The 144179-nt window shown below is 34.6% G+C and overlaps 3 protein-coding genes and 2 long non-coding RNA genes across 8 annotated transcripts; 3 read left to right on the top strand and 2 right to left on the bottom strand.

Moving 5' to 3' along the window:
* Positions 1-56637: 56637 nt before the first annotated feature.
* LOC107840309 (protein YAE1 homolog) lies at positions 56638-64607 on the top strand. Its single transcript, XM_016684134.2, has 5 exons — positions 56638-56829; positions 61118-63048; positions 63562-63683; positions 63792-63913; positions 64039-64607. Exons 2-5 carry the CDS (start codon positions 62943-62945, stop codon positions 64130-64132), a joined length of 444 nt encoding a protein of 147 aa, XP_016539620.1. The 5' UTR covers positions 56638-56829; positions 61118-62942; the 3' UTR covers positions 64133-64607.
* A 7360-nt stretch (positions 64608-71967) lies between these two features.
* On the bottom strand, positions 71968-75198 carry LOC107840303. Its single transcript, XM_016684125.2, has 2 exons — positions 72449-75198; positions 71968-72295 (listed from the first exon to the last, which is right to left on the bottom strand). The coding sequence occupies exon 1, from the start codon at positions 74936-74938 to the stop codon at positions 72461-72463; it is 2478 nt and encodes an 825-aa protein (XP_016539611.2). The 5' UTR covers positions 74939-75198; the 3' UTR covers positions 71968-72295; positions 72449-72460.
* A 4373-nt stretch (positions 75199-79571) lies between these two features.
* On the bottom strand, positions 79572-91478 carry LOC107840287. Of its 2 annotated transcripts, XM_016684112.2 has the most exons (7): positions 90971-91478; positions 89262-89629; positions 87728-87880; positions 85734-85826; positions 80968-81026; positions 80310-80403; positions 79572-79874 (listed from the first exon to the last, which is right to left on the bottom strand). In XM_016684112.2, exons 1-7 carry the CDS (start codon positions 91266-91268, stop codon positions 79659-79661), a joined length of 1281 nt encoding a protein of 426 aa, XP_016539598.2. In that variant the 5' UTR covers positions 91269-91478; the 3' UTR covers positions 79572-79658. The 2 variants fall into 2 exon arrangements, with proteins under 2 accessions (XP_016539598.2, XP_016539605.2); XM_016684119.2 differs by lacking the exon at positions 85734-85826 and having other exon boundaries at positions 90971-91420.
* Positions 91479-110471: 18993 nt separating this feature from the next.
* On the top strand, positions 110472-114876 carry LOC107856599. 3 transcript variants are annotated; one of them, XR_001670610.2, is made up of 4 exons: positions 110472-110672; positions 111028-111275; positions 111350-111466; positions 114255-114876. It is a non-coding gene; the product is annotated as an uncharacterized LOC107856599 (long non-coding RNA). The 3 variants fall into 3 exon arrangements; XR_001670611.2 differs by lacking the exon at positions 114255-114876 and adding an exon at positions 111562-111883 and having other exon boundaries at positions 111028-111246; XR_001670607.2 differs by lacking the exon at positions 114255-114876 and adding an exon at positions 111562-111883.
* Positions 114877-120546: 5670 nt separating this feature from the next.
* LOC124888071 lies at positions 120547-129620 on the top strand. The gene is made up of 2 exons (XR_007046005.1): positions 120547-121155; positions 129002-129620. It is a non-coding gene; the product is annotated as an uncharacterized LOC124888071 (long non-coding RNA).
* Positions 129621-144179: the final 14559 nt, after the last annotated feature.

Raw genomic sequence — 144179 nt, 5'->3', positions numbered from 1 at the left:
TCCCAAATTCCACCAAACTACTCTTAAAGTCCACAAAATGTTCTCAATTTCCAAAACGTACTCCCCACCTACCACCCAACCTCCCCTCATCCTTAAAATCAAGTTACCCTTCTAAATCCTTCTCATGCCATCATATTCCTAACATCTACAATCTTTTCCCAATCTCAAGGTAGACCATTATGAGAAGAAGGAAAAAAAGTGGAGGACTGAGCATTAAATGAAGTTGTTGGCCATGAATTAAGAGATTATGAGGATCAAGAAATCTCACCGGGCAGGTGATAATGATTCTTTGAAGTATGATGATCTGTGTGTGAACCCTGGAGTAGATCCACCAGAAGGGTACAAGGTCCCTAAATTTAAAGTGTTCAACGGTACCGAAAATCCAATGGCCCATCTAAGAAGGTATTGTGCTTAAATAGTTGGAGTAGGAATAAATGAGGCATTATTGATGTGCTTATTCAGTGAAAGCTTAAGCAACGAAGCCTTAGATTGGTTCACGTCTCAAGAACTGAAAGATGGTCTAGGGTAAGGGCGTTGGCTAAAGGTTTTCTCGATAGGTTTGTGTTTAACATTGAAATAGACCCTGACCGATACTCATTACACCTAATCAAGCAGAAGAATGATAATTGTTTCCGAGACTATGCCTTTTGTTGAAGAAAAGAAGCTACTAAAGTACAACCTTTCATGTCTGAGAAAGAAATGGTATCGATTTTCTCTCACACTCAGGAAGGAGAATTTTATACTAGGATAGTATCTGCAGTCCAAGAAATTTTTACGAATTTAGTAAAAATTAGGGTATCGTTAGAAGAGGAAGCCAAACAGGAAAATTATCAAAACCCCAACATCATCTGGATCTTCTGCATTCCCAAAGAAGAAAAAAGAGAATATGATTGCTTTCTCTAATAATTCTGTTAATAAATTGAAGAAGAAATTCAAGCCTAGGAATGTTCTTTCCTCTCCACCGTCACCAAGTTTCAGCCTGTATTCTACGCCCAATCCCAGTACAAAGCTCCACTTCTAAATATCCCATCCTAATACCAAGCCCCACTTCCAAATATCCAATCCCAATATCAAGATCCACTTCTAAATATCCAATCCCAATACCAAGCTCCACTTCCAAATATTTTTCCCCAGTACCAAGTTCCGCAGCCAAATTATCAGTCTCATGTTCAAGCTACCCTTCCAAACAACCAAATAAATATCCAAGCGCCTCCAAACTATCATCAAGTACCTCCTTTCGTTAGTCAAAACCAGTATAATCCTTTACGTCTAAACCTCAAAAAGAAACCTCCTAGAAAATTCACTTTCTTGGCTGAAAGTCGTACCTAGCTCTTTGGAAGATTGATACAAGCTGGTTATCTATAGCCCATTCAATCAAAACCTACAAATCCTAATTCTCAATTCTTTTAGGTCGATCAAGTCTGAGCTTATCATTCATGAGCGACCGGACATGATACTGAAGATTATATCAACCTGAAACACAAGATTCAAGAATTGATTGATCAGAAGATCATCACTCTTCAGGCACCGAAAACAAATATCACTAGTAATTGATTGCCTAATCATGGGGGAGCCACATTTATCATGATCAAAATAGAAGGCGAATGGGTATCTAGCAAGACTATTACTAAGGTGGATTAGAAAATCCCCAAAAGACAGAAGGATTGGAGAAGATAGAGAAAGTCATGGCTGCCTTAAGTGTCTTGGCTGAGAATTTAGAAGGAATTATTGAGCCTATTATGGTCCCAGGAAAAACATCTAAGCATGGGTTAAGATATCAACCAAGAAATGAAGATGAGATTAAAGATAAGTTAAAAATGAGTCTGTCTAAACTGTTGTCACTCCTGTACCAGTCTTTTCCTGTGCGTGAGATGTCAAAAGATGATGGTCTTGGGGATGGGATAGAAAATCAGTTCAAGGGATGCAATGATATACCAGAAAATTATCCGAGGTCTGGTAGGGTGAGGAATGTTGCACCAGGAGAGGCTTTACAAAACTGGACCTCCACTTTACTCATAACTCTTCACCTGTCATGGTAGTAAAAGGGCAACTACTAGTAGTTTTAAAAACCGGTGATGATCCGAAGGAGGCCCCGTGATCCACCCTTTAATGTCTCAAATTTTCTTTTCGTATTTTACTGCTTTCTAAGGCATGGGCCTGTATTTGTCAGGTCATGAACCATAGTTTATATTTATTTCCCAAATTTCAATGAAAAAGCCTTCCGTTATTTAAGAAGTTATTTTGAAATATAATTATATTATTGTCTTGTTAGTAGTAATTTTAAAACCTGCTAATGTCATGCCATGTCAAGGGTTAGATGAGCAAAGCGAGGGGAATAATGATGAATGAAAAGAAGGTAATGAGGAGCGGTTAGTGGATGATATAGGGGAATTTGAAAATCAAGAGAAGCCCAACCTAGAGGATACTAGAATAGTCAACATGGGAGATTATGATCTGAATTTATGTCCCAGTGCCAAAAAAGGACAGCAAGATCTGAATTTATGTTGACTACAGAGATTTGCACAAAGCTAGTACTAAAGCTAATTTTCCACTACCCAACATCCACATCCTTATCTATAATTGTACAAAGCATGAAATGCAATCTTTCATGGATTGTTTTGCTGGGTATCATCAGATATTAATGGATGAAGAAGATACAAAAAGGTGGCTTTCATTACGCCCTAGGTATTTATATTGCAGGGTAATGCTGTTTGGAACCAAGAACACTGAGTCAACTCCTTACCTACTTATTTATCGAAATAATATGGTGATACCTGCCGAGGTTAAAATTTCTTCCTTAAGGATTATTCAAGAAACAAGATTAAGTAACGAAGAATAGGTTTTCTGTAACGCCCTGAATCTGGTATTTGGAAGACTACATGGTGCTCATGACCCCGAAGGACCACAAGCTAACCCATGACTGATATCTGTACCTGAAAATTACATAATATACTGTATAAATGCGGAAACATGAACTGAAACATCTTAAGGTTCAAAACTAAACATAACTGGTAAATCATAACATATGGATGGGGTATGAAATACCCAAACACTGAAATAACTATCTGAATATGATAGTCTAAAAAACCTCTAACTGACTGAACTGTCTGAATAAGGAGTTGATGGGATATGTCCCCAACTAACTCCAACTAATAAATTAATTAGTGAGATAATAAAGAATGGTCATGTCCTCGAAGGATGAGGACTCGCTGTTATCTCTTACTGCTGAGACTGGAATGCTACCGATGCTCTGGAGATCGTGCTTCTGAACCTATGGTATAAAACACCATATCGCAAATGCGTCAATACTTTGAATGTACTGGTATGAATGGAAGGTAGGCTGAATACAAAGGGTTCACATCCATGAACTATACTATCTGACTGGACAACATGAACGTGAGAATACATGCATGAATACATAATAACTGTTATCATGAACTCAGTTACAGTTATTATGTATTCATGCATGTCTCAACCTATGCTGGCTACATAGTTCTGGAACGAAATAATTTCTTATAAGAATCACACCCTCATATAACAGGTGAGTTCCCATTCTTGGGTTCACTCAGTGCTAATTCCTACTCCCATCTGAATAGACACTGAACATGGATTACTGAACTGATTTAACTGAATTAAACGAGTTCCATTGACTAATGAAATAGTCCTGAGATTACTGTATTACTAAGATTTCCTGAGTCACATGACTGACTGAGTTCTATGGATCATGGCTTGACTGAGGATATCGTTAAAACATGACACCGACTCTAGGCACACAACTATATTTTTCAGGTACAAGTACCCCCAGAACTCCATGGAAAGAAACTGACAAAGCATGACTTTCATAAATACATGACTAACATCAACAATCCATAATTCATTGAGTAAGACATTTCATCAAACATTTGACATGCATAAACTTGTACATTAATGGGGATTTCATATTATCATACTAGTATGGAACTTTTCTTTCACATAGGAATTTAATCAAACACATGGGGAGCAAGCTTTGGTCATAAAATCATCAACACATCTAATAATCATGGATACATCAATCAACTTATAATTTAAAGGGGGTTTATCATGGTTATTATGCAAACCATCACATACTAGGGTCAATCATTGGAAAATGTAATTTAAGACATGAATCAAAACTAAATAGCATCATGGACATGAATTTCAATTCAATTTAAATCATACATTCACAAATACCCAAATCTTAGATTTTAAAAGAGATTCTTAAGCTTCATGGGTTAAAGGGACCCATGAATTAACACATGACATACTAGGGTTGTGATTTCTTAGAGATTTATGGAAGAAAACTTGAATTCTTGACTTGGAATTAAACACCTAAGGTTTTCTTGTTCTTGAGGATAGATCTTGGAGAGAAACCCTAATTTAATATTGTAAAAGAATACTGAACTTATGAGCTATTATCGGGTGTAATTAGGGGTTAAATCGGGAGGAAAAAGACCCAAATACCCTTTTAAAAATAAATTTAAAATAAATGAATGGGATCTGTGATGGCTCGTGCGATGGTACGTCGCTGGCTCGACGGTCAGTCGTTTCGACCATCGTACGTGGACCAAGAGAAGAAATCACTGCCTAAGTAGCGACGACTTGGGCAATGGTCCATCGCAAGTTCAACGGTTCGTCCACTTGTATGTCACACCTTATCTAGAAGGTTACCTCACTTCCTTGGTTGCGACGGTCCGTCAATTTGGCCTTCGCACCTGGGCGATTCTAATAGCTCTGAGTAAAACGTTCATAACTTTTTATTCCATTACCGAATTTGGACAAAATTGGTATCAGTGGAAAGGTAATTCAATTTTCCACATGATAAAAAGTGAAAATCTTAAAAATTCCATGTGTACAAAAAATGGATTCATATTTCAAAGTAAGTTTTTAACATTCTTGGGATGATTTCAAGCTAGGTAGAAGTACGGGTTATTACATTTGCGCTCGCTATGGACAACTCAAGTTGATTGAAGAGAAGATAATGGTTGTCATATTTCATGGTCAGTTGTACCAACAATGATGATCTGTTCCTTCAACAAGAAAGTATGAGCTCGAATATTTGAAGTTAGGCAATTGGTCCTCAAACACAGATTCCCTCATTAAGAAGAGTGCAAAGGCAAGTTTGCTCCAAATTAGCAAGGACCATACATAGTTCACAAGGCACTATCCAGAGGAGCTTTGATTCTTTCAAAGATGGATGGTCAAGAGTGGACCAAACCAATCAATTTTGATGCAGTACAGAGATACTATGTTTAATGGATATTTCAGTTTTTGTTTCCTTGGTTTATTTGTAATCGCTTTTATGATAGTACTTTTTTTATGATGTGTAATTGCCTAGAATCCCTTTCCTTTGAGTATGAACTATGTTTGACCTGAATTCCCAAGAAAGGGATACGTAGGCAGCCTATGTCGGCTTCGGTCAACCCATTAGATTTTTCTATATATCCCTAGCGTAGTTCTGAACTATGTTTGACCTGATTCTTACTTCAACGGAATACGTAGGCGCCCCAACGATTTTGTCAGATAACCCCAGGAAATAGAAATTGGGGCAGAATTTTTGAGAACGAATCTCGAAAATTCACAAGAAGAAGATCATCATCTAACAAAGAGAACGAAGACCAACAAAGACTTAGGATCCTCTCAAGTTGATATCATCTCAAACAATATTAAACTGGGGCATAAATTTTGAGGAGGGCCTCAAAATTTCCACTAATATATTGGAATATATTTCAAATTCCCCAGCTCCAGAGGTCAAAGTCAAGCTTTAGAAATCACCAGTTGTGACAAAGTCTAGGCAAAATATATCTCTGGCTATGACAGAACTGTTGATAGAAAACATTAGTGACGACGATGAATCCCTAGAATTCCTCCATCAAATGTCAGATACAGTTAAAACCGGGAGAAAAATATTCGTTAAGCTAGTACATGATGTGACTGGCAGAGATTTTTTAAATCTTTTACAGAAGTTTTGAAACTAGTTCTTAAAACTTAAGAATACTTTTGAAATCTATACAAATATTCTTACTTAGTGACTGCCTAGGCATCTATTGGGATGGGGAGTCAGGGTGGAAGTCCCAACATGACGGAGTACCCAAAAGATGGCGAGGAGTAAACCAAGGATTAGAGGAGGTCAACACGAAGTAGTTTCACTTAAGACTAATCATTTTTCTGTGGATGCAGGGATCAATACACAAAAATGGGAATCTTTTTTAAGAAATACCCACGTGAGTTGCGAGCCACACTAATGCATATAATGCTCAAGAACGGTATTTTTGGGTAGTCCCAAAGACAGGTTTAATATCAATTTATCAAGGACCTTTTGAATTTCCTATCTCATTTCTTGAGACCATGATGGACAAACAAAGGCGCCTTATCTTCTTTATGAATATTGTATTTAGAATTTTCCTAAAAACTAGTCGCTAGAAAAATCAACTTTGTGTCTACTAAATATTTACCTTTAGCGCAGGTGCATTCAAGAGAGTCAACATAATAAATAAAATAATCAAAGGATTGCTCAAGAAAAGGAAGATTAAAAAAGTCATCACCAAATTTACCATGGAGTGACGCAAACGATATTCATGAAGTTCCTCAAAAAGGGATTTTACCTATTTGCTTACATTTGGTGGATTTTTCATTCAAATGCTGTCACGACCCAGACTAACGGACCGTACAGACACCTGGGCTATTCCAAGTAGCTAGGAGAACCCTTATTACCCAACTAAAAATATGCAGAAGACTTCTGTTTTTAAGGAAATATAAAGTAAATTAAATACTAATAAACAAACTTTTTAAAAATACTTCTTACAAATGTCCTTCACTATTCCAAGACTTGGCCAGACATGTACAAGAGCTATCTATTACAACATAGACTGACAATGAAATAAATAATACAAAGACTCTAACATCTGCCAGGAAGAAAGTGCAGAAGTTAGTGCTGAATATCATCATCCATCTAGTAACTGCAACTAACCTGCATTCAGTCTACAGTCCAAGAAGGAATGTAGAAGAGTAGGATCAGTACAACCACACGTACTAGTAGGTATCATCGTTCGACCGTGTTAGTTTATATAATCATAAAATAGAATTAAGGAAAATAAATCATGACATCTTTAATGGAATATAATTCAACTAAGGTTGTAGTTATTCTTTATTACTTTACTTATATAAGTTACAACATCCAACTACTCTTCCAAATTCATCAATATTACATTCACCACTAACATACTCTAGCCACATTAGTTCACACCATCAACCACAATCCAATCCTAATACATCATTATTCCTCTTTATTCACCTTATCTTACATCACTATTCCTCCTTATTCACCTTATCTTTTTAATTACTTATATTCACAGGAATAAACCTGTAATCATAAACAACCCACACGAAACTCTCGGGCTAACAACTAAATGCTCTATTATAGTATTAAAGAATGATAACTAGCCATTCTGGTAAGCTACGATTAAAACACGTATAAATAAAGCAAGTCAACCAACATATAAGTAAGTACAAAGTTTCACTTTTTCAAATACATATCACTCAATCAAATACCCAATGAATCAATAATACAACAATAACAAATCAAACAGTGCTCATAAACAAGCCACAAAACCATCAAGAGTATTAACTATACTATAAACATCCACAGACTCAACACAAATATGTACACACATGCTATGGGACTTATTTTTGTCCAAATAGTCATGATCTGCAGGGAACAATCTATGTTCATGTACTGTACCGGCATGGTACCTGATCGAACATATACATATCCGTACCGACGTGGTACCCGATCTAACATATACATATTCATACCGGTGTGGTACCCGATCCAACATTTACATATCTGTACAGGTGTGGTAACCGATCCAAAATATACATATCCGTACCGGCGTGGTACCCGATCCAAAATATACACATCCGTACCAACGTGATATCCAATCCAACATATACATATCCGATACCAAATTTGGACAAAATTGATATCGTTGGAAAGCTAATTCAATTTCCCACATGATAAAAAGTGAAAATCTTAAAAATTTCATGTGTACAAAAAAATGGCTTCATATTTCAAAGTAAGTTTTTAATATTCTTAGGAAGATTTCAAGCTGGATAGAAGTACGAGGTATTACAATATCTCCCTCTTGAGAACATTCATCCTCGAATTTGACTGAGTGAGAGGGGAGAAGATAAACTGACATACATAATGAACATGAACAATTAGAACATGATCTCATGACTGATATGACTGATAACTGAATATATCATACTGATCATGCATATCTGATGCATGTATAACTGATTCATGAATACATGACCGAGTGTTCTGATGAACTAAGGTTCTCACAATGAGAATGCATACCTGATGCATGATTATATAACTGAACTGACATATGAATGCATGACTAAATATGCAATGGTATTTAATACAAAGTTTATAATGGAATTCTGAACATGACATGGATACTAAGCTTGTAACTAAAATCTAAACATGAAACTAAAAAGCTTAAGGAGAACTGTTACCTTGAGCTTGATCTGAGTTGGCGGAGAAGAGGTGAGAATACTTGGTACACATGTCTACTTCTGCTTCCCAAGTAGCTCTCTCAACGAACTGATTTTGCCAAAGAACTTTGACTAGAGGGACTTCTTTATTCCTCAGTCTACAAGTCTGATAGTCTAGGATTTTGACTGGTATCTCTTCATAAGAGAGGCTATTTTGAACATCTATGCTCTGAATAGGGACTACAACTATTGGGTCATCTATGAACTTCTTGAGCATAGATACATGAAAGGCTGGATGAGCTAAGGATAGATCTAAAAGCAATTCGAGCTCATAAGCTACCTTGCCGAATTGACTGAGAATCTTGAAAGGACTGATATATCAAGGACTAATCTTTCCCTTTTTTCCGAATCTCTTCACTCCCTTTATGGGAGAGATCTTTAGATAGATAAAATCACCAATATTGAACTTGAAATCCTTTCTGTGCAGATCTGCATAAGACTTCTGTCGGCTCTAAGCAGCCCGGAGTCTTTCTCTGATCAACTGGACTTCCTCTAAGGCATCGAATACTAAGTCAAGCCCTATTAGAGATCTACATCTCCTACCATAGAGAGCTTCGAATAGAGCCATTTGAATACTGGAATGATAACTGTTGTTGTATGCAAACTCAATCAAAAGCAAGTGGTCATCCTAACTACCCTTGAAATCAATTGGACACGCTCACAGTATATCTTCTAGAGTCTGAATGGTCCTTTCTACTTGACCATCTGTCTGAGGATGAAAGGTTGTACTGAGATGAATTTGGGTACCAAGACCCTTTTAGAATGATTTCCAGAAATAAGAGGTAAACTGGACTTATCTGTCTGAGATAATAGATAACAGAATACCATGCAATCTGACCAACTCTTTGATATAGAGTTTGGCATAATCCTTGACTGAATAAGAGGTATGGAATAGAAGGAAATGAGTTGACTTGGTTATTCTATCTACAATGACCCAGAATGAATCATGCTGGAGACAAGCACGGGGCAAACCCATCACGAAGTCTATGTTCACTTTTTTCCAGTTCCAAGTAGGAATATTGAACTCCTGCATGGACCCACTAGGCTTTTGATGCTCTATTTTAACCTACTGACATGTAGAGCACTTAGCCACAAACTTTGCAACATCTCTCTTCATCCCACTCCACAATAGATTTCCCACAAGTCGCGGTACATCTTTATGGCCCCTGGATGAATAGAGTAGCGTACACCATGCATTTCTGCAAAAATTTACTACCTTAAGTCATCTACACCTGGAACACACAGACGATCCTGACAACGTAAAATACCATCTCCCCCTTAGGAGAAAACCTCTACTTTTTGATCTTTGACTGACTCTTTCAATTTGACAAGGCTGGGGTCTCTATCTTACTTTTCTTTCACCTTGGAAACTAGAGAATTCTGAACTACTTTGAACCCATATGTTACTCTTCTCTGTATCAACTAAGCGAACACCTAGTCTAGCAAGCTGATGGATTTCCTGATCTAGCTTCTTCTTACTATCCTCAATATGAGCAACACTACCCATAGACAGTCTACTAAGAGCGTTGGCCACTACATTGGCCTTGCCCAAATGATAAAGGATACTCATGTCATAATCTTTCAAGAGCTCTGACCATCTTCTCTAACTAAGATTGAGATCTTTCTGAGAAAAGACATACTGAAGGCTCTTATGATCTGTGAACACATCCACATGAACTCCGTATAGATAATGCCTTTAAATTTTTAAGGTAAATACTACGACTGCTAACTCAAGATCATGAGTCAGATAATTCTTCTCTTAGGGTTTGAGATGCCTGGAGGCGTAGGCTATGACCTTACCATGCTGCAGTGGATGCATCATAATACACCACGAACCCATTTGAACCATCTGGAAGAGCTAAGACTGGGGATAAGGTGAGTCGAGTCTTTAACTCCTGAAAACTCTTCTCGCAAGGATCTAACCATTGAAACTTAACTTTCTTCTGAGTTATTCTGGGCATAGGGGATGCAATAGAAGAAAATCCCTTAACAAACCATCTGTAATAGCCAGCCAAACCTAAGAAATTCCTAATATCTGATAGAGAGATAGGGTGAGGCCAGTTTCTTACTCCTTCAGTTTTTTGAGGATATACTCTAATGCCATCACCAAAAATAATTTAGCCAAGGAATACTACTGACATTAACCAAAATTTGCATTTATTGAATTTGGTAAACAACTGATGATCTCTGAGAGTCTAAAGTACGATTCTGAGATGGTCTGCATGCTCATGCTCACTGTAGGAATAGATAAAAATATCATCTATGGAGACTATACCGAACATGTCCAAGTACTATTTAAACACATGGTTCATCAAGTCCATGAAAGCTGCTGGGGAATTGGTAAGACCAAAGGACATGACTAGGAATTCGAAGTGACCATACCGAGTATGGAAGGCTATTTTCAAAATGTTACATTCTCTAACTCTGAGTTGATGATAGCCGTATCTGAGGTCTATCTTAGAGAAATAGCTGGCACCCTAAAGTTGGTCAAACAAGTCATCGATTTTGGGGAAGAGGATACTTATTCTTGACCGTGACTTTATTAAGATGACGGTAGTCAATACACATTCTGAAAGAACCGTCTTTCTTGCGCATGAATAAAACTAGTGCAACCCACGGGGAAACACTGGGTATGATGAATCCCTTATCTAAGAGATACTTCAACTACTCTTTCAATTCTCTTAGTTTTGTTGGTGCCATTCTATATGGAAGAATAGATATAGGCTGAGTATCTAGAAAAAGATCAGTATCGAAGTCTATTTCCCTTTCGGGAGGAATTCTTAGAAGATCTTCAGAAAAGACATCTGAATATTCATTCACAATTGGGACTAAATCAAGATTGGGAGTTTCAGAACTAGTGTCCTTAACTCAAACAAGATAATTGACATATCCCTTAGATATTATTTTTCATGCCCAAAGGTAGGAAACAAGCTGACCTCTGAGAGCTGAAGTACTTCCCCTCCACTCTAGGACAGGTTCATTCAGAAACTGGAATTGGACTATTCTATTTCTACAGTCAATTGTGGCATAGTAGGAATGAAGCCAATCCATGCTGAGAATGACATCAAAATCAGTCATCTCAAATTCAACTAAGTCTGCTGAAGTAACTTTCTGAAATATCATAACCGGGCAGTTCCTGTATACCCACCGGGATATGATGGTTTTACCCACTGGGGTAGAGATTGAAAAGGGCTCTGCTAGAATTTTGAGACTGATTCCAAAATCGCCTGCTATATATCGAGTCACAAAAGACAAAGAAGCTCCTGGATCTAGCAAAGCGTAAACATGCACTTGAAAGATCTGTAACATACCAGTAACCACATCAAGAGAATTTTTTTAATCTTGTTGGGACTAGAGAGCATAGAGTCTATTTGGGTGTTGCCCACTAGTAGCACTGGAAGTGGCACCCTACTGATTTGGGTGATCAAACTGAACTGAGAAATGGTTTTGCTAACCCTGAGGACCTGGTTGAGGATAGTATCTGACTCTATGGCCTGGCTTGCCACATCCAAAACAAATAACGCTGCCAGCTCTACAACTACCCTGATGGTGCTTGCCACAAGTCCAGAAAAGAATAGTGCGGGCACTACTAACACTGCTCTGAGACTTAGAGCCTAGCGCTCTATATTTGTTACCATCCCTGAACATAGGAGCTGGAGCGCTAGCTGAAGAAGGAGATGGAACTGATAACTTAGGATGAAATTGAGAATAGTTTTCTCCTTCAAATTTAGGCTGAGTAAAGTTAAAACTACCTATCCTTGCTCTCTTATTCTGCTTCTCCCTCACCTTAATCTTTTGCTCCTCTATCTACTGAGCATGAGTCATGAGCCTGGCTAAATTCATGTCACTATTCAACATCACAGACCTACACTCATTGATCACACTATTATTTACCCCAGAAATAAACTTACTCATTTTGGCCCCGCTAGCTGCAACCACATGAGGGGCATATCTAGATAATTAATTAAACTTAAGAGAATACTCTTTCACTATCATATTGCCCTTCCTGAGGTTGATGAATTCTAACACCTTAGCCTCTCTCATCTCTTGGAGAAAGAATCTATCAAAGAATGCGGTGACAAACTCCTCCCAATCAATAGGCCCAACATCATCTGCCCTTTCTGACTTCCATTGCTTTTACCAAGTGTGAGCAACATCTTGCAAATAATATGTAGCAAGCTCAACACTCTCAATAGAAGTAACCCCCATGATATCCAGAACCTTATGAACATGATCGATGAATTCCTGAGGGTCCTCATCTGACTTAGACTCAAGAATGGATAGAGGATTCATTCGGGTGAAGTCTCAAATCCTGGATGCAGCTGAATTAGCCACTGGGTTGGCCAAAATGACAGTTGATCATTCATTCTGAGCAAAAATTGACTAAACAAGAGTAGTGAATGCATCTCTGAACTCTGCATAAGAAATATGTTAGCCCAAAGGATCTTCAAGCTAAGATGCTGGCTGATTCCTATTTCTTCTCTTAGAAGGAATGTTCTATAGAAGAAAGGGAGAAACGGATTACACTGAGAGATTAGATTGAGATTATGCTCACTGGCACGACATGAATACTGAAAAAAGGAAAACTATTCCTAAAACATCTTATAGCCTCTTGCACATAAATGTGGCGTGCAACACACCCATGTACAAGACTCTACTAGATGCGACTTTCAGACTTCTAAGGACTCTATTGAACCTTAGGCTCTAATACTAAGTTTGTAACGCCCTAAATCTAGTACCCAGAATGCTACACGGTGCTCATGACCCCGAAGGACCACAAGCTAACCCATGACTAATATCTGTACCTGAACACTGCATAATATACTATATAAATGCAGAAATATGAATTGAAATGCCTTGAGGTTCAAAACTAAAACATAACTAATAAATCATAACATATGGATGGGGTATGAAATACCTAAATACTGAAATAACTGTCTAAACATGATAGACTAAAAAACCTCTAACTAACTAAACTGTCTGAATAAGGAGCTGATGGGATACATCCCCAACTAACTCCAACTAATAAATTAATTAATGAGATAATAAAGAATGTTCATGTCTTCAAAGAATAAGGACTCACTGCTATCTCTGACTGTTGAGATTGGAATGCTGCTGATGCTCTGGAGCTCATGCTTCTGAACCTATGGTATAAAACACCATAACACAAATACATCAGTACTTTGAATGTACTGGTATGCATGGAAGGTAGGCTGAATCCAAAGGGTTCACATGCATGAACTATACTAACTGACTGGACAACATGAACGAGAGAATACATGCATGAATACATAATAACTGTAACTAGGTTCATGATAACATGATTACTGAATCTGAGTACTAATAACATGAGATACTAATAACTATATAACTAAAATAACAGATACTGGGCGACTGTATCTGACAGTGTAGTTTTTTATGGAACTAGCTGAGTTCCGTACTATTCTACATTGATTGTATCTGACAGTCCTGAATTTTGTAGAACTATATGAGTTCTATTACTGAGACTGAATGACTGTATCTGAAAGTCCTGATTCTATAACTAAAACTGTGGGAAGTAGTTATTAACCGACATTCCCCTAATACGCCATTATGGTTGAGTTGGGGTCCAATCTATAACCCCAATTGGAAGGGTATCAATACCACGCCACTGGTAAGGACAATCTGTGAGTAACCCTCATATAACATGTAGCTCTAGTGAGAATGGTGGGAACTCTCACATAACAGGTTAAGCCACCTCATCTACACTCATATTGTAGGCTATGATGTCTCAACCTACGCTGGCTACATAGTTCTGGACCGCAAGAATTTATTCTAAGAATCACACCCTTATATAACAGGTGAGTTCCCATCCTTGGGTTTACTCAGTGCTAATTCCTACTCCCATCTGAATAGACACTGAACATAGATTACTGAACTGATTTAACTGAATTAACTGAGTTTTGTTGACTAATAGAATAGTACTGAGATTACTGTATTACTGATATTTCCTGAGCCACATGACTGACTGAGTTCTATGAATCATGGCTTGACTGAGGATATCGTTAAAACATGACATCGACTCTAGGGACACAACTATATTTTTTGAGTACAAGTACCCCTAGGACTCCATGGAAAGAAACTGACAAAGCATGACATTCTTGAATACATGACTAATATCAACAATCCATAATTCATTGAGTAAGATATTTCATCAAACATTCGACATGCATAAACTTGTACATGAATGGGGATTTCATATTATCATACTAGAATGACACTTTTCTTTCACATAGGAATTTAATCAAACAAATGGGGAGCATGCTTTGGTCATAAAATCATCAACACATCTAATAATCATGGATACATCAATCAACTTGTAATTTGAAGGGGGTTTATCATGGTTATTATGCAAATCATCACGTACTAGGGTCAATCATTGGAAAATGTAATTTAAGACATGAATCAAAATGACACAGCATCATGGACATAAATTTCAATTCAATTTAAATCATGAACATTTACAAATACCCAAATCATGGATTTTAAAAGAGATTCTTGAGCTTCATGGGTGAAAGGGACCCATGAATCAATACATGACATACCTGGGTTGTGATTTCTTGAAGATTGATGGAGGAAAACTTAAATTCTTGACTTGGAATTAAACACCTAGGATTTTCTTGTTCTCGAGGATAGATCTTAGAGAGAAACCCTAATTTGATGTTGTAAAAGAATAATGAACTTATGAGCTATGGTCGGGTGCAATTAGGGATTAAATCATGTGGAAAAACACCCAAATAGCCTTTTAAAAGCAGCTTTAAAATAACTAAATAGAATCTGCAATGGCTTATGCGATGGTCCATCTCTGGCTCGACAGTCCATCATTTCGACCGTCATACGTAGACCAAGAAAAGGACTCACTGCCTAAGTAGCGACGGCTTGGGAGATGGTCCATCACAAGTTTGACAGTCCGTCAACCTATCTGTCACACCTTATCTAAAAGGTTGCCTCACTTCCTTGGTTATGATGGTCCATCTCTAGATCGACAGTCCATCAACTTGGCTGTCGCACCTGGGCGATTCTGATAGCTCTGAGTAAAACGTCTGTAACTTTTTATTTTGATACTAGATTTAGACAAAATTAGTATCATTGGAAATCTAATTCAATTTCCCACATGATAAAAAGTGAAAATCTTAAAAATTTCATGTGTACAAAAAAATGGATTCATATTTCAAAGTAAGTTTTTAACATACTTGGGATGATTTCAAGCTAGGTAGAAGTACGAGTATTGCATTCGTGCTCACTATGGACAACTCAGGTTGATTGATGAGAAGATAATGGTTGTCGTATGTCATGGTTAGTTGTACCAACAATGATGATCCGTGCCTTCAACAAAAAAGTAAGAGCTCGAATATTTGAAGTTAGGGAATTGGTCCTCAAACACGGATTCCCTCACTAAGAAGAGTACAAAGGCAAGTTTGCTCCAAATTGGCAAGGACCATACATAGTTCATAAGGTACTATCCGAAGGAGCTCTGATTCTTTTTGAGATAGACGGTCAAGAGTGGACCAAACCAATCAATTTCGATGCAGTAAAGAGATACTATGTTTGATGGATGTTTTAGTTTTTGTTTCCTTGGTTTATTTGTAATCACTTTTATGATAGTACTTCTTTTATGATGTGTAATTGCCTAGAATAACTTTTCTTTAAGTATGAACTACATTGACCTGAATTCCCAAGAAAGGGTTACATAGGCAGCCTATGTCGGCTTCGGTCAACCCTTTAGCTAAATTATCCTTTTTTTATGTATAAACTATGTGATGACCTAAATTCCCAAGAAAGGGATACGTAGGCGGCCTATATCAGCCTCGGTCAACCCATTAGATTTTTCTATAAATCTCTAGCGTAGTCCTAAACTATGTTTGACCTGATTCTTGCTTCAATGGAATACATAGGCACCCCAACAGCTTGATCAGATAACCTCAGGAAATGAAAACTAGGGCAGAATTTTTGAGAACGAATCTCAAAAATTCACAAGAAGAATATCATCATCTAACAAAGCGAACGAAGACCAACAAAGACTTCGGATCCTCTCAAGTTGAGATCATTTCAAACAATATTAAACTGGGGCAGAAATTTTGAGGAGGGCCTCAAAATTTCCACTAATATATTGGAATATATTTCAAATTCCCCAGTTCCAGAGGTTAAAGTCAAGCTTTTGAAATCACCACCTATGACAAAGTCTAGGCAGAATATATCTCCGGCTATGACAGAACTATTGATAGAATCCATCAGTGACGATGATGAATCCCTGCAATTCCTCCATCAAATGTCAGATACAATCAAAACCAGGAGAAAAATGTTCGTTGATCTAGTACATGACATGATTAGCAAAGATTTTTTAAATCTTTTACAAAAGTTTTGAAACTAGTTCTTAAAAATTAAGAATACTTTCGAAAGTCTATACAAATATTCTTACTTAGTGACTGCCTAGGCATCTATTGGGATGGGGAGTAGGGTGGAAGTCCCAACATGACGGAGTACCCAAAAGATGGCGAGGAGCAAACCAAGGATTGGAGGAGGTCAACACAAAGTAGTTACACTCAAGATTAATCATTTTTCTGTGGATGCAGAGATCAATACACAAAAATGAGAATCTTTTTTAAAAAATACCCACGTGAGTTGCGAGTCACACCAATGCATATAATGCTCAAGAACGATATTTTTGGGTAGTCCCAAGACGAGTTTAATATCAATTTATCAAGGACCTTTTGAATTGCCTATCTCATTTCTTGAGACCATGACGGACAAACAAAGGCACCTTATCTTCTTTATGAATATTGTATTTAGAATTTTCCTACAAAATAGTCACTAGAAAAATCAACTTTGTGTCTACAAAATATTTACCTTTAGCGCAGGTGCATTCAAGGGAGTCGGCACAATAAATACAACAATCAAAGGATTGCACAAGAGAAGGAAGACCAAAAAATTCATCACCAAATTTGCCATGGGGCGACGCAAACGATATTCATGAAGTCCCTCAAAAAGGGATTTTACCTATTTGTTTACATTTGGTGGATTTATCATTCAAATGCTATCACGAACCAGACTAACAGACCGTGCAAGCACCTGTGCTATTCTAAGTAGCTAGGAGAACCCTTATTACCCAACTAAAAATATGCGGAAGACTTCTGTTTTTAAGGAAATATAAAGTAAATTAAATACTAATAAATAAACTTTTTACAAATACTTCTTACAAATGTCCTTTCCTATCCCAAGACTTGGCCAGACATGTACAAGAGCTATCTATTACAACATAGACTGACAATGAAATAAATAATACAAAGACTCTAACATCTATTAGGAAGAAAGACTAACTATTCCTCTTTATTCAACTTATCTTACATCAATATTCCTCCTTATTCGCCTTATCTTTTTCATTACTCATATTCACAGGAATAAACCCTTAATCATAAACAACCATACTAAACTCTGGGGCTAACAACCAAATGCTCTATTATAATATTAAAGAATGATAACTAGCCATTCTGGTAAGCTACAATTAAAACACGTATAAATAAAGCATGTCAACCAACATATAAGTAAGTACAAAGTTTCACTTTTTCAAATATATATCACACAATCAAATACCCAATGAATCAACAATACAATAATAACAAATCAAACAGTGCTCACAAACAAGCCACATAACCATCAAGAGTATCAACTATATTGTAAACATCCACAGACTCAACATAAATTTGTACACACATGCTATGGGACTTATTTTTGCCCAAATAATCATGACCTGTAGGGAACAATCTATGTTCATGTACCGTACTGGCGTGGCACCTGATTCAACATATACATATCCGTACCGACGTGGTACCCGATCCAATATATACATATCCATACCGGCGCGGTACCCGATCCAACATTTACATATCCGTACCGACATGGTGCCCGATCCAAAAAATACACATTCGTACCGGCATGGTACCCGATCAAAAATATACACATCCGTACTGGCGTGGTATCCGATCCAAAATATACACATCCGTACCCATCCAAAATATACACATCCGTACCGGCGTGGTACCCAATCCAACATATACATATCCATACCAGCGTAGTACCCGATCCAACATATACATATTCGTACCGGTGTGGTACCCGATCCAATATATACATATCCGTACCGGCGTGGTACCCGATCCAACATTAATAAGTATTATTAATATCAAATTTACACAACCTTACATCATACAACATAATGCACCATGTTTGCAAGTACACTTAAAGTCATAAGATAATTCTATCAAGTAAATTTTCAATAATCATTTATACACGCATCAACAATCCAAACATCAATAATTTCAAGCATGTCTGAATACCAATCAACAAGTATTCATAACATTACTTTAAGGAGTTATCATTATCAAACAAGCCTCTCATAGTCACAATTAATAAAACACCATTATCACCAATTTAACCTCTCATGGGCATCCAATAGATGTAGTATTTTTATCAATATCAAAACAAAAATATCATAAAATAAATCACAATTTAATTCTTATGCATAAAAGTCACTATTGGAGCCTTAATTACTCATTAATTATTAAAAATTTCATTATCTTCTTAAATATTGCAATTTGAGTTCTAACATCACCACCTATAACTAACACATTCACGCGTATCATTATTCTCTACCTCTTTCCACATAATACAATCATCACACTAATTCAAGTCATCTATCCTTAGATACTACTATGCTCATCAATATTCGATCTTAACATAATTCTCCTCATCAAATTATTGCACAATACATACAACATAATACCATTAGAACTCAACTAGGTTCAGATATTTTTAATAATTAATGAGTAATTTAAGGCTCCAATAGTGACTTGTATGCGTAAGAATTAAATTGTGATTTATTTTATGATATTCTTGTTTTGATATTGATAAAAATACTATATCTATTGGATGTCCATGAGAGACTAAATTGGTGATAATGGTGGTTTATTAATTGTGCCTATGAGAAGCTTGTTTGATGATAATAACTCCTTAAATTAATGCTATGAATACTTGTTTATTGGTATTCGGACATGCTTGAAATTGTTGATGTTTGGATTGTTGATGCATGTGTAAATGATTATTGAAAATTTACTTGATGAATTTTAATTATTCGTGAGTTCTAATATCAATAACTTCGATTGAAATTTCTTTATCTATTAATTAAGGTCATACAATATCCCTAACACAAAGTTAAGTTTAAAAATTTCTTTCCGATACAGTTTCGATATGGGTTTTTATTAGGGCCAACTTCAAATGATCATATCTCATAGAATATAAGAAGTTAGGGGTCCCATTACCTATCAAATTGAAGATCTCCGAGTCTTCTTTCCAATGCAACAAACCTTTCCACAATCTGAATTCGCTGTAAAATGTTATGACTACTTTATGGAGCACTGTCCAAGCTGAAATGGGATTTCGTTGTAGCGAAAATTCTGATAGTATTTAAATAGCTTCAGCCGTATTTTAAGTTCAAAACCTCCAAATTTCATTCCCCAACACTAGAGAGGTGATTTCCCAAGGCTTAAGGTGAAATTCCTTTGTTGAGGTAAGTTTTTCCATTATTTTCTTCGCCTTTTAATCCTTTAACATCTTAGAATCCTTAGAAAAACCTTTAATGGTGGAATTCTTTTGGGAAATACTCATGAGTGTTTTTAATATGACGTAGAGCTGATCTTAAACTCTAAATTAAAGATTCCTAACATGAATTTTATAAACTAGATTATGAATTTTGATGGTTAGGAACCTTGAATTCCGTAAAGATGAGACCTTTAGCATAAAAAGTCCATTAATGGAGATAGGTTAAGCTTGAGAGAGCTAATTAATGGCTAATTGACCTTGGGGAATGATCTAGACCTTGAACTAAGGATAGAATTAGTGGGTTTGAATCCCCAAGATATTTGTTTGAAGAGTAAATATTTAATTACTCTTATATTTGCTTGATTTTTAGATGATTGAATGTTCCAAGGCATGAAAGAAAGGAAGAGCATCCTTGTTGCAACTTGCTTCTTCCAAAAGTTTAGCGTCTAGGTAGACTAGGTTTAATGAGTAGAAGATTGTGTTATTTTATATTTTTATAATTTAGAATTGATGGAAGAAAGCATGTCTAGGCCTGCAGGCATGGAGTTGAGGTGGATAAAGATACAAGTACTTAACTTAAATCCCAAAAATTATATTATTGATTGATTAGGTAATATTTATGATATTTTGTATTATGTTCCCGAAAAGAGATTGTTATAAACATAGTATATGAACATAATGTTGTCACAACCCGAACCGAGGCCCTGGCCATGATGAGCCTCTCGAACCATGAAGGCCCGGACACCCTTCTAACTTGAAATCATATACACCATTCATTCACAAATAAGGAAATGCAAAAATTATTACAAACAGAATCATGGTCATAAATCTGATATAAAGTTAGCAATGGAGAATGAAATCCAAAACCATCTAACAACATCTGCAAACTGTTTGCGAAATCTCTACTACATGATCACTAACACAATCTAAAAATTGAGACCAAAACTATAGCTAATAATGATTGTTAGAAAGTAAATAGGCCTTCTGAAATATAGAAGGCTCACCAACTGAACACTGCAACTCTGTCTGATGAAATTTCACTGCTTGCTTATCTAGACCCCTAGACTGGGCCTCAGAACCTGAGAGGTAGGGGAAGGGGGTCAATACAGATGTACTGGTACGCGAAGAAATCCAAAATAACAAGTTTGAATAAATATAAAATAGTTGAGAGCGGGTTACAAAACATCATACATAAAATAGTTTCAAAACACATGGACACTTTTCTGAAAATCATAAACCATTCTTGACAATACCGTTTCTGATCTTTATATTACTTCTGAGTTAGGTGGCACTCCCCTACAAGTCTGATATTCCATGGGCTATATGGAATCCGCCATTGAATCGGCAGGAAAGCCCCCAACCTAAGTGTGCCTCAAGGGTTGGAGTGTCTGAGTCTGATACGCCACAAGGCATTAGGCCAGCGTATAATAATATACCTGGATTGACAAATCGCAGTTTTGGGCAATGAGTTATCTGAACTCATTCCTTCTTTAGGGAATCACCTAAGCTCTCTTTATGCCCAATTTTATCCTGTTCTGAATCATGCATATTTCTAACTTCAACATTTGAAAATTTGATTTCAAACATGTGTTCTATTCTGTTTTGAATTACTATGGCTTTAACTGAGTTGGTGTCGTCACACCAAGACTTGCAAGTCCTAATTCTGAGCCAAATTGTACCATGCATGATTCTTTCATGAAAATTCAATTCAGACCACCCAAATATGCAAATAGTTTAAGAGATTTCATGTTTCGAAACATAAGTCAAAACTATGCAAAAATCCTTCAAACATATGGTGGTCATGTGCTTTTGGCAAATTATGCACTCTTTCGTTATATGAATATTTTTAACATTTATCAACATAACTACCCTCTCTTTTAAAATCAAAATCATAATCCAATTATAACAATACTTAAGGCATTTCATATCATGCTTTTCAATGATGCATTCAAGATAATTCATAGCATATGATAAGTAAAGAAAATCATAACAAGAGAGGGATTTTTACAATAATCATGCTCTCAATTCAATCATTAACATTAAAACAGATACATATATACATATATCAATTCAAATCAATTTGGAGAAGGCCTAAAGACCAAAACAATATCATCAATGTTTCTAAAACATGAATATATTCATAAATTAGAAACTCTTTTCTTAAAATCATGATTTCTATGCCTATGAAATTTTTAGAAAAATCCCGCGTACCTTAAATTAGAAGTTTTCGAATGAAATCTCGCTTTAGAGATGCTATACGAACAATTGATGGGTGCTTCTTGTATCCCTCGCAATGGGGATTTCGAATCTTAAATAAATTTCAAAATTTTACGGTTGAATTTTGAGGGATCTTGATTTTTATTTTGGGACTAAGGGGTTTGGTTCTTGAGAAATTGGAAGAAAATGACCATCTTTTGGTCAATTGAGGCTTAAATCTTGTGTTAGGTATGATAGGGGATGGAAAATATCCATTTTACCCCTAAAGAAATAAAAAATGTCGCAGAAATTTCTGCCAGTTGACAGGCTGATATATTGAAGTAAAACGGGCATAACATTTGACTGAGATGTTGGATTTGGATGAAATTAGTGGCATTGGAAAGAAGACTCAAAGATATTTCATTTGATATATAGCAGATCTCCCAATTTATTATATAGAAGAAGTTATGATCATTTGAAGTTAACCTTGAATCTGCTCCTGAAATGCGCCCAAAATGCTGGAGCATTTCAAAGGCATTTCAAACCAGTGTGGTTTTCCCGTAAAATGTACCCAAGATGTACTATTGACTTCCCCCATCGTATATCAACAGAAAAAATCAAGAAACGAAAGTCGAAAAAGTCAAAAATAAAATCCTCAAAGATAGGGAATTCAAAATGAGAATAAGTTTCTTTGACACTTAGAAAAAAAAATTTAAGTCTTCAACTCTATAAGAAATCTACTATGAGATAATACATGGAGGATTTTTACGGAGCGTTACAGATGTTTTTTTAGTTGTTCTAGTGATGAACCTAGTTGAGTTGTAATGGTGTTAGGTTGTATGTATTGTGCAATAATATGATGAAAAGAATTATGCTAAGATCAAATATTGATGAGCATAGTAATATCAAAGGGATAGATGACTTGAATTAGTGTAATGATTGTATTTGAGGAAAGAGGTAGAGGTAAATGATATGCATGAATGTGTTAGTTATAGGTGGTGATGTTAGAACTCAAATTGCAGTATTTAATAAGCTAATGATATTTTTAATAATTAATGAGTAATTAAGGCATCAATAGTGACTTGTATGCATAAGAATTAAATTGTGATTTATTTTATGATATTCTTGTTTTGATATTGATAAAAATACTATATCTATTGGATGCCTATGAGAGGTTAAATTGGTGATAATGGTGGTTTGTTAATTGTTCCTATGAGAGGCTTGTTTGATAATGATAACTCCTTAAAGTAATGCTATGAATACTTGTTGATTGGTATTCGGACATGCTTGAAATTGTTGATGTTTGAATTGTTGATACGTGTATAAATGATTATTGAAAATTTACTTGATGGAATTGTCTTATGACTTTAAGTGTACTTGTAAACTTGGTACATTATGTTGTATGCTGTGAGGTTATGTAAATTTGATATTGATAATACTTATTTATGTTGGATCGATTACCACGCTGGTACGGATATGTATATGTTGGATCGGGTACCACACCAGTATGGATATGTGTATTTTGGATGGGGTACTACGCCAGTACGGATATGTATATATTGGATCGGGTACTACGCCAGTACGGATATATATATGTTGGATCGGGTACCACGCCGGTATGGATATGTATATGTTGGATAGGGTACCACACCGGTACGGATGTGTATATTTTAGATTGGGTACCACGCCGGTACGAAAGTATATATTTTGGATCGGGTACCACGCCGGTATGGATGTGTATATTTTGGATCGGGTACCATGCCGATACAGATATGCATATGTTGGATCGGGCACCACGCTGGTACGATATGGATATGTTGAATCGGGTACCACACTGGTACGATATGTATATGTTGGATCGGGTAACACACCGCTACGGTACATGAATCTGCTACTCAGATTTTCAATACTAGATAAGTAACATCTAATCCATCCAACATACAAGCTCTCCCCGAGACACCTGACTCAGTTTATAGACAAGACCACCCCATGAAAAATCTACATTTGGTCATATTTAAGCCATCGCACAACTGACAAGTCACGTAACTTAGATATCCGCATGAACTCAATCAAGACTATTAAATTCATTCTATAAAGCTAGCTTCAACCTTTCATAAACACTATTATTTTCACCTCAAGATTACCCACGATTCAAGCTTAGTATTTACTACTATACATAGATGACAACATAACCTCTCACTCATTACACAGGCTTACAACTATTATCCATAAAGATCCTACAGAATTATAGCCTACAACGCATTCTCCTCCACAACATCGTTAATATTTATCTAATCATCATACCCAAGCAATATCCACCAAGTATCACCCAAGAAAGATTAATCATGCCATTAATAATTCACTTATTCTCTCATGAAAGATCATTCTTAATTATTTTATAAGTGTAACTAAGTCATTTGATTTTGCATTGCCACTTTGATAGAAATTACTATCCTCTAAAAGTATCATATATAAGCCAACTCTATGGGATATGCAAATGTATAATTCAGCCACAAGGTCAAGTCAATAATAATTGATCTTATCAAGTTTTTCCTAACGCATAAATCCACAGCTACAACTTATGTCCTAACAATCACTAACTCAATATTTTTCAATGAAAAACACTTCATGGCCAAGCCAAACCACTCTTATATCACTAACACCAATTAAAGATATACAGAGTCATTCTTATTTCTACCTAACAATATTTTTTATTACAGGCTTCACTTAACTCTTAATCACCTCAAGAGTGATCCCCACACCTCTAGCACATAAATAAGGCCAAACAAAATAAACCAATTACACCCATAGCATATGTGTACATATTTGTGTTGAGTATGTGGATGTTTACAATATGGTTGATACTCTTGATGGTTATGTGGCTTGTTTATGAGAACTATTTGATTTGTTATTATTGTATTGTTGATTTATTGGGTATTTGGTTGTGTGATATGTATTTGAAAAGGTGAAACTTTGTACTTACATATATGTTGGTTGACAAGCTTTATTTATACGTGTTTTAATCGTAGCTTACAAAAATGGCTAGTTATCATTATCAAACAAGCTTCTCATAGGTATAATTAATAAACCACCATTATCACCAATTTAGCCTCTCATGGGCATCCAATAGATATAGTATTTTTATCAATATCAAAACAAGAATATCATAAAATAAATCATAATTTAATTCTTATGCATACAAGTCACTATTGGAGCCTTAATTACTCATTAATTATTAAAAATATCATTATCTTCTTAAATTCCACAATTTGAGTTCTAACATCACCACCAATAACTAACACATTCACGCGTATCATTTACCTCTACCTCTTTCCACATAATACAATCATCACACTAATTTAAGTCATCTATCCTTTAGATATTACAATTCTCATCAATATTCAATCTTAGCATAATTCTGCTTATCATATTATTGCACAATACATACAACCTAATACAGATACAACTCAACTAGGTTCATCACTAGAACAACTAAAAAAACATCATGTCATATACTACGTTTATAACAATCTCCTTTGCACATAACATAAAATATAATAAATATTACATAATCAATCAATAATATAATTTTTGAGATTAAAGTTAAGTACTCGTATCTTTATCCACCTCAACTCTATGCCTACAGGCCTAGACATGATTTCTCCCATCAATTCTAAATTATGAACATATAAAATAACACAATTTTCTACTCATTAAATCTAGCCTACCTGGACGCCAAACTTTTGGAAGAAGCAAGTTGCAACAAGGATGTTCTTCCTTTCTTTCATGCCTTGGAACATTCAATCATCTAAAAATCAAGCCATTATGAGAGTAATTAAATATTTACTCTTCAAACAAATATCTTGGGGATCCCATAATTCTACCCTTAATTCAAGGTATCATCATTCCCAAGGTTAGTTAGCCATTAATTAACTCTTTCAAGCTTAATCCATCTCCATTAATGGAGTTTTTATGCTAAAGGTCTCATCTTTACGGAATTCAAGGTTACTAACCATCAAAATTCATAATCTAGTTTATGAAATTCATGTTAGGAATCTTTAATTTACAATTTAGGATCAGATCTACGTCATATTAAAAACACTCATGAGTATTTCCCAAAAGAATTTCACCATTAAAGGTATTTCTAAGGATTCTAAGATGTTAAAAGATTAAAAGACGAAGAAAATAATGGAAAAACTTACCTCAACGAATGAATTTCAACTTAAGCCTTGGGAAATCACCTCTATAGGGTTGGGGAATGAAATTTGAGGGTTTTGGACATAAAATATAGCTGAAGCTATTTAAATACTATCAGAATTTTTGCTACAGCGAAATCCCATTTCAGCTCGGACAGTGCTTCGTAAAATAGTCATAACTTCTTACTTCAAATTTGGATTGAGGAATGGTTTGTTAAGTTGCAAAGATGACTCATAGATAGTTAATTTGATAGGTAATTAGAACCCTATCTCCTTATATTCTATGAGATATAATCGTTTGAAGTTGGCCCTAATAATAACCTATATCAAAACTGTATCGGAAAGAAAGTTTTAAACTTAACTTTGTGTTAGGGATATTGTATGACCTTAATTAATAGATAAAGAAATTTCAAACTAAGTTATTGATATTAGAACTCACGAATAATTAAAATTCATCAAGCTTGAGTCTATCTAGACACATCCGAAGTCTAAAATCTTCACCAAAAAAATTTGAGGTATCATAATAAATAAAATATTGGCAATTTTGGACCCAAGTTAATATTGAGGAATAAAAATTAAGAATTTTCATGAATTTACTACGAATAATTTAGTAACGATGAAATGGGTCGTTACAATTGTGTATCCAAAAGAAGATGATAAGCTGACTAAGTTATCCAGATTAGTCATTTAAACTGTTATAAAGCTTGATTATGGTTGCCAGTGAGAGCGACATTGTGTCTACTAACTGTCTACCTTGAGTAAAAGTACATGTAGAAATCAAAATGCAGAAAAACAAACAGAGATGAAACTGTTTTTAAATCATCGGAAAAACCATTTTAAATCAATCCATAACTAAGAAGGCCATGCCGAGAGGGCCATTTCATATCATCTCACTGCCGAGAGGGCCATTTCATGCCATTTCTAAGAGGGCCATTTCATATCATCTAATTGTCGAGAGGGCCATATCATACCATTGCCGAGAAGGCCGTTTCATATTATCTCTAAGAGGGCCATTTCATGTCATTGCCAAAAGGGCTATTTCATATCATCTCATTACCGAGAGGGCAATTTCATATCATCTCATTATCGAGAAGGCCATTTCATATCATCTCTTTATTGAGAGGGCCATTTTATATCATTGCTGAGAGGGTCATTTCATATCATCTCATTTTCGAGAGGGCCATTTTATGTCATTACCGAGAGGGTCATTTCATATTATTGCCAAGAGGGTCATTTCATACCACTGCCGAGAGGTCCATTTCATATCATTGCCGAGAGGGCCATCATGATATTTAACTAAGTCTTCATAATCGCTGGTTATGCAAGAGATAAGGTCTAGCCTTAGAAGAAGCTTTAGAGCATCAATATTTTTTGACACGAGAGACACAAATATTGGCGTCGAGGATATCATTAATATTTAATATTTGTTTAAACACGAGACATAAATGATGACGTTGAGGATATCATCAGCATTTAATATCTGTTGACATGCGAGACAAAAATACTAGCGTTGAGGATATCATCAGCATTTAATATCTATTGACATACGAGATACAAACGCTGGCATTAAGAATATCATCAGCATTTAATATTTGTTGACACGCGAGACACAAATGATGGTGTCGAGGATATCATCAACATTTAATATCTATTGATATGTGAGATACAAATGTTGGCATCGAGAATATCTCATCATTTAATGAATCAATATCTGAATGCATCAAGAGCATGCGATTTGAAAAGACACCTTTAAGTTGCTATCAGAAGATGGATGATATATGAAATTTCCTAGAAATTGACAATTTGAGGGTCATCTATAAGTCATATTACTTGAAATAGGATAGAGTGCAAGATTACCTATGAGTAGATAGCCCATAGGTCATTTGTAAGCCACAATAACATCCTAACCAGATAGAGTGCAAGGTTATCCAAAATTGATAGTCCGAAGGTTATCCATAAGTTGCAATTAAATCCTTATCGGAGAATATGTGAGATTATCAAATTGATAATTCCAAGGGTTCTCCATAAGTCGCGTCATATCCAAAGATTGATTGTGTGTAGGATTACCCAAAGACTAGCAATTTGACAGATATCTATAAGTCATATTGTATCCAAGGTCGGATGATGTACTGGAATACCTGAGAACTAGCGATTGGAGGGATATCTGTTAGCCATCTCTTATCCAAGGTCGGATAATGTGAGGGATTACCTGAAAGTTATCAATTCAAAAGATATTTGTAAGTCGCCTCGTATCTAACATCAAATAATGCGCAAGATTATCCAAAGATTGACAATTCAAGGAAAATCTATAAGTCGTATCAATACAAAAGATGTGCAAGACTTACCCGAGGTCATATGAAAAAATTCATTGGCAATAACTGTAATACCCCACAAAATCCTAAGCTTGACTTAGTCCCTAAAAGCTTACCAAGGGGACCCAGACTTAGAAAATTCTAGCTAAGTATTCAGACTTAGTATTATTTTGGCCTTCGTAAGCTGACTACACTATTTCATGACCTCTATGACCTAAAATGTCAATCTTTAGGTTAATTCATGATTAGTAATGTTGGTAGGTTTTCTCGGACGAGTTTTGTATTTTACGGACCTTATTTGAACCACATTTGGAAATCCAAAATAGTGTATCGATGCAATCTCGACACAGCGCGACAACTATTGAGTCGATTGATATTTTCCTTGGCTACCAGTGGAAATTTTTAGTGAACCGTCACGGACTCAACGTGGCGCGTTGCCTATCACATCGATGCCAATGACGCAGTGCGTCGGTCTGTGCATTGACAGTTTAGTTTTTAATCATTAAAAAGCCACATCCACATGGGTAATAGGGTCTTTTTCCCACGTATTTCAGCCCCCATAACACGATATTTATTCCTCAATTAGCAAATTATATTCATTCTTTCTCAAAACACTCAAGAACAAAAACCCTAGGAAATTAAATTTCAAATTCAAGGCTCAAGATTCCACCATTAATCTTCTGGAATTTAGCAACCAAGGTATGTCAAGTGTTCATCCAAGGGTCCCTTCCACATTTGGAGTCCAAGAAACTCTTTTAATTTTCAAGTAGCTTGATTTCATGTTTTCCCTGATTTGGATTCAAGTGTATTCATGATTGTAGTATTGATTGGATTTCTATTCCATGATTAAGTGCAAGAATTATGTAAAAACAACTATTATGTATGTAGTATCATGTGAATTCATGTTAAAGCCTTGAAATTATGATGACCATGTGTTGATTAGTACTATGTGCATATACAATACCTTCCAAGTATTTGATGAGTTGTTCATGAAAATTAAAAAATGAAATTATATCATATTAACATATATTCAAGTTCATGTCATGCAAGTGTTTGCTAGAATGTCCCAATGAAAGAATGATGATCTAGTAGTTATTTATCATGTTTCAAGATTGTGTCATGTCTTATAATTTATACTATTGAGTCCTGGGGGTATTTAATACCCACCAATTTAGCTGGTTACCTAGAGCCATGGTCAGTCTCATGAAAGTATCAGTCATGTCACGATCAGTAGAATTCAGTCAGTTATAGAACTCAGGAAGACTCAGTAGAACTCAGTCAATTAATAGAATTTGGTAGTATTTCATCAGTCCACGAAACCTAGTGAACTCAGTTCATCTCAGTCATACAGTATGATCAGTAATAGTTTAGTCCAGCTTAGAATAGTTTAGAAATCAGTCCAGTGTCTATTCAATTGGGAGTAGGATTCAGCACGAGTGAACCCAAGGATGGGGACTCACCTTCCAGTAGAAGGTGTGATCCTTAGAAACAGTCCTTGTTTTCCAGAACTACATAGCCAGCGTAGGTTGAGACATCAACCTGCCAAATAAGGGTTGATAAGGTGATCTACCTGCCAGTTGAGGGTACCACCATTCTCATTCAGATCACCTGCCAGATGAGGGTGACTCAGCTTGTCTTTACTCGTGGAACGGTATTGACACCTTTCCAACTGGGTCACAGGTTGGACCCCCAATCTATTCAGAAAGGGGTATGTAGGTTAAATGATTACCTCTCACAGTCTCAGTTTCAGATTCAGTCTCAGTATAGAACTTAGTTTAGTTCTACAGATTCAGGACTGTCAAACACAGCCACTCAATTTAGTACAGGACTCAGTATAATTACACAGAATCAAGACTATCAAATACAGCCATTCATTTATCAATAATTCAGTATCAGTATACTCAGATATCAGTTAATCAATACTCAAACTCAGTATTCATTATTATCATGATCTCAGTTACAGTCTATGCATTCATGCATGTACTCTTATTCAGTTAGACTCATGTCCTTCAGTTAGTATCATTCATGCATATAAACCCATGCATTTAAGCCTACCTCACTTGGCATACCAGTATATTCAAAGTACTGATGCATACTTTTCTCTTACACTATGATGTCTTATATCATAGGTTCAGACGCACGGGCTCCCGGTCACCCTTAGTAGTTCAGATTTTCAGTAGTCAGAGTTAGTGGTGAGTCCTCATAGTTTGAGGACATGATTATTTTCTTAGTATTTAAGTTTAGCAGTACAGTTTTAGTAGTTGTGAGTTAGTTGGGGGTTTGTCCCATCAACTTCATATTTCAGACAGTTTAAAGGCTTTCCAGACTAGAGTATTTTCAGACAGATATATCTGTTTTGGTATTACTATACAGCATTCAATTTTATTTCAGTATTGAACCTTATGGCATATTTTTCATATAATTTCCACATATTTTAGTATTATTATTCAATTATTACAGCAGGTACTAGTTTTATATTAGCTTATGGTCCTTCGGGATTATAAGCACCGTGTAGCATCCAGGGTATAGACTCGAGACGTTACAAACTTGGTATCAGAGTGTAAGGTTCAATGGAGTCCTAGAAAATTGGAAAGCCGCATCTAGTCGAGTCTTGTGCATGGGTGTATAGCGCACCACTCTTATGGACAAGAGGCTACGAGATGTTTTAGGAAAAGTTTTCCTTCCTTCAGTATTCATGTCGTACGAGTGAGCATGATCTCAAGTTAAAATCTCAATCTAATCTATCTCTTCCTTATGATTCCAGAACATGACTTCCAGAGAAGCTAACGAACGAAGTAATGAAAACCAGTCAACCCCTCCGCCCGTTCAGGCAGATCCCCTGAATGACCATGTTTCTCACGCTGAATTTAGAGCTGCCTTCACCGTCTTAGCTCATTCAGTAGTTGCTCAGAACAATCAGCTAGCCATTATCCTATCTAGGTTTATGGTTCATACTCCTTAGGATGGGGAGGAGAGGCGTAGGAAAAATGAGAGAAAGAATAAAAGGGCCAAAATGTCAAGGCCAAAAAGTGCCCGAACAAACCCTCTTTGTTAGAAATATGGCAAAAACCATCGGAGTGTCTGCAAAGCTGACAGTGATGTATGTTTCAGATATGGCAAGACAGGCAACAGGGTCAGATATTGTTCTCATTCAGGTTCTCAGGGTTAGTTTAACCATCTCTCAGCTCAGTTCAATCGCCCGAATCAGCAGGGTGTTGCTTTCAGTGCCACCAGTGGGCAAAGCCCAAATAGGCTCTATGCACTCCAGTCCAGACAAAATCAGGAAAGTTTTCCTGATGTGGTCACTGGTACGTTACAGATCTTCTAGTTACATGTTTATGCCTTTTAGATCTAGGAGCTTCTCGATCTTTTATAACTCCCTACATAACAGTTGATTTCAAAGTCAAACCAGAGATCTTAGCAGAACCTTTCTCAGTCTCTACCCCAGTGGGTAAATTAATCATAACCCAATGGGTATATAGGAACTGTCCGATTATGATATCTCAGAAAGTCACTTCAGCAGACTTAGTCGAATTAGAGATGACCAATTTTGATGTCATTCTCGGCATAGATTGGCTTCATTCCTACTATGCCTCAATCGACTGTAGAAACAAAATTGTCCAGTTTCAATTTCTGAATAAACCCTTCCTAAAGTGGAGGGGTAGTACTTCAGCACTTAGGGATTAACTTATTTCTTACCTTCAGGCGAGAAAGATGATATCTAAGGGATGTGTCTACCATTTTGTTCGAGTCCAGAACTCTAGATCAAAAACCCCTACTCTTGAATCAGTGTAAGTAGCACGTGAATTCCCAGATGTATTTCCCGAAGATCTTCCCAGAATTTCTCCCAAAAGGGAAATCAATTTCGGAATAAACCTTCTTCCAGATACACCACCTATATATATTTCACCATATAGAATGGCTCCAGCAGAACTCAGAGAATTAAAAGAACAGTTAAAAGATCTCTTAGATAAGGGATTCATCAGACCTAGTGTGTTCTCGTGGGGTGCACCAGTTTTATTCGTGCGTAAGAAAGATGATTCTCTCAGAATGTGTATTGACTACCGTTATCTAAATAAAGTCATGGTCAAGAACAAGTATCCCCTCCCAGAATTGATGACTTGTTTGACCAACTTCAGAGTGCCAGTTACTTCTCCAAGATAGACCTCAGATCAGGCTATCATCAGCTCAGGGTCAGAGAATGTGACATCCCGAAAACAGCCTTCAGAACTCGATATGGTAAATTTGAATTCTTAGTCATGTCATTTGGTTTTACCAATGCTTCAACAGCTTTCATGGACTTGGTGAACTGTGTGTTCAAGCAGTACTTGGACATGTTCGTTATAGTCTACATAGATGACACCCTTGTCTATTCTCGTAATGAGGATGAACCCGCTGATCATATCAGACTCGTACTTAAGACTCTTAAAAACCATCAATTATCATGATATCTATTCATGTCTTACATATCAGCTCTATGATCATAGCCCTCACTCGTGCACGTTAGTAATCATGCACACTTACAGTTCCTAGTATAAGGAGTTCCATTCACCCAATGTTATATATTATGTTCCATAAATAGAGAAACTCCAGACTCAGATCATGTAGCTCAGGACTCAGGTATCTATGTCATTCTATACAGTATGCTCAGTTCTCATGACCCGTGCTACACTCCTAGCGATCGGCTAAATTCAGATTTCGCCATACATATCCTTAGTTTAGATCTTTTGATAACTCCATGGTGTTGACATTGTATTTCTTAAACCTCAGTTAAGTGTTAGGTTTTGGTATAGTATTTATGCATACCTCAGGTCCTTATGTTTTAACCCTTCAGTGAACTCTCCTTACAAAATAATGTAGCAATGTGCAGTTGCTTAGAAAGGAGAGAGTAAAGGTGTCATGTTAAGAAAAAATTATTTCATGCTAGTTTTACACGAGGCTGTAGTTATGATGATACGCTTGAATGACATATTGATGTTTAAGTGGCTAAATACATTTTGGAGATTTGAGTAGGCTTAAACATAGCGGGAGAATTCAGTCTAGATCAAACCTCAGTAGGTAGAGTTATCAGAACCCAGTATTCAGTTCCAGTACAGTCTCAATTGCAGTCTTAGTTATAGTCTCAGTCCCAGTCCCAGTCTAGTAATCAGATCAGTAACTCAGTTCAAATTCAGGTTTGCTTGACCATAGCCTACATTTATCAGTTATTCAGTTATCAGTATTTCAGTACTACAGTTTAAAAAATTATGCTATACACTTGGTCTTGTATTCTCAAATAATATAGTTTTTGAGAATTCATGCTCAGTTATCTCATGTTACTCAGTCAGTCCCTACCGCATATGCATAATACTATGTAGTTTCAGTCCAGACTAAGTACAGTTTAATCCTACATGACCATTATTCAGCTATCAGCCACTCAATGAATCAGATAAGTTAGTATGTTTATGCTTTCGTACTCAGTGCCCATATGAATATTTTCAGTAGCCTCAAGTAAAATACATGCAGTGATGAAGCAAAAATTCTAGTTGAGGGAATAGTTGAGGAACGTGGCTAAGATTGCAAGCTAGTAGTTTTGGTGCATAATGCTTAGTAACTCTTTCTTAGATGACGTTTTGTAGACCTTGTTCTATATTACAAAACTGCAGCCACATGGTGATTTCTTATTTGGATGTCTTATTCTGGCCACGCTAAGATTTTCCTGCTCCCTAAAGCCTCTAGAACTCTATAGAAAGAGTGTCAAAGAAGGGGTCCAGTTGAATATAAGTTGTCAGCATAAGTTAGTCCACAAAACCAGCAATTTAGTTTGGCAGTTAGGCGGACAATGTTCATATGGTTGGGTTTCCATCTTTCCATCTAGTCGCACTATTTGAAGTCTCATAGAAGTAACTATTCCAAGATCGAGCAACCATATGGTTGCAAGTTCAGCTTATTTCAGGTGTCATGCCTCAGTTTCAGATCCCCGATATGTAGTCACAATTTAGTTCGTAGGTGCCATGTGCACCATCTCAATTTTTCCTCAGTATCTCAGCCAAGTCACCATTCTTCAGGGGATATAATATCCCAAGGGAGAGATGCACTATAATTCCTGAGCTTTCATGACCTAAACCTTCCATCTTCTCTTCACGTAACAAATCCAGTTTGGAGTAGTAGGTACTTATAGGTGGACCCATAATTTCTAATCTCAGTCGTAAGCCATGTATTCAAGGGCTTAGTTTCGTTCATGATATTTAGTTCTTATATCACGTTTCAGGCTCAGTTATTTTCTCATGTTCCCATTTATGCGTATTCAGTAAATGATCACGAGTTGGAGATCAGTGATTTTGTATTCTTGAAAATCTCTCCTATAAAAGGGGTAAAGAGGTTTGACAAGAAGGGTAAAATCATTCCCCGATATATATTTCTTTACCGAATTCTCAGCCATTTCGGAAAAGTAGCTTACGATCTTGAGTTGCCTTCAAACTTAGCTTCAGTGCACCCAGTGTTCTATGTCTCCTTGCTTAAGAAATGCATAGGAGACCCAGCATCCGTAGTCCCTATAGAGGGCATAGATATTCAGAACAACCTCTTTTATGAAGAGATTCCAGTAGAAATCTTTGATTATCAGATTCACAGACTGAGGAACATAGAAGTTCCTTTTGTCAAAGTTTTTTGGCGGAATCAGTCTGTTAAGGAAGCTACTTGGGAAGCAGAAGAAGACATGCGGACCAAGTACCCTCACCTTTTCTCTGCAAACTCAAACTCAGTCTAAGGTAAAAATTTTCCTTTGAATTTACTCAGTCTCATGTTCAGATATAGTTACCATCATAGTACCAATTAACGTTGCATACTCAGTCATGCATTCACAAATTAGTTCAGTCATGTACTCGTACATCAGACATGCATATCCAGTATATAAGCTCAGTTTATCAGTAATCCCAGTCATGTATTCATGAATCATATTTAGCTATGTACGCATGCATATATATACATATTCAGTATGATAACTCAGTATATCAGTAATCTCAATTATGAAATCATGCTTTAGTTGTGCATGTCCAGTGTCTCAATCCAGTCTATTAGTATTCTTAGCTTAGTCAATCTCATTCGAGGACGAATATTCCCAAGAGGGAGATATTGTAAGACCACACAAAATCCTAAGCTTGACTTAGTCCCTAAAAGCTTACCAAGGGATCCCAGACTTAGAAAATTCTAGCTAAGTATTCAGACTTAGTATTATTTTGGCCTTCGTAAGCTAACTACACTATTTCATGACCTCTATGACCCTAAAATGTCAATATTTAGGTTAATTCATGATCAGGAATGTCAGTAGGTGTTCCCAGATGAGTTTCGTATTTTACAGACCTCGTTTGAACCATATTTGAGAATCCAAAATAGTGTATCAACGCGATCTCGGCATAGCGCGTCAGCCATCACCTCGATCGATATTTTTCTTATCTCCCAGTGGCAATTTACAGTGAACCAATATGGAATCAATTCAGTGCTTTGGCTATCACGTCGATGCCAATGACGTGGTGCGTCCGTCTGCGTATCGACGGTTTAGTTTTTAGTCATTAAAAAATCGCATCCTCAGGGGTAATAGGGTCTTTTTCCCACGTCCTTTAGCCCCTATAGCACAAGATTTAGCCCTCAATTAGAAAATTATATTCATTATTTCTCAAAACACTCAAGAATAAAAACCCTAGGAGATTAAATTTCAAATTCAAGGCTCAAGATTCCACCATTAATCTTCTGGAATTTAGCAATCAAGGTCTGTCAAGTATTCATCCAAGGGTCCTTTCCACCCTTGGAGTCCAAAAAACTATTTTAATATTCAAGTAGCTTGATTTCATGTTTTCCATGATTTGGATTCAAGTGTATTCATGATTATAGGGTTGATTGGATTTCTATTCGATGATTAAGTGCAAGAAATATGTAAAAACAACTATTATATATGTAGTATCATGTGAATTCATATTAAAGCCTTGAAATTGTAATGCTCATATGTTGATTAGTACTATGTGCATATACAATACCTTCCAGTGTTTGATGAGTTGTTCATGAGAATTAAATAATAAAATTATATCATATTAGCATTATTCAAGTTTATGTCATGCAAGTGTTTGCTAGAATGTCCCAATGAAAGAATGATGATCTAGTAGTTATTTATCATGTTTCAAGATTGTGCCATGTCTTATAATTTATGCTATTGAGTCCTGGGGGTATTTAATACTCGATAATTTAGCTGATTACCTAGAGCCATGGTCGGTCTCAGGATAGTATCAGTCATGTCATGATCAATAGAATTTAATCAGTTATAGAACTCAGGAAAACTCAGTAGTACTCAGTCAATTAATAGAATTCTGTAGTATTCCGTCAATCCACGAAACCCAGTGAACTCAGCTTAGCTTAGTTATTCAGTATCATCAGTAACAGTTCAGTCCAACTTAGAATAGTTTAGAAATAGTCCAGTGTCTATTCAGTTGGGAGTAGGATTTAACATCGAGTGAACCCAAGGATGGGGACTCACCTTCCGGTAGAAGGTGTGATTCTTAAAAGCAGTCCTTGTGTTACAGAACTATGTAGCCAGTATAGTTTAAGACATCAACCTGCCAAATGAGGGTTGATGAGGTGATCTACCTGCCAGTTAAGGGTACCACCGTTCTCGTTTAGAGCACCTTCCAGATAAGGGTGACTCAGCTTGTCTTTACTTGTGGCACGGTATTGACACCCTTCTAATTGGGGTCACAGGTTGGACACCAAATCTATTCAGAAAGGGGCATGTAGGTTAGATGATTACCTCCCACAGTCTCAGTTTCAGATTCAGTCTCAGTATAGAACTCAGTTCAGTTCTACAAAGTTAGGACTGTCAGACATAGTCACTCAGTTCAGTACGGGACTCAGTATAGTTCCACAGAATCAAGACTGTCAGATACAGTCATTCAGTTATTAGTAATTCAGTATCAGTATACTCAGATATTAGTTAATTAGTACTCAAACTCAGTATTCAGTATTATCGCGATCTCAGTTACAGTCTGTGTATTCATGCATGTACTCTCATTCAGTTATACTCATGTCATTCAGTCAGTATCAATCTTGCATATGAACCCATGCATTTTAGCTTACCTCACTTAGCATACCAGTACATTCAAAGTACTGATGCATACTTTTCTCTTATGCTATGATGTCTTATATCATAGGTTCAGACCACGGGCTCTTGAGCACCCTTAGTAGTTCAGATTTTCAATAGTCAGAGTTAGTGGTGAGTCCTCATAGTTCGAGGGCATGATTCTTTTCTTCATTATTTCAATTTAACGGTACAGTTTCAGTAGTTGGAGTTAGTTGGGGGCTTGTCCCATCAACTCTATATTTCAGACAGTTTAGAGGCTTTCCAGACTAGAGTATTTTCAGATAGATATATCAATTTTTGTATTACTATACCGCATTTAGTATTATGTCAGTATTGAACCTTATGGCATGTTTTTTGCCTAATTTCTGCATATTTCAGTATTATTTTTCAGTTATTACAGCCGGTACCAGTAATGGGTTAGTTTGTGGTCCTTCGGGATTATGAGCGCTGTGTAGCATCCGAGGTATAGACTTGGGGTGTTACAATAACCGGAGAGGTTATCATTCTACATACAACAAGCATTACAAGTGACCAAAAGGATTGCCGCATTAGCATGAGATTACATGGTTACAGGGACCGTTCTGCATAAAGTGTCGTTGGTGTCCAAAAGGGCCACCCCACTTTGAAGACATATTCAATCGACAAATAAGCTAATTATGCAACAACCAAAGAAGGTTGTTTTTTTTATTATTGCAAGTTATTTCCTTCCAAACAGGTACATGGGAGGATGACCGGTTTTTGAATAACAACTCACGTGGAGATATGGTAAAAGACTATATACCCCTTCGTGAATTATATTTTTCACTAACGATTTTTATTTAAGACATTATCGAGAGCATTCGAGTGGATGAAAATCTCAAATCAAAACCACAGGTGCAGACGATTCCAGAAAGGACGCAACATAACGTGGAACTCTTTCTTAGTAGCAAAACGGGACATAGTCTAGAGAGGGACGTCAAACTCTTTAGACGCGAGCTAAAGGATAGTCGCCACCACTATCCAAACACACCCTTATTAAAAGGCATGTGGGTATTCTTGGATATTCTGGTTTCATCTTCGCCTTTGGGGTATTTCTAAACTCATACCAAGGGTAATCTTCTCTTTCATTCTAATTCGGGTGACAACATATCTAGAGGTTTGGAAATTATGGCCAGCTAAGTTCTCACCTATAGATGTGAATAGATCCACATTCATGATTAAGAGGTTACAAACCTCTTTTCCAAAACTTGATCAACTTGTCACTCATCCTAAACCAAAGATCGTCTAAAATAAAATACTCTTTTCTACCGATTGAGTCGGACTATAAGCAGTCTGAACCCCTGAAATCAAGGATATGTAGGCTAGGATCTATGTTGCAAACTCAACTACATTCTAACCTCCTCCCAAATCCCTTTATTCTCAAGCTTTTTTATTTCATCAAAAACTCCAAAATCGAGATAGCTTGTGAATTTTTTTGAAAATCGTGCTTCTGATCAAGCTTTATGTATAAGTAGCCTGAATTCTTATGTAACCTGAGATATGTAGGAAATCCGATACCGGAGTTCGTCCATAACTCCACGAAACTCGTGAAAAAGCCAATCTCTTTCAGAAATGAATTTATGGTCGAACAAAAATCAGGAACATCAAACTCCTTTTGCTCAGGTTACTTGCATCCAACCTACCCAAAGGGAGGGGACAGTTGTTGACACCTAATTTTTCCCTCCACGACCAAGTTTAATTCCGAGTTTCTTTAATTTTAAATAAAACTATAACATTTATTTTATCCGAATAAAAAGCTTTGCAAAGTATTTATCTGGGTAATTTTGTTATTTTAAGTAAAAATTATATATTATTGTATTTAATTATATGAAATTATATAATGTTGATACTTAAATATTTATTTTATGGAACATCGGTTTTTAATCAAAGTTTATCTTCAAAATAAATTTAAATGATTAAAATCTTAATTTAAATATAATTAGTTCTTGAAAGTGATTTATTCAAAAAAATATTTGTTAGATTTTATTAAATCAAGAAGCTCAGAATGAAATGAGGTATTAATTCGTATCGAATTTTAATTTAATTTAGTCTATATATTAAATTTTATCATGATTGAAATCAAATGGTCATAATTGCAATGCAATTGGCTAATTAATTTTTAATTTGATCGAAATTTAAATAGACTAGGATAATTCAAATCTAATTGGGGTAAAGATAGTCAAAATCCCAACAACCCAAAATCTTCTCCTTTAATCAAATATAACAGCAGCCCAATTTGTCCAGGCCCAAACTACCGCCCCAACCTACTCCAAATCAGAGAGATCCAGCCCATTTTGTTATCTTCTTCAGCAACAAACAATAGCCAGCAATAATATACATAAAAACTTAACTCAACCCAGAACAACCCCAACTCCAGCGATATTAATGATTTAAATAGCTCCAACGGAAAATAGCAATATCGCGAACAACATCAGCAACAACTCCAAAAAACTCGATTTCAGCGATATTTGTACAATTGTGATATCAAGATGCCTCAACATCACTGACCCAAAATTTGATCAACTAACCAGCCCCAAGTCGCTGATCAGAACTCTGCCCCGGCAACAAACCCGACCCTGGTGACCTAAAATTAGGCCCACAATTTCAGTCCACCCACACAACAACAAAATAGCTCAATTTTTTTTGTATTTGAAATTCAAATTTTAAAATGGTATAGTACAATTCAAGCTCACCCCTCCCTTATCCTCTTTTTAAAAATTCCTAAATTGCCCATGGATTCGATTCTCCCACATCGGTTAGAGCATAAAGTTGAACCCAAATATTCTTTTATAAAAACCTTATTCTTGAGTAAAAAAAGGGCAAATCTTGAAGGTGGAAAACTTTAGAGCAAAAAGTCTATTTCTTAGTAAAAAAATTTATCGTGAAAAGTCGATGAGTTCTCGTAGTCGCGGTGAAGCTTTCCGATGGTGATAGATATTCCGTCAGTAGCTCGTAGCCCCATTTTATTGCCCCGAAAGAGGTAAACACATCTTTCCATTTTAATCTCATTATTGTTTTCTTTTTCTTCATCTTATTCTTTATAATTTCGTAGTTATAATATTGTTTTGCTGGAAAATTCGTTGTAGAAGGCTTCAACGGTCGAAGGATGTGATCATGATGATTGTAGTTGTTTAGTCGATATTCATCTCGTATTCTGTTTTATAGTTAGCCATATGCATCTCGTTTCAATTTTTAAAGTTTATTTTTATCATCCTGGTATTCTTTTAAATTAACGTTGTCTGTTAACTCGAAATAGCGTGGTCTGTCTTTTGATTTCTGCCTTGTAAGGGTTATCATGAGTATTTTCTTACATCGATGATTCATTTCAGTTCTATTTTTCAGGGTGCCAGTTCTGTTGCTGTAGAATGTAGGATTTTCTTATCTTTTTTTGTTGCGTAAATAGTATGGATCCAATCTAACAAGTATGAATAAGAAAAATGGTGTGTTGATCCTAAAAGCTTGTATTTTTGAATCTGCATTCTTATTGGACTTATGTGATAAGTATTTACTATTTAAGTTCATTTCGAAAGATCATGGATTTAAGTCTGTTATTCTATTTCTTGGTTCTTTTGTTTAGGTTAATTTAGAGTTCTATTTGAATTACTATTTTTTAAGCGATGAACTGTGAGTTTTAGGTTGTTCTCTTTCCCTCCGTGAATTTATCATGCATTCAGAATCTCATGTTCCATGAATTTTGATGCCTTACCTATTTTTGTGCATAGAAAACCAATCCTCATTCTTTTCTTGACTCACAGTGTCAAAGAAAAGTAGAGGAGTTAGTTCATAAGTAGAGAAATCTCATCTCAAAATGTCTCTATGACCCGTTTGACGAAAACTCCTTGCAGACTTATCAAAGAGAAGATAAGAATTGAGCTTTCTTTATGGATGTTGCTTCTTTTCTCGCTCTAAGTTTCTTTTCAAAATAAGTATGTTGTTTGTTGCCTTTATGTGTTGAATTAAGTCAATATCTCAAAGCTTTTCTTTTTTTAAAGAAGTGCTGAGTAAAAGAAGAAAGATAGGAAGAACATAGTAAGTCAAATCCGTGTGTTTCTTGTATGTTTTTTTTTATATATTGGTCATGTTAATGTTTGGGATTATTCCTGTATATATTTTTCACGAACTCACCTACTTGAATATGTTTGTGAATAAATTATTAGGAAACCAAATAGATCACGTCTCATGGTGAATCATTATGTTGTTTTGATGAAAATGGTTTGAGTTGTCTGAATATGTCACTTTCTATCTTAGACAACTTATTTTGCTCCTAAATACTTTTTTAGTTAAGGTTAAGGATCACTTAAAGAATTTTGAACTTTAATTTGTCAAAGAGGGTGAAACAATTCACAGACTTTATTTTCTTGTTTTTTCTTTGAGATGTCTTGTTTTGTGAAGCACCTTGGATAATTTTCTATTTTTTGTTCAACATTAGTAGCATTAGTTTCTCTTTTATCAGGTTCTAATTCTTATCTTTTTCTTTACATGTACCATTTGCCTTGGGTCCAAAAATGGACTCAATTTCTCCTCGCATTTCCTCATGAGCCATTGGGTCCCACTATCTCTATCGAATTAACTCCGAGAGTTGATCGTGTGGTATATCGATACAACAAGACAGAAAAAGAAGATGGGTTGAAACTCATTGACAAAGTGGTTAAGAGACTCGAAAGTCTCGACTTTATTTGTCTAATTTTTATATTTCGTCTCTTTATTTAGCTATTTATCTATTCATTTATTTGGGTCTCGAACCCGAAGTTGTGAATTAATACAGGTGAAGCAGATTTTAGGCCAAAAGGGCTTGAAAATGTAGTTTAGGATAGGTTATGAACCAAAACCGAATATTTAAATTAGGACAAGTGAAGATGGACTGAAAGCCCAAGTTAGCCTAGGACATGTTTATTGATTTGGATCTTTTGGCCTAAGTCTTCTGGTTTCTTCCTTCCCCTTTTATGTGCTAGTTGTTATTAATTTTGCTTAGACTTAGTTAAATTCCCTACTGAGTCGTCAAAAAATTTATTTTATACATGTTTTTTCCTAAAATCACTTTCTTTTTAAAAAATCAACTTCTCTTTTTCAAAGTTAGTCAAAGGTAATTTTCAAATAGTCCGGATAATCGCAAGTTAGCAGACATTTTAGGTGTCTTAAAAACCCTCCTAAAATGTCAATGAGAACTGCTTACCTAGAATTTTCAAATAAATTAAGTGGTGACTCTGTAACTTCTTAGATTGTTTCGAAATTTTCCTCAAAGTTTCAAAATAGTTTTAAAAGTAGAAATCAATGTTTTCCAACCCTTCGAGTTAAAAAGGGATAAAATAGCTACCATACGAGTTGTGGGTATGACTTGTACCCTAGCTCACGGCTCATGGTGAGCCACTCATACTTAGATCCAAGTTATTTTACTAAGTCTCAGATTTAGTGAAGGAAAAAACCCAAATCATACGACTCATCAACCATCATACTACTCGTACCTACCGAAGTCGTACCCATTCCAGAAACCAATCCAACCCACCAACCAACACTGATCAGCATACGACAAAGGCACACAACTCATACCCCAAAATATGATTGGTACCCATAAGTCATATCTTTTCCCGAACCCAAAAATCCAAGAAATTTTCTAAGGGTCAAAACCCAAGGTGTTTCAGTATCCCCCACTAGGATCATTCATCCCCGAATGACGGAAAAGGTACGTCAAACACAAGCACGATTCACTTGCATTATCAAATATGAATCCCTCTTTTAACAAACTCAAAAAATAAAGATGTGTTCAAGAACACATACCTTCCGTACGAACATCTGGAGCTAAAAATAAATGCAGATATTTGGACTTCATGTCCGTTTCCGCTTTCTATATAGCCTCTTCCACCTTGTGGTTCTGTAATAAAACCTTAACCGAGGCTACATCTTTGGACCATAACCTACGAACCTGTCGATCTAGTATCTCAACCGGGATCTCTTCATAAGCCAGAGAATCCGAGATACCTAATCCTTCCAAAGTAACAACCAAAGAATGATCATCAAGACACTTCCTCAACATAGAGACATGAAATATCGGATGAATGGAGCTCAAACTAGAAGGAAACTCCAATTCATTAGCCACATTACCAACCCTATGCAAAATAACCTAAGGACCAATATACTGGCGACTGAGCTTTCTCTTTTTACCGAACCGCATCACTCCGTTCATGGGAGATACCATTAGGAACACCTTATCCCCAACCTCAAATTCAAGTCTCAACGTCTTTCATCCGCATATGACTTTTCGCGACTTTGGAAAGCCTTAATCCTATCCCAAATCACCGTTACCTTTTCTATAGCCTGATAAATCAAATCTGGACCAAACATATCCGCCTCACCAAGATCGAATCACTCAATAGGGAATCTACATCTCCTACCATATAATGCCTCAAAAGGCGTCATTCCAATACTAGAATGATAACTATTATTGTAAGCAAACTCTACCAAAGGTAGATACTCAACCCAATTTCCACCATAATCAATCACATATGCGCGAAGTATATCCTCCAATGTCTGAATAATCCTCTCTGCCTGCCCTTCCATCTACGGATGAAAAACAGTACTCAAACTCACCTTAGTCCCCAATCTCTTCTGAAAAGGACGCCAGAAGTGAGATAAAAACTACTTACCATGATTAGAGATAATCAAAACAGGCACCCCATGTAGCTTCATAATCTTCTAAAGATACAACCGAGCATAATCCCCCACCAAAAAGTTGGTCCTCACTGGCAAGAAGTGAGCCGACCTTGTCATCCTATCCATGAAGACCCAAATCAAATTAAATTGATTCTAACACCGTGGAAGACCGGTAAAGAAATCCATATTAATTACCTCTTATTTCCATTCGAGCAAATTAATTTCCTGATACAAACCACTATGCCTCATGTGCTCAACTTTCACCTGTTGTCACACCATATACTTGGCCACAAAATTAGCCACATCCCTCTTTATACCATTTCACCAATACATCTCATTGAGATCATGATACATCTTAGTCGAACTGGGATGTACAACATAGCGCGATCCATGCACCTATCCAAAATCCTTTGTCACAAACCATTGACGTCAGGAACACATAACCTCCTTTAGTACTGCAAAGTACCATCACCACTTATCTCAAATACCATTACCTTTTGCCCACTTACATCACCCTTGATTTTCATCGAGATAGGATCAAGTATTTGTTTCTCCTTTATATCTGTGCCAAAAGACGATCGAACCACTTCCTATACCAATACACCACCATCCACGGAGTCAAGAAAACGCACCCCAAGATTAGCCAAGCGGTAAATATCCTTCACTAATTCCCGTTTCTTATTATCCACATGAGCTAAAATCCCCATGGATAACCTGCTAAGAGCATCAACAACAACATTAGCCTTACCTGAATGATAGTGAAGACTCATATCATAATCCTTGAGCAGCTCCAACCATCTTCTCTGCTGGAGATTTAGCTTCTTCTTAGTGAACACATATTGTAGACTCTTATGACCAGAAAAGATGTCCACGACTACTTCATATAAATAATGCCGCCAAATTTTCAAAACAAAAACCGCCGTTAAAAGCTCCAAATCATGAGTAAGATAATTTCTCCCATACACCTTCAACTACCTGGAAACATAGGCAATCACCTTCCTATGCTGCATCAAAACACAGCCAAGTCTCACTCGGGATGCATCACAATAAAAAACAAACCCTCCATTACCTTTAAGAAATGTCAAAACCGGAGCCAAGTGAGCTTATCCTTCACTTTCTCGAAAATACCCTCACAAGCATCTTAACAAACCTTCTTCTGAGTTAACTTAGTCAATGGGGCAGCTATCGTCGAGAAACCTTCCAAAAACTGCTTATAATACTCAACCAAACCTAAGAAGCTCCAAATATTGATTGGAGTCCTGGGTCTAGGCCATCTCTTCACCGCCACAACCTTTTTTGGATCCACCATGATCCTCTCACTAGAAATAATATGACCTAAAAAAGTTATGGAGTTCAACCAAAACTCACACTTGGAGAATTTGGCATACAATTGTTGCTCCTTCAATGTCTGCAACACAACCCGGAGGTGATTAGCATGATGCACCTCAATCTTAGAATATACCAGAATGCTATCAATAAACACAATGACAAAGAGATCTTGAAACTGCCTGAAAACCCTGTTCATCAAAACCATGAATGCTGTCGGGGCATTAGTCAAATCAAATGACAAAACTAAGAACTTAAAGTGCCCACACCGAGTATGAAAAACTGTCTTAGGGACATCCACTTCCCTAATCTTAAGCTGATGATACCCAGACTGAAGATTTATTTTAGAAAAGAATTCGGCACCCTGCAACTGATCAAACAAGTCATCTATCCTTGGAAGAGAATACTTGTTCTTAACGGTTACCTTATTCAATTGTCGGTAGTTAATGCAAATCAGAAGGGAACCATCTTTCTTGCGCATAAATAAAACCGGTGCACCCCAAGGGGAAATACTAGGATGGATGAAATCTTTATCCAAGAGATTCTTAAGTTGCTCCTTGAGTTCCCTCAACAAAGTCGAAACCACTCTATAAGGAGAAATAGATATTGGATGAGTGTCTAGAACCAAATCAATACCAAACTCAATGTCCCTATCTGGAGGAACACCAGGAAGATCATCCAGAAAGACCTTAGGAAACTCTATTATCACCAAAACTGAATGAAAAGAAGGACCTTCTGAGTTAGAATCTTTAACCCGTACCAAACGAAAGAGACACCCCTTAGAGATTAACCTCTGAGCTCTAAGATAGGAAATAAATCTACCCCTAGGAGCTAGGGAACCACCCTTACACTCTATAATCGGTTTACCAGAGAACCAAAAAACAATCTTATTGGTCCAAAAATCCAAGGACGCATAACAAGAGTGTAACCAATTCACCCAAAAATAATATCAAAATCCACCATATCAAGTTCAAACAAATCTACTAAGGTTTCCCTACTACCAAAAGATACCACACACCTCTTATAGACCCTTTTAGCAATCACAGAGTCACCTACTGGGTAGAAAGAGAAAAAGGATCCGAAATAACTTTAGAATCAAAACTAAAACACACAGCTACATATGGGGTCACATAAGAAAGAGTGGACCCGCAGATCAATCAAGATATACACATCACGAAAAAGAGTCGTAACTTTCCAGTTACGACATCAGGTGATTCCTCAGATTCATGCCAAGTAGCAAGAGCATATAACCTATTTCGACCCGCTTCGATACCAGAAGTAGAAACTGATGCAGAACCAGTACCTTTTGGTGCAGAAGCAGAAGATAAAGCAATCGGAGCCTTACTCATTACCAAAGCACCCTTACCAACCAGATAATTTCTCAGCATATTGCCTGACTGACCACATTTGAAATGTCTGTCCCTCTATTTATCACAGAAGCCCCTATGCAACCTACCACAGAATCGGTAAGGAGGGCATGATGAGGCTGACTTAGCCCCGTTTTCCTGATTGGGAACCTTGTGCCCGAAAATTATCATCACCCCTGCTAACGCCTATCACTTAGCTATTTCGAATAAGGAGCACTAGTTTTAGAGAACAAACCAGAACTCTCCCAATTCTTCTTTGGTTACTTACCGCCATACCGAACACCTTGTTGTTGAACACCTCCCTATTTAGATGACCTGAACTTCTTACCCTGTCTTTCCTCGAACTCAGCCTGCTTTCTTTTGTCATCCTTCATCTGTTGCATATGCAACCAATCTAGAAATATCCATATCCTTGATTAGTAATGCAGTCTTGCTTTCAATGATCAAATCTCGAAAGAGTCCTGAAGCAAACTTTTTCATCCTAATCCTCATATCAAACACCAATTTCGGATCATACCTAGACAGCTGGTAGAATTTCAAGGCATATTTCTTGACAGATATTTTCCCCTATTTTAGATTAACAAATTCCTCCACCTTCGCTTTCCTCAACTCCAGAGGAAAGAACCAGTCCAAGAAAGCATTGATAAAGTCTCCCACAACAATGACTCCTCAACATCATCACCCCTTACCTGATCCCATTCCTCGTACCATTGGTACGCCACATCATGTATCTAGTAAGCTGATAAATTCACCCCTTCCACATTCATGGCTTGCGTTACCCTGAAAATTTTCTCTATTCCTTTTAAGAAAGCCTAAGGATCCTCCTCCACCTTCACACCAGTAAAAGTAAAAGGATTCATTTTCATAAACAGGCCAACTCTCATGGCCTCAGCAGATAACACACCAGATGCACCCCTCTCAGCCTGAGTAGCAACCAACTGAGGAATAGAACGAATAAACTGATGAAATTCTGCATTAGTCACCTCACCTTGAGGAGGACTAGTAGCAACCGGTGGGACTCTAGAAACATTAGGGACTGGACCCCTAGACTGAGTATGGATCCCCTGAGTAGAGTGTGTCCTATCAACATTGTCCCCGATTGGGATAGAAGAGTTACCTTGCATCTCAGATCATCGATGCATAATCTAAAAAATGAATAAATAGGAATTAGAAAGGACCTTAGACCTTGCAGCTTGAAACAAATACCAAGAAAAAAAATATTTCCCAAATGCCTTGTAGCATCTCCCTTACGAGTGTGGTGCACTACACGCATCTAAAAGAGACTCTACTAGACACAACTTTGTGGACTACCAATTGACAATGAACCTAAGTTTCTGATACAAACTTGACACGACCCGACTCGGGGCCTTGTCATAATGGGCATCCCAAGTCCGACCAGGATCAAGGACCACCCCCATTACCCAACCCAACCTCCAGTTGTCTGCCCTGAGTTGGCTAACTTTTAAGCATATAACAAGATAGCATAACTATCTAATTCCAGACTCTAGGATAGGTCCATAATCGACACCGACCTATCTGAGTCCAACTGTTCAAACCCATCCATTAACCAAACCAAACCATAAAACAATAACCAAACCAAGTTTCATAACATAACATAAAAAGATGGAACGGTGAGAAATTTTGTCAACTGGTATCAGCCCCAATACCAATGTCAATACTAAGGCTGATACCATTATCAATCCCGCCCACACCAACCCAAAGTAGTTCCACAAAAGCCCCTACCAAAATAAAACTAATATCCAGTTGGGACATGCCCCCCAACCATAGCCAAAACCAATATCCATACAATAACCAAAGTATGTATAAATATCCATGAAAGAAATGGAGCATTCCAGAATATGGAAGCTCACCGCTTAAATCTAATAGCTGATCCCAAAGACGAACACTAAGCAGGAGGAGTAGAATGGTCGATTCTCGCATCGCGTGGGGATACAGCTGCACGAAGATGGGTTAACGGGTGAACACTAGCAAGAAACTTGGGATAAGGATAAAATAATGTCATCTAGTAAAACTAAGTAAACCAACCATATGGATACAAACCATACGTACATATAAATATATATATATAATCATGTAGGGAAATAAAATCGGTTTAGCATGCATTTAAAATCATTAACCTGGGTATGTGTAGCTTAACCGTCCTAAAACTACCCACGGGCTATATGGGTCTAGTGTAACCCCTTGAACGGGCCTCGATACATCTAGCCGCACGAATCAGAGATACAATAAGAGTAGGGGATTCCCAAGTACCCTTCGCTCTCCATGATACATATGTACGGTGTACTTAGATGATTCCCATATACCTCAGAGTATCATATATGGTCACCATAACCTCCCCTCATGTCGGCAAACATGAGTTTTTAGTATCCATTCATTGGACTTATACCTTCATGGTTAGCTATCACACCCCAGCCATTATTACCCAATTAAAACCATTTTCATCCAACCAAACCACTAGACCATTATTATTAATAGAAGCTATGAGTAGTGGTATCACCAAACCAACTATAACTTGCTAGCAATGTCCTTATCCAACCTTTATATGTAGAGGGATTCCTTTAACCGCATATTCTACATTATCAAGTTAACTCGAGGGAATCCCGTGTACCCTACAATTGTTTCATTATTAAGTTTGCTTGGGGGAATCCCACCCCACAAGTATTTCATTATCATGTTTACTTGGGGGATCCCTTGTACCCTACAAGAAAGTTTACTTAAACATAACCATGACCACCAAACCTTACCATTTTAACTATTCCAAACCATTTATACCATTTTGGGTTCCATTACCAAACCATACCATGCAATAGTTTCATTAAAAGTCCAATAATGTAGTAAAACATTCTCATGGGCATTTTATCAAACATGTTGGGGGCATAGGATTTACAAAACCAAATCTATTTACCAATTAACCATTCTCCTGCAACCAGTTGTCCAAACCACCATTAAAGCATGCAAAAACATAATTAAAACATGGAAAAAACATAGCCAAACATTTAATACCAAAACCCCAATATATATTTGAAAATCCTAAAACTATACAATAATCATGTTATGAAAACATTGTATAAAATATGCCTGTAGTTGGAACTAACAATGAGGGAGGAGTGACTTGCCTTAAATTAGTAGATGATGGAGAAAAATCACTCAAACAAGCCCCAAATTGATCCTCTAGATGAAACTCTAGCCTTCCTTTACCCAAAAACCTTAGAGGGAATTATAGAGTGTTTAAGAGATTTTCTAAGTGTTTAATGATAGAATAATAGGGTAAATAGCCTCTCAAGTGGGTTAAAAGTCGTGGGGCTTTAATAGGTTAAATGAAAAATGTTTAGATTACCCTCACTTAAACTATATAAAAGTCCCATCAAAGGGTACGACTGTCCCATACCGGTCGTACCCTCCAAAACGAGTGTTACCCACCACTTGTACCCCAGGCCTCCCCTTGGACCTAACATTGTCCAACATACGACTTACTCAAACCAAATCGTACCCAAGTATATGACCTGTACCCTTGACCCGTACTCCTGGCAGAAAAACATAAAAAAGGGTTTAAACACTGTCTACCATATGAGTTGTGGGTACGACTCGTATATGAGTAGTGGGTATGACTCGTACCCTAGCTCACAACCCATGATGAGCCACTCGTACTCAGATCCAAATTGTTTTACTAAATCTCAGATTAAGTGAAGAAAAACCCCAAATCATACAACTCGTCAACCACCATTGACTCATACCTACCCAAGTCGTACCCATTCCAGAAACTAATTCAACCCACTAACCAACACTGGTCAGCATACAACCAAGGCATACTACTCATACCCCAACATACGATTGGTACCCACAAGTCGTATCATGTCCAAAATCTATAAATTCAGAAAATTTTCTAAGGATCAAAACCCAAGGTGTTTCAAAACATGATTCATAAATTAAAAAAAAAAAACTAACCTAATTCACAACCTCCAGTCTCCTATTTAATGCAAATTATAAATTTTTGATAACAAATATACTACAAGCTTGCAATAAAATTAGAACTAAATTGTACCTAAAAATTACGATAACACAAAAACATGATTCACAAATTAAAAAGAATTTAACAATCTACCCTAATTTGCAGCCTCAATATGCTTCTATCTAATGCACCTGTATAAAAAATGATGATAAATTTCTTAAAACAAATACATTCTTTTATTGAAAGCCACATATATAAAAGATGGTGCATTAAGTATTTTTACAAATCACATACCTTTACAAATTAGCCGATGGTGTTTAAATATTTTTTATAAAATTCGACAAATTATCTGTAAGCCTCAAACAACACAATCTTTTGTTTCATAAATAAATTTGAATTATAAGGAGAATAAAAAAAAATGAAAAGGGCTATAGTCTCGAAGAGTTTGAAAGAAACTATTGTCTAATAAAGTAAACATGGATGACACACTATTTTTAATCAAGGTTTTGCATTGGCTGGCTCATAAATTGGTTAAGCACGGTAAAACAACTCCAACTATTTGAAAGTTGTTCCACATTCACATCTATAGTCTTTTCCATGGACTTCCTCCTCCTTATAGTCTCATTTTATACAAAAGCATCCATAAAATACAAGACAAGATAGGCTTTTCGTGTTTAAGCAAGTCATGGAGTTATAATTAATTTGTAGCTTTCGTTTTTGTCTGAATATGTGTTATGCTTCATAAAATTCTACATAATTATATAAATAAATAAATAGTTTAAGAATGTAAAAAATATACATATACGAGAAATCTTTGAACTCTTGTCATATATTTTTCTCTAACCACTTTTATAATTTTTAAATATATTTTAGAACTCCTTAATTATGAGTCCTTCCCTAGACCCCACGTGGTGGGAATATAATGGGTATGTTGTTGTTGTTGTTTAATACATCTTACCATGCATTTTAGGATTCTTAAAAGACTTTAAATAACATCCTTTATTAATATCTATGTTGCTTGAGTGAAGCTCTGGTGCATACAAGCATTTAAGTTCTGATGCATTTTTTTGTACTATAAAATCATATCTATCAAAATATTCTCTCAAATTATTTATTTATTTATGTACATATCCATCAAAGAACAGGCACATGAACTCACCATACTGATCAATAAATATTTCGCTCAAAAATGTATCTTTCATATGAATCAAAGTCCATCATTCTCAATACATACAAATTTTGAAGCCATTCATATCCCCTACCACCAGTTTGCTCAACCATCTCCTCCTACGCAACTTCATATTCATCACCTTTAAGAGAATTATACATAGTATTAAACAATACCTCATGAAATAATTCTGATTCACTCATCTTTCCTACTATATCAATAGTGCTATCCAAAATATATAACCGATAAATTAAGTCTATGATGATCCCGGAGTGAAACCTCAGACACTACATTTTGCAAGGCTTTGCAGCAATTTATGATGATAGATTTTGGAGGGTGTTCTAACATGCACGATAGTCAGGCTCTCAATAGAAAATATATATACATATATATACGATATACTACTTAAAATACCACTTGAAATATATATTCATTACATATTATACCACTTTAGGAAACATACATACATTACACATTATAGCATTTTAAAAAATATACATACATATACACATACAATATATACTACTTAATATAATAATACTTGAATATATATTCAAAAACTTACATACACCACTTAAAAGATAAACTTATATAGTCTATGACTAGTCAGTCGTAGCTAAGGGGTTAAGGACCGAAAAAGTATTTGAAAGACGATTGGATATGACATATGGCGCATTGTCTCATTTTGGTATGTAATGTGGGGCTAGCTCTTTACCGATCCTTGTCTAAGGATGATGGTTCAACAGAAAATATAAAATGTTGGGCCCGTGCGACACGGGCCTTACCTATCTAGTCAACTTTATAAGATGGGGTTGGATGGAAAGTACTTCCTTCGTTTCGAAATAAGTGAATTATTGGGGTATTTATTGATGTTTCAAAATAAGTGAATTATTGAATTTTTTTTCAAATCTATCCTTATGATCTGACAACTAATTAATTTTTGAAAAGGTATTACAAGGTCAGTTTTTTCTTTTTTGGGATAAAAATAGAAAGTTGTGTTAAATTTATGTCTTTAATATTTTTTCCTAAATCTGTGAGCCAAAATTCAACAATTCATTTATTATGAAACGGAGGGAGTATAAGATTAGATGTATCTTTCTTGGAAACTTCGTTAACCAAAATGTGTTCTAAGAATTACTTTCATGGTGCAAGCATTATTTTATTTTATTCACTTGCTTATTTTCTTTGATTTTTTCAAAATATAACAGTCATCATCATTGTGTCGAGGATAACTAGATACCAGTCTGTGTATTAATAACCAAGAAGTAATTTATTTTTTTGAAGCCAATAGCCACCTGAGCAAGTAGAATTCGTCATTGAGTAAAATACTTAATGGTAATGTTTTGAATTATAGGCCAAAACGTAAGCTACAAAACATCATTGATAACAATGAATCGCAAATTGATAAAGTAGAATTTCTTTTTAAATTATGTAGACCCCCAACTCCACAGTCAAGAAAAATACAATAATTATGCAAACTTCAGTTGATTAGCAGTCAACAAACAATTAATGCATAGGCAGAATTCGAAGTGTTTGACATGCCACAAGACACCAGCAACCATAAAACTACTAATATCGCTTGGCTTTTGCTATATCTGGCACGCTAACAAATGCTATAAAGAAAAATGCATAAAACTATAACAACCATAAAACCAACAACAAATAGTTGCTACAAAAAAACTATAACAACCAACAACGAATAGAATTTTTTGTTAACTATTTATCATTAAATAGGTTCATGTAACTTGTAAAATTAACACTAAAGTAAGTAGAGCAAGCTAGGTTTCAAGGCATTTTAAAAATTCTAGAAGAAAGCAGAACCATAAGGTGTCGTTTGGTGTGAGGTATAAGGTATAATAGTCCTCGGACAAAATGCAGGATTATTTTATTATATATTTGGTTTGAGGTATTAGTTAGTATCAAGATTATTTATCCTACCATTTATACCACAGTGATGGAATGAAATTACTAATTATGCCCGAAATGTCTTGTTTCCAACCAAAGAAAAAGAGTTTTATCTCCTCTTAACCATGTTTTATTAAAGACGCCCAATTTTGGGTCTACAATACAAAAAAGGTCATTGGAAATTTATGTGAGCTCTCTAGTATGAGCTTCAACATGATACGAGGATTTAAGAATATCAAAATCATACACGTTAATCCTACAAAACTGTATAATTGTTAAAATAAAAGAATAGTATCAACACGTCATTCATAACTTGACTATTTTTAGAACCCAGAAATATTAAGCTCCCCCAAAATAGCATATTGATAGAAATTAACGATGATTCTTGAGATGAAAGACATACCATCTTCTGCTGACAATGATCTTTTGTTAGCCAGGGAACTGAAATTTAGCATGACGAAGAGCCTCTTAAGCATAGTTAGCATTGTCATCCTTGCAACGAAGAAAGCAAAGAACCCGACCAATGGCAGCACGGGCACAAACACCCCATGGCTTACCAAAATCTCCTAACTGCAAGCCCATATGAACAAATATAATTTACCATAGTGGTGTGACAATCTTTGAAGCTGAACACTGGAATCCAAGTCTTAATATTCCATGAAATCGCGCATGCAAGAATGTGAGGTATCTCTCCCGAGTTACCACACTGAAAGAGAATTCTAATAGATTTATTCAACATGTAATTTGAAACCACCTAGAACTTCAGTTGCAAAGTAACAAGATGGTGCTCACCTGCTGTTTTATAATAGCACCTCCAACTTTTATATCGTCTTGGATGCACTGATCCAGCACCAAAAGGAATTTTGCAAGACTTCTCTGTCATAAAAGCGTAGGTAAACACAATCAGAATTTTTCTTGAACTATTAGATTGATGAGGCATTTAACCAAAATAAAACTCAGATATCTATAATAATAGTTCATAATAAGGCCGTTGGAAAGTATACTTACAATAACACTCGAGAGTTACGATCGCATAAAGTACAATGCTTCCTTTATTCCTCGTCATAATAAATTCATCACTAAAATTATTATCCGCCATCAAAGTGAATAATATTTCCTTTCATTCGAGCAATGATATAAATTGGTATCTCAAATAATCCACCCAAAGAATACATGTTACGGCCGCATCAAGTATGGTGCTTACATTATTTCTCGTCATAGTAAATTCATCATTCAAATTGACAAAATATCGATTATGATATTGAGTAAATATTCCTAACCTGACTTTTGTTTCATTTATCAACAATGTTCCTACGAAATATTAAGTAAAACATAACCCGATTTCAAGAAAAACTATTGAAAACATTGAAGTAGATATTTAAAAATAGGAACACAAGAAAAACAAATATGTTTCAATAATCAAATCATAACATGAAAAAATTTTAACAATTGAAAACAAGCAAATAAAAGTAGGAAGAAGAATTAAGAACGGAGGAAAAAGAAGCATTGAAAACTGTGTGTTGCTACTAACAACATATTGACCGTCTAATAATATATTGAAAGGAAAAACTTTTGTACAAAAAGGTTTTATAGGGAGATGGAATTTTTGAGCTTTTAGTTCATAAAAGGAAACTTAAACAAGTAACATTCTAGTTGATTTTAATGTTTTATAAGAGTTCTTTTAAGATTAATATTAATAATTTTAATTAATTTTAAAGTCATAAATATAAGGATAATAATTAATAACAATAATTAAAAAGGAGAAAAAGATGATTTTGTCTAAAGCATAGACATTTAATGAAGGGTAAAAATTTCAAATCACTTTTCTAACGGCCTTCACACTTTTAATATTATATATATATATAGAGAGAGAGAGAGATTATAGATATAGATATAGATATACATAGATATAAATATATATTACTCTCTCCGTCCCAAATTTTCTAATTTGGTTTCCCATTTTACTTGTCATTTTTTATTAATCAAGAACACACAAAAAAAAATTTCATGTTTTTCCCTTTTGCATTAATTACTTTTTATTTAAATTAAAATGTAAATATCATTTTATAGGGACAATATCGTAAACTAGCCAGGTTATTAATTATTTTTCTTGTTCCATCTCAATTTGAGATAAATAATTTGGAACGGAGGGAGTATTTTATAAAAATACGTACAATTTTCTAACAGCAATCGAAAATGTTATAACCCCCCCCCCCCCCCCCAAAAAAAAAAGTAATGAAATAGAGTGGGATTGTTCCGATCCGCACCCGCTCCCCACCGACCTCGTCTAAACCCACCCAGTTCCCGCCGAAAAGAATACAAGTAACAAAGAAGAAAAAGAATTGAATAAAAGACAGATTTGGGGTACTCAAATATAGTAGCACCCGAGAATTTTTAGTATTGCAGGTACCATATAAAAATTCTTCAATTGGGACTCTGTAATTAATTTTTTTTTCCTTTATATAAAAGCAATTTAATTGTTGTGAATAGATTATTTAAATACCAAAGAGAAAGGGGCCTTGCTAGTGTATTAAGTTTAGGCTTATTTGTATATATTAAGGAAAATATTTTGTATAGCACAATGAATTGAATGATTATAGATTTGGTTTTAGATGTTTGTAGCATGGGTAGGTATAATCTGATAAATTGACAGTCAAGCATGAAAACCCGACGGTTGGGTATTGTGATTATATTATGAATTAGCCTAAATAAGGAAATTAACCTGAGATTAATAATGATGCGATTATAGATTGATTGATGAAATTTGTATGAATTGCTTGAGGTGGCGAGTTTGGTATTCTCGACACCGAGTATTGTGGGTAGTGATGTTACTGCAGTTTGTGTTTCCATAACTTGCATAATTTATGTACATGATTTTAAAAATAAAATGTGTTATCGAATACTTTGAATTTTCATGTGGGATAAGTCCTTTACTTAAGATATGATGCCGAACCGATTACTTGAAATGCTTTTGCAGTTGTTGCACCTGTTATATCATTACTCGAGATGTGATTACCATCGCGGTGATGATTTTACTGTTATTTGCAGAAACTGTTATGTTTGACAAGTGTTTTCCTAAAGTTCGAAATACATAGCATGATTTGATAAGAACTAAAATGTGTTCTACTGTTTTGACAATATTCATACGAGTATTTTATTGTTTATAAGTATAATTTGAGAGGAGACTGTGAAAGATCCGTAACTAACAATGGGTTTGTTAGACTTGGTGCATTCTTGTATCTATAGATTAGCATTACAATCTTCACTAGTGGAAAGATAGAACTAGCATATAGTCAGATTGTAAAATTTAATACACAAATAGATCACCTCCTAACCAGCGACCAAACACCCAGATTGTTTAAGAATTTCCTCCTTGAACTGAATAATAACCTGTACTTCGAAAGAAAATAAGTTGACAAATTTAACTAAAAAATAAAAGAACAGAACTAGAAAGAAGAAAGAAAAAACCATGTCCACCCCATCATCCCCTTCTTCTTGGTTCTTCCCCAAAATCTTAAATTTCTCAATGTGAGTTTTGGCTTCTCTATCTTTCTGTGATATTTTTTGAATTTTTCCTCTTATCTTCTTGTGAGTTCATCTTTAAGTTTTTTCCTGCAGTTTGTGTCGAATACACATACACACGCGCGCGCGCGCACACACACACATATATATATATTTATATGCTTTGAATTGATCTATTTGTTTCACCATGTACCACCAATGAATACTTGCTAGCTATCATTCATTATTCCTTAGCAGTTTCCAGAAGACAGTCCTATTTTAAATTCTCAGAATCAAATTAATTAACTTTTTTAGCTTGTTGTGGCTATGGTGATGTGATATTTTAGAAAATATAGTGGTTATGTGACTGGTATTTTACAGGTTGAAGTATGTGGAAGATGATGAATAGGGATGGTTCAGGGAAAAAGATGAAGACGATACAGGCGAAGCGAGGGTTCCACACACTCATATCCATCAATTACTAACACTATTTATTGTTTTTTTTTAATTTATTTTTTAATCTCCTTGGTGGAAATCCTACCTACTGCCGCTGATGACAACTATCGTCATCGTAGTGAGCGTCAAGCTTGCCACATTATATCTTTGGTGACTTCCATTGTGTAGATGATCTATCCTGGTTCAATTAGCTTGTCTTGAGCACCAAGTAATCCTGCATTTTCATCTATCGGAGGGCCATATGAGGTGTTTAGTGTCAATCCACAAGAGAACGAAAGTTCCTCCTAAATTCGGGTTCATTAGTCCCCCTAGAGTTTCATATTATTATGTTCATTGATCTGTGTAAGTGGGGGGGGGGGGGGGGGGGGGGAGGGTTATCAGTGGAGCCTCGCCTGAGGATTTGTTCAAGGGAATATTCAGGTTTGACATCATCGGGTTCATGACTAGCACATAATTCCCTATCTGCAGATTGAATGGGCAACGAATGTCAAGGAAACTTTTTACTAAGTTATGGGGGTAGATAAGGATGAATTTCTTGGCATATTAACTTTTATATCTTTTAATATAACTATTTCCATCTGGGATTCCCCCATTATCTCTAATGCCTTTTCTTTTTCCCATGTTGTGGTACTTATTGGTCTCAATGAAGCTGAGTTTACGATGGGGGGTACCTGAGATGACGAACCTAAGTTATTAGGAAGAGTTGATCGTGGACTCTCCATCATCAACCCCATCGAGCCTAGATTCTGGTCCGACGTCCCCTCCCTCGAGTTTCAGCCGTTGATCTGCCAATGGTGAAATAATGGGTCTATGTCCTAACTGTTCTGGTAACTAGAGGATAGATATGCACCATCATTGGGGGTGGTTGTTGCTGGAAGCTGATGGTTGGCATCTCCCAAGTTGGGATGTGAAAGAACGACAGTATCGGTGCCATGAAGTTCATCGGTGGATGCATCACCATCGATATCCATACATGGCCATTGTAAAGACCCATCACCCTCCGTATCCCTTTTGATGCTAGATGGGCTAGCTACTCTGGGATGTGGATGATTAACATCACCTCTCTTTCCTCCATTTGTGCATTTATCACTAAGGATTGTCCCTGCAAAGCCATTTCGACCCACGATGCAAGATTCGGGTTCAAAGGTGCAATTGGGGTCGAGTTGGGAGGAAGACCAGGCACAGGGTACAGATAGATCGACGGTAGGGTGATTTGAGAGAAGCTTGGATTCATGGTTGAGTTGAATACGAAGTTTTGGTGATGGGTTCTGCGGAAGCGAGAGCTGCGAGGCCTCCTTGGCATAGTTAAGTAAGGAAGATGTAGGGTCAGTGTAATAAATAGCAAAGTAAATATCCCTCTTTAATGGAGAACCTAAGCTTCCTTGACTGTTGGAAGTAGTAGGGGTTGGATATTTTGTGGTCCCAGTTGGTTCTAAATCTAGTAATTTCCCATGTGGGATATTAGTATTGTTCGTAGTGTCTACATTAATTGTAGACATCATAAAAGGCAGATCTTGGCGCATTGAATTTATGGTTGTGAGTTTGTCCACGTTGGAAAAAGAGATAGCTTTGCTGGAAGTTGAGGGGCCAAGTAAGGGCTCATAGAATGTTTTATTAACCCCTATTGGGATTATAAGGGGGAGCCACAAAGGTTGTGTGGGGCAAGGGGTCATTTACTACTGTTGGGGTAGGGGTAGTAAGGGCTTTTTATCCTTATTTTTAGGGGCTAACGTAGTAGGGGTAAAATAGTCATTCGGGTTAGTAGCGTGTGAGTGTACCGTCTCACTGTGGAGGTCAGTGTATCTGTTCCTTGAGGGAATTATGCCGGCAATAGTGGGACTAGATGTTGGAGACAAAATGTTTTGATCTTTTCCTGTAGGTTTAGTCATCAATTGTTGTTTATTTTTTTCAACATATTTAAAGATTTTGTTTTCAAGGTACTTACTTGTACTTGCATCAAAGATTTTAACATTAATACCTTCTTTTTTCGCTTGTTGTGGGTCCCTTGGAGGAGCGTTGACTAAGGTAGTTCTGCGTTGTTGCAGTGTTATATCTATTGTAATCTTTTTTTTTTCTTTTTATTGAAGGTGACAGTCGGCCACTCCTCCTTGTTATTGACCTCGTTGAAGCACTGCTTGGTGGGTGAAGTGGCGATGGATTGTTTGCAGTGTGGTGGACTTTTGTCTAGTTGCGTAGACTAGGTATCGGGGCAAGTAGAGAGGGTATGGCCAATCATGCCACACGCTTTGCGTAGGATATCCACCCCTCATAAATAACCATTATTTTAGTTGCCCAATGTATATGTGGGTTTTGACTGGGATTCTAAGGGGGACTTCAACACATATTCTACGTACCTTCTCCTCAAGGTAGCGGAAGTATAGATATTTGTATTGACCAACTTCCCTAACTTACCCCTATCTTTGATAGTTTTAAGTGATCGTAATATTCAGTGGCGAGTTCAGGTAATCTAACCCAAACAACGGGGTAGTACTCCGTTGCTTCAAAGGCTACAAAGTTAGGGTGTCATTTCTTAACAGATAGGAAGAAGCCATTGATAAACCATGGTCCTTTTTGTAAGGCCAAACGCATATTTTCCTCTTTGAGGAATTTTACTGTGAAATAGTCATGTCCCAGGTCTATGAGGATTAGCTCCTCTGTTGGTTTCCAGAGTTGGGTTGGGCGCCTTCTAAGGTAATCATGGCTAACCTTTTTATTGACTAATTTGTATGTTGCGCAGATTCATGGGTTTCGCAGCCGAACTCGTCCCGACGCGATGCTTGTGCAGGTGCAGACGCGGAGTGCGTCTTCAATTCGGTCAAATGAATCCTGAGATGTTGACCCAACATAAGGAACAAAGTTGGTTGTCGTCGCCGGAAGGCGAAAGACCGGCAAAGGATTTAGGGTTATCATCGTCGGAAGGGAGAAAATCGACGATTGTAATTGTTATCGTTGCCGAAAGGGAGAAAACCAGCAACTGTTGTCATTGCCAGATTGCGACTGTAATTATTATGTTGGAATTTAAATAGTTGGGAAGAAAGAGAAAGACTGGTTGGGAACTGTGACATATAACTTTTCAGATCTGTTAGGTAGTTTTTAATAAATAATTTTTTTAATATAAAAAGAATTTTATATTAATATAGTAAAAAAATATATGTACCTGATGGTTTTTCATAACTTTTTTTCTAATATTAATATAGTAAAAAATATATGTGTCAATTGGTTTTTCAAAAATACAAGTACATGCTATAACTAATCCTAATTGAAAAAGTAACTAAAAGTTATGTTAAAGTTAAAAGTAGATTTTTAAAATATCTTTATACTTTTATATTTATAATATTTATTTTTTTTAGTCGAATCCTCACACCCGTATTCATACTTGAATTCGCACCCCCAAATCTTAAAATTTAAATTTTGACGAATCCAACTCTCGGATCCGCACCGTTCTCGGATACCTGCACCCCGAATTCATGCAACGTAGGCTATTTTATGATTACAGAGTACGCCCAAGGCCGATATATTCAATTTGATTTTCATTGTCTGAAAGGACCATTTCAGCTTCCTGGTATACTAGATCATTTGTCAGTGATGTCATCTACATTTGGCAATCCTCAACAATCGTCTTCTCACTATGTGATGACACCATCTTGGTTAAAGCAGTTCGGTAGCAGAGGGGGTCGCTGAGTCATTTGGCTTGCCGTCATTGGGGTTTATGTCTATGTTCATTTTGTCTGGAGGGTCTGGTAGTACATTGTTCATATTGGAAGGTTGTTTAGCTAGAGTGAAGTTACAGAAGCTCTCTACTGTACTAGAAAAGGAACTTGATGAATCAACTACCTCTTTATTGATGTAACAACTAAAAACTTTAGAAAAAAATATTTTAAAATTTTAACTTGCTAGCTATTATTCATTATTCCTTAGCAGTTTCCAGAAGACAGTCCTATTTTAAATTCTCAGAATCAAATTTATTAACTTTTGGAATCATATTAATTAACTTTTTTTAGCTTGTTATGGCTATGGTGTTGTGGTATTTTAGAAGATATAGTAGTGGTTATGTGAATGGTATTTTACAAGTTGGAGTCTGTGGAAGATGATGAATAGGAATGGTTCAGGGAAGAAGACGAAGATGACACGGGCAAGGGGAGGGTTCAACTCGCTCATATCCATCATTTGCCAACACTATTCACTGTTTTTTAATTTTATTTTTGAATCTCCTTGGTGTTAATCCTGCCTACTGCCGGCTGCCGCTAATGACAAATATAGTGATTGTAGTGGGCTGACAAGCTTGCCACATTATACCTTTTGGTGTCTTCTATTGTGTAGATGATCTATCCAAGTTCAATTAGCTTGTCTTGAGCACCTGAATGCTTCTATTAGTAAAATACAGATTTTGCATTCATGTGGAAACTTTTAAGTTAAGATCAATTAATTTTTCAAAATAGGGCAAAGGATATTAGTGTAATCGTTACTCATTCTCTTTAATCCCTCCTTTTTGGCTTGTGATATTTGAAATGATTTGATTTCTCTTCTTCGTGTTATTTTAGCTGATTATTCTAGGTTTGGAGATGAAAAGTAGTATAAAGAACGAACTCTACTCAGACATTTTGGATCTGTCAAACCTTCAATCGAGTCCTAGGCAGACGATCAATTCTGGAAACAATGATTCACAAGGTATGAACTTTAGGTAATCTCGTCAAGCTCATATTGAAAATTAAAAATACGTTTGGTTAAGATTTGAATATCAAATTGCTTACCATTAATAAAAGGTATAATCTGGTGCTCTTATTTCCGGATTGCGTATTGGAATAACTGACGAGGTGGATAACTGAAGGTCTTCATTGTCATTTTAGAAAGTTATATTCTAAAAGATCTTCTTTACTGTGGCTATTCTCAGCAGTTCTGGATGAAAGCGATCTTGAGCTTTTGTTGATCAACTAATGCTCTTTTCTCTCCTTTGTGTTCCTTTGTTCGCCAAAGATTAATCAAAACTTAAAGAACTATATTATCTCACTTATCCTTCTCTATTTTCTCATTTCAAATATTTTTAAACCTCTTATCATGATTTTTGAACAAATGTTTTAGTTAAATGCTGCTAACCGGATATATTCTCACATCCATGTATAGTTTTCTTGGTTGGGGATCTCTCCTATACATAGTGCTGACTGCATTATCATCTAACTGCAGACAACGATTGGTGCGACTTATGGAGTGATGATGGAGATTTGTGTGATGATTCTACCGATAAGTTGGATAAAACATCTGAAATTGACAGGGAATGGCAGAGGCGGCATGACCAATTCCATACTGTAGCCTTACAAGTTAAATCTGACTGAGAGCATCCCCCGAAAAAACTAGATGTGTCCTTGTAGATCACAAATTTCATTTGTGTTTTGTAATTTCTGATGAATTATTAGATTGGATACCGTGATGGTCTTATGGCAGGGAAAGAAGCTTCAGCTCAAGAGGGTTTTAATGTTGGTTTTAGGGACTCTGTATATGTTGGATACAATTGGGGTCTTGTCAGAGGTATCACTAGGTGAGTGTGTGCATTTCATTCATGAAATTTGTAGAGATTTGAATTTGTGTTACCAACTAGAAATTTTCTTTGTGCTGCTTTTGATTTAAATTTGAATCTCTCTTTTTTTCCCTCTTTTGATGAAGTGCTTTCGCCTCTCTTCCTGAAGGCTTAAAAGAAAGAATGGTTAATACAAAGGAAATCCAGAATAAGTTCCAGCACTTACATGAGTCTGCTTAACAGTGAAAATGCTTAAGGTGTTCCATGATAGTCTGTCAAAGAAATTGAAAGAGAGTGTTGAAAATGACAACTCTAGCTTCTGCTTGGTAGATTCCAATGACATCAGCTCCAATGACAATCTTCTCAAGAATTACCAGAAAGAGCTACAATCACTTATTGATGAATCAGGGCTCAAATTGCACTTAGATACACAGGAGTAGCCTTTTCTTTTCTAGCCTTACTCACTGAAGTCGCTTTTCACTTTCTTGAAAAGTGATATTTTTCATCACAATCCACGAAATTGCATTCAGAAAGAGAAGAAAATGGTATACTTGAATACATAGTTTGTACATATAATATTTCTATTATCTAACATTGTATGTGCGATTTAAGTTACAAATTTGTTGTATTCTGAAGAGAAATTACTGTTTGCACTTTGTATTCCCTTTTTTTCTTTCTTTTATGTCAAGTCTTTGGTAAGGGTCTAAATTTGTCTTTTAAGGGGTCGTTTGGTAGAGTGTATAAAAATAATGTAAAATATAATGTATTAGTAATGCTTGTGTCTGCTTGCATTAGTTATGCTTGTATTTTTCTTATGCAGTGTTTGGTTCGATGTATTAAAAATAACATGAATTACATAATTTTAAAAAAAAAATCTTACATAATACCCTTAATATAAATGTTGGAAAGAATGCGAAAATTTTTTTGAGGAATAATAGTGTCTTTAAGCATGTTAATGCATGTATTAGATACATTGCATTACTAATGCCATGAATTTTGAAGCATTAGTAAACACCTCAATACACAATAGAGTGTATAACTAAGGCATTAGTTATACATTAAGTAAAAAGATATACCAAACAAGGTATTACTAATACACATTAAACTAATGCATGCATTAACTTTTCAACACACTATACCAAACGACTGAAAGTTTGGTTGACAAGAATAGTAAACTCCAAAAGTTCCATATTCTCGGTAGTTTCTTTTTGTTAATTCCAGTTTGTTTCGAATTATGATTCATGGGAAGATTGATAAGTAGTTCAAATTTGAAGGGGAAGATTGATGGGAAGAGTTCAAATTTGAAGCAGTTGACATGGGGTTAAAAGGTGAAATAGAGGAAGGAGGTGAAGTTGAAGATGTAATGTTTGATGAAAGTCCTTAACAAGCTTTGGCTCGATTTATTATAGAAACCAAATGGGTTTCTGGACTATTCGAACATACTTTTTTGCTACTTTGCAATGTTTGGTACTGCAGCCTCTAAAATTTGAATGAGTTTTTGCTGCTTTGTTGAAATTGAAGAAAGGGAGTTGTCACAAGGTGCCTGATTCGAATCTTAACAAAATTTGACTTTGAAAATTGGTTATAGAAATTAGGTTTTTACATTTTTTTGCCGCTGTAGTTGCTTTCAGGGGCGGAGCTACAACTACCGAAGGGTGGTCAGATGAACACCTTCGTCGGAAATTTTTTTCGAGTATATAGGTTAAATATAGATATTTATGGTTATATACATATTGTTGCACACCTTTAACAAGTTAGAGAAGCATAGTCTAGTGGTCAAAAGTGTGTATTTCCACATTAACAATCTGAGTTCGAACTTTGGTAGGTGCAGCAGTGCTTTATTTTCTTTATTTTTTAAACAGTTCTTTGCCCAAGGGAAAATATGAACACCCTTAACCAAAAGTCTGGCTCCGCAACTAATTGCTTTCATGACATACTACGTTGGAGATGGACCCAATGTTGAGCCTCTCATAGCCTAGCACCAGGAAACTAGGCAAGCGACTCTGCAAGGCAGCCAGCCTTTCTGCAAAACCTGTAGTGGTTCTTACTCCTACATTGATAATCGTAAGTTCGGAAATTTACTGTTTTCTCATATAGTGTTATGTTGTTTTCAGTTTGTTTCAACAAAAATGGGGTTTTCTTCAGCTTCTTTACTTCCCATATGCCACAATTCATGGGTATTGGTGTGTTCTCCCATTATTGTTTGGGTTTTTTTGGTCGCATGCTTTTTAACTGTATGATTTACCTGACTATTTTGCACAAAGAGAATCATCAGGAATTCACTTGTTTGATATTAAGAAGAAAAAAAATGTTAATTTTCTTTATGCTTCTTCAAGTGTAATAGATTGGTACTTTTCTCAATCTTATGGTATTTTTGGAATCTAAAGATTTTCGTGGTATTCTATATATATTTTATATTTCTCGAATTAAAGAGTTCACCAGAGATACAAAAAAGAAGAATTGTTTGTACAGTGAGCTAGCTTACCCTCTTTGCTACTGCTGGGCATGTTTCCTGTAACAATTAGTCAGTATTTTGTCTACAGGTACATTTATATGTACATGTTTGCTGCTGATATTAATCCTATAGCTGAAAATCAGAGTAGTACTTTAAATTTAAGAAGTGTTGAAGAGGGAGGACAAAGCAAATATTTATTTTGGTCTTTAATTTCATGCAAGTAGTTCCGTTGTCCTTGCTCTGGTTGTCGTAATGATTGATATGAATATCGAGTGTAGCAACTGTCTTCTAATATTGTTGCAGCGTTGTTTCTTTGGTGTTCTTCCTGAACATCAATTTTTATACTGATGTTTAAAATTTGTAGAACCTTGTAGCAACTCATATTTGAAAGCGACAAATATTAATATGGATGGATGCTGGAAAAAACAATCAAATGTCCCCAGCCTGAAAAGAAGATCCTAATAGGAATGTTAGGTGACGTGCATTGTATAAACCTAAGATGGCGAATGAAAAGAATGGGCGCAACGTAGAAACCAAGTGTTGAAATGTAGTCCATTTGAAAGAACGCCTGCTAACATCTCTATTGAGATAACCACGACATCAAGGCATTTGCAGTGTTGCAGGAAAAGCAATTTGACGCAATCAAATTCATCCAGATGATGTGGTTTGTACAAATCTGTTTTCACTGGCCATGGTTGGTTCTTTAACAAAATATTTAGATATATATAAAAATGTTTAGTATAGACAGTGCTCGAGTAAGTACGACATCGCTTATTGATTTATATATATCCATGAGATCAAATAGTCTTCTACATTTTGGTTATACTTTGAGGTATATATTTTATTCTGAGTATCACTAGATTGTGTATCTAGTTACATTTATTATAAGGATCACTATATTTTCATTCTCATTTGATCGACTAATAGCTGATCCAACCAATTTCAAAGAAGAAAACAAAACTTTACAACCCACATCAACAAAAAGGCTCTTAGGGTCAGCTACCTGGTTTCTGCTACAGGTTCTGTTTATTGGTTGGCATTATTGATGCTTGCTTTGAACAATGTGGTCCACATGAAGTGTGGAAGTTTGGGATGTGGGAGCAAGTATATCTATGGAGCTGTTATACACTTGTCATTTTTGTTCCATTAAGGCTCCTTATTAATGTTTCAACTGCTTTTTATGCTCTCACACATTAATTTCCTTCCCCCTTTACCACCGGCCTCTCTTCTATGAGTGTATCAAGGTATCATTAGTAGTAATACCTTAATGCATGTTTCTGAGGATAAAAAAAAGTATGGCTGATAAAGAATGATCAGTTGAAAACATGAGAGAGTTGTATCTGTATTTAGGTAATCGTTAGGAGAAAAGGCTAAAAGTTAATGATAATAATAATTGTGGCTGATATGCAGTTGTTTCCGCAACATATATGAATCAGTTAGTGTTTGCATTATTCCTAGAGCACGATTGACGATTGTGACTTTTTTGTTGCTTACCTTATTTTTGCAGTCAACTCTTTGATGAACTCTGCAATCTCTTCTAACCAATATTCCATTCATTATATACGTTGGTTTTTAACTTTGAAATTAGAGAAATAACCGAGAAAGAGTTGAAAAAGAAATACTGTAGTTGTATTGTTAAAGGAAATTATTTTATTTATAACTCAAAACATATATTGATAGCTAAATTTCTAACTACACTTCAATTTAAATTAGATGACTAATTCTTATTCAGATAATAAAGGGATAACGAATTCCTAATTTAAAACTACTAAAATTATCTATTCTTACTTTATTTTTAAGACATATTTTCAACACTCCTTGATCAAAAATTGTCTCGGTTTCAATTAAATTTGACCTCTTGAATAAATCTGTCAATTCATCTTTTTTTGGCTTATGTGCATCTTCTGTTAGATTAAATGAGAAACCTTTGCCTCTCATTTCAACTTGTAAAATCTCAAGATTAGTGGAATCAAAGATTCAACACTATTTATCTCCAAGCAATAGTTTAAATCCTTCTTCCATTAGTTGGCCAACACTTAACAAACTTTTATCAATATTGGGTACGTAAAGTACATTTGAAATTATTTTTATACCTGAAACTGTTTTGGTTACAACATTCCTTTTTCCTTCTGCAGGAATATAGTCACCGTTACCAATTTTGATTTTCTTATTTTCCAAAGGCAAAAACTCTTTTTAAAGAGTTTTGTCATATGTCATGTGGTTTGTACAATCACTGTCAATCATTCAAAAATCAGATTTCTTTGTTGAAGATGTTGCCACAAATAAGAGATTTTCTTCTTTTTTGGTGACTTGGGTTTCTGCTTCATATTTTTGAGATTTGTTTTTGCAAATCACAGCTTCATGGCCAAGTTGATTACAAATCTTGCATTATGCATCTGGTCTCTTCCAACATTTCAATGGAGGATGACCTATTTTGCCACAGTGCTGGCAAGGTGGGGTGGTTGGCCGTCAAATCTCTTTCAACCATACCATCCTTTCTCATAAGCCTCCTTTATTCTTGTGCATGCAATGTATTTAACAATTCTGTCGAGGTAATCTTGGACAGATCTTTTGTGTTTTCCAAAATAGTAATTGATACTTCGTATCTTTCAAGCACAATAACAAGAATTTTTTCAACAATTCTTGAATCTTTAAATTTTGCGCCAAGCAATCTTACCTTGTTAACAATGCTAAGAAGTCGGTCTGAGTACTCTTTGATAGTCTCGAATTCCTTCATCTTTTGCAATTCGAATTTCCTTTTTAGATTCAACACCTTCATGCCTCGTATTCGTTTATCTCTTGTGTATTCTTCCTTCAGATAATCTCAAATTTCTTTTGCTGATTTAAAGGCCATAATTCTCATAAAAATTATTGGAGAAACACTAACAAACAAAGTTGTTTTTGCTTTTCTGATTTTCTTTTCCTTTTGACTTTTGATCTGGGCCACCGTGGGATTATCGGGCAGCGGAAGAACATCATAATCCTCCTCCACGGCCTCCCAAAAATCTAAAGCCTCAAGATAAGTCTTCATTCTTACTACCCAAAGTTGGTAATTCTCACCATCAGTTATTTGGAAAAAGTTGTTTTCAGAATTCATCTCTCTCATAAATCCCTAAGAAAATGGTTTTGATACCAATTATTGGTTTTTACCTTTAAAATTAGAGAAATAACAGAGAAAGAGTTGTAGAAAGAAATACTGCAATTGTATTGTCTAAGAAATTATTTTATTAACAACTCAAAACATATATTTATAGCTAAATTTCCAACTATACTTCAATTTAAACATATATTTATAGCTAAATTTCCAACTATACTTCAATTTAAATTGGAATAACTAATTCCTATGTCACATAGGACTCTAAGTAATTTAAAACTACTAAAATTATCTATTCCTACTTTATTTCAAAGACATATTTTCAACAACTAATTTTAACCGCACGTGCCTCACACACGTGGAACGTTTGATTATTTAAAATTTAATGATTTTACCTATTGTGGAGATTTTTAATAAAGTGTAAAAGTTCAAATCACTTTTCAAACATCTTTCACACTTCAATATAATAATGTAGACATAAACATATACTTGAAATCTTCCTTTATTTTTAAAGTCAAATCTTTACAAAATCATTTATTACATTCTTATTAGGTACTTAAAACTTTTAAAAATCTGGTACTTCTTAAATTTTTCTTATTCTAATAGTTTTATATTTATTTCTAATTTTTTTCAAATCTTCTTCAAATCAAATTTAATTGATTTAGATTCTTAAACTAATGAAAAAAGTATCAGTTGTCATTAATTTTGATGACTTCTAATAAGGAAAGGTCTTAACATAAATATATTTAATTAATTTTCAACTCTTAAATTAGGAAAAAATATTGATATTCTGATGATTTTTAATAAGAAAGGTTTTACCATAAATATATTTAATTAATTTTTAACTTTTAAATATTAGAAAAAAACAGTGAAAAGACGATTTTGCCAAAGTAAGGACTTTCAATGAAGGGCAAAAAGTTCAAACAATATTTCTAAGGCCCTTCACACTTTTAATATTATATATATATAGATTATAGATAAGATAATACATCGAAACACCCCTAAACTTGTAGTTAAAACTTACTTTAGACGCTAAACTAATCGGACAATTATATACCCTCTTTAACAACTTTAAAGTGAATTTTTTACCCCCTACAAAAATTATACCACTCTCACTGCGGAGAGTGAAGTATACACGCCCCAATTTGAACCACGTCAGTACCATGTCATTGTCATGTCATTACCATGTAAGAAATTATAATTTAAAAAAAATAATCCCACACATATACAATTGTTATATACATATACTATTTTTATATATTTATTTTTAAAAAATTATAATTTCCTTCTTATTCGAACCACCCACCTTCAACCATTTTCTTTCTTCATCGAACCCCACCACACCACCCATTTTTCTTCTCCTTAGACCATTCCCCGTTCTCCCCCCCCCCCCCCCCCCCCCCCCCCCCCCCCCCCCTCTCCGCCTCCCCCCCCCCCCCCCCCCCCCTTCCTCTCTTTCTCTCCTTTCAACCCTAATGCCTTCTCCTCTAATTTTTTTTATTTTTTCCATTAACATCATTAGATAACAATCATGAACAACAATTCAATTCATAATATAGACACACATAGAAGAGAATTAGCACCACTCCTTCCATCATCACTCTCACGATACTACATCACACACCATAAGTACATATATCACCATCCCTTCACAATACGCACACACTGAGATATACATATACAGATTCTTTATTCACCGAGGAGGGCCTCCAATTTTCTTTGCTCACTCACAGCAACCAAACATCCACGCAGACTCAATTCCACACAGCACACACACGTAGAAACGACGGATTGAGGGGTACAGTAATTGGCAAAAATCAGAGTAGAGAAAGGGGAGAAATCAGGGTAGAGGAGAAATCGAAAAAATTCATTTAAAACAATAAAGTTGTCAACTTTGAGACAATTTTGACATAAATTGCCTATCAAGTATCATAAATTTCACAATTTTTCAACTCAAAAACATAAAAGCTTCAATTCACAAACTTCTCAAAACATTCAATTTCACCTTTTACGGAACATTCCATGGCTTCGTCTCGAGATGGGTGAGGGATTATGAAAAAGATAAAGAAATGATGTGTTGGAGGGTAGGAGGGGTGAGGGGAACGGGAGGGGGGGGCCAACGAAGAAAATGAAGAACGGGAGGGGGGGCAACGAAGAAGATGAAGAAGAAATGGTTTCTTACTTTTACATTATATATATATATATATAAAGAGAATTTATAAAATTTAGAAGGTTGGCCCCACTTTTTTCTACGCTTTTTGGACCACTTACGAGCGGATTTTTAAAGAATTTGCCACGTCAGCAATTCGGGGTGAAAAAAATTCACTTTAAAGTTGTTAAGGAGTATATAATTGCCCGATTATTTTAGGGTTTGAAGTAAGTTTTGACTACAAGTTTAGGGGTGTTTCGATGTATTATCTCATTATAGATATTCAACTTGCTCATTGGTGATTACTGGTAGCATACGTGTCAAAAGGATTTTATTTCCACAGGATTTTATTCTCATATTTCAGATAGAAGTCGAGATGATAGCTGAAGATCATTGTATCATAACATGTCAGGATACATATAAGAAATATTAGCCAACTGTAGATAAAGCCATAGATTGAAGTACATAAAACCTTTCACAACAATACTGAAGTATGGATAGGCATCATCCTCAGGAAACAAACACAACAGCAAGTTCTATTATAAATTACTTCAGAATCTATGAACAGGTATTCCACCATCTAATCCCAATCAATTCCTTTAATGCCATTTAAGCTGGAATCTTTGCACATGTTGGAGGGTTGTGACTTGTGACCAACGAGCCAATTGTTCCTGCACTTCTTACTAGCTCCGCGCTGATGTCAACCTGTGCCAAAAGGGAAGCATGGGTTCATTGCAACTCATATATGAAAACAACTCCTATTGGCAAACAAGATTTGATCTAGCATTCTGATCACAGTAGTTTGATTATGACATATAAGGACAGAATTGTATTAGATGGTACGAGTTTTGTGCTAACCTTGATCTGGCATCAGTTGCAAGCCTGAATTGGTCTAGGATGTGCAAATCCTGCTGCGCTGCGCCTGAGGTGAGGTTCCCATTTAGATGTTGGAGTGACCGTTTCAAAAGCTTCCACGAGCAATGCAACCTTTCTCTTGCGAGCTGGTGCAAGTTTGTCCACTACTCGTTGGAGTGCAAAATCAAGCATCCAGTCCTCTGCATTTTTCCTGTCATCCATCATCTGATGCTTGAGATCAACTTTCTCTGCATCTGGTTCTGGCTCCAGTGGCAGGAAATTTGGTGGTCGTGGATTGAATTCTCTTGATTCCTCTGGCTCCTTAGTGTCACTGCGCCTGGCTATGCCTCTCAGCTTTCTGTAGCTCTCAGACAGTTCATCGCTCGGTTCATATTTTGCATGTGTCTTCTTATCTTTGAATTTTGTTGCATCTTTGATTTGGTTCAGCTTTTCTGCACACGCCTCAGCTATTGGATCTGCTTCGACACCAGGGGCGTTTTCAGTTTCATCTTCAGCTTGATGGCCTGTATGGTCTTCACTAGTCTTGTTCTTGAGATCTACATCCACTACCAACTGTTTATCATTATCGCCATGGTCATTTTCATTTCCTTGTTCACAGCAATCAAGATTTGTTTGTGTGTCCTCCATCTCGACAACAATGTCTTCATCAGAATTTCTTTCATTGTCCTTGAATGTTTCATCTTGCACTTCATTGAGATGGAAAACATTGAGCTCGTGATACCCTGTACCTCCAGTTGCATCACCATCTTGAAGAGCTGCACATTCCTGATGAGAAGTTGAAATTTCATCTTCTTGACAGAAGGTTTCTTCTGCCTTAACAGCAGCCTGATAATCCATTGTTTCTATCTCATTATCTGTTAGACAGGAATCATACTGATCCTCCGGCTTCTCAGTTATTTCACCATCCAGTATGAAAGTGACATCTATAGAGTAAAATGAACTGTCCTCAGGAGCTTCAACACACTCATCAATGTCCAACTCTGCATGCGAACAGGTGGATTCGGAGTCATCATAACAAAAACTTATTCCAGAGATGCTACTTTCTTTATCCAAGGACTCTTCCAGAATGTTGTCAGATAGAAGTTCATCTAATTTACCCTTGAACTCCTCGCTGACAACTGAATCTCCAACCAGTGTGATGGGATCTGTATCATATGACATTGAACCTACTTCGTCTTCGCTATATGCATAGTACTTCTCGACATCCCAGTCCATATCAGAAGCTTCAGATTCTAGCTCTTCTGCTGTTGCTTCTATCTCTAATTCAGTATGCATACTCAAGGATTCAGAACCCACTTCTTCTTGAACCATGGGTGGCACATAGATATCTTCACTGGCACCTTCATTCGGATTCTCTGAAGGCTGGAAGCCAGGTGTGTCGATTTCGGCTGAAATGGCCTCTCTCTTCTGATCAAGATTGTCCTCGGTCTCATCTGCTGCCACTTCATCTGAAGATACAAGATCAGTGGCAGAAGAATCAGTGATCTTATGATCATCTACCAAGTTGGTGTTTGGGCCAACGATATCAGCCTTCTCTTCCCTTTCATTGCTATAAATTTCGACAAAAAACTCTTTGTCATCTTCATTTATCAGAGAAGCTACCTCTGTAGTACTCTGTATTTGTTTTGGTACATTCTCATTCAAACCTAATCCACGGGGATTAGCTCGACGGGGGGAGAAGCATCCCAACTTGAGATTCCTCTGATTCTTTAGCGTACGCCTTCTTGCTGACATGAAACACTTTAAGGGAGGCAAAGGAGGGTGATGGTGACCATTAAGGGAGCAATATGTGTATGGGCAAACCTTGAAGACAGAAGTTCCAGCTGATTCTGTTCCTCCAGGACTAAGTTCAAGGTATGAAGGAAACTTGGCTTCTTTCAAAGTTGATGAACATGTAGCCCTCTCTACATGAAAGTCTTCACACAGAACAATAGGGGAACATGGTTTCTTCGCTGAAACTCTTGCTGGTTTAAAACTAGGAGTTTTTGTCAGGGTGGTCCTCACTAGTTTCAAACTAGAAGTTCTAGCTAATAAACTCCTTGTTGGTTTGTTAACAGAATTAGATGAGCCTAACTTTGAGTTATTTGAATTTTTTCTGCTAGAACTTTGAGAATAAGTTTGAGGGCTCCTTGAACTAACCTGAGATTGCTCTTTCCTTGCAACAGAACTGCTGGTGGACTTCATATAATTTGGAGTGGATGTTGACTGCTGCTGCTTCTTTGGTGTTGAAGAATTAGTAGTGGGGGGTGGCTTTCCTGGCTGAGGTACATATTTTCTGAAATTTGGTGAGTGACAGATTTCATAATCTGAGTGTTTGGTTTTGCCTGATTTCTTCATCATCTTCTTCTTGACTTCAGATCCTTTGTTCTTGATATCATGGCTTTGTGATATAGGCAAAGATGGTTTGTGGTTAATCATTTGCTTGTTGGCTTTAATATGATCAGCTTTGATACCAAGCTTTCTTTGCACCATCTTAGTGGGGTTTAGGAAAAGAAAGATATATTCTTTTCAAAGGATTATTGGATATCAGGTGGTGTTTCTTCTTCTTGAGATAGAGAGTTTCAGTTCATGAAGAAAGGCAGTTTTTGATATCTCAACTACCAGAGATTCCAAAGGTTATTTCCTTTGGTTTGCAAGCAGACCTCCTTTTTTAATGTTCTTGTCTTGCTTTCTTTTGTGTGTGTGTGTGTTGTTGTTGGGGGGTGGGGCTTGCTTTTTGGTGTTTGATTTGTCATGTGGGAAATTTTTAATATTAAGATTAAGATAAGAACTAGATGCTGACCTGCACTAATGGGGAGGTCATGGGGTCCTTTTTGGATTCTTTTATGCTAATTCTGGTTTGAATTATTGTGATTTATGGACAATCAACAGATGGCACTGCTGCACTGTCTCATTTTAATAACTGATGGATTATTTGGTCCAATACAAAGTTACCCTAATCATATACTACAACAACATATACTCGATTGTTCTAATAGACCTAACTCGATAGAAAAGAAAAAAATTTGAAGCATGATTGCAAGAAAGTATAACAAGAGAACAACAAAATACAAATCAAATGAAGCAACACATAGTAATATACATAGATATGATTCTAAAATTATAATATCACCTTTTCTATGTGATAGATAATCATAAGATTTTGGGTATAAATTATTATTCTGATTTATCTTGTAATCACAACAAAATACTGAATAAACTTAATCTTCAGAAGTCATTACAGATTTCCACTGTTATGTATTTCATGAAATGACTCACACTCCTCTTAACTTTATATTAAAGATTTTTAAAAAATGAAAACATTACAAGATACACAAAAGCTTATAATGCTTGTAGAGTCTCTCGACGTCGGAAGATTAGGTGGAAAAAATAATATCACTTAATCACCATCAAATTAATTGTACTCTTTTTCTATTCGTAAAGATTCTATTAGATTTTTTATTTTTTTAATCTTTTGGAAAATGACAAAAAGATAGGAGCAATAATTTTAGTTAAAGATGAACTTGCTTGACAAAACATAATGGCATAAATTAAGGGACCATAACATACAGTTTAACTGATTATTTAGATCTTTAATATACCCAAAGTCGTTTATTCTCAAGTATTAAACCTTATAAAATAGTAGGCATGATGTTGATGGTGAAGGAATATGATTTTCCTTTTTCTTTTTGTGCTTTATTAGATAAAAGAAAAGTAAAGAAATAGGAATATGCAGAAGACAAATCTTGCATTCTAAGGGTGATTTAGTTGACCATTAAAAAACCATGGACTCCATTAATTTATTTTACTTTTCAAAAACAAAAACAAAAAAAAGGTTAGTGGAAATAGCCACAAATTTGGAAAAAGGAAAATGAGAAAAGGGGGGGAAGAAAAAAAAAAAAAAAAAAAAAGATGGGGTATTTGTAGTAGGGACCCATCCACCATGAGGACTGAGGACTGAGAGCTGAGGAGGAGCGTCTTTGTTGTACCGCAGATTTTTTCAGACGCTCCTCACCTTTTTCATCTTTCTCTTTGCTTTCTCTTTAAGGAAAAAAAGATTTAGGGTGTGTTTGGTACGAAAGAATTCTTATTTTCTTTTGAGAATATATTATTTTTTAATTTTATTTTTTTTTTTAGTATTTGGTAAGTAAAAAATATGTTATATTAAAAATATTTATATGTGATCTAGCAAAAAATTATAGAGATGGAATGAGGTGTGGCTGGGGCCTTGAGGGTAGCGGAGGCGGGATGATCAAGGAGTAGAGGTTGGAGGTTAGGGGCGAAGCTAACATGCAATGAGGGGGTTTGTTTCTTTGACAAAAAATTATATTATTTATAAATGGTTAAAAAAAAAAATTATTTATATATAATAGATGTTGAATCCCATTTGGCTAGTTTGTGTGTGCACTTTTAAATTCTCTTAATGGAAATCATGTCTCTGCTACCGTTGGAGGTATTGGATAGATGGAAGCATAAAATAAATATAAAATGTGACTTATAAAATTTATTTTCTCTTTTTTCATTAAGAAATTATTATTTTTTTCATTTTTAAGAAATATTTTCCTACACATCAGGCACACCTTTAAAGTAGTTTTAAACATCGAAAATGACTGCCTCTAAATTTCTCTTTTAACAGTGAGCATGCTTGATTTTTTATTTTTTTTATTATGTAATATGAGATTTAGTAATTTCTTCTCTTCATTAGACTTTTGGTCTAATTTTACCATTGTAGTCAGACATAACATGTGACACTTAGAGAAACGTCAACCTGCAAGTAATTTTAAACTATAAAATTAAGTAAACTTAATCCTCTTTTTTTTCGAAAAATTTGAATATGGGAACTTATCCATTTCGCAATGAAGTTCTGTTGATTTGTAATGAAAACACGAAATCATCTACTAACAAGAAGGTTATGAATGGATTAAAAGTCAAAAGGAAATGCAAATTGTGCAATTTCAAACAGTACATGGATGAGTTTGAACTCTTTTTTATTTTAATTATTTAATTGAGTGATTTTTTTTAATAGGCTGATAGCTTTGATCATAGATTTTTTTTTTAAAAAAAAAAGTCATATAACTGTTATAGTTAATGATGTAGTTCAATTAGCTATAGAAAAGACGAAGCAAGAATGAGAAGTTGCAAGTAATAAAATTGTGTTATATTTAAAGGGATTCGATAAATATAATTTGACCTTAATTTAACAATTTAATCTTATTACCCATACATGTAAGGTGCAATATCACCATTTTCAAATGAAAAAGAAGGAGGTAATGAATGTTTTTTTTATCACAATTTTTATTAGGTAAAAACTTAGATGCACTTCATATTTACGTCAAGCAAATAAAATGTAAGACATTTATGTATCATGCATACATTAAACTCAAAGGGTTAGTTTTCAATCGCTAAAATTAAATTACTTCGATATAACATTGCATGCAAATAAGTATTTACCTAGTGTGGAGCCAAAATGATGGTTAATATGGCTTCCGTCGTCCATAATTTAGTGAAACCACTCACTCACTGAAATTGAAAAAAATTAAGACAATGATCCTTTTAACAATGTCGAAAATATTAAAATTATTATTGTCTCCCAAATTTGCTGTTGAACTTCTATTTATGGTTCAAATGTACTATTCTATATTCACCGTGCTTTGCTAATCGAAACTTTTATATTGAACAAAAAGATAAACAAATTAGGGATAATACTCACAAAAATACCTGAACTTTGACCGAATTTTCAGTTGAGTATACTGAACTTTGCGGGGATCCTATTACCCCTAGACTTTTTTTTTCGTATTTTAATGGCATATATCTGCCCACTTAGACACGTGTAAATATGAGGTTGGTGCGTGTATTACACGCGCTAATACACGTGTAAAAACGAGATTGGCGCATGTATTACACCGCCAGTCGCCGAAACTGGGTATAGAGTTTCGAGGGGGAATTAAATCCGCTTTAAAAAGTATAGGGGGGTAATAGGACCCCCGCAAAGTTCAGTATGCTCAACTAGAAATACGGTCAAAGTTCAGATATTTTTGTGAGTATTGTCCCAACAAATTATATTAACATCTCTTTAGTTTTTGGAAGAAAGAAAAAGTAACTTGCAAGTTTTGTTCAAACTAGGGCTAGATCATGCTATTGAAATTAGGGTATCATTTTCCATTAATTGTGATAGTGTTACTAACTCAATAATGTAAAGTGATCACTTCTTTTTTGGGTCCCTAATTAACTTTTTGTGCACCGCCCATGCATGAAAATTTGTGGAGAAAAATACAAAGTTCCTTTCCTACTTGAACTAGAAGTACATGCAATGGATGCTGTCATGTCTTCGTCAAGTGTATGCATGAACCATTGACAGGACTTTTGGGTTACCCTTCTTTATCCTTGTGCTTTTACGATGGTGATTTTCTTTATGCTCACTTCAATTATTTTATTGACTATTTTTTTTACTTCCCATCAATTTAATTTAATTCAAATGGCCATAGGCCATAAACATAAGGTATTAATTAAAATGTGGTACATACAGTATAATCGTAATTGTTTTTCCTTGGAAGGTGTTTTCATCATATAATTATTTCAGAAAATAAGTGTTCTTTGCTAATATTGAAGAAGTTACACTAGCAGATAAATTAGGTTTTCATAATCCATTGATGTTAAGGTTAAGAGATCGATCTAACTAATTGGTATAGTTCCAACATTATCTAGCTAGTCAAGCATGAAGGTCAATCTTATTCCAAAATTACCTACCATATTACAACCTCGAGAACTCAGGTTTTTTTTTTTTTTTTTTTTATAACGGTAATATCGAGACCAACTTGTGCTACCTTGACTAGCTCACTGGATATTTGCTATTGTAATTCTTTCCACCAAGTGAGCAAAAAATCACCTATGATGTTCTTTATTTGAACTGGGACTTGAACACTAGTCAATGATAAGACGCACTAGGGTGAAAATTATGAATTGGTTTGTTAATCATGTCTTATCATACTTCATACTTGAAAAGAGGTAATACTGATGTTCATTGAGTTAATTTGCATGAGTTATGTTTTGGAATAAAGCCTCACATTATTATCAATTTATATCATAATTAATCATGCATATGCTAAAGGTTTTACCAAACTCAATCTCCACAGAAACCACGACTTATTACATTATATACTTTTGGAAGAAACATTTCAGTTGCAATGTTTTTTTTTTCTTTTGCTTACAAAACTTATATACCCTTTCTTACAGCAATTAATAGCACAATAAAAATGGGGAATAGAAGAAATATAATGTATGGAATTGCTTGTTGAATTGCACCTTGTTCTGTTTCATCTTCATTTTGGGAATAGTTTACTTTATCCCTAATAAAAGCGTTGAAATAATTCTGATACCCAGTATTCGTAGAAGAGAATGTTGAGCCAGTTACCTTCATCATTTCCACGGCCTGCCATAAACCAAGAAAAACAGTTTTGAGTACTCAGTAGCAACAAGATGGAGGAGAGGGCAGTGTTCAATTTGAACCCTTTTTTGGTTATAGTATAAACCATCGAATCCCTTAGACATAAGGGAAGATTCTAGTGTAGTGGTAAACATGATCGCAAGTTAATTACTTTCTGTCACACGTTCAAATTCCAACTATGATAGTCTTGGTTTTTTTTAATCCCCTTGTATAAATATCTGGCCCGACATTTCAGTAGACAACACTGTCATTTGAGGGTGTGCAATATCCAATAGCAACAGAGAATCAATGCCCTCCAAAATACCTAAACTTCTAATTGGCTGTCTATAATTAAGTGTTTTGTAAACTTCCAACCTTTTAACATGTCTTTACCGTCAAGGTTGATGCACAACATGAGCTTCCTGAATAGATAATGATTACCTGAAAGCTGAACACAAATTGTCTTGCTTTCTTGCTAACTCCAGGATTAGGATGGGACTGAAGCTTCTCGTACATTGAACGAGCTTCATCGGACCTGTCCATTATGGTGTAGAAATGAATGCATGGTCAGACTTAGAAGCAGGCACAAGGTCCATGCGAAATAAATGGTCAGACTTAGAAGCAGGCACAAGGTCCATGCAAGTTCAAGTTTACAATTAACTGTTTGAACATTTCAGCATTACAAAGATCATGGTGTCCACAGTAAAGAATAACCATGGTGTCTGTGCCAGCCTGCACACACCTCTATGTTATTGCCCTCAAAGAAAGCATATGAGCAGAACATAAAAATCATTAAGAACACTAAGAATTTTAAGTTACAGAAATGGTGAATTTATCACTTGAATTCACAGGTTTGTAGGAATCCAGTATCCTATGCTGGCTTCTCTTTTATCAATTAGTTTAGCAAAATGCTCAGTGAAACTCTTTCTCTTTCCTTCTTAATTTCTCTTGGGTGGGCTGGAATTCTTAAGCATAAATGCTTCAACTACCTTATTAGAGCCAAGGGCGGGCATTTTACTTAGAACTTACTTAAAACCTAGGACATTAGAGAGTCACAGATGGCATGGTGAGGAACATTAGACACTCACAGATGACATACCTTCGAAGTGAATCTTGACAAATAGACCACTGCAGTGCAGCTAATCCATGAAGCTGAGTCTGCACAAACATTATGTCATAGATTTCAATGTCAAATGTACTAGAGAAGAGAAGTGCCAATTGTCTTCGGGTTTGCTTATATTACTTTTCACTTCTGTTAAGAACAGGACAACACAAAGTTTAGAAGTATAAAAGTAAGACCAATGTAATCTAGTATCTCATAAAACACGGCATTCATTCTGTAAGAAAGCAAATCTTAAGTTTCCACATCATTCAATAGAGAAGCCAAAAAGTATAAGTTACTACTTGAGTCCTTGTTACTTATGTGCAAGAAGATCAATTTGTTTAACACCTCTTTTATATAATGTTTAACATATGCAATTCTTATCCCAAAAGATATTTGAGCATGAAGTTGGGTCTTTTCCTTCTTTTTTGGTGGACGGATGCAGCTCATTTGCAAGAGAGTGCTGAGGAAGTTGGCACTTTTACTCAAATGACATACACAGAAGTTGGATAAAATGCATCTTAACAATTCTTTGGTTTTTCTGGTTTAAGATGTGAAAGGGAAAGAAAAAAAGATACATACATTAATTTTGCAAGGTTTTAAGTGTTGAAGAAGATTTTGCATCTGATATAACGATCGCTCTTTAATGTTCCTTTTGCATAACGTCTACTGACTGACCAACGTCACTGAACCTAACGGCCGACGCCGGCGACGGCATAGCGAACGCCGGCAACAGGTAAGGGTGTCCTCTATCCCTCGTTTTCTCTCTCTCCCCAGTTCTCTCCAGCCCCGTCTCTATCTTTCTCTCTCTCCCTTCCCCTCTGTCCTGCCCCCCCTAGACACTGCTATCACCGGCGGGTTTAGGGTTCCCGCCGGCTCGACTCCAATCCGGCGACGGGTAAGGGTGCAGAAGACAAGCCAACGTCCAGCTTCTGGCAGGTCCTAGAGGGCACTCCGGCAACTTTCCGGTGACGCACTGGCGGGCTTGTTTCCAGGCGAATCATCTCCGGCAACCAATTTCGTCAACAACATCGCCGGAACCAGCATCACGCAGGAGTACCCCGGTGACATCTAAACTTTGAGTTTTTAGTTACTTCTTACAATTCAGTTTCTTTGTATTATTGTATTATATTGTATTATATGGTATTATTTTGTTTCTTAGGACTATAGTTGTGACGGGTTGTTTCGCTTATTGGTGGAACTTGTTGTGTTGTTCTAGCTGCTAGACTGGATAGGGTGTTTTGTGCGTGACTGCTATTTCCCTACTGTTGCCTTGTTTGTTTGCTTGTCTGTTTGGGGCCTTGTTTTGCTCTGTGAGTAGTGGCGGTGGGGGTTAATGGTGGAATAGGGTCTTGTCCGCGGGGGCTGGGGCGGGGGGTCGTTTTGGGAGGGGGAGAAAAGGGGAGGGCTGGGGTGGGTGTGGGGTATAGGTCGGGTGTTAGGGCTGGATCGGTGAGGAGTGGTAGAGGTAGGCAAGAGGCGAGAGAGGGTAGGTTGAGGGTAGGGTCTTGGAACATAGGGACCTTTAGGGTAAATCTGTTGAGCTGGTGAAGATTCTTAAGAAGAGGAGGATAACATTGCGTGTGTTCAGGAGACTAAGTGGGTCGGGTTTAAGGCTAGGGATGTGGATGGGTACAAGATGTGATACTCAGGGAGTGAGAAGGGTCGGAATGGAGTGGGCATCTTAGTGGATGAGGAACTTAGAGGGCAGGTGGTGGAGGTTAAGAGGGTTAGTGATGGGATGATGTCGATTAAGTTGGTCATTAGGGGGTTTACGTTGCATGTGTGTATTGTTTATGCGCCGCAGGCGGGCTTGGACGAGGATGTGAAAGCGAGTTTTTGGGAGGCTCTAGACGAGGAGGTGAGAAGCGTGCCTAACTCGGAGAAGATTGTCATAGCGGGGGACTTCAATGGGCATATCGAGGTTTTACCGGCAGGCTATGATGACGTACATAGGGGTTTTGGTTTCGGGGATAGAAATGGTGAGGGAGCTACCCTGTTGGATTTTGCGAGGGCTTTTGGGCTGGTGGTAGTGAACTCGAGCTTTCCGAAGAAGGAGGATCACCTAATTACCTTCCGAAGCGCGATAGCCAAGATTTAAATGGATTTTATGCTGCTTAGGAAGGGGGATAGAGCGTTTTGCAAGGACTGTAAAGTCATTCCGATGAGTATCTTTCGACCCAGCACAGGCTTTTGGTGATGGACTTGATAATCAAAAAGAGCAAGAAGAGAAGGGTCAGGGAGGGTCGACCTAGAATTAAGTGGGGAGGCTTGACACCAGTTAGTGTGCTGGAGATAAGGGAGAAGGTGGCGGGAATGGACGTGTGGGAGTGCAGGGGAGACGTGGATGTTATGTCGGATAGGGCTGTCAGCTGCATCACGGAGACTGCAAGAGAAGTGTTGGGTGTTTCGAGGGGTCGGGCAGGCCGGCATAAGGGGGACTGGTGGTGGAATAAAGAAGTTAAGAAGAAAACGGAGATTAAGAAAGGGGCGTATGTTAAGTTGATTGAGAGTAAAGAAGAAGATGAGAAGCGGGTGAATAAGGAGGTGTACAAAGTGGAAAGGAAGGAGGCTAAGTTAGCAGTTACGGTTGCCAAGACAACAGCATTAGAGAGTCTGTATGCGGGGCTTGAGGAGAAAGGCGGGGAAAAGAGATTGTATAGGCTGGCTAAAGCTAGGGAGCGGAAGGGTCGTGACCTCGATCAAGTGAAGTGCATTAAGGGGAGGATGGTATAGTTTTGGAGGAGGATGTCCACATTAAGAGGAGATGGCAGGAGTATTTTCGTGGACTGTTAAACGAGGAGAGGAACAGAAACATTGAGTTAGAGGAGTTGGAGCACTCGGAGGAAAACCGGAATCTCAGTTACTGCAGATGTTTTAGGGTTGAAGAGGCCAAAGAAGCTATTCGTAGGATGCGAAGGGGTAGGGCAACAGGGCCGGACGAAATTCCAATGGATTGTTGGAAGTTTACTGGTGGAGTAGGTTTAAGGTGGTTGACTGATCTGTTTAACGGCATTTTCAAGTCTGCGAAAATGTCTGAGGCTTAGAGATGTAGTACGATGATTCTGTTATATAAGAACAAGGGTGACATTCAGAGTTGCAACAACTATAGGGGTATTAAGCTGTTGAGTCACACTATGAAGATTTGGGAGAGAGTGGTTGAGCGGAGATTGAGGAGGTTCGTGTCCGTTTCGGAGAACCAGTTTGGATTTATGCCAGGTCGCTCGACGACAGAGGCAATCCACCTGGTGAGAAGATTGGTGGAGCAATATAGGGATAGGAAGAGGGATTTACACATGGTGTTCATCGACTTGAAGAAGGCGTATGACAAAGTCCCTAGGGAGGTGCTTTGGAGATGCTGGGAGGTGAGAGGGGTCCCGGAGGCGTACATCAGAGTTATTAAGGACATGTACGAGGAAGGGAAGACTCGGGTGAGGACGGTGGGAGGAGACTCAGAACATTTTTCGGTCGAGATAGAGTTGCATCAGGGATCGACTCTCAGTCCGTTTCTATTTGCGCTGGTGATGGACGTGTTGACGCAGAGTATTCAAGATGAGGTGCCTTGGTGTATGTTATTTGCAGATGATGTAGTGTTGATTGATGAGACGCGGGGGGTGTGAATGATAAATTGGAGGTTTGGAAGCAAACTCTTGAAGCTAAGGGGTTCTGAGTAGGTCTAAGACGAAGCATATGGAATGCAAGTTTCGTGACTCGAAGCAGGGGGACGGAGTGGTGGTGAGGTTGGATTCCCAGGATGTTTGTAAGAGGGATAATTTTAAGAATCTCGGATCTATGATTCAGGGGAATGGCGAGATTGATGAGGATGTCTCTAAACGTATTGGAGCAGGTTGGATGAAGTGGAGGCTCGCCTCGGGAGTGTTGTGTGATAAGAAGGTGCCCTTAAAGCTTAAAGGTAAGTTCTACAGAGTAGCAGTCCGTCCAGCCTTGCTTTATGGTGCTGAGTGTTGGCCAGTCAAGAACTCCCACATTCAAAAATTGAAGGTAGCGAAAATGAGAATGTTGTGTTGGATGTGTGGACTTACTAGAGGGGATAGAGTTAGGAATGAGATTATTCGGGAGAAGGTGGGAGTGGCGTCGATGGAAGACAAGATGCGGGAGGGAAGGCTGAAATGGTGTAGGCATGTGATGAAGAGGGGCACGGATACCCCAGTTCGTAGGTGTTAGAGGCTAGCTTTGGATGGTTTCAGAAGGAGTAGAGGTAGGCCGAACAAAATACTGGAGAGAGGTGATTAGATATGACATGGAGCTGTTACAGCTTACAGAGGACATAACCCTAGATAGGAAGGTGTGGAGGTCGCGGAAAAGGGTAGAAGGCTAATGCGAGGGTGGGTTGTATCTTGTAGTTAGGGAGCTCTTGCGTAGCCGGACTAGTAACCCTAGGACTGTGTCCATTGGTAGGAGCTGCTAGTGTATACTATTACTAGGTGGGTGTCCTTTTATTATTTCTTATTTTCATATTACTCTTATTTTCATGTCTCTCGTATTTCTATTTTTATTAGTCCTTATTTCTTATTTTGGTTATGCCACCAATCCTGTTTTCGTGTATTACTTTGATCTTGCTAACTATTCTTTATCTTGAGCCGGGGGTCTTTCGGAAACAGCCTCTCTACTTCTTCGGAGGTAGCGGTATGGACTGCATATATTTTACCCTTCCCAAACCCCACTTGGTGGGAATTCACTGGGTTTGTTGTTGTTGTTGTTGTTTAAGTGTTGAAGAATATCCAACTAGTACAAGAAATCACCTGAAACGGCAACTTATTCATAACTTCCTCATAAAATGGTAGTGCTTCCTTGAGCTTGCCAAGGTCCATGAAAGAGTCACCATCCTTCAGTGCCTAAGCATGACAACACTAAAATTAAAAAGTAAGTCATATCTCATGATTCTCAAACAAGAAAGAATATAATCTCACGTTAAGAATGGTTTAATACTTGAAACACTCTTCCCTTTCAAGGGACTCCTTCAACATATGTCAATTATCTTTATCTAAGTCAACCATAAACACAAGTATCTGCAGTAGTTCAATTTTCAGTTTACCTTGCTTATAAGCATTGGTGGAGGTATAGCGGTGCAGGGGGATCCATTGAACCCCCTTCGTTGAAAACATATACATGTAAATAGGGCAAAATAAGTTTTTTTTTTTTTCCTATATATAAGTTGTTGAATCCCCTCCGGCATAAGATCTTTTTTTTTTTTTTTTGGGAATCCTCTTGTTTGAATTTATTTTTAAAAAGGTGTGCTTCAATCAATTTTAACAATGATGATAAGTCGATGTTCCATTTTTACAACTTGTGAATTCAGGAAAAGCACCCACATCTAGCCTCTAAAATGCATTATTCGATTTAGTTCGCATTCAAAGGCTTGGAATGCGAGCTTATGCTCTTTAAGGTATAGGCAGCCCTAGTATTCCATTCTCTCCCACTGTCGACATTGCTTTCATTCCGGCTTACCCAAATGAGAATGCAAGGCAAGACCTGTCAACTCATATAGGACTTTTTGGACTTTGTGGTTCTGGAAGAACTAATTCAGACCAATCTCACTCTATTTTCTTCACTTGTACATTTCCAAATCTTGTGAGTCTTTCTAACCATATTTTTGCCTGTTATGTCATGCTTCTTCTCTAAAATCAATCTTATATGCACTTGCCATGCATTTCATAGTAGCTCCAATGAACATGCAAAAGTTCATTCAAGACAACCCCCGATAGGGGAAGACAGATGTCCCTTGTAGGAATTTCAGAGGTAAAGCATACTTCATAGGAATTATGAAACAGCTGGCCACATCTAACATTTAGCTTTTGTACTTCTGGTCTATTTCCAACTTTACTATAAACTACTATGGCTGAATAAGCAAATATATCTAATTAACTACTGTAAAATGGAGACCCACAAGATGATCTAATCGGGGAAAAATTTTCACAGATCGGAAGGGGTGCTTAAGTTTAATGAGCTCTGAAGGCCAATATCCCTGAAGCTCTCCAACTTCACGTCTGATGGTAACTTAAATTTATCCCACTCATCAAGGGCCATGGCCATGTTACAGTTTCCAAGTTTTGAAACCTTTGACTTCAGTCCATCTGAATGGATTTGTGAGAAAAAAGAACACATCAGTACAAACCCTCCGATGACTCTTCTCATTCATTTAAGTGACTGAATATGCAACCAGATATCCCTCTTTATTTCAAAAAGAAACTCGGCTTTATGTGTATTCAAAGTAGAAATGATTGGCAGAAATATTTAGTTCCACTATATGAAGAAACACGTCTGGTGTTACCGAATTAAATTGTTAACAACATGGCAATTCATAGAACTGGGATGGTGTATAACAACTTTGTACATATGCTGAAAAGTGTAAATTTATAAATAAACTATGAGATTTCTGTGTCATTTCTCAAGATCAATATAACAAGCAAATTAAATGTATATTCCATAATGAAAGAAATTTGATGCATCCAGAAACGTAAACTCCCTCCATTTCAATTTGTTTGTCTTACTTTCTTTTTTAGTTGTTTAAAAAAGAATGCCTCTTTCCTTTGTTGACAACTCTTTAATTTCAAACTACACATGACATGTTTAAGACCACAAGATTAAAGGACATTTTGGTACATCTACATATCTTTAGTTTAAGGCCACAAGATTCAAAAGTCTTCTTTACATTCTTAAACTCCGTGCCAAGTCAAAACCAGACAAACAAATTGAAACAAGGGGAGCATTAAAAAAAATAGCAATTAAAGCATACCTTCTCACATTCAAGTTTTAGGTTTGGATCAATAGTTAGGCCTACTCTTTTCTTGTAGGCAGCAAGTAGCTCTCTTGTACGTGCTGCTTTAGCTGCTTTCTCTTCTGCTGACTCAAGTACCTCTCCTGGACGTATAGTTCTTCCACCACCAAACTAAGCTCCAAACAAGCAATAAGTTAGAAGCATAATCCAACATATTAACAAGAAATAACTTCCTTCTATACGCTATATAGCAGCGAAGGGGCGGATAAATGCTCGCAAATGAGCTGAAAGTTGTTCATGAAGCTAGTTTACAGATAGTTTCACAAGTTTCATCCATAGTGCAGTCCATCAAACAGGGTTTACAAAGATTTGTAGCATAATTGGTAGAATGCCAAATCAGAAGACTTGAAGCAAAGATGTAAATGCCCCATCAAAAACTTTGAGCCGAGTTTGACGCAATGCCGCATCAAAACCCTTATAAGAACGAGTAATGGAAAACAAAATTATACTAAGAAATCACAAATGAACCATATGTCATAAAGCTGGTAGTATGCAAGGACGGACCAGGGCTAAGAAGGCTGTGAAGGGGGTGAACTGCAACCTTTTTCAGATTGCTGGTCTGTCAATTTGAGTTTATGCTAATTATCAAAACATACCAAACTAATAAGGTACCAACACCCGAGAAACCATTAAACAATGCTTTATTTTAGCAGTAATCAGTCATGAGAAAGTTTTCTCCTGCCCTTCCTTACTCACAAGGAGAATCGTCCTCCAAATCAAACCTCCACCACCCCACCCAAAAAAAAGTCCACATTCAAGGATATCCTCATTAAAGTTAAAATTCTCCAGTTAAACATCGCCAGTATTCCGAAAATTGGAAGTTGCCTATCAGAATATTCTATATCAAGTTATCTTCTCAAAAAAAGAATATTCTATATCAAGTATAGCAGAACACAGTTAGTCCCCACAGATATCAACACTCTGTAGCAGCCTTTACTTTCTAAACCTCCTAGAAACAGAAAATTTGTGATACTACAGCTTGTTAGTCTTAACTGCAAAAAGAATAAGCTTTCAGGCATGGATTAAGTTGAGTTGCAATTTCCCGACACCTTTCAACATAATGCAAGAACCTGATGGAACTTAATTTTCCAAACAATGAGCTGGTTAATTTATTGAAGAGAGGATACAAATATGATATCACTTATCCAGTTTACCTTAGCTTTCTATTTTTGTCTTTCCTTTAGCACTTGCATATTTTGCTACTATAACTTTCTGCTTTAGGAAGAATCTTGGTCAAATTATAGGTTCTGTAATTGGGAGTTAACGCGGAAACTAACCTACTAACACTCCATAAAACAATGAACTCAGGCATATTAAATGAAGCATGAACTTCTAATTGCACTAGAAAACATTCAAATAAACATATCCAGCAAAAGTAGTAAAAGCTGCTGTTTCTATAAAAACATAGTGGATAACTTTAAAATGAAGCACACTGAATAAGAAGACAATGCATAACAAAAAGCTATAACACAAGTCATAATAGGCAACTTACAGTTTTAGAGATGTCGTTCGGTCTGGGGAAAACTCCCCAGGTGGAAACCTTTGGCTTATAGGTATTCATGTCATCTTCTTGGATGCGGTTTGACTTTGATGTCTCTGTATCTGCAAACTTGCTTGTGTCCCCGACAAGTATTTCTACGTCAGGCAAGGCTCCTCCAGAGAATGGGTCTACTATTGGAACCAATCCAGCAGGCAGTCCCCTGCTCTTCTTATTATCAGAAAAACCAAGCCCCACAAAATCAATACTTGAGATTGTCAATTTTTCCTTCTTTCTACCACTCTCTTTGGGTAAAGCATTTCTGTCACTTTTCCCGTTTTCTTTTTTGATGAAGTCATTTTCCCCATTCTCTTTATTAGATCCTACACAAACCAGTAATTGATGATTACACAATTCGAACAATTTTGAATTTGTTTGTGGATCTACTACCTGAAATTCACTGCGTAATCTCAAGATACAATGTGTATTCCTGAATAATCTCATTTTTCAACTACAACCACTTCATTTACCAAGCTCACTGTATTTGAGTCCATAACCATGAGTTCCAATGCACTAGAGCTTATATCACTTACCAATGAGGTCCTATCGACTAGTAGTACACGGAAGAAATCAGTTCCAAATATTAGAATAAATATCTGACGAAGTAGAATCATCTATATAAGAAATTCACGCCTTTAGGTGAATATAACTCATTATTTCAGGTAGCAAAATTTCATTATTGTGTCTAATTTCATCTTGAAGAATGCTGCAGGATAACATTGCAGCACCAAATGAAAGAAAAGGGCAGCCCGGTGCACTAAAGCTACTGCTATGCGCGGTGTCCGGGGAAGGGCCCCACCACAAGGGTATATCGTACGCAGCCTTACCTTGCATTTCTGCTAGAGGTTGTTTCCAAGGCTTGAACCCGTGACCTCCTGGTCACATGGCACCAACTTTACCAGTTACTCCAAGGCTCCCCTTCAATGCAGCACCAAATGAAGGATAATAAAGCCCTTCTCCTTTGCATAACAATCAAAAAGACAAAGCTCATTCGGTTCACAATACTAGTTATCCTGAGATCGTAATCCATGAGTTCCTTATGCGGTGAATAATAAAGGGATTATTACACAGTAAGGAAAAATGATACAGGGACGACATGTAGAGATCACCTACTTTTAAGGAAATATTTGTATTTAGATATTTGAATCCTCTATTACTAATACACATATTCTTATTCTAATTATTTAATACCACTAGCCAAACATTGCATTTAGTTATGCAAAGGCAAATCTTTAGTATAACACCAACCAATAAGTGGTCATCTGATTGATGGTTAGAAGTGCACTGTTCATGTATTAAACTAGTATTGTATTTTGTAGCATTTAAGTTGCTATGTATAAAATTCAGCACATCAATTATGGTGTTTGGTTACAAGTTTACAAACTTGCATAACTAATATAAAAGTTATAAGGTTATCTACGTATTATTTTATGCACGTTAGAAGATAAAATAATTACTGGAGGAATAATCTCTGTATAACTAATTTCTACGTTACTAATACATGTATAACTCTATCCAACCACCAAATAACTCCTAAATATGGGGATCCTTACCAATTTACAATCCATCAATAATTAGCAGAAAATTTCGCAATACAAAATGTCAACAAGCACAGCCATATTGATTTAAACTCAAAAAAGAAAAAAAAAAATGCTTTGTCTCACTTTGTTGTATAGTATTACTGTCCAACGCAATTTTGTCAGCTGGAGGCACCACTTGATCATCACTATCCTTAGCACCATTTTGTACAATCTTGGGAGAAGGATCAGGTGATTTAGTTTCTTTCTTATAGGCCTTAGCTTTTGCAAATGCAAGCTTGACAGGGTCAGTTTCAACAGATATCTGTTCGTCTGAAGAAGCTGAGAATTTGAGGGTCCTTGTGATTTTGGGAAATTGGTTTGTTGAAGAATTATTGATGCCTGGGAAAGGAGAAAAAACTTGGGAATGAGGGATTAACCCCATTTCTTCTCTTTTCTTCTAGTGTCAAGATTTTCAAAAGATTGTTATTGTTGTATGTTGTGGAAAGAATTGGCCTTGTTAGATAAGAGGAGATTTTTAGCTCCTATTATTTTCAACCTCATTCTTTCTTTCCTCTCTTATTTTTATTTTCATTTTTAATTTCTTTTTGCTTTGCATTTGAGAAAAGGTGTAAATTTTGAAGATTTTATGAGGAAAGTGTATTTAATTGTTTATCATATTTACAATTAAAGGGGGAATGCAAGTACAGTGTTGACACTTTTGAGATTAAGGTTGTGCGCAAATTGGATCAACTTAAATTTTTCAATGGATTTGGATAATATGATTTAAATTTTATAATTTGAATTAATTTACAAATTCATTTCTAAAATATTACGATTTCTCAATTTAAATATTGTTGTGTGTTTACTATCCGAACTGATTCAACAAATCAAAATTTATATACATAGATAATAATGATATGTAATTATTTATATCTATAACCTATATCTATATCTATAATCTATATCTATAATATATTAAAAGTGTAAAGAAATTTAGAAAAGTAATTTGAACTTTTTGCCCTTCATTAAAAGATTTTTCTTTACACAAAATTGTATTTTCACTATTTTCTTTAATTTATTATTTAATTAGTTTTTACTATATTAACTAGATTTCCTAAAATATATGGCAGGACAATTAATTAATACTTTTCTTTCTGCTAGACTTCTTAAAATATATGGGACTCCTAAAATATATGGTATGAGAATTAATTAATATTTTTCTTTCTAGTGTTCAATTAGAAAAATACTCCTAAAATAGGACTCTATTAAGAAAATACTTCTATAAATATTGAGATGTATGCTAAACTAGAGAACAAACCGGTTTGCCTACTGGGAGATCTATAATATATCAAAAGTGTAAATATTCTTAGAAAAGTGATTTGAACTTTTTGCCCTTCATTAAAAGATTTTTCTTTAGACAAAACTATCTTTTCACCATTTTTTCTAATTTATTGTTTAATTATTTTTTATTATATTAACTAGACTTCCTAAAATATATGAGACACCTAAAATATATGGTAGGAAAATTAATTAATAGTTTTCTTTCTACTAGACTTTCTAAAATATATGGGACTCCTAAAATATATGGTAGAAGAATTGATTAATATTTTCCTTTCTACTGTTCAATTAGAAAAATACTCCTAAAATAGGACTCTATTAAGAAAAATAAATATTGAGATGTACGTTAAACTAGAGAACAAATCGATTTGCCTATTGGGAGAATATGATTGATGTCGATCTAACTTGATTTGATTGCATGTCTAGATTGGTGGATGTTTGATTTTCTAACTCTCATCTTCCTCACTGTTTTTGTCAGTATAATAGAATTCAGCATGTGTGTATATATAAATCTTCTTTGTTTTCATTCAAAATCATTCTTTAGAGTCAAAATTTTCACCCAGACAAGAATTAGTTGGATCAAAGTGAAGCTTTGTGATCACTATTATATTATTATTTTTTATAGTTTACAGGTCGTAGATGAATGTTGGTTGGCTTTGAAGAATTTATTGTAGAAAGGTTAGGTTTAATTGTATTGTTTTGATATCTTTATTATCTTATTATTTTATTTTAATTTACAGATGCTAGATGAATGTCGGTCGGCTTTAAAAAAAAAATAGGAAAAAGTTAGGTTTAATTGTATTATTGTAATATCTCTATTAGTTTGTTATTTTGTGGTAGTTTACAGTTCGTAGATGATCTCGATTGACTTTGAGAAATTTTTGTGTGTAAAATTTAAGTTTAGTTGTATTATTTTGATATCTCTATTATCGTTTTTGGTAAAGGTTAGGTTTAATAAATAAATTCTCCTTCTTTACATACTCAAAAGATATTAAATTTAATTATTATATGCATCTTTATTATTTAAACAAATGTCTTATATAGTGTAATGTTTGAACTCATTAAAGTGAGGTACACGCGCAAAGCGCGTACACCTAAACTAGTATATTAAAAGTGTGAATGTCCTTAGAAAAGTGATTTAATTTTTTTATCCTTCATTAAAAGTCTACGCAATAGACAAGATTGTCTTTTCACCTTTTAAAAAAAATAAATTTATTATTTAATCAAATTAAGGACTCCTAAAAATATATGAATAGAAATTAAACACTCCTAAAATATATGGGATAGAAATTAAGGACTTTTGAAATATATGAAAAGAAATAGAGAAAATACATCAAATTACCCCTGAACTTATCCGCATAACTTACTTTAGATCCTTAACTTGACGTGTAATTATTTACCCCTCTTAATAACTTTATGCTTAATTAATTCAACCCCTAAAGCTGACGTGGCAAAAATAAAAAATGCATGTCTTATTTTTTTAAATAATGGGCCCACTTTTTATATAATTATATATATATATATAAAGAAAGAAAATAAAAAAGATCCCCCCGCCTCCCCTTCTCCCTCTTCCCCGCCTCTCCCGTTCAACCCCAAATTTTTCAACTCCGGCACCCATATCTACCATAAACAGTCTCATCTTTGCTCCAATGTACACTAATTCTCTCATAAGTATTTGTCCCAATTTCTTCCTCCAAAGAAAATAGGAAAATGCATATGTTTCTTGCAATCAAAAGCTTTAGCATTTTTTCATGTAACATTCAGTTCAAGAATCACCCAATTGGAGTGTCTCCTGCACCAACACATTTGCCTCAAACTTTTTTTCAAGATTTATTGATGGACCCAGATACTACTATTACGTTTTGGCCAAAGCCGAAGACAAAGTCAGAGAAAATTCGAAGGTAAAGTGTCTGATTTTTATCACTTGAGCATTTTGGATGAAATGGAATTGACTGGAGGGGAATGATTGTAGTTGATTTATATGTCCAAGTTTAACTATTTTGGGATTCGGATGTAGTTGATTTATCCTTTGATTTGAATTTCAATGTGTAAGATTTATGTTGGACTTCCTATTTTCGATCATTCTTTGATTGAAATTTCAATGTCCAAGAAAGTTAGTCTTCCTATTTTCGATGCTTTGCTATTTTTAGTCGATATTTACAGTCAAAGTTTTCAATTTGATTATCTTTGTAAATATGAGAAATTGGAATGATATTGAAATTGAAGGAAGTTTCATTTATCTTTGTGGATATTAAAATTTTGAAATGAAATTGAAATCGGAGGAAAGTGTTAGCTGAGGTCAAAAAACATGGTGTGCTAATGGTGGTAGATTAATGGTGATAATCTTAAAATACATATAAGAGGGGGTTTGAGAGAGAAATTGAGTTTTTTTTTTTAAATTTTTATTATATAATATTAGGCATTATTTTTTAAAATATTTTTTATGTAACAGTGACGTGGCAGTGATGTGGCAATGATGCAGCATGTGATGTAGCGCGCGTGTAATGCACCTCCCTCAGTGAGAGTGGTAGTGCATTTTTAGGATGGTATATAATTCACTATAAAGTTGTTAAGGGGGGTAAATAATTATCCGTAAAGTTAAGGGTCTAAAGTAAGTTATGCGGACAAGTTCAGGGGTGATTTGATGTATTTTCTCAAAGAAATAACCAGTAGGATATATATGGAATCCTAATAAAATAAATATATTAAATTTTGATTATTAATTTTTTTAAAAGTCAGGTGATCCAAAATAGAGATTCGGATTCTCTTTTTATTATTAGTAAAAACTCTTATAATCACATAAATACTATAATATATTTAAGAGCATAAGTTCCAAAATTATTATTTATTCTTAAATTACCGTATTTATCCAAATCATGTTACAATGCTAAAATGCTCTATAACTCTACTCTACAAAATTTCATATTTTTGATTTACATAATATTTTTTTAAGTAGGAGTCTATTTATCTTTTTCTTTAAAAAAATTTCATGTTTTAGCTTTTTTTAGGTGTTGGAATCTATAATATTTACTTTTTAAATTTCTTTCTGGTTTAGACAATATTTACTTTTTTAATTCCTTTTTGATTTAGGGTTTCCTATATATATATAAAAAATATTATTCCACAATCTCATTCATGAACTTTATCACTTTTGTATTTTTAGGTTTTCTTTCTTTACGAATTTTCTTTTATAGTAGATCTTAATGTTTGTCTTATTACTTTCTCTAATGTTTTCCACCATAAATATATCATTCATATTCTTTACTAAAATTGCAGGTTTTTGAAGTGAATTTGTCCAAAGGTATGTTTTCTAAAATTTTAGATTGATTTTGAAGTTTACAACAATAAATGATGTATTTTTTGATAAATAATTATAAATTGAAAAATTTCTTTGTGAGTTTTGTTTCTAGTATTTCATATACAATTAGTGATTTGAAATTGAATCTCTCTCTCTATATATAAAGTAGACTTATAGGCATGCTTATGTGGCATGCTTCATAGACCAAAAAAATTATTTATCTTTTTCCTCCTATTGTTGAGTTTTTTTGAATATTTTACAAGTCATTGTATTTATGAAGAAAAGAAACTGTACATTGAATAAGAAAAATAAATGGCTATTAAGTGGGCAATTTATTTTTGCCTATTCATATTCTATTTTCCATACTATATATAATCTTCTCATTTTTTGGGAGGATCTTATGATATGTTTTTTTCTCTTCTCCTTTATTTTCTTCTTTCTTTTTTGTTTTAATTTTATTTTATTTTATATCTTTGATTTTAATATGTATTATCGTCATCTTATAAAAAGGATGGTGAAGATGAAGTTGTTTGATATGAAGAGGTAACAATAGCATTTCACAATATTGTCATATTTATACTAATGTGTGGCTTAAATATCTTTCTTGATATGTTTAGTGTTTTGTTGACATATTTTGTTTTTGATTGACTTTGATTCTGTCAATATTTAAATTATAATGCAAACTTTGGATATTGATCACAAAGATCTAATCTTTCCCTCTTTTTTCAGGTTACTTATTATTGTCAAAATAATGATTTGTTTTTAAGTTGGAACTGCTTATCCAATGGAAGGTTTAGTAATGCAAATACAATTTATTCAGTTAGACATTAAATTTTTCATTTGTTCCCAAGTTGAAATTTGTAGTTGGAGAGCCTATTCCTTAATCAGTCTCTGTTTTGAGCTCTTAGTGTAGAAAAATATTTAGTAGGAGCGATATCTTCGAATGGATTCTATGTGGTGTGAATCCGCATTAATCGGACTCGAATGGAGGTTCCAAGTACTGGAAGAGAAACTTAAAAAAGAAAAAAAAAACTTATCGTAGGAGGTTTTTAGTTCAAATGAATTCGTAATCGTCCCATATTGAGATGGTACATACTTTTCGATTTTTAGAGAACTCAAATAAAATAGAAATAAAAATATCAATTTATTAAAGTATTGCTCTCCATAGCTTTTACTTGATGCTAGGCATCTCAACAGTCTCTCTTTATAAAGAAAGAGATCTTATCTCCATCTTTGTTCAAATATATATGTTACAGGGTTAGACTTTCGTCTTCTTTAATTATTGTTACAATTCATTAGCTTGCTATGATGGGCATATATTGCTTACATTATTTTATAGCATTCTTCTTTATGTCAATTTTTGAAACGCTTAGGGGTCGTTTTGGTAGAGTGTATAGGAATAATGCTAAATAGGGTTTATTAGTAATGCTTGTATGATTAATGCAATTATTAGTAATGCTGGTATTAGTTACACATCCATTATTTTTTACACATTGTTTGGTTTGATGTATTAAAGATAATATATATTTATATAATTTTTGTAAAAAAAAATATTTGTTTACCAAATTACCCTTTCCTTAATCACAAGACCGTTCAATCATCGTCAATTTTTTACCAATATAAGTAGAAGACAACTCATTAACAAGTGTAGGTTCAAAGCAAAGTAATCAGTTTTTGCAAAGATGCTACGAAAAAATTATACAAAATAACAAGTTTTCGCTGATATGATTATACCGTTGAACAAGCTTTGCAGTAATTGCATTACCAACACAACCTCAACCAAATTACGCCTATGTCCAAGATTATCTAGCTCTTTTTCTCCCCAAGGAACATTTATAAAGGTATACGGATCAAAATGTTGTCTAGTAAGATATATTTTTTTCATAGGCTTTACAATTTACATCATAGGCAAAAGGATTTGCCTACGATGAAAAATCAAATTTGGGAATATAGATTTGATAGAATTACTAACCTTGTGAGAAAAGAAAATGTTGATTAAGGAGAAGAAGAAGATGCAGTAAGAAGAGGAAAATGCAGTAACCTTTTCTTTTCCAAAAAACAGAGAGTAATTTTTATGGTGGGAAAGGAAAAAGGAGTGTGATATGGTGGTAAAAGAAGGAGGAAAAATAATTTAAGGGGTAATAATGTCATTTAATAAATTAATACATGTGTTGAAAGTCTTGCATTACTAATACATGGAAAATGATGTGTATTATTAATACACACCTCAATACACAATACAGTGTATAATTAGTACAAGTATTATTTATGCATAATAAAAATATGGTACCAAACAAAGTATTACTAATGCTCATTAACTAATGCATGGATTAGTTTTTCCAATACACTCTATCAAACGACCCCTTAAAGTTTTAAAAAAGACAAATATATAAGAGGTGATGTTCACTTCTTTATGGCCTCCAATAGTATCTAGTTTTTTTTTCTTATTTTTTGATACTGCTGTCTCCATTTCACTATATAATGCTAACATAATAATCTATTTTAAAGTATTTTTATTTTTCTTAAATAATTTATTTAATAAGTCATTTTCATAACTTACACCACTTCACATTTCTATAACTTCTATTCTAATAATATTCATTAATTTTGTGCTTTTAACTCACATATTACCATCTTTATAACTCATGCTCTTAATAATCTTCATTAATCAAGAAAATTAAGAGTTGTAAATGGACAATTAAGGATCATCATATACAATATTTCAATTCTATATAAAAAGACTTGTGTAGTTATTTTAATATTGTAAGGTATAATATTGTACACTTCAAAAACATATGGAGAAGGAAGTTATGAAATGTTGAAGAAGGTTTTAAATTTTTTTGATAATCCGGTGCAGTGCGGAGGAATTATGGATATTTACTCAAGGATCTACTTAATTTAATTTTTTCATGCTTTTTGATTGAAAAAAAAGTACATTATTTCAAATTAAAATCTCAACTTCATTGAATGTGAAATATAAATGAAATAAAATTATTATTAGAGAATATATTTTAACTTATTGATAAAGAATTTAACACCGCGCGAAACGCGGTTAATTTTCCTAGTTATTTATAATTTTGGATAGATTATTTAGATCGTCGCATTTTATCACGAGAAATTGGTTGGTCATTCAGAATTCATGATAATTAGTAATGAAATTGACTTATTTATAATTTTGGATAAATTATTTGGATCGTCGTATTTCGTTACGAAAAATTGATAGGTCATTCTGAATGCATAATAATTACTTATCTTATTAATTAAAGACTTTTTTATCTATGCTTTATGGTTAAAAAAACTACATGTACTACGTTCTGAGGATTATTCATCGGATTAGGTTTTTAGGAGATTTGATTTTTATTTATTAGTTGTTTGGCTTATCATTAACTTTTTTTAATCACTGGTTGCAGGTATAAAGAGGCCATCAACAATTTTGAGAATTGCTCCTTTTGATTTGAGGTAAACTTGAGATGTTTTTCTTATTTTGATGTAACTTTGTATATATATCTTCTTATTTTTTAAAAAAAAATTATTTATCCGTTTTTTTATTTTGGATTTGATTTAATTTTCTTGCATTTATTATGTATCATTTTTCTTTCTACCTTGTATTCTGCCTTTAATCTCCTAAGTGAAAATTCAAACAATGAATTTTCTTCTTCTGATAATTTCTGTGTGTGTTTTTTCAGGTGAATATTTTTTAATAGAAAAAAGCATGTTGCCGTCGAATGAGGTAGTCGATAAAGATCAAAGATTGGTAATTTCACTTCTCCTAATTGATTTCTTCTCCTAAATAGTGAATGTCATCCAACAATACAAATACAGTATAATAATTGATTTGAACCCTTCTGAAAATTTAAATATAGATTATTGGGATGTTAATCATTATTTTTCTAATAGATCTTATTTGCCTTTTTGTAATTTTTTGTAGTTAGATACTTCAAGTTAATTGAGCATTGAAATAAGACATGATAATGGCTATTTAGTTTGTTCCATATTGTTTCTTAATTTTAAATATCGTGAATTTTTTTCATGTATTTTCATCTAAACTTTTTTGAAAATTTTGTACTAATTGTGATTTAATCTTATTTTTTAAAAAAATTATTTTTTTAATTGGATTTTTTTAGAAAAATATTTAGAACTTTGAAAAAAACTAAAAAAAGGTTATTAAATCTTAATTAGCTAGAAAGCACTACCAATATGTACCTAAAGGAGTAGTACTATTTTAAAACTCTATAAGGCATGAAACCTAAAAAAACTCTCAAAAGAAAAAGTATTTGTTGGCTCAATCAATGGTCGGTGTAAAAGAAATTACACGAAAAAATGTCTTCCCGTATACATACATACTCTAGCACACAAATATCTTATTTTTTAGCATACCCAAGAGATACACGAATCCAATTGTTTATTTTACTTTTTTCTTAGTTCATTTTAATATCGTTTTTTTAAGTACTCTATTTCTGAATTTTCATACAGTATATTTAAAACTACAAGATTAAAGTATATTTTACTATATTTCACATGTCTATAATAATTAAAAGAGACATTAGAAAATATATGGTGAATTATCATGTTCTTCATATTTTTTGTCTTAAAATTAATGTTGATTTTTAAAAATTTTAATTTAATAATATAACGTACATACAATAATTTGTTTTTTTGTATTCATTTATTGTTAATTAACTACATACACTCGTAATGCACGTACACTTAAACTAGTAATATATTAAAAGTGTGAAGACCCTTAGAAAAGTGAATCAAACTTTTTATCCTTCATAAAAGTCTTTGCTTTAGACAAAATTATCTTTTTATATTTTTTCTATTATTTTTATAATATTAAATATTAACTATAATAAATATATTAAAAATTAAATAGAGAAGGTTTTCTTATTATGGTTAAATTTCTAAATTTATGGTAAAAGAATTATGTCTAATATGTCAAAACAAAAAAAGATAACCTTTTGCAAATCAACAAGGTTTTGTTCACTTTTTCTTACCAAAAAGAAATGTGGAAAAAGGGGTATAAGACATTAAAATTCAACTAAAATTTAATTTTACTTATTAAATCTTTAATTAATTCAATTAATTGAGCATACTAGCATACATTCTACTGAAGTAGTATTTGTATCTCAATGAACAACTAAAAAATTGTGAACTTTTTGAAGAACAATTTTTTTTTATATATATAACCTTAAGTCCTTAACGTTCCTTTTCCCCTTATTCAAGTTTTATAGTTATTTTTTTCCTGGGTGTACGTATTATTATTATTTGGCTAAAGTTTCGTTCACTGTTAATTTTAGTTAGAATATCTTTAGGTTTAGCTATTTAATTTAGGTAAGAAATCATAATATTTAACACTTTTAAATTCATTAGAATTTTATCCTATTTATAAAAAAACTCTTCAATTCTATTTAAGTTATATTTTGAACCAAAATTTGAGGTGACATAACCTCTACTAAGGCTGGCAACGGAACCGAAAAATTCCGTTCTGGTTCGCCAACTTTGGTTCCACTAGGTTTTCGGTTCCAGTAAGCAACAGTTCCAATTAGGTTCGATATACCGGTACCCAATGGTCCAGATAAGGTTACCGGTGCGGAACGTCGAAAAAATTCGATATTTCCAGTTCCGATTAACCGGTTCCGGTACTGGTTGACCGGATTTCGGTCCGGCGAACACGTTAATTTCTGTTTTTTTTTTTAATTGGGATTTGGTTGGCAACGGCTCTTTTGTCCGTTGATTTCTAGCCGCTTCCCAATTACCCCACCCCCTCTCAATTACCCCACACCACCCCGTAAAATTTTCATTATAAATATCTTTTTTTTCACTTCTTTTTTCACACAAATATTATCAATTCTCACACTCTCTCTTAATATCACATTCTCTCTAAATATTTATAATTGTTATATTAGTTGGATTTGAAGATTCAATTATTATATTAGTTGGAGTTGAAGATTTTTTGAAGATATTATAACCTTCAATTATCATCTTTTAATTCCGTCATTTGGTATACGTCTGCTTTTACGCAGACATTCGGTATAATCGTTCCAACTTTTAGCTCTTTTTATTTTTGTTAATATCTATATTTTTATTTTTTAGTATCTACATTTGTTTACTTACATTAATTTTGTAATTTATAATATTTGTATTGATTGTGTTTATATTTTAATTTAAATTATGGATTTCGAAAAAAATAGTAGTGGTAAAAAACTAAGCTTTGGTAAGGCTTTTTGTAGAAATAAAAAAAGTAAGGCTAGTACTAGTTCATTACCGCCTACATTTAATGAAACTTCTTTATCACAATCTAATGGTTTCAATGTTGGTATCGGTATGAAATTAGATAACGAGACCCTAAGTAGGCGTTATAATGATTTTGAGGAAGGCTTACCGGAGGAAGATGATATAGAAGAACAAGAGTTAGGTGATAACACTATCCCTACTAGTCCGTTACGGAGTTACCGAAACACGGTGAAGAACTTCCCCCTTTACCGGAATTTACTAGGGCCAAAGGTACCGAACGTACTAAAAGGTCTTTAGTTTGGAAATTTATGGAGCATGATAAACATTTGACCGGGAAAAAAAATGACGGGACAGGGTTGCTAACTACACATTTGATGAGATGTAATAAAGAATTTATTCATCTAAAAATGAGGCTAAGGCATAAAAAGATGTTACAACATTTGTACATGAATCTGTAGGAGGTAATATGGTTCAAACACGTTTAGATATGTTTAATCCGGCTGAAGCAAGTTCATCATCGACATATAGTGAAGATGTAGATAGAGAAGAACTAGCGAAACTGGTTGCTATTATGGTTTTGTCTTTTAGTTTTCCTTCGCATCCCAGTTTTATTCATTATATTCAACGAGTATATAATCCCCCTTTTAAAGGTTTTTCATGAAATATAATTAAAAATGATATTTTTAAATTTCAAGCTGAACATTGTCATTTTCTTCGTTGCTTATTTGATAAATTTGATGGTAGAATATCTGTTACTTCTGATATGGGTACTAGTGTTGTCGGTAATGATTATTTTACTCTCACGGCTCATTGGATTGATCATGATTGGAACATGCAAAAAAAAATTATTGCTTGTAAATATGTTGACGAGTCTAAAACCGGTATGTATATAGCTAGTACAATAGCGGAGAGCATGAAATATTTTAGATTTATTGGTAAACCTATGACATGCACATTAGATAATGTTTCTAATAATTTGAAAGTTATTGACGAGTTAAAAACTAGATTATGTTTAATGAATGAAGATCATTTTCATGTTAGATGTTCTTCACATATTTTAAATTTGATAGTACATGATGATATTCATTTGTTTGGAAATGGTTGTCTTAAAGTGTGAATTGCTTATAGTTATATGTTTAAAAATAAAAGAAAGGGTGTAATGGATGATTTTAAACGTAAATGTAAACAATGTGACCTTCCATATAGAAAGTTCCAAAAGAAATTCCTACAAGATGGAATTCTTTGTTTCAAATGTTTGAAGTTGCTGTTATATATCGTAAACCTATACAATTAGTTTATAATTCTTATAATGAGGATGTTAATTTAATGCTAGATGAAGATGATTGGACCGAAGTAGAAGAACTTTGTAAATTTTTGAAAACTTTTTATCAAGCTACGAACACAGTATCTGCTCAATATACTCCAACTATTTCTTCTGTTTTAGTAACTATTACTGCTATTTCTAAAGTACTTGCTGAATATAAAAAATATGTCCTAACAAAGAGGCAATTGAAGCTATGATTGAAAAATTAAAAAAATATTATTTTTCTATTCCACAAATTCTTTTAACAACTAATTTATTAAACCCATTTTATAAAGAACATGGTACAACGATGTTGGTTAGAAAATTATACAAAAATTTAGAAACTGGACGTCATGAAAAGCCATCAGTTGAAACTTGTTGTGCTAGCATAGTATCTACAGCTAGGAGTTTATATAACTTGTATCAAATTATGGAATAAAATATTGGGCTGATCGAACCTTCTACTTCTAGATGTAGTTATGATAATTTAGATGACGAGATATGATACGAGTACGATCATGATTGTGGATCAATACGTAAAGAACTCGTGCTCGGGTGACTGGCCAACTAATGGAACAAGCTTTGGAGTGTTGACTCATTAAGGGCGTTTTAGTCATTTTGTAATAAGTTGTAACCTAGGCTATAAATAGAACATATTAGGTCATTTTATCATAACTTAGATGATATTTTGAGAGCTCTTTGAGAGTGTTCATACAAGTGTGGATATCACTTGTGACAAGTGTGGAATCACTTGTGTTTGTTGCTTGTTTTGAAACATTGGTTGCTTAGGGATTCCTTTCCCTTGAGGTCACCGTAAGAACTTGATGTTATTTGTATGAATTCTTGGGTCTTAGTGTTCAATATACACTTTCGTTCATAGTATTTGTACATTGTGTGTCAAGTTATCTACCATTCTATCTTATTATTGTTGTTGTGTTCATTCTCGATTTTGGGTGTCTAAACCTGAGACCTTGTTGTGTCATTTTTGTTCTTGTTATTATGTTATAATCTTAGTTTGTGGCTCGTTGATTATAGGTGTTGAACACCTTAGAATCTTGTTGTTATCATGCTTGTATTGTTATTGTGTAGTGAATCCGAGAGGGGTCACCAAAAGGGGTCATCGGTTCTTCAAATCATGGACTATTTTGGTGTGTGTTTGTGTCTTCCTTGTCGATCTTGTATCATTTGGTATCAAAGCATGGCTTGATTTTGTTTTCACAAGATCAATCTTGGGCTAGCTAGCTTAAAAATATATAAAAAAAAAGGAAAATGTAGAAGTTGTTCTTGTTCTTGGCCGAGACATGTTTCTTTGTGGATAGATCTTGTAGTCTTTTGTTTGGTTAGATTATTTCTAGTGTTGGTTTCTTTCTCATCAACACTAAAGTGTCTAAATCTAAAGGTTTGAGCTTATGTTGTTGACCTTGTTGATGTAAATTGGAAGTTGGTCGTGTGTTGATATTGTTGATCTTGGCCGTGTGTTGCAATTGTTGTGGACTTGGAGGTGAATGTTGGTGGTGTTCTTGAGAAATTGTTATTGAGATCTTGTTGTTCTTCACATCTTGACATCTCTTAATCAATATAAAGTATAACATAGATCCAAAAAAGGTGTAAGATAAAGTTGAAAAGTTGTTGGTGAAGAGACTTGAACACATCACTTCAAAGACTTGTCAACCACTTTTTCATATTTCAAGGACCTTGTTTTGTGGGAATAGTAAAGTCAAGTCTCACTTTTTAAGTTGAAATTTGAAAAAGTTTCCAAGAATTGAATTTTTCCACCAAAAGACAAACTCATCCATTTTAAATTGTATCAAGACAAAAGCTTCAAATTGGTGATTAAAAAAAATTGTGTGGGACCGCGACCAATTACGTGGATGCCACATCATCACGTTTTACTATTTGTTCACGCAACATAAGTAAGCTCGAATTTTTTAATTTCTTAATTTCTAATCTTTATTTCTTAGTTGCATTTTGGTGATTCTATTGCGAATTAACAAATTAGTAATTGTCTACTAGGTTGTAAATTAGTTTTGGGTCTGTTTATTCGTGTCTACGTTTCTTTGTGTGCTTTTATCTTTTCGAAAACTCGTTGTAGCCTTTTTACGTACAAATTTATTTTGAGTCATTGCAAACAAAAATCCATTCCGACCTTAAGCCGCAAGTGGGACCAAGTAACTTCATTGGAGTAAAAACGGTGTACCAACACTTGTGAGACCAATTGAGTGATACTTGAAAAAGTGTGAGCTTGAGAGTTAGTGAGGATGATTTTTGCTAATCTTAACTTTTTATTGTTTGTGTTTTATTTAGTATTTCTTATTAGGTACGATGGCTTCGAGTGAAGGTAGTCCAAGAGCCTTGAGAGAGGTAACCATGGATGCTTTGTTGGCAGCCAGAATGAGCGTGAAACATGATCTTAGTGGTCAAATAGAGAGGATGAAGGAAAGGATGGACGGGATAGAGGGTTCCTTTTCAAGGAGAATGGATACATTGGAAGTTCATCTAGATTCCAACCATTCAAGTTTGAAACACTACCACGCCTCGACTAGTGGACATGTTACCACACCGGATACATTTCCCCAATTGCTCAACCCACCTAGACCAACCCATGAACCTATCCACCAAGTCCTTACTTATCCAAAAAAGCGAAGTCAAGTCCACCAAGAAGCTTCCAAAATCCGAAACTCCCTTGATATTCCAAAAGTACCACTAAACCAAAACCAACCAATCCAAATTGACGATGTGGAAGGTGAGGGTCTTTATGGAGGTGAGGGGTTAGATGAAGCAACTCTCTTTGTGAAATTTGTGTGCAATAGAAGAAGAGCTTATGATGGGGGACATAGAGGCCGAGGGGGAAGAGTTAGACTGGCTCCTCATGGTAGGGGCAACTTGGGACACCGACCTCATGTTCAAAAAGGTCTAGTGGACCAAGGAGGCAATATGGGTAGAGACACGGGCCTAAATTCCATTAAGATGACTCTTCCTTATTACAAAGGGACCAGTGATCCATCTCTCTATCTTGATTGGGAGTTACAATGTAATTGGATTTTCCAACTCAATGAGTTAACTTCCCAAAAAAAGCTGCACATGTCATTGCTCAATTTGAAGGTTATGCATCTACTTGGTGGGAGACAAAGCGGTTGTAATGGGCAACGAATGACAATCTTGACCTTCTGGATTGGGATGAATTGAAAGCTCTTATGAGGGAGAGATATGTCACGGAAAGGTACAAACAAGAGCAACTAACAAAGCTCTACAACTTGAGTTAAGGAGATAGAAGTGTGGAGGAGTATTATGATGAGTTTCAAAACTTGATCCTACGTCTTGACATAGTCGAACCTCCAAATCATTCCCTAGCTCGGTTCAAGGGTAGCTTGTGCTATGAAGTTGTTTCTCAATTAGTTTTCCACAAGTTTGACCGAATTGAGGACCTTGTAGAAGCGACCATTGAAGTTGAAAGGAACAATCATGCTAAGAAGACCTTCGGGTAGGACAAGTCCTACAAGCCCTTAGAGAAGAAGCCATTTGATAAAACAATCCAAAGGTATCCACGACTTTAAGGTACTAATTCTTCCACTCCTAATCCTAAGGGTATCATTTGTTTTAAATGTCAAGGTTGGGGTCACAAAGCTAGTGAGTGCCCAAACCGAAGGAACATTATACTAGTGGAGGGTGATCCTTATTTTGTTGGGGATAAAGTGACCAAAAATGATGTTAGTGAAGGAACCCCTCAAGAGGATAATGGAGATGATGGTGAACCCGGGAGGGTGGTAGAAGAAGGGAAAGTTAATGTGCCTTGCGGATTGATGAGGAGAACACCTTATGATGATACTTGGCTCGAAGAAGGTGAGATCTTGATTCTACTTTAACCTCTTGATGATGAAGAACCCGAGAGTACACTATGGTCCTTGCTCCAAGGAAGTACATTTTTCTTTTTGTCTTGTTTCTTGTCACACTTAGGTGGATAAATAAGTATTTTTTTTTGTGCTTAGAAGGGTATCTTATTCCCTAAGTTCCCATGGCATGTGTAGAATGTACACTCGTAGTTTGATATTTTTTTGTAGATTATGCTAACTTTAACCCTCATGTCACGAGAAATTAGTGTTCTTTTGTCTCCTCTATTATTTTGAAGGTTCGAATTTGAGGTCGAATCCTTTTTCAAGAAGGGGGGATGATATGAGTATGATTGTGATTGTGGATCAATACGTAAAGAACTCGTGCTCGGGTGACTTGCCAACTAATGGAACAGGCTTTAGAGTGTTGACTCATTAAGGGTATTTTAGTCATTTTGTAATAAGTTGTAACCTAGGATATAAATAGAACATATTAGGTTATTTTATCATAACTTAGATGATATTTTGAGAGCTCTTTGAGAGTGTTCATACAAGTGTGGATATCACTTGTGACAAGTGTGGAATCACTTGTATTGGTTGCTTGTTTTGAAACATTAGTTGCTTGGGGATTTCGTTCCCTTGAGGTCACCGTAAGAACTTGATGTTATTTGTATGAATTCTTGGGTTTCAGTGTTCAATATACACTTCGGGTCATAGTGTTTGTGCATTGTGTGTCAAGTTATCTATCATTCTATCTTATTATTGTTGTTGTGTTCATTCTCGGTTTTGGTTGTCCAAACCCGAGACCTTGTTGTGTCATTTTTGTTCTTGTTATTGTGTTGTAATCTTAGTTTATGGCTCGCTGATTATAGATGTTGAACATCTTAGAATCTTGTTGTTATCGTGCTTGTATTGTTATTGTGTAGTAAATCTGAGAGGGGTCACCAAATGGGGTCATCGGTTCTTTAAATCATGGACTGTTTTGGTGTGTGTTTGTGTCTTCCTTGTCGATCTTGTATCAAGATGGGTGAAGAACTTGGTCTTCAATGTTGTAGGAGTAATGATTTTGATTCGTATCTTTCGCAGGATCGGAAAAATATTAGAGATGAAACTGGAAAATAACAACTTTTATCATGGTGGAAGACCCGTATCAGACAATTTCCAAAACTTTCAAGGATGGTTTGAGATTTGGTATCAACTCAAGCTTCTTCAGTTGCTTCAGAGCAAGCTTTCAGCGCAGGAAGATTTATAATAGGAGATCATCGGTATTCGTTAGCAAGGGATAGTTTGAAGATTTCGGTATTATTTAGAGATTGGATCAATGCCGAACGAAGAAATTTTGGGCTCCCCAAATTACTGCCCCATATTGAAGACAAAATAGATAAAGATTTTGAGGAAAATAGTGATGATGGAATGGAAGCAATGGAGGAACAAGGAAATATACTAATTCTAGAAGATTTATCTGCCGAAGAAATAGAAAAGTTACGCCAAAAAAATTATAGACAATTTAGATATTAATAAAATTCTACAATAGAGATCTAATTCAAACAGAACCCTTCCTAGAAGGTGACTGCGTAGATTAAATTTTTATTTAATATCTTTGTAATAAATGTACAACGTACAAAATTTGAATAAATATAACGGCTATTCGCTTAATTTTATTTTAAAATTTGTCTTTTGTTTGTTGTAATAATTTTATTTGTTAACAAATTTTTAAAATTTTTAAACTTTTAAAAAATATTATATTAACTTAAACTTATATTTTTTATGTTAAAATTTTAAAGTTTCAAAGTTATATTAATAAATTATATAAATTATATAAGTTATTATGTATATAAAACTTATATATTAATGCCATTAAGTTAAGATATAGATAATTTAAATTAAAGTTGTAAAACAAAAACTGTATTACTGTACACTATGTCATCTCTTTCGATAATTTTGGTATCATTCCGGTCCAAACCGGTTGCAAGCGGACCGGTCCGAACAACGAAAAAATATTTCGGTAAGACCGGTTCCGGCAGCAAAAATGGTAAGGAAGTTCCGGTACCGATTCCGGTACCGTTTAAACCGGTCCGGCGTTCCGATTCCGGTCCGTTGCCAGCCCTGGCCTCTACTTTATTTTTTTCTTCTTAGTTTCATATTGATTTAGTTGACTTTTTACTTTCACTATTGTTATTTTTTATTCCTTAACAATGAATTCTCATCTTTTGATAATTTCTCGTGTTTCTTTTTTAGTTAGATATTTCTTATCGAAAATTGTAAGAAATAAGCATGTTGTCGCCGAATTAAGTGGTCAAAAGAATCAAAGGTTATCTCTTTCTTTATTTAATTGTGACTTTGTTTTGATACATGTTATTTGATTATATTGAAATACTATAATAGGTATTTGCTTTAAAATAGATATAGCAATTATTTTAATGTCAACTGTTACTTTTTAATAATATAATTTTTCTTGTGTAAATAATTTATTCATTGATGTGAGACACGGCTAAATGTGAGATAAGTATATTATCAAATCTCCTGAAAGATACACCATTACTGAAGGAAGAAAATTATATTCTCAATAGTATACATAGAGAATGATTGATAAATCTACCGCAAAAAAATAGTTGCTTACGAGTAATTAATGCTCCAAGTACCAAATAATCTTCTAAAGACATACAAACATCACAATATCACAGCCAACCCAATGAAGAGTGTTATAAATATTTGATGTTGCATCTGATCTTTAAAAGATATCATGGTAAACATAAAGAAAGAAAAATGTTTAGAATGATGTACACTTAATATAATATTGTAAATTCGAAATATAGTAAATAAAAATGTAAAGGGTCTTAAAAAATGTAATTTGAATTTTTTGTCTTTCACTAAAAGTCTTTGTTTTAGACAAGACAGTCATTTCACTATTTTATTTAAAAGTTAAAAATTAATTAAATATTTATAGTAGAACCTTTCCTTATTAGAACTAATGACAACTAATATTTTTTTCATTAGTTTAAGAATTCTAAATTAGTTGATTTTAACAAGATTTGAAAAAATTAGAAATAAATATGAAAGTGTTAGAATAAGAAAAAAATATAAGAAGTACCAATTTTTTAAAAGTTTAAGGTAAGTAATTAATGATTTTTCTAAAGATTTAACTTTAAAACTAAGAAAAAAATTAAATATAAAAAAATAAAAAAATGTAATCATACTATAAATATGGTTCAAATCAATGCGTCTCTCTTAGCCTCTAGTAGCAAGAAAAAGAAATAATGCATGACATACGAAAAGTGATGATCTATTAATCACTTAAAACTTCTGATGGTAAAATATATATACGTGTTTACAATAAAATACATTTTATGTTTACATTATTATTATATTAAAGTATAAAGGGTCTTTGAGAAGTGACATGAACCTTTTGCACTGCATTAAAAATCTTCGCAATAAATAAAATAGTTTATTTTAAATAATCAAAGATTACATGTGCGAGACACGTGCAATTAAACTAGTAGAATAAATGAGATGGATTAGGAGAATGAGCTTGTAAGTTGCGAAAAAAATATTTGAAATGACATTTATTTATAGGAAAAAGAGTTAAATCAATTTAAAAAAAAAATAGTCAAAAGGTTGTTTTGATTGTTGGACCGACTAGAATTTTTTTTTGGCTATTGGGCCTAATCTGGTCCTATGTACCAATGGGACTGGAACGGTCTACCGGGATCCGTCAACTAATCGACTTAGCTCCCTATTCGACTCCTAGATCCCTCCCTCTATAAATTAGGGCAAAACCCTAAATCCTAAGACCTCATCCTAAAATGACAACCAACAATCGCAACAGAACCCACAACAGAATCCGAGGTGATTTTTTGTTTACTTTTATCATCTTTTTTAGAATATGGATTTTTCTTATTTGTTGTCTTACAACATTGAAGATGGTGATGTGATCAAGATGTGGTGGTCTATGTCACACTAACACATTCGATCCTGATTTGTGTATACATTCAAGACCAAAGATTTTTGTTAGTTTCTTAGTTTTTTTTTTGAGCAATTTAAAAATATTGTAGATATACAAATATATATAAATACAAGTGTGGAAAACGAGCAACCCACTTATTTTATCTAAGCATACATACAATTATAAATTATACAATACATCCCGATAGCCCATTATCCATCAGTCCAATAAGTGTCCTAAAACTCTCTATTATTGTAGGTACGTGTACTTACTTGTATTGAAGCGTTGTTGCTTTGTATACCAAAGAGATTGGGTTTCCCATTATACTGTCACTCCAACATCTCTTGGATCACGTTCCGAATGAATTTTCTCATCTAAGAGTGTAGGACAACGTAGATCAAGGTGGTTTCTTCGGCTCATAATATTTCGAATTCATCAAGAGACTTGGGATTTTTCGACTGGATAATTACCTCCAAGGTAACAGTGATAGAATTCGAGATGTTCAGGTATTTTTTTTTTTTTTAAAAAGAACAAAACGAATCATATTTAATAGTGTTATACTAATAGTTTTTGCTTGCAGTTTCTGAAAAAATATTTATTAGAGGTTATGAAAGGGTGAATGAGAGCGACCAAGTGTCGATTAATGAAATACTGTATAACCATCGAATGGTTGGAAGCATGACCTTTTAGATGCCGGGTAATCTTATTCAAAGTTGTTAATTTGTTATATATCATGGATAATAATAGCTTTTTACTAATGTATTATATATTTTTATTTTTATAAATGTATAGGACATTTATACGGGACCGACCGGAAGAGATTATGAAGTTTGAATTTGAAAAAGTATAAACACAACATGTTGATAATTGGATTTGACACCTATGTTAATGACAACGATACTATTGAGGATTATTTTGAAGTAAAAAAATATCTATCAACCTAATTGGGGAGATAATGGATTTGCAAAAGTCCTAATTGAGTCCGAGTTGTTCCATCCCATAGAACTCTTATTTTAATAAGAGAACTTAAATATATACACATACATATAATATTGTAATAATTTAGAATTGTCTTTTTTATTCTTGCACATTAGTTGTTTTTGGCGTAATATTTTTAAAAGACACATAACCTTTAGTTTCATATATTAATATGATTATTAATAAAAACAGAAATTTATTTTAGTTAATGAGATGTTAGCTATTTATTTTCAATACATTAACTTGGATGTTGTTAAAACTTTATTATTAATATGAAGTTTGAGTTGTTTAATTCAAAGTTCTAAAACATTTCTAGTAAAATTAGATAGTGTTATGAAATATAAAGTAGAGAAGAAGAATAATAAAGAGAGAAGAGAGAGTGATTCTTATTTCTCTTGATGGATTAATTCTTATTTCTCTTGATGGATTGGGGAGATTGAGAATGATTTACAATGAATAAAACCCTCTATTTATAGGGAAATTACTCCTAGCTTCTCTCTAAAAGATAGATACTTCAAATCATGATAGATATCAACTAGATCTTGATAGATTTTATCTATATTCTTGATAGACATTCACTATAATGTAAATACATTTATAATACTCCATCTTGAATGTCCAATTGATAGATAATGTGTCTCGTTAAAACCTTACTAGAAAAAATCCAGTGAAAAAAATCTAGTGAAGGAAAAAAGTACACATCTCTAACAATACGCATTTAGGCTGCCTCATTAAAAACCTTACAAGAAAAACCCAATGGGATAAAACCTCGTAAGGAAAAAAAAGTACAACATGTATTAACTCTTTCTAATTGATAGATAATGTGCCTCGTTAAAACCTTACTAGAAAAATCCAGTGGAAAAAAATCTAGTAAAGAAAAAAAAGTACACATATCTAACAATACGCATATAGGCTGCCTCATTAAAAACCTTACAAGAAAAACCTAATGGTATAAAACCTCGTAAGAAAAAAAAGTGCAACACCTATTAACTCTCTCTAATAAGAACATCCTTGAACCTTTGCATTCCGATCTTGTGCATCATTTTCTTGAAAGTTACAGTTGAAAGAGACTTGGTGATAAATTAGTCATATTGTCATTCGAACGAATCTGTTGCACGTTAATATCACCATTCTTTGTAGCTTATATGTATAGAAAAACTTTGATAAAGTGTGCTTCGTTCTATCTCCTTTTATGAATCCTCCTTTAAGATGTGCTATAGATGTTGCATTATCTCCATCTAAAATTATGGGTATATTAAAAAAAAAATTCTCGAATGAGATGTATCATGGACCTCAACCATACACATTTTCGGCTTGCTTCATGAATAACTATTATCTCAGCATGGTTTGATGAAGTGGCTAGATAAACTGCTTTGTATATCTCCAAGATATGACAGTATCCTCACATGTGAACACGTTACATGTTTCAGATCGAGATTTATGTGGGTTAAATAAATACCTAGCATCAACATAATCAACAAAATCAGGACTGCAATCTTTAGAATAAAATACGATCATTTGTTTGATCCCATTTTGATGTCTCCTAGTTAAAAAAAATGGGGGTCAAGACTTTCTACTATTCAGATGGAAATCTACTGCAAGTAACATTAAGCCTATTCTACAATTATTGAGACCTAAAAAACAAGTAGGAATAACAAAAATATAACCAATTAATTTACGTGATCGTTCCAAGCTTTCTACTCCAGAATCCAGTAGTAACTCCTATGGCGAGATCAAACTTTCCACATAGCAAATGGTGCACAATTTACCTTTCATCTTGTTAGTGAGATGGATGTCTTGGATATTATCGTTCTTTGGATCATATTGTTGACACCTAATTTTTGCCCTCCACATTTCAAATTAGTTTTTAAAATTTTCAATTTTAAATAGTTTTAATATATTTATTTTTTAATTATTTTTAAATTTAAAACCTACCTTTTGAATTTAAGCCAAATTAATATATTTAGAATAAGAAATTTGAACAATTACAAATAATCTACTTTTCTCAAGATCGATTGAAAATAAAAAATTGATGACATAATTAGTTTCTTAATTTTTATTTATTATTATCATTATTATTGAAAAAAGAAATAAAACAAAATTGTGTTTCATTAAATATTTAATAATACCCATGTAAATACTTGAACTTTGATCAAATTTTCAATGGAGCATACTGAACTTTGCGGGGGTTTAATTACCTTTTTTCTTGTATTTTAATGGCATATATCGGCTAACTTTTACACATGCGTGTGTTCACCGACCTTGAGTGCGTGAGAGTGATTAAAAAAAGGTTATAAACCTATTTTTTGACATGTAACTCTATATATTTGGGTTAGATTCATTTATTCCTTTAATTTAACCAATTTAAGGAGAGGTATATCTCCTTCTTCTTCTCTACTCCCTTTTTCTCCCAATTCTTGAAAATATGCATTGATTTTCTTTGGTAACTTTCTGACTATTTTCTAATTTCTTCTCTCTAATTTTTAATTTGTGATTTTTGAAATTAGGGTTAGCTATGGAAGATGTAAAATTGGATTTGAATAGGATTTGTTTAGATAAGGAAGATTCAATGTTGAATGTAGAGGTGTGATGCAATCATGGTCTCTTACTCCATTTAAAGACTTCTTGGTCCAATAATAATCCAGAAAGAATATTTTGGTCTTGCCCTAATTATGGATCAAACAAGTGTAACTTTTTTTTTTTGGAGAGATGGCATGGTTGATGAACGATCTAAGTTCATTATTCCAAAGTTGGTGAAGAAAGTGAAGGACATGAATGAAATATGGAAGATAATGAAGACAAAGGAAGAATTGATTGGTGTTTACAGTGATAGAGAAATAATGGAGATAGAGGCTGAATCTGCATTCACTCAAATAGAAGAACAATGTAGCTCATTTGTTAAAATGAAAGACGAGGTAAAAAATACACCACAGAAGACGATTGAAGTGAAGAAAATAGAGAGCTTTAGTAGTATTTTCATGGTATGTATCTTCATAATGTGTATTGCTATATGGTTCAAAATAGCCGGTCGAAGTATTTTGTGTAGTATTATAATATGAATTTATCGTTGGTAGTGTTTCTTGTATGGTATGATAGTTTGAACTTGATTCTCCTATGACGGTGTTTCTTGTATGGTGGTTGAAGTTGATTTTGTTGAATGAAATCTCTTATTTCAAATTGATTGTTGGTTTTGAGTACTTGTATGTTTTGTTCATTTTGTTGAACTAAATTCATTATACTTGTTTGTTTTGCTCTTTGTTGAGCTAAATTTATTATTCCAAAATTGATAGAAAAGAAAGAATACAGACACAAAGGATAGATACAAATTTATAGATCCCTATATTCAATACATCCCAATATTCAATACAATAGAATAAAATCAGTGCGTAACTGTTAGAGATGCAACTTCAACTTTCAAGTGCAACATATACTACAAAATAACTGCACAAATGTCTGAGATGCAATATTCAAGTGCATCATAAAACCTTCACAAAAAATGATCTTGTAAAAATAACCTACCCCAATTTACAATACAATATCAGTTTTAGTGTAAAAAACTATCAACATTTTAAAACTACTTTCATTGTTGCTTGAATTGTAATGAAGCCATTTTCTGTCTTTTGTTCATTCTCATCTCATCTCTCATCACTTCAAACTGGTTTCCAGTCATTGATTTTTTGACCCTCTACCTTACTCTTATTTTTGGTTTGTAACCAAGGTCCCCATTAATATCAGCAGATCTTATAGGATGTGCAGAACCAGTATGTAGTATCCTACTGCTTGGCAACCTGGGCTGCAGACAAAGAAAGAAAGAAAATTATACACATATAAACATCTAAAGACAAATTAAACTTAAATTAAATCAATCGGCACTTACATTATATGTTGTGAAACCATTTTCAATAATCAAAACACCTATTTCGACTGTCTTTGGCCTTTTGCTAGTTGAAACATGTGGATTTGGTGGAGTATGAATAGGTGAAGCAAATGAATTTGGTGGAGCATAAACAGGTGAAGCAGGTGGATTTGGTAGAGCATAAATGGTTTGATGTTCAAACCACTCATGCAAAGGTGTCCTCTTTGCCACTCCTATGTCACCAAGAGGTGTTTTTCTTGGCCTTTCCCTGCCTCTTCCAGCTACTGCAGCTGCTGCAACATGTTCAACACCCTTTTCCCTTCCTCTTGCAGCAGCTGCAGCATGTTCAACACCCATTTCCCTTCCTCTTGCAGCTGCTACAACATGTTCAACATGTTCAACACCCCTTTCCCTTCCTCTTGCAGCTGCTGCAGCATGTTCAACACTCATTTCCCTTCCTCTTACAGCTGCTATAGCATATTCAACACTCTTTACCCTTCCTTTTTCAGTTGCTGCAACATGTTCAATACCCCTTTCCCTTCCCCTTGTAGTTGCTGCAACATGTTCAACATGTTTAACGCCCCTTCTTCTTTCTCTTGTAGCTTCTGCAACATGTTTAATATTTGCAGTCGGTGCAGTTTGTCCAGCTAGTGTGGCAGGTGTTGTGTTTCTAGGCCTTCTCCTAGGTCTAGGAGGTGCATCAAAATTATCACTTATTTTCTTGGCCTTCTCCTAGGTCTAGGAGGTGCATCAGTAGTAGTAGGAGGAGTGTTTCTTGGCCTCCCCTAGGTCTTGAAGTACTTGGTACATCACTTGGTCCAACATTAAGAATACTTGATCCAACAAAATCCTACAAAAATAGTTGAAGTAGTCACATATTCAAAAATAATTAAGCTACAAATAAATAATAGAAGTCATTTAAAATTACACACCTTGAAAGGACAACCTCTTTTGTTGTGATTTTGTCCATGACAGATTCTACAAGTCATGTAAACCCCTTTTCTTGATATCTTTCCACACTTTTTGGTCTCATAAAACTGTTTATTCCTTTTCTTCTTTGGCCTACCAGGCATAAAAACAACAACTGGAGGCTCCACATGAGGATTTGTTGACTCTGGCCACATGTTCATGTTGGTCACTGGTAGAATGTAGTGATAGTAAGTCTTGAGATAAGTCTCCTTACTGTAACAGCTATCAACAAAATCAATTGGGTCCAATTTCTTGTAGAGTATGGCTGCAATTCCATGTGGACATGGTATTCCCTTGAGCATTCAAGATTTACAGCTGCATGTGTTATACCTCAAATCCACACTATGTATATATGGTCCATCTGATATTTCAAAACCTTTCTCTTTATTGAAGTCAATATTACATGTTATTGACTTCTCAGTGTTTTTTTCTAACACTTTCAAAGCCATTGGAGATATTTCAATCACCCATGTTTTTGGAAAGTTTGGGAATTCTCCTAGTCTAGTTATTACCTTCACCCTTATGTCTTCTAGCATAGTAATAATTGTTTTATGCCTTGGTCCTAAGATCAAAGAATTAAAACTCTCAGCCATGTTATTATCTATGCTATCACACTTGATGTTAGTTCTAAAGTACATTTTACACCAACTTTGTACCTTGTAATGAAGTAAATCTGGAACAATATCTTCACCACCTAGCATGGCCAATTGGTTCAGATTTTTCTTCAATTCAGCTTTAAAGGTGCTTCTTGCACATTTCCAAAACTGGTTTTTTCTTTGAAGACCTCTCCATTTTTTTCCCCAATTGGCAAGGATATGTCTTGCACACATCCTATGCTCCACCTTTGGTAAAAGCTCTATTAATGTTGCTCTAATACCCTGAAAATCAGATCATAACAAATTACATAGTCATAACTACACATAATATTCATTACACATAACTAAATGAAGATAAAAACATACCTTTTGCATATCTGAAATGATTGTGTAATCTCTGTCATCTGTTAGTCCCAAATCCTCTATCAACAATTTCACAAACCATATCCAAATGTTCTTATTCTCATACTGTACTACAGCCCAAGCAACAGGCAACATTTGATTATTGCCATCTTTAGCCACAGCAACCAACAACTGTCTTTTGGTTACTCCCTTCAGGAAACATCCATCTAAACCAATACATCTTCTACAACCATTCAAAAAAGCTTTTTTGCATGGATCAAAACAAATGTAGAAACTTTGAAAAACAAGCTTACCACTATCATCAGAATAATCAACTTTCACAACACAAGTGGTGCCCGGATTGGACCTCAATATTTCATCCCTATAGTCAAATATTCTTCCAAACTTTTTCACATGATTACCCATTAAATCTTAAAGTATTTTACCTCTAACTCTCCTGGCAATACTCTTTCCAACATGTATATCCAATTCTTTTCTAATCAACTGTTGGAACTGAAATATTTTCATGTTTGGTTGCTCACTAATTCTATCTTTGAAATGCTTGTGCAGGAATTTTGCATTACACATGGAATTTCTAGTGGTTTTGATACACCTATGCTTAGGATTATAGGTTTTAATTTGAAAATCATTGGTAGACTTGTTAATACTTGCATATAATAGCCAAGGACACCCTTCCCTACATCTAACCCTAACCTTTTTAGACTCATTAACATACTTCTCTAACTTAACACCTCTTTGAAGTATATATTTTGTAACAGCATCTCTAAACTCATTCACATCCTCAAAAACCATGCCCAATTACCACACAACCTATTTTGCAGAATCATCATACACTACCTTTCTACTATCTGTCCTTCCTAACCCATCTTCTAAATCAGAGTCCACACTATATTTATCAGAATTAAAATACACAGGCTCATCCCTAGCAACTTTACCTTTTAAACTTTTATCAGCAATTTCTGTCTCCTCAAATCCCAGATCTGGAGCAACTTTACCAACAGGAATTTCTATAGGGTCATTAGGTATTCTTTCTCTTCTCTTCCTCCTCTGGTATTTCCTCCTTCCAGCCCTCAAGTTTATGTCTTCCTCATGCATATCACTTTCAAATTCAACATCATCTTCAATAAATAAATCTTCATGGTCTGAATCTGAGTTGTTTTCAGTTGAGAGGTCAGAAGCATCAGTATTTGCTGCCTCAGAAGTAGCTGCAACTTCACCACCGGCTGCAGCCTCACCACCAGCTGCAATAACACCAGCAGATGAGGCCTCACCAAGTGCAGCCTTAGCAGTAGCTGTAGCTTCACCACCAACTACAGCCTCACCACCAGCTGTAACAAAACCATCAGATGAGGCCTCACCAGGTGCAGCCTCATTTTCAAGCTCAACATATGCTGCAGTAGTTGGTGTTTCATTAAAATGACCACCCTCAACCCCTTTTCAACAACCTTATCCCTTTCATGGACCCCCTTGTCACCTTCTTTATTAAAAACAACAAAAGATTCCTTATTGGTAGTAGTGTATTCCAGCAAATCAATGGGACAATCAACTTGATCAATCATGTGACAAACGTACACCTCAATAATATCCCCATTTTCAAAGGATTGTGAAAGATAAAAAATATCCTCATCATATTGAAAAGCTAACAGAAAGTCCTTTTTAGGTGGCCTTAGATAAAACGTGCACCTTGTTGTAGCATACCTTAACTCTTTTAAAAAGTCAGTTAGCTCAAAATAAGATAATTTATCCACATCCACATAAAAAAATATCTGTGACTTCACCACCCTCATAATCTGTTTTTTTTTTTACTTTTACTATTCAAAACACTACCATGAAAATATCTCAGGGTTATATATGTAAAATCACCCATTCGTGAAATTTAGTCACATTCACAATGAGTTACAATTGAGGAAAATTTAAGTATTCAAACATGCAGTAATTAGTCACATAGGAAGAGTCAATTTAGATCACAAAAAAGCCCCAACTCATTGATAAAAATAAGAATGATTTAGAATTACAAAAAACCCTAAATTTGAGAAATTATGAAACTACAAACTTGTTGAACAATAACCCTAAGAAATTGTCATAAAGTTTCAATTTTTAAGTTTAGAAAAGCTAACCTTCAAGACTTGTTCAACACCAAGACTCTCACAGCTCCCAATACGAAATCACACCTCGAGGAACAACCCGAACAATTGTTAACGTTTATCTTGCAAGTAATTTTTTTTAAAAGAGTAGTGTAAGTGAGAAATGAGGATTAAGAGTGAAAGAGATGATTGAAAAGGTGAGGTGTTTGTTGAGTATAGAGAAGAGCAGACAAGAGGAAAGGTCCATTTTTGTTTATTAATTAATTTAACTTTTATTACATTTGTGGATAAGTAGGAGTTAAAATAAAAATTAAATGGGATAATTATTATTTAAATGGGCGCGTGTATCCACCGCTATTTGGTTGACTGAGTATGTATAAAAGTTGGCCGATATATGCCATTAAAATACAAAAAAAAAAGTCTAGGGGGGTAATTGAACCCCCGTAAAGTTTAGTATGTTCCATTGGAAATTTGGTCAAAGTTCAGGTAGTTACGTGGGTATTATCCCTTTTAAAATTATTAAATTTGAGAAATTCATTAAATTAATTGAAAGATAATTTCGTCTCGACTTTACCCGAATATTACTTAATTAAGGCATGTAAAATAATGTATAAATAACATAAATACCAACCCTTTTGGAAGTAATTACACTCTCACCCATTTTTTAATTACTTTACTCTCTCTTTCTATTAATATATCTAACATAACCGATATATACATAGCATTTTGTGTATATGTTGGGATTTTTGTAATATGTGTAAGGAGTTGAGATTTTTTATAATATTGAAAACATAAATTGTATATTTGTGTAATTTTTAGTAAAATTAAACTTTCCTTCTTTTAAATTGGGCCAGCAGCCCACAACTATATAATTCCCAAGTCAACATCCCACCACCCTTATTTCTTCTCACCACCAGCCCATAACAAATTCAATGGCCCCGGCCCAACACAAGCAAAACCGACCCGGACCATTACTCATATAATACTCCACTTCCAGCGAACCTCAACAACAACAGCGTACAAACGCATCAATTACAGCCGACAACAGCAACGCTGTAACAACACCGTACCAACGCAACAAACAGCTTACCAGCTCCAATGTTACAAACCCCACACCACCGGCGATAAACAACCAATATCGGCTAAATCCTAGCCGTTTTTTCCGGTCAATTACTCTTTTACCCTCGTGTTCAGCCTTTTTCGGCTACAAACTCGTCCACCTTTTCTCCTTTCAGAAGATGTTCATCCATTTTCGGGGAAGGATTTAATACCCAACGTCTCTTTCTGATTCAATTAAATTCAAGTTTTGTCTCACTATGGACTTCAAAAATTTCCTCAAAAAATCAACTCAATTCCAGATTTCAAGTCCGAAAACCCTAATTCTTTTCCCTAGAAATAGAGGTTGAAGGATAGAGGTTAAGGAGGATTTTTGGAGAAAAATTGAGGATTCGGGAGGCGCGTGCGCAACCAAAATTCTCGAAGAAAAACCGGTGGTGAAGTCGTCATCGATTCGTCGTCTCAGTTGGCTGCCCGGGAAGAGGTAAACCCAGCTTAGCCTCTCTTATTCTTCTCCTTTTTTGGCGTTAATATCGATCTTCATAAGTAGTCGGAGTAATTGTGGTGTTGGTTCGCTGGTATTGCCGTTGATGAGATTATATCCACGAATTGCCTGTTGTGTTGTATCCTATTTTATGCTTGTTTCATGATTAATTCTGGTTAATTTAGTTGGTTTGGTCGTATGTAACTTTGACATGCTGCTAAAATCGGTTCTTATCTCGGTTATAAAAAATTTCAATCTAGAAAGTGTTATGCATAAAGGTTCCACAAAGTATTTTGGTTGTCTTGGTTGATTGTTGGTTATTGAAATCTAAAATTTTCATACCAGACTTTTTTTTTCCAGTTTTCACGGTTTTGATGATAGTTTTATTTCGTTGTATTGAGAAAATTTTTAGTCAAAGGTTGGTTTAAATTTATTTTCTCCCTTTGAAGCCTTACACTGTCAAAAGTTGCCTGTGACAGAGCCAGCGTAGGCTAATGGTTGTCTGCTTTCATAAACAAGTATGTGTGTTGATTTATTAAGTTTCTTCTTACTTGAATGTCTTTATGTTGATAAAGAAAGCCACCTGCAGGGCTTGCTACCTTCCCTTCCTTCTCCTGTTTAAGTTTTTATACCCAATTTAATGGATTTCTTTCATTGTTTTATGAGTGGCGTCGTGTCATCTCCTACAATATAGCATGGCTAGTGTGTTTGCCTCATTTTCCCCAGAATTCTCCGTTGTCCCTCTTAAAATAATTCCCTTTTCGGGAGCGTTTATAAGTTGTTGATAAAATAGTCTAGCCTTATGCATGTTCCTTGAATGATTATTTGCTCCTAATGTTGCCTTAATGATATGCTCTTCTCCAAATAGATGTTTTGTTCATAGTTTAGAAGGGGTATTAATTTAGTGAAAGCTTCAAAGAAAAATCATCATGAAAGGGATTTTCTGTCTTGTTCACACATATGGTGAATTGACCAAATTTGGATATTCGATTTGATATATTCGGAGTTCATATACTATCTTTGAATTATACTTCATTCAGTTATTTAATTTAAGTAGTACTAATTCCCTATCTTTCTTTATTTTGCATGAACCCATCTTGAACGAGTCCAATGGGACTGTCATCCATATCGTTGCATTCGCCCACATTATCTCGAGTCAAGCGTTAAAGTCCAAAACTGGACTGATATCCATGGGATATACACTTATATACGGTTAGATACAGTTGGTGTACACTGTATAGCAGCTGATAATGGCGTATATTAAAAGTGAAAGTGAGGACGCAAGGTTTATACATAGATATACAGCGCGTATACAAAAACGCAGCAGCAATAGGGCTGATATACAGTCAGTATAGAACTGATATACACTTCAGAAAAATGGACTGAAGTCCATAATTCAAGCCCAAAATTGGGCAGTTTCATTAATGGGCCAATTGAGGGCCCAATTTTGATTCTTGCATCATTTTTTGCAGGCAAATCACATAAATATACACTTTAAGAGTCAATATTACAAAAACTACACATAGTTTCTATTTTACAAAATATAACAATAGATAACAAAATCTACCAAATAAGGCAAAAGAAAAAATAAAAGACAATAAATAAAATAACATGATTTAAGGGGGTAACTTAATAGTTGATATTTTACCTGCAAATTCTCCTATTTTGTTTTTCATCAATTTTTTTTCAAAAATAATAAATAAGGCAAACGAAAAAACACTACATTTATTTGATATTTGTTTTATGTTTTCAAATTTAATTTATCTAATTAAATTGACCTTAATTTTTAATATTTTTTAGGAGAAAACATCATTAATAATAGTAAATTCTCCGGTTGATTCAAACCACATTCTATACAAATTTCATACACCATAAAATTATTGATATACCTATTTTTATATAAATCGGACACCATAAAATTATTAATACATCAATTTTTATATATTTTGAACACCATAAAATTATCAATACACCAATTTTTATATAAAAATTTATATTACACCATAAACTTATAGATACACCAATTTTTATATACACCAGACACTATAAAATTATTGATACACCAATTTTTATATATTTTCGACATCATGAAATTGCTATTATTGATAAAATAATTTCTAGATAATTCAAACACCATAAAATTATTGATACAAAATTATTAATACATCAATTTCTTATAATTCAACAACATAAAAATATTGATACACCAATTTTTATACAATTCAAACACCATAACGCTGTTCATACACCAATTTCTATACAATTCAGACACCATAAAACTGGTGATACACCAATTTCTATATAATTCATATATAAATTTTTATACAATTCATACACCAAATTCTATACAATTCACAGACCTACACCAATTTCCTATACAATTCATTCCATAAAATCATTGATATTCTTCACTTGCCGGTGTCATCGAAAAAATCTGGAAAAACAATCAGTAGTAACAAACATTGAGAAAAAATTCAAAACCTCCATTGAAAATCATATCCACCGCCGCCGTCGCCACAACATCAAATTCTCCACCATATCCTAAACACAAAACATACTGATCGATGAACAAACGGTGTTCTATCAAAAATCTGCCCAAAAAAAATCAAGAAAACTACGACCATGTCTTCCAAGATTATGCTGAAACCTAAGGGAAGAATACCAAAAGGGCTGCTGCAGCGGATGAGGAAGACGGAACAATGGCAGTGGTGGGGAAATTCGTGAAGGAGTGGGGACATGGACAATAACGAAAGCCAAAGTGATTACACACTATGGTTTCATCCTGCTTTTTATCATCATTGACATGAATTCTTAACCCAAACCTTCTCTTTTTCAGCTTTTTAGTCCCGTGTAAAGCCATATTTCTTGATAGGTTATTTTAGGGTTTGTTGGGAGTGGACGGGGGGGGGGGGGGGGGAATTTTAGTTGGTGGGGGCCCCCCACGCATATGCCAGCTATAAAAAATCACTTTTAGTGGTAGATTTTGTAAATAAAAAATACCTTTTGTAAATTAAAAAAACTAGTGGTAGTTTTTGTAATATTAATGCTTAAATTGTATATTCATGTGATTTTTCCTTTTTGTAGCTTGTATTGTTTATTTGTGCTAATTAACATTTAAATTAATTAATCTAGATAAATTTCCTAAGGTGTTGTCATTTTATTTTTATCTTAATTCATGAACTTTTCACCTAATTTATATCGTTTAAAGACGGATTAAATTGTTTCCTTCGATTTTCTCCGTAATAAATCTTTTAAAAGTGAATAGTTTATTTTAATATGATATTTATTTTATTCATATGACTAATAGTCTATTTGGATTTAAATAATTCTCTTCAAACTCAAGAAACTAAATTTTCTTATAAATTTCAACTTATCATAATTAATAAGAGAAAATGGTCAAAAGTCTCCTCAACCTTTATTCCAAATTTCAACTACACACTTATACTTTGCGAGACTCCTATGACCCCCCTGAACTATTTAAAATGAAATTATTACCCCCAGTGCTGACATGACAAGAGAGTGTGTTTCACTCTCTTTAAAAAGAGTGAGAACGAAAATAATTTATTAAAAAATTATTTTTAATATTTCTTTAAAAATATATATATAATTTTAATTATTATTTTTCTTTCTTCTTCTTCTTTTTCTTCTTTTTCTTCAATGATATCCAAGAACTCATCAATGACATTTCTTCTTCTTCTACGTGGAATGACACGTGGCAGCGCGTGTAAACCACAAATTAAAATAAAATCTGGGTATGAGCTTTTAGACGGACATATATTTCACTTTAAAATAGTTTGGGGATAATAATTCCATTTTAAAATAGTTCAAGGGGGTCATAGGGCCCCCGCAAATTATAAGTGTGTAGTTGAGATTTGAGGTAAAGGTTGAGGTTTTTTTTGACCATTTTCTCTAATTAATAATGGTTTTAATTCAACACTCTCTTAACATTTTTCCAAAGGTATTATCTATAATATAATCAACTTTTTCTATAACGATTAATAATAAGAAAATAATTCCATAATTTTCTTCTTTTACGAAATTAAAATTCATTTTCCTTTTACGTCCGAAAAACTACAACTTAGTTTAATTCAAATAAAATTTCTCTCTTTTTAATAAATAAATGTCATTTTTCAATGTTAAATGAATGTTTTCAATATATATATTTTTGTATATATAAAAATCAAATGTTTGCAAAATTAGCCACTTCATTTAGTTAAGTTAGTTCTTTTTGGTACACTATTTTTAAATGGACGCTCCTAAGTGCCTTAAAAACCTTCTTAGGGCGTTAATTGAACCCTTACACATTATCTCTAGTTGTAAAGGTTTATTTCTGTTTTTGAACCTTTGAAACTCTTTTAAATTTTTCTTGATTTTTTTTCTATAAAAATCAAGTGGCGACTCTGTAAATTTTAAGATTATTTTGATTTTTTTTCAAAACTTTTGAAACAGTTTTCAGATGGTCAAAACCATTTTCTCGTCAAAAGAAATTTGTAAAGGGATAAAACACATATACAAGAATATTTTTTTCAAAAGTACCATCGATTATAAGAATTAACTCTTCATTCTCTGTCATAATAAGGGGCGAAAGATCATCATACCAAGGATCTATTTCTAAATTCCTTATCAGAAATAAGGATGTCCATGATTTTTTTACTTCATATTCCTTCATGACCAATATCTCAACATCCCTTTCATCATTATCCAAATGAACTATACATAGACATTCATTTAATAATGCACCTAAACCAACTATAACATTCTCTAATAATTGATCTCAGGGAGTGGAAACATGTGGAACTTTTCAGTAATGAATCAAAAGAAATTATTTCACTATAACACTCGTGTTCATTGGTGTCATCATGTTCACTAGAAACCCTTACCCTATAATGAATTCATCAATGCAGTGTAATCCCACCACAAATTGAGAGCATAATTCGACTTGCCTCCATTTTTTGTCTCCGAGGCTAGCAACTCTAACAAACTTACCACCACTACCTAAACTCCGATGCATAACAAGCACCGCCTTGTAAACATTCTTGGAGGAGTCGAAACAAAGTGCATCACCAAGTCGTCAAGCTCAAATAATTTGGTGCAAAATCGGGTGGCAAGATTCCACAAGTAGATACACTTGGTTATACTAATCAATATAAGACCATGACTAGAGCCTAAATGTCTAAAAAAATCCTCTATCCCTTATCATGAAAGGAGCATTGAGCTCTTCCAAAGTGAGTTGTTGATTTATGGATCGAAAGGAACACATTTTTGTGAAGTATTTTTTATACATCATCATCATGATTTCTCTTTGTTGATGATGATTCCTGAGCTCGAATTTCGGGCATGAAATCTAAGAACGTCGAAACACACCTGAATCTTAAAAGGGATTTAATGGATAAATATGAGAGAATAATCATAGTGATTTCATCAGGTAGATATGTCATTAGGTAATTTGGTGTTTGAAGTGAACGTTTATTTCTTTGGTTTCTCATTGGAATGGCTACATTAATCTATATCTATAATCTATAATCTATAATATATTTAAAGTGGGAAGACCTTAAAAAAGTGATTTGAAATTTTTGCCCTTTATTAAAAGTTTTCGCGTTAGACTAAATCGTCTTTTCACTATTTTTCTCAAATTGTTAAGTAATTTTATAAAATTATAATTACCAATAGACATTTAATTATTACCTAAAATTTAGGACTTATTTCCATACTTTAGGTGTAAATTAAAAATAAAAAATTACTGTATTTATGGCTTCAGGATTCATGCTACCAATTAGGTTTAGAATTTAGGTTTAATATTGTTTCATAAAATTATAATTGCCAAAGAGCTTATTTTAAAAAAGTCGACCTTTTACGCTTAGCCAAATCAATATTGCTTCTCTTCCTAAATGTTCACTACCAAGAAACATGAGTTCTTTTAAAAAACATTGTTGCATGCCATATGTGGTGAATAACACAAGTCCCTAATAACTTAGTGATGATTACTCAATATTTTCTCACCTACTTAGAGAGGTGATTAGACAGGGTATAGCACAACTTCAGCTTATTGAGGACATGACCTTAGATAGAAGGGTATAGAGGTCGTGAATTATGATAGAACATTAGTACGTACTTGCTTTTTGACTCATTTTTTGGCAGGTTTAATCTTAGTGGAAAATATGCTAGAGAAAGATAATTTACTCTTTAAATATTAATGTAATATAACTTACGAGAAATAAAAGAAATTGGCATTTTTGCATACTTTTTAAAATTTTGATATGTGAAGAAAATTTTGAGGGAAAATTTGGTTACACGAAAAAATATTCAAGAGAAAGATAATTTTTGTAGTATTTTAGAAATTTGGATATGGAGATAGCATTTCCTTTTAAAAATTTTAGTTGAGAGACATATATAAGCACAGATATAAATCAAAAGCAAAGCTCTTTCGTGAATGATAGTGATAATAATTTATTTAATCATATAAAAGCCCGATATGATTATTAAATGAGGTAAATAATTAAAGTTATCTTACTTTAATTGTGCTAATATCTAAATTAGACGAACACTTTTCATCATTCAAATGAATATAACGCTCTATCTATTGTAATTTCAATTGCAAGATTATATAATTTTGTATGTAAATTTTTATATTAATGTGACATACACATGTAACGAGTGTACATTAACATATAATGATGTTGGACTTGAATAGTTTATCAGTTTGAATTGGAATTTGAGAATAATTATATTATTATACTCATATATATATTGTAGTTTTTTTTCTTTACCTTATTATTTAGAATATGTTTTTGTGCAATATCAACATAATTTTGACTTTTAATATTAATATCGAAAGTTTGTTCATTACACTTTATTTTGCTCCTTAAAATTGTTAGCGTGATAATGAATTATCATGCTCCTTCTTAAGTACACCTTTTATCTTTACAAATTTAAGTTTTTGTATAAAGTTTTGTACTTAATAATATAAAAGACACATAATTTTTTATATATACATTTATTATTAATTAATTCTATATACATGTGCAATCTTACCATTTTAGAGTATTAATTCCTACCCAATCAAGTATTTTGTTGGGAATGGAGGTAATTGTATGATATGTGTTACTAAGACTTAAAGATAAGATCTATAAAGTGATGATTAGACCATGTATTTTCTAATGATCAACAACTTGCACGTTTAAAAGATCAAAGTAGCAAAAATAAGGATATTAGGAATGTATGAGTATATTAGGAGAGATGGGTTAGGAACGAGGATATTTCAGAGAAGATGAGAGTGGGTCCTGTGATGATCAAGGTGAGAGGCGAAATTGAGGTGGTTCCGACATGAAGAAAAGATATTTAGATGTCCAATCTTCCTACCAAACATTGTATATAATTTACGTTATGCAATGTATAATCATGTAAAATGCCTTCAAGTTTAATAAAAATGTAGAATCCTGAGAATAAAAATAACTCTATGTTAAAAACTTAGTGCTTTTAAAATTAGGAACTAAGTATAATGACTAAATATTACTCCATTTAGAGTGTCTAAACTCTGATTGACATTAGTTGTTCGAACCATCTCAAGTTACAGAAAAGACTTATTTTTTAGCCACACCTAATTTTTCTCCTTAATTATTAATGTGATGGTGATTTATCTGTTCCTCTTTAATTGACTACACCATTTTATCTTCAAAATTTTAAGTTATATTTTTAGAATTATTGTACTTGATAAAATAACATACACACACAATATATATATATGTGTGTGTGTGTGTAAATTAACTAATGCTTGATACATGTGCAACGCACGTATTATAAATAGGTATAAAGTTATATGGTTATAAGCAACTTATTGTTGTTTCAGGTACACAATCTATATGTTTGCACAAATACTTCAACTTTTGTTCAAGAACACCTATGAAGTTTTAACACCTTCAACACAAGTTCATCAAGAACTATCAAAGAAGTATGTTATTTAATGAAACAAGATGAAGAAGAAATTGAGTCAAGTCCTCCAATTTCACAGAGTGTCCTTAAGGAATTAATTTCCGTTAAGTGCTCGAGGTTGCATATTTTTTCCTTCCAGGATAACATGGCTCACAATCAGAATGTAGCGGTACCTCAAACCTTCTGATTCTTCGAACGCACTCAACAACAGATGATCACACAGAGTTTTTAGAAGTAGAAGAGTGTTTTTCAATGCAGAAAATTTCATACTACCTGAGAAAAAAAGTTCAGGTATTTATATTCATCAAATGCCCCTTCGGAAATGAAGTAATGGTTTATGAAAGGGTGTATCACTTCGAAACAGTCATGTCTGTCCATTCTGAAATAGTATGTCTTTTTTGAACAGTCACACCCGACCGAACAGTCACCCCTTTTTTAAAATAGTGTGTCTTTTCCTCGAAGGATGTGTCCCTTTCGAAGTGCGTTTCTGCATGCTTCTGTATGACATTTATGGAGAAAAAATATTTTTTGTTGGATTCTTGGATAAAAATTTGACTTGATTTTTTCCAAGTTTCAAATAAACTTTTTCTAAAAAATTAATTTCATTGATCATTTTTCAAATTCAAATCTGAAGCCGAGCGATGATGACGACGACACGAGGCACCTCTTGATTTTTGTCTCACTATCCTTTTGAAGGAGTGTTTCTTAGTAAGAACACAATAAAGTTGCTTTCTCCCACCAATGTGGGAGAAGTAGAATTTCCTTTAGTGAGTACATTTTTCTTTTAAGTGTGCTCAGTTTTCCTCCAAGAATTTTCTTCAATTTCCATTCACACCAATTGAACCCAACAATCCGAAGCCGAGCGAGCGACGATGACGGCTCGAGGCACCTCTTGGTTCTTGCTTCACTATCTACTTAAAGGAGTGTTTCTTAATAAGAATACAATAAAGTTGTTTTCTCTCATCAATGTGGGAGAAGTAGACTTTCCTTTAGTGAGTACACTTTCCTTTTAAGTGTGCTCACTTTCCCTCCAAGAATTTCCTTCCATTTTTCATTTACACCAATTGAATCCAACACTTAAATGTAGGTAACATAATTTTTTTATGAGGTGTCCCATTTGGTCGCCCCATATAAGTAATACTCACTTTATTTATTTTTTATACGAATACCTAGTAAGACATATATGACTGAACTTTAGTTAATTTAACATGTATTTTCTGCATGTTTAGTTTACTAATGTTGCTCCTTAAATAGGCACATCATTTATGATTTTTTTTGTTCATTAGAAGAACGTAAGAAGCCAAAGAAAGTTAATGTAATGAAATATTAATCTTACTTTTACAATAATTTGTCTTAAGAACAAGTAACTTAATTCAACTCTTATGAAAATACTATCTTTTAGTAACAAAGTTATAAATGAATAAATCTTCATTTGAATTAATATGAACTATGTATGAACAAGCCATTAATTTGTCCATTCTACATACCTTTACGATTTAGATAAGTTATGCAGATTAATTTTGGAGAGTTACAAGATTTGTTTGCTCTTTGCATTAAAGGAATAAGATCTATAATCCCCCGCTAATACAAAGATTAAGAATGAGAACAAATTCTACGTTGAATGAAGAAACATGTACTTAAGTATTAGTATCTGTCTATTTGAATTGACATGTAGTGAAATGAGGCAACAACAAATATCCATAAAATGAAGTACTCTTGAACTAAATGGACATATGTTGAGAATCCCATAACACATTATATTCTTGATTTATCCAAATTTTGTGATATTCATAAAGTGTTTTTATGGTCATGCACACATACATTAGGTCTTATGAGTGCTCTAGAAAGACGACCCAAGTCTTTCATAAAAGACGACCACACCTTTACACTCATGTAGGCAATTTCATCAAATCTATCTCAAATACATCACCTTAAGGCTATGAAATCATTAAGAGCAAAAATAAATTTAACATTATACACACTACGTTACGTCATAGGAATGAAAAATATAGTGTATATTGAGCGCTTATATGACTTTATTCGATCATAAATAGGTATCCATCATATTACCTCAATTCATGTGCTTTATCTTCATCCCCTCGACGTTTCAATGATTATTTTTCTTTCTAAATCATTGGGTAAAAGATTCATCAAATTTCTTTTGGACCTTACATATTTCAAAGAAATAGCATCATGTTTCAACAACTATTTAATTGTATCATGTCTAATGTGAATATATATATTTTCATTGAACACACTATTTTTGACAATTTCAATTGTCGTCTATGAATCACAATATAAAAGAAACTAATAAACTTTGTCTTTCCTATAACGGTACATCTGTCAATGATTTTTTAGTCACTCAAGTTTTTGATCTGTCAATTCGAGAGCAATGAATTCAGATTCCATAATAAGATGTGTTATACAAGTTTATTTTGATGACTTTCATGAAATAGCATATTTCAAATACATTAAAAAGTGACAAAGAAAATTCAATATTTATTACTGAAATTCTGAGTATATCTACTCAATTTATAACTATAACAGTAGTGGAATTACCCATGTAGATACACTCGCAATCAGTGGATCCCTTAAAGTCATGCAACAACTCCTTATTCGCACAGAAATGCTTAGAAGTGCTCTCAGCGAGATGAGCTTGAACATCACCATATTCTCTTTGCTTTGAATATTGTCCATATCTTAGGAAATATTAAACAATCTTGTGACCAAGTGTTCCATAGATAAAACAAGATCCTTTTGATTTTTAGATTTGATTATTCGACTTGTTTGAGTATTTTTTTTTTCACATGTTTCTTTTCTGGACCTTCTTTTGTTTGTCTTTAAACATGTCTTTACAATATTATGTTAGCTTTCAAAGAACTAAGAAAAAAACTTTTAATTTATCTTAGAGAAGATTTGTCTCCCCAGTCCTCATATGACTTATTAATCTTTGAAAGTTAATTTTTTTTTATGCTTCAATTTACTTCTATAATCACTTTAAGATGGTGAAAAATTTTAAGCAGAATATTGGCCTAAAAAATCTCAGACATCTTAATGTCCTTATTGAGGAAATCAGCATTCAAGATTTCATACTCGTAAACTTATTTCATGATTGCTTTATTGTCAACCATTTGAAAAATAATCCATTGACCCACATTATACTTTTTGTTTCCTGAGTCATCATCACCAATTTTTTTCAAACTATCTCATATTCCTTAGCATATTTGCATATAACAAATGAACCATCAAGTAAAAATGAATCATATGATTTAATAAATGTCCTCTAACAGTTTTGTTATCCCTTTTAAACTTCATTTTAATATTTTCATCAACAACTGCAACAGCTCTAGAACTAGTAGTATGTTAGAACCATCAGTAGGAGGTTCATTAAACAAAATAAATAAACTTCTAATTGTTCAAAGAAAGTAATTTTTTTTTAACAAATGTAACTTTTAAAATTATTTTCGTTCAATGGCTCAAGTTTTGACAAATCAAAATTATGTTCAAATAAATAGTCATTTGTACGTACAAAAATTCACTTTTAAATTATTGAGAAAAATACTACAATATTGATATTGAACTAGAATTAAAAATAGTAAGAGAATAATCATAAATACTATATCATTACAACTTATCGATTATGATTCAATATTGAACAATCCTACCTATACGAATAACCCTGAAACTCTTTCTCTCTCTCTCTATATATATATATACACACACACACACATATATTTTTTTGCTTCTTTGGTGACTCTGACTCTCAATTTTAAGGTTGGAAGTGAGGGGTGTTTTTACCTAAAATTATTTATACGAAATTTAAGGCATTTCTAATTAAATAATTAAAATGCGAAGTATAAAGCTTGTTTAAGCTTATCCAAAAGAAGAAGTTCAAATATATTGTTACACAAATATTTACAAAATATTCTTTAATAAAGTGTAATATCTCACTTATATTTTGTAACCGTATCTTTTTAATTCTACTTTAATGAATGAATCCATTTGTTGAGAATCTTTTCTATTCTCCTTAACGGATGAGTTGATTTCTTGAATTGACTTCTCATCATTAATACTAATCTTGCAAGAATTTTTGTTTCCCCCCAGTATAAATTACTCAATTTTGTGAATAAAAAACATGCCAAAAAGAAAAAAGAATAAAAAATATCCTTCTTTCTACTTTTTAAGTTAGTTATTTTGAGCGATTGATTTGGTAACCTCCAAACTTATAGGTGTTATTCCTTTAATGCAAAGAGTTAACAACTCTTGGAATTCTCTACAATTAATATATTTAACTTGAGAAAATTGAAGGAAAGGTGTCTTTTAAGTCTTGAATGAAGGATTGATGACATTGACCAACTTAAAGGGTCAAACATCATTAGGAAACTTGATCAAGTTAACTGTGGACTTGATTAACACTTTCACAACTTTCTAATCTTTTCAAAAATACAAATCAACCCAACTCACACCCCTCTTCAATCTAAATCTACCACTCTCTCTCTCTCCAACTTCTCTCAACTCTCTCCCAACCAATATTTCTGCAAAATTTCTCCCTTCAACCTCTGGTGAAAAATAGTTGGACGAGTTCTTTTTTGACTTTCAACCGTCAATCGACGTGAAGACTTTTCCGGCGACAACAATTTCAAGTTCTTCGTCGTCCCATTTTCTTTTTCACTGATAAAAAATTATGAAGAAACAGAGGAACTTGAGCCAACTACTCTTCTAGTATTAAAATGTGAACTGAATGAAACCCTAATTTCTGGCATTTCATCTTCTTGTTGTCGTACTGTTGATTCAAATTTATGGGTGATTTTTTATCACAGTTGATGTTCTTAGTGTGTGTGTGTGATGTGTCAGTGTTGCTGGGTTGATTTGTTATTTGTCTTGGTAAAAATGGTATTACAAAAGATGAAACATCTGATGTAACAGATGAAACATATGATGCAACAAATGAAAATCTGATGCAACAGATAAAAATCTGATGCAACTATGAAAATCTGATGCAACAGGTGAACAATCTAACAGATCATTCATCTGTTGCGACAGATGACTCTTCTGTTTGTAAGAAATCTAAACAATATTGATCCAATAGATAATTGACTAGTGATCTATTTTTATTCTTTCTAACAGTTTACTCTTTATTTTGCAACAGATTAGGACTGTTTTTATTCTTTCCAATAATTTACTCATCCGTTGCAACTTGTTGATTTTATGTTGCAACAGATAACATACCCGGTGCAGTAGATTAGTGATCCATTTTTATTCTTTCCAATGGTTTACTCATCTGTTGCAATAGGTCGATTATATTGTACAACCTGGTGCAACAGATTAGTGATCTGTTTTTATGGTTTCCAATGGATTACTTATTCGTTGCAACAGGTCAGTTATATGTTGCATTAGATAAAGTATCAGGTGCAACAGATTAGTGTTGTTCTTATGATTTTCATGGATTACTCATCCTTTGCAATAGGTCGGTTATATGTTGCAATAGATAACATACTTGGTGCAACAGATTAGTTGTCTGTTGGAACTGTTATATTACTGTTATGCATTAATCAATTATAATCTATGTTATGTTCTTGTTAATTTAAGATAACATAGCTCCCAAAAGATAAGAAATTGAATCAAGTCTAAGTAAAGGAACAAGTGCAACAGCTCAGCTACATCCACCACTCTATGAGCTTGCTTTACAAGTATTATCTCAATCAGGAGCAGAAGATAATGAACACGGGAGGAGGAATCTTTCAAAAGAGATGATCCAAATGCTAATAGCCCTTCCGCCGAAGAGTTGGTTAAAACCTTCAGCATTGATCATTATCCTGTGAGAATGTAGTGCGATGGTGCCACAGATTTAACGGGTGATCTCATGGTTAAGTCAGTCATGGAAAAATCTTTCAACGTCTTCAGAAAAATACTTCGAGAACAAAAATTGAATTCTTATTTCAGGGAAAGCTGTTTTGGGCAATATCTTGATTTATCGGAGGACAACAATGCTCGTTTCCAGATAAAAATGGTATATGATCTTCTCAAGCGTAGGTTTATGTATGAAAACAAAGATAAGATAGATGAGGTGTGGATAAATTACTGTGGCATGCCTGTTTGTTTTGGTTGGAAGGAGTTTGCCATAGTTATCGAACTAAAATATTATCCTTCTCCTTCTCAAGTTATACCTACTCTGACCCAAAAAAAGCACCCCGCACACCCAAAAAAGGAAAAGATAAGTTGAGTGATCGTGATGACCTGGTGTCCATTGTTGATCCAAGATTCAAAAACAAAAATCTGATAGAAGCGTTGAAAGGTAAAGGACTTTCAAAGAAGCACAAGCAATAATTGTGCTTGGTTTGGTTTGTACATAATGTTCTTTGGGCGAGAGACGTTAACAACAACATAAACCTCGGTTTAATAAATCTCTCTGAGGATCTTGAGGCATTTAACGGCTATCCTTGGGGTTATGAAAGCTTCAAAATAACCGTCGAATATTTTTTGACTCTGTTAACGCCAAAAACAGTCAACTTATATCGCCTTCCATGGGCCTTCATGGTAAATATTTCTTTTATCATGATATGATTCATCATTTTTTTATTCAATAATGTTTTTGATTTATTGCCGTTATGTTATAGGCTTGGGCATTTGAAACAATTCCTTATTTGAGACAAAAAGTGAACTACCAAGAAGAAGTTTTCTGTCCAAGAATTCTAAGATGGTTGTCGGCCAAAACTGATAAAAATGCAAAATTTCTTGATCTTTTTAATCCCCCCAAGAAAGCAGTAAGTCTAATTCTAATCAAGTTTTTATTTTAATTAATGATTAAATGATTTTATCATCATTCTTAATATATGTACCAATTTATTTTAGATTGTCCATCCGTGGCTTGTTCCGACCAATCGAGAGTTGAAGATGCCATTTTTTCTTACTTTATGGTCTGTGCAAACTTTATTGGATCCTAAGGTCATTGATGGAATAAAAATGGAATTGTTTGGAGCAACAACCACCACAAGAAAAATAATTTTGGAGGGTGGGGCCAATGATGCTCCTCTTGCAGTTTTTGAAACCACAAGCCATTATGATTATGATCATAATGGTTGTACATATTTTTCTCCAAATTTTGCCGCATCTAGCCAATGTTCTTCATGCAAATATCAAGAATGCAAGGCAAAATACGATAGAGTGATTAATGCTATTGATGCACTAACTGCTTCTATAAAGGAAATGACATCTAAGAGGGGTGTCATTCCATCAAAGAGGGTTTCATATCCAGACACTCCACTAGAGATCAAGGCGGCTAAGAGGAGAAGGAAAGACACTTCCAAGGCATCATCAATCATAAAAAAAGCAAGATTGCAACACCTTTGTCTTTATTTTGTACCGATGTTCAGTATGCAAGGGCCACAGAAGAGCAGCATGAGCTGAAGAAGGTGAATGTACATCATCAGTTCCAAAAATCAAACAGGCACATATTTGTTTCAACAGATGATACATCTGCTGAAAATTATCAAACAAATATATACATCTGTTGCAACTGTTGTCTAACCTGTTGCATTAGATTTGTTATCAATTTTAACAAATGAGTCTTATGTTGCAACATATGGGTCATGTATTCAAAATTATCGTACTTCTCTGATTTACCTATTCAAATTTGTCCCAATAGATAATCCATCTGATGCAACATAAGACTCATCTGTTGCAACAGATGGAAAATCTATTGTATATCTCTACTTAGCATTGATAATTTTGGCTTTCCTGGTGGATGTCACAGCTACTGCCGAAGAGCATAATATCATAGTTGATAATCCATCAACTGCTTCCAAAGATGAAGAAAAAGTATAGCCTATCATTTTGGGAGAACAGAAGAATTACCTATTTGAAGGATTCAACATCTCGAATGAGGCTTCAAAAAAACTAACACAGTTGATCAACGACTATTCAGAATGGATTGCTGATGGGTTGTTAAAGCATCATGCCAGTAGGTACATAAATCAATTTTATAGATATTGATTTATACAATTCTTGTTGTAAGAACCTGACATTAACACATATAAATCATCGTGTAGAAAACAAAATGACGAGTGCTACAAAGTGAACGAATCGAGTCTTGATTTTAATATGTTTGACTTTGTTGTTGCACATCCCGAAACGAAGAATTGGTTCTATTTGATGTCACAGCCCCAAACTTGCTGGAATGATGAAGTTTAAATGCCATACATATTACTATTAATTAATACTTTATTTAATTGTATCTGCGTATTAATTTTTTTGTCACGTAATCCAAAATATTTAATAATATGTGCAGCACATCGATGTCATTTTTTACTACCTCTTAAAGAAGGCCAAGCTGCAAATACAAGAATAATACAGATAAACAACAGACAATTATTTGTACAAAGTTTACATCAATAATTCCTATGATAGGTATTGTCAACAACAGCCGAAAGTTTCCAGAAACGAGGAATGCTTAATCAACATCATCAAACGTTTTAACATTTTGGCTGGCTTACCTTGGAATTTGGTCGATGAAGTGTCCATTCCAATCAATTGTGGTGATGAATTCCATTGGGAGTTGGCTGTCGTCTTTCTAAAAGAGAGGTGCATCCGAGTTTATGACTCAATGTCATGAAAGAGACATTTCGAATTGTCGTCTGAAATACAAAAGTTGGCCAAAATATTGCCTACTTACCTTGATATGAGTGGCTTTTTGGACCAAAAGGTTCGTACTGATTGGTCGACAATTAAAGCATATCGGGATAAAATGGCTAATCCATTTGATGTACAATATGTTGACAGAATTTCTCAACAAATCATTGGTAGCCTGTAAGTTTAAGTGTCATGATTTAGGTTCATTTCACAAATTTCACAACGCTTGTATGAAATGCAAGATATGGATTATCTATTTTTTTAAACGCAGGAATTGCGGTCCTTTTATTGCCGCCTATGCCGAGTATTTGAGCGATGGATTACAAGTATCAAATAATGGACTTGATGCCGGATTACTCTGCAAAATATATGCTACTCTTTTTTGAAAATATGGAGAAATGAAAGTTCAGAAGTCGTACACAATCGACGTTAAAGATCCACGATGATCAAAGCCAAATTTCATAGCACCGGATGAAGAACAACTTGTCCATATTGATTAGATCTTGAGTCCGTCAATGTAATAACCTATCCTCCTTGGTTTAACTTGTTGATTTATTTATAGAGTAGATCGTTTGTACCCATAATAATTTTTTTTACATTTTATTTATTTGTTGAGTTATTTCATGTAATTTTCGAAGGCTTCGATTTATTTTATTTTGTTTATGAATATAATTAATTCTTAGTTTTGAACATGTTAATTGAAATGGAGTACTAGATTCAAATATCCCAACAGATAATACATCTGCTGCAACAGACGACATATCTTATTAGACAGATTTAGACATATGTTGTAACATGAAATGCAACACGTAGGTCATCTGCTGAAAATTATATAACAGGTCTTCCTACTTTTTTTATTTGCTCTAACGGATTACTGATCAGTTGTAACAGATAAGTTATATGTTGCAACAGATCTAAAATCTGCAGGAACAAACAGACTGGGAATATCTACATAACGCAAAAGAAGACCAACCTATTCCAACAGATAATCAATCTATCACAACAGGTACTATATCTGTTACGACAGATATAAAATCTGTTGCATTATAAAAATTTAACTTGGCCAGACATAAAAATTATTGCCACTACATGTAAAGTGAATTGACTTGTTATCGTGTTCGTCTCTGTCTTTGTGCATGTTCTTTTTTATACACAGGATCCAACCATTTAGTTAGTACCCTATATGCCTAGACCCATTGCTTCTTTCCCACAACGGTGTCGCACACACCGGTCATTTGTGTGCCGGTCAACAAACACTTGATGTATGCAAGCGAGTACGGCCCGAACGCTGCACTGGTTGTATTTCTTGGGACCTGGATGTTTTTATTTTGACCTTCAAAATCCCATGATTCCTTCGCTAAGACTTCAGCCGGTAAATGATCCATCAGCTTACTCTGCGTTAACAACTTAGGCAACAACTTCAAGAGTGGCTGCATGTGGGTTAAAAACGTCTTCTCGCTGAAGATAGGTAATTGCAGTCATAAACCTTAATATTTCCCTCGTATAGTAGTATCTCAACAGTGAGAAAATGTGTGACATCCACATTCATGACTGCAAGGATTCTCTTTGCCTTGGTCCAGCTCTTGCCGTATAGTTATGACATCTTTCCTCTAACATATTTAATCATTTATTCATCCCATTGGAATATAGAAACTAACTGATCAAATCCTGAGCCACTGAAATCAGCTATCTTACAGAGTTTAACATACCTATCCTTGAAATTATTATAGAAGTTGAGGTCCATTATCCTATCGGCAACATCATAAGCATATGGGTACGCTAATTGCCTGCCCCTCATGAGACAGAGAATTTCATCAACATACTGTGGTATAAGAAGACAATTTTTAAACAGTTAGTAATTGTAAAGAATAAAAACACGGTTGAAAGAATCCGATGCAGAGGGTTCTCTGACTAAGTTCACAGATTACCCAGCCAACGCAACTTATGCATGCAATAGATGTGTATTATGTTGCAACAGAATATGAAGTTTTTACAACAAATTACACATCTGCTCGTAGATTCTTCTTCAGGGAGTAAATTGGAAGGGTAGGTTAGCAAAAGTAAACTTACCTTGTCCTCGTACCACACACACATATTTGTCATATTCGAGAAGTCTTTGGCTGCAAATAAATGCATGGTGTATTCTTTTTTAACCTTTATCTTGATGAATTCTTCCAGTTCCTTCTTTTTCTCCTTGCCAAGCGCCGTAAATATGTCCACCTTCTTCGGCGGCCCCTGAACTTCAAAAACTATTGGAGCGGGGGGAGTTGCAATTTTTGCTGATTTCAGAACGGAGAGAATTTATCTAATTTTTCTTCTCTTCCTCCTAACCTCCACTGTAGGAGTGAATGAATCTCTCACCTCGTTGGATGGTATGACACCCCTCCTGGATTTCAACTTCTCAACTACTTTAGCAATAGTCTCTAGTTGTCGGGGATTTTATCCTCTCTGTCCTTGCAAACTTTGCATTTACAATGAGAACATGAGGGTGAAGAGGGACCATTGTAAGGGTGGGAGGGACCAGTGTAGGGGTGAGAGGGAGGACCTATGCGAGGAGTATTTCCAAATATATTTATTTTTTGCTAAGCACCAACATGCTCATAATCACGACTGGAAGCATCAACAGGATGGCTACCACCATAAAAAATAACTCCACCAGCAACACCCCCAGAAGAAGCACCCAGATCTGTTGCAGTTTGAGTTTGGTTGTGAAGAGCTTCAATATTAGACTGACCTTGACTAACTGCTCTTCTTATGGATGTTGCTCCATCCAATTCCTTATTTATTAACTCCACCATTGGGTCTTCTTTTGTATCAACAAGACCTAGAGTAAGAAAAGAAGTCATCCCCAGCTCATCAATGGTAGGCACGATCCAAGGATGCACAACCTATAAAAAAAGACAGGAGGAATTTAAATCATATAATAATAATTTACAGTCAGTCAGGTTACATGGGGCTCGGGTTATGTTAACACAGCCAACTTATGCAATAGACGATCTATCTAACACAACAGCTGATCTGTATATTAAAATAGATTGATAATATATTGCATCAGATTACCCATCGGTTGCATAATTTGCAGTAGATGGGTAATCTGTTGAGTAGGGTTCAGAGACCAGAGCAACATATGGTTAATCTGTTGAGAAATATGGATCATCTATTATAACAGATTACCCATCTGTTGCACCAATTGCAATTGACGAGTAATCTGTTGTAACAGACGACCCATCTGTCGCAACAGATGGAACATTTGTTTCAATATCTTTCTTTGAGGCAAATTATTTTAGTTGAAAGAAGACATACTGCATCGAAGAGTTAAAGATATCAGCCTCGTTAATATTTATTTTGCTGCTCTCTACTGTAGCCAACCATTTAAGGATCCTTGGATGATAAACCTTATCCGAGTAATCCTTGAAATGCTTTCGGAGGGGAGGAATAGCTTCACATGCCCAAGCCTAAAAATTTTAAACAATAAGCATGCAAAAAAAAAGTCACAAGTATATTGAATATAAATTAATGAATGGTAAAAATAGTGATCAATTTTACCATGAAATCCCAAGGAAAGCCTTAAAATATGGTCGTCTTTGGCTTTAGCTCTTTCAATAAATATTTGGAAGTCAAGTAGTAGCTGTCGTATCCCCAGGGATAATCGTTGAATTTTCCAAAATCATCAGCAAGCGCCAATAAATCACGTTCTGTGACTTTCCTGACGTCTCTTTGCAATAAAATAAAATGGACAAACCAAACTAAGCACAATTTCTCCCTGTAGTGCTTTGGTATGTCTTTATTCTTGAGATCCCCCATCAAATCCTCCACTTTGTAGCTAGGTCCAACAATGCCCAACAACCCATCTGTTTTACCTTGCGTTTGTTGGACCCTTTGTGGAGTGTTTTCTTGATGAGAGGTTCTTCTGGACGATCGCATCTCAAGCCCGTCACAATGGCAAACTCTTTCAATCCAAAACAAACCGATATGCCACAGTAGTTGATCCAGACTTCATCCATCTTTTTTCCGCCCTCCTTCGGACGTCCATCATCCCCCGCATACATAATCCTACGCTTGAGAAGGCCATATACCATGATCATTGGGAAATGGAGAGGGCGGGGTCCATAAAGCTCAAGAAAGTGTGCAAATCAGCTCTTCTTAAAAAGTCCATCTATGTTTTCCTTCTTCATAATACACTCCTAAGTTCATCAAAAGGTTTCCCCAACTGACATTTAAGTACAAGATCACGAAATACTGCTTTAGGGTTATTTATTGGCATCGCAACTCGAAACTTGTCAATACTAATAATTTTGACAGAATTATGCTGAAATTTTGATATTATTTCACGCCCCATTGGTGAGGAGGAGTTATCACTTTCCTCGGCTTCATTTTGTCCTGACTGAGATTGTTCTGGAAGTTTCTTTGAATCTATTTGTACTCTAACCTTTTTTGTTTGGTGATCGGAAGTTGATCCACTTTCTCCACTTTCAGTTTCTTTTCTTTTGGGAGACATCTTTTAACTACAAATAAAAGGAAAACAAAAAATACATTGCATTTGATGTCTGCATAATTTTTTTTTAAAAAGTGAGACAAATTTCAATAAATTATTCTTACCACAAAACCAAAAAAAATACTGCAACGGATAACCCATCAGTTGGAACAGATGGAGAACCCGAATTTGTTTGGAGGCCTATTCAATATATCCCAACAGATATTCCACCTGTTGTAACAGGTGGACAAATTTAAATAAATTATTCTACGCCACATTACAAGAAAATACTCCAATGGATAACCCATCAGTTGGAACAGATGGGGAATCTGTTTGAAGACCTATTTAATATCTTCAAACAGATCTTCCACCCATTGCAACAGATGGACCACCACCACCATAACCAATGCCACCAAGACCACCACCAATGCCACCAATACCAACACCAAAACCACTGATACCACTGCCAAAAAACATAAATATCAACACTACCAAAACACCATAAACTCCATCCAATAATACCACGGTAGTCAATAAAACACTGAGAGAAAAACTAGGATTTTCTAGGGTGCTTCCTACTTTTTTAGCATCAAAAATCAAAATTGTTAACCCATTCTCGAAGATAATCCAAGTAAAAGTCTTCTTTGTCATCATTAACTAAAAAACCCTATTTTTATAATAAAGAACAAATGTAGAACTCTTCTCGAACTCTGTTACATGCGAAGAAAGAGAAAACGACGGATACAAGCGGGAATGAAGTCGAAAAAAATAACTATATGTAGTCGTAAATGGAAAGAAAATCGACCTATTTTGAAGGGTTGAGAAATATATTGAGTAGTTGTTATTTGTATTATTTAGAGGGAGAGGAAACCCCGAGAGAAAAAGAGAGAGAATAGCAAGAACTTAAGATTTTAAATAAAATAAATTTTGCGGAATGGATGATTTGTATGGGTTGATTTGTCATTTTGAAAAAGAATGACAAGTTTTGAAATTGCTAATTTGGTCTGAATTGATCTTCATTAATTTTAAATTTTTTAAAAGATATAGTTTTTAAAACATTGAGTTGATGAGAACTCATTTCAACTCAGAGTGATCGATCGACGACTCGGGTCAGGATGAATGTAATACCAATGCCATACAATTGCAAAGACGCAATTGGTTTTGTAGTTTACCCTGCGAGTTCATTCATCCCTAGTTCCACTTAAATCAATTGTAATAAAATCTGTTGCAACAAATGACTGAGCTGTTGAAAATTTTCAAATGGGTATTCATATCTGTTGCAACAGATGACATATCCGATTTAATTATCAAATAGAAATTTGCATCTGTTGTGACAGAGGACTGAGCTGTTGAAATTTTTCAAACAGATATTTATATCTGTTGTAACAGATGATATATCTGATTTAATTAATTATCAAATGAAAATTTTCATTTGTTGTCACATATGACTGAGTTGTTGTGATTTTTAAACGGATATTTATATCTGTTGTAACAAATAACTGAGTTGTTTGGATTTCTAAACAGATATTTATATATGTTGCAACAGATGAAATATCTGTTTGAAAATCTTTTTTTCTTTTTTAATTTTAAAGCAAGCTTCTGGTCTGAGTAGATAATATCAAGTAGTAGTACTTACTACTAAAGACGGTAAAAAATATTTCTTGAATATTTCAAAAGTGAGTTCATTGAGCAGTCTTGTCTTGTCTTTTCAATGTCAGTAGTCTTAGTCTTCCTCGTGCCCCTCAAATCATTAATGAAATTAATGAATATTAATTAATGAATATTGAAAACCACCACTTCTACATACACAATACATACATAAATCTATAGAAATTAGAAATTATCTCATTTCTTCCTTCAGCTGCAGTTTATTTTATTCAACTCTCATTTTTTTCTTTCTCTCCTCTTTAGAGTCACAACCTTTTTTCTCTCCTTTCTCTTCTCTTCTCATAAATAAGATCTTTTCAGATCAAAATCGATCCATATCTTTCCT

The sequence above is a fragment of the Capsicum annuum genome, chromosome 1 (genome assembly GCF_002878395.1).
Source record: "Capsicum annuum cultivar UCD-10X-F1 chromosome 1, UCD10Xv1.1, whole genome shotgun sequence".
In the NCBI taxonomy this organism is placed as follows: Eukaryota; Viridiplantae; Streptophyta; class Magnoliopsida; order Solanales; family Solanaceae; genus Capsicum; species Capsicum annuum.
This window is presented reverse-complemented; position numbering and strand designations above follow the sequence as displayed.

Bases quoted from the DNA above. Each gene is read 5' to 3' on its own strand.
- LOC107840303 (XM_016684125.2), bottom strand. From the start codon at position 74,938: ATGGTGCAAAGAAAGCTTGGTATCAAAGCTGATCATATTAAAGCCAAC.
- LOC107840309 (XM_016684134.2), top strand. From the start codon at position 62,943: ATGAAAAGTAGTATAAAGAACGAACTCTACTCAGACATTTTGGATCTG. The intron at 63,049-63,561 runs GTATGAACTTTA...ATCTAACTGCAG, and splicing joins TGGAAACAATGATTCACAAG to ACAACGATTGGTGCGACTTA. The intron at 63,914-64,038 runs GTGAGTGTGTGC...CTTTTGATGAAG, and splicing joins CTTGTCAGAGGTATCACTAG to TGCTTTCGCCTCTCTTCCTG.
- LOC107840287 (XM_016684112.2), bottom strand. From the start codon at position 91,268: ATGGGGTTAATCCCTCATTCCCAAGTTTTTTCTCCTTTCCCAGGCATC. The intron at 89,630-90,970 runs GTGAGACAAAGC...TGGTTTGTGTAG, and splicing joins CAGTAATACTATACAACAAA to GATCTAATAAAGAGAATGGG. The intron at 85,827-87,727 runs GTATGCTTTAAT...TGTCATGCTTAG, and splicing joins TAAAACTTGAATGTGAGAAG to GCACTGAAGGATGGTGACTC.